Raw genomic sequence first — 144,179 nt, forward strand, 5'->3', positions numbered from 1 at the left:
CAAACAAACTTACATTCGAATTTATAATATTGGTCAGAAAAGACCAAAAAATAGCAGTTGCTGTAGCTTCGTCAGGTATTGCCGCGACGCTATTAAAGGGCGGTCGTACGGCACATTCCGTTTTAAAATTACCATTGAATTTGGCACAGGAAGATTCGCCCATCTGTAATTTTAGTAAAAATAGTTCACGAGGTAGGATGCTGCGAGAATGCAAGCTTTTAGTGTGGGATGAAAGTACAATGTCTCACAAGAAGGCTATATAAGCTTTAAACCGGACCCTCCAGGACTTGTGAGATAGTACAGATATAATGGGAGGCATGGTAGTTTTATTGGCCGGTGATTTCCGTCAAACCCTCCCAGTGATTCAAAGGGGGACACCAGCAGATGAAATTCAAGCGTGCATTAAATCATCAAGCTTATGGTCGACAGTTGAAAAACTCCGCCTAAAAACGAATATGAGAGTGCATCTTCATAATGACGTGAATTCAGGACTTTACGCAGAAATGTTGTTGAAAATTGGTGATGGTTGTTTAGACGTTGACGCTGAACTGTCAAGAGATTTTTGTAATTTAGTAGAAAGTGATGTGGAACTCATTGCTAATGTTTTTTCCGGAATTGCAACGAAATTTTTGTAGTGATCGGTGGTTGTGTGCAAGAGCAATATTAGCACCAAAAAATATATCATATCCTGTGGAGTTTTTAAATTCACTTGAACTATCTGGTGTACCGTCACATAAACTTCAATTGAAACTTAATGTACCAGTAATGCTTATGCGAAATCTAGATGCTCCACGGCTATGTAATGGAACAAAGCTTCGGATAACAAATTTGGGACAGAACATACTTGGTGCTACTATTTTAACAGGTGTCGGTAAGGGGAAATAGTGTTATAATACCTCGGATACCAATTATTCCCACTGACCTTCCATTCCAATTTAAAAGGGTTCAGTTTCCCGTCAAGCTTAGCTCTGCTGTTACTATGAACAAGGATCAAGGACAAACATTACAGGTAGCAGGAGTGCATTTAGAAAACCCATGCTTCTCTCATGGTCAACTTTATGTAGCCTGTTCACGTGTATCTAATGCCCGGAATTTACACACATTTTCACCCGACGGGAAAACTTATAACATTGTCTATAAAAATATCTTAAATTAATACTTTGTATTTTATTTTTTTAAATTGTTAGAATTCAGAATTATTTACTTTTGTTACGGTGAAATATATTTCAACATTTGTTGTTGCATTTCAATAAGCATATATTAAGGTGTTGAAACTTCATTGTCTGTAGTAATTTTTAAAAATTGTTCATCTCAGCCAAGCAATGAAATTTAGTTATTATATTGACTCATTTCTATTATTATACCCTTACCCTTTATCTCTCATACTTATTTTGTTTCTCCACTGCGGGCGAAGCCGCGGGTAAAAAGCTAGTATATAAATATTTTGATATTTTGCTGGTTATTGGAATATTACCAACCAACAGAAATCGAAAGCTCTACTTAACCCGAATAGACCCCTTTAAAATAGATGAGGACTATGAAAAGTTTGCCAATATCTGTGTGATTCCAAGCCTTAACAGCAATTTCTAAACTAAGAGCAAACAGAATAATTTCAAAGATTGCAAATATTTTGGCTAACGCATTTTATTTGTTCGCACTCTATAAGCTATTTTGTATAGGTTTAAGTAAATATACCTCAAACCTGTTTCTAACTAAACAGAGCTGCCAAATTCTATATGAATTACAGCTGTGTTTAACAAAAAATAAATAAATTAGGTGGCGCAACAGTCCATGAAGAACCAAGGCCTAGAGTAATGTTGTCAGAGATGGATGGGACCTACAGTTTATATGTCGAATCTCAACGGCGAATCTCAATTTGAGAAAGTACTTTTTCATGACAAGAATTACTCTTGGAGGATTTGCCAATTCCTCGTAAGAGGCAATACCCGTGAAAATCGTTTGGTGGCACAGGCAGGGATTGAACCCAAGACCCCTTGCATGACAGTCCAACGCACTAACCATCACGCTACGGGTACTTCTGTGCCTAGCATAGATGTTAAATTTAGACTTTAGTTCAAATAGAATCCTTTTTGCATCTTTCTGCTTTATTATTTGTACAACACAAATTATTTCAACTAATATCTCTACCAGTTCTTGAGATATGGACGATGAAAAAAGCCTCCCGGTATAATAACTTCCAATAGGAAGTTAATAATGTCCGCCATTTTTTTAAGGATGCCAATGAAAAGTCATCAGTTTCGGTTACATCCCAGCCTCTTTTTTTAGCATTTGAACTATCGCTTAGTTGTTAAACTGTTGTAAATTAGAATTACTTTGTGCATATGTTTATTTAAACGAAAGTAAATCCTTAAATAAAATGTACTCTTTCCGATTAATGTCTTTAAGGAAACACAATTAATTGGGAAGACATTTAGCCAAAAAAATATTCTCTCAATAAAACCTCAACTACTAAAATAACGTATCTGTTAAAATTCACGAAAATGAACACGTCTTTTTAAATCTAAACTCTTTCCAATAACTCACGCACATAAAATAAATTACGCACATCTTAAGAGAGAACAAATTAACAGCAACATGCGAAATTCATAACGAAGAGGAATCTGTTCTCTTTTTTTTCAGAGAAATGTGTAAAAATAACATAAATTTTGTTAGTTTGATTCTTAATCTAGTTGTTTTTTATTTTTATTTTTTAATGTTTTTTGTTGTTGTTACAAGATTCTTCATTGAGACTTTTGCTTAGCTATGCAATTCTTGTGAGACCATCCGTCAATTCAGTTATAATTTTGTGGGGACAGTGCTTGGATGCATCAAAAAATGAATCCACCACACACGGTAAAGAATTTAAATACAAATTTATAGTTTTTATTAGAAAACTATAGAAAACTACGGGTTCATTGTGTGATTATCATTCAGCAGCGAGGATAAAATTAAATTAAATTACAAAAGCATGTGATGATTTCATTATCAGTCGTTAAAAAAAGATTTTTGGGAAACTAAAAAAGAAAACCTATCAATAGTTTTAAAAAAAAAGGAAAAACCATGTTACACAATTCACATTTATGTAATTTCAAGATAAAACTAAAGTTAATGTGTAAATCCCAAATGAAGTGATCCTAATAAGTTTCTTATAAGACTCAAGATATGAGCGACGATGACTTTAAGTGCATCATTCCTACTTAAAAACGTGTGTAATAATTCTGAATTGGCGTACCCTTCATTTAATCAATCTACCTATTGTTCTGAGGATTATTGGGGACCTTGCTTTATTTGAGAGATAACGTAACTTCGATTGCCAAGCCAAGCAAAGCGTAAAAGATAGATAGTACATGATTCATTTTAATCAACAAAGTCTTTTGTTTTTTAATTCAATTTGCAATGTCTTTGATCTTTATAAACAAACTCACAGAGTGCTTATGTACCTGCTACACTATATATTTACTTGCCGGCAACAAATTCATCAACTGCATAGTTGTTGTTGTTTTTTCAATTTGTTGTTTTTTTTATATCAGTATTTTTTTGTTTAATTATGTTGCCAAACAATGTTAATGAACCTGATTAAGTGATGCACTGACTGATATAAGATCGAATTAGGACCTAGATTAAGTCTTTATGAGATAATGATCTTTTGGCGTGTAAAAATATGTGACATTTTTTTGTATCTGTAAATTGATTTTAATTGTTCTAATTAAGATAAAATAATACTACGCAAGTTCATTTATTGTTAATGACAAGTGAATGAGTTCCTCTGTTTCCAAATATATATCTATAACATCAAGGTGTCATAAAAAACATTTCAAACGTATTTCAACTGTGTACACAAAGAGAGGTTCCAAATTTTCGTTGTGTCTCTAAATGTGTGTCTAAATATTTGGTATTTTTACAAAAAAATATCATAAACGATATAATAGACAAATAATGTAGACAAATAGTGTTATGACAAAAAATGTTTTCTCAAAATTAAATAATTTAAAACAATAAAATAAAATGCACGACTGGGCCGCACGAACTTGCTCATGTCTCCAAAGAGTCTGTTTAAAAAGATGTCTGAAAAAAGTTTGTTTTGAAAAATTTCAACGCCATTCGGTTTCTCAAAAAATCCTTGGTCTTTAAAATTTTTTGTTTGAAAATATGTACGAGCGGTGTTTTTATAAATTAATGCCTTACAAACAAAATTTTTCAATTTTAAATTTTTATTGGTATGCAGTTATTTAGACCTTATTAAAAAACTTTTCACATTTCAATTTCATACAAAAATAATGACCTATTTTCAAGATATCGAATTTCAAAGAATTAGTTTTGTTTATATTTTTATAAAAATAAAAAAAAAGACTTTTAATAAAATGGAAAAAAACGACTAACGCGAATCGGCTTAAAACCTTAGTTCCCAAATTTGAAGTCAATCGACCCAATGCTTTGGGCTTGGGACAGATGGACGTAATCGGGAGGCTCACTTTTTTTCGACTTTTCGACTATCGTAATATCTTGTTTGATTAATATTTCTAGTTCGATTTTTCGATTGTTTTTACGAATGCAAAACATAGCATGTACGTAGTTCCCATATGTCGCAAGTATAAATAAGGAGACATAAAAATTCAATTTCTCAAACACTAAAATAAAAAAATATTTTTATCGGAAGAGATTAGCGATACTTTCTATCGCTCTTCAAAATTTCATATAAGGGCTACACAACAATATTTGGCTAAGCGTTAAGTTGATTTTAGTCACGTTGTTAGATAAGATTTTAGTACAAAATTGACAGTAAATCCAGTAACATAAATAAATTCTAACTGTGATGGTTGGCGGTGTTAGCGACTGCCTTTGAAGATAAATTTCAATTCGAATTTAATGTTTATACTTTTAATGATTTTAAATAATTTTAATTCTTTATCAATACTCTTAGTTGATTGTTTAAATACTGTCTAGATAAAAAGTAGTTTTCTGATGATTTTTATTTAGTGTTTCTATATACAAAATCTTTAGACATATAGAACTGATAAAGGTAATTAAAAATTGTGTTTTTCTGATATACTTATGTATATGTATCAAAAAATCAAATGGGGTGGCGCAACAGTCCGTTGTGAACCAGGGCCTAGTGACTTACAACTCTCAACCATTTCTGTGTGCGAGTACTGTTGTCAGGAATGGAAGGGACCTACAATTTTGGGCCGAATCCGAACGGCTAGTTTGAGAAAGCACTTTTTCATGACAAGAATTACTCTTGAAGGATTTGTCAATTCCTCGCAAGAGGCAGTACCCGCGAAAATTATTTTTTTAAATTAAGGTGGCACAGGCAGGGATTGAACCCAAGACCCCTTGCATGACAGTCCATGTCATGTATATGTATATGTATAGTATTTTTAATTTAAAGTTTACTTAAAAAGTTATTACAGAAACATTAGATCATTCTTATCAAATTAAAGTAAAAGGTTTATTTATTTATGTCCATGAAAGAAGAAAAATAAATTTAGCCATTTAAGCCTACTAAATATGGAAACAAAGGAACTTTACAGTGCTACAGGGATATAAGGAAGGCTTAAAATCCAAGAAATTCCAGAACCGATGTTTTCTCTGATAAAATCTTTGGAACTTTATTGAAAAGTGACAGTGTTTGTGATTGTGTTCCTTATGACTTTGTTTTTTTTTTTAATGAGTGTTTCTTATGTTGGTAAAATATTAAATCTGAAATGTATATATGCTTATGCAGTTAAACTAGTAACTACTGGTATCTCCCATTTTTGTTATACCGCTTTGTCGAATTAAGACTTCTAAAATTTCTCTAGCGACCATACGTCTTGAAATTTTTCTCCATTCTTAGAGATAGCTGTGTGTATGTGGGTTGGATATGTTCATTCATTTTCGATGCCTTTTATTAGTCTTTCATATCTCAAGAATCAGCAGAGATATATTTCCAAAGATAACAGAAGTCAACGAACAAATTTTCAAAAAAATGTGTCTAAGTTTATTTAATGATTTTTTTATTCGTTTTATTTTAAAATAATAGAAATATGTCAAAGACCTTTAATCAAGCATTTGTTGTTGATTTTAGCAGTAGTACCGTTTCCATAGCTTCCATAGAAAAAATTTATTATTTTGTACCTAACAAACGCTGAAAACATTTAAATGTAAAAAGCAAAATTTACAATTTTTGTTACAGCATTTTTCGAATTTGTTCGACAGAAAAAAGTTACATCTCTTTTTAAACAAAATGTTCTGTAACTTTTAAAGAATACTATTGAGTCTAAGAGTTAGTAGGTTTGATATTACTTACAATTATTCCTTCCTTATTCCTTCAAATTTGTCGCATTTTTTTAAAAAACTAATATTGAAAATCGTCCAAATCGTTTGAGAAAATATTGAGTTTTGACGGAATTAAAGCAGGATTACTGATTTCTTTAGAAATGGAATTTATTACATATTTCTTCCTGGCTACAAGAGGCTACTTTTCTACAAAAAAATTCCCTAAGTGAGTATTAATAAACCTATAAAAATTGCATACTTATGTACATATCAGAGCTGGTTTGCAATTCTCCTGAAATCAGAAGAAAATTGCACTTTGCTGTCAAGGAGTGTGTTAAAAAATATTTTCATACAAATTCTAAAAACCTGATCTGAAGGCTACAAGCAAAAAATCTTCCGAATAGGAGAATACTCCAATTCAAACAGAAGCCTCTCTAGGAAAAAACAAATCAAACTGTGAAGAATCGACTTTCAAAAATATTGAAAATAAGTATAGAGTTTTCTTTTTTAAATAATAGCTTATTTAGTTAAAAGTGAACATTGTAGTTGGTTTTTAATATCCTGCGAAAGAATATTGCTTTATCTAGAATATTTTGTATTCTTTAAATAAGTTTTGAAAAATTTAATTGACAACTGGTTTTACACAAACCCGTAAAGTTTAATACAATTAATTTTCAGCTCATAATTTTTGAAAGTAATTTTTGATAACATTTTTATAAAAATTACTTTAATTCGTACATATTTTGAGAGTAGGTATTCAAATATTTTTACTTTAAAAATAATTTATTTTTATAAAAACTATGAAAATCCAATTGACATTTTTTTTGTTGCAAAAATACAATTCTTGACAGAAAACAAAGTTGATTTTTTTTTAAATCAAAATTTGACTAAAATGATAATGATCTTTTGGCGTGTAAAACTATGTGACACTTGTTCGTATCTATAAATTGATTTTAATTGTTCTAATTAAGATAAAATAATACTACGCAAGTACATTTATTGTTAATGATAAATGAATGAGTTCCTCTGTTTCCAAATACATCTTTAACATCAAGGTGTAATAAAAAAACGTCTCAAAAGTAATTCAACTGTGTACACAAAGAGAGTTTCCAAATTTTCGTTGTGTATCTAAATGTGTGTCTAAATATTTGGTATTTTTTCCAAAAATATCATAAACGATAATATATAGACAAATAGTTTGGTGACAAAAAATTTATTTTCATAACGAAATAATTTAAAACAATACAAGTATAAAAAAAGAGTACAAATTCTCGAAAACTTAAGTAACAAATTATTTTTATCGGAAGAGATTAGAGAAAGTATCGCTCCTCAAAAATATTTGGCTTAACGTTAAGTTGATTTTAGTCAGGTTGATAGATAAGATTTTAGTACAAAATTGACAGTAAATCAAGTAACATTAATAAAGTCTATGAAAATTTGACTAAAATATCGCGCTCAAGTTCTTTAGGATTGAAAGGGTGTAGGTCAGTGTAGTCGAATCTTAAACTGTTAATTTGTATTTTAATTGGATTTTTAGGTTTAAGGCAATGCAGTACCTTTAATACGATACCTAAGCACTTTCATGTTTAAAATTAAGGATAGACATACAAATATGAGTTTTTAAGGATTTTTTTTATGTACGCCCGCCAGTTAACGCGTTGTTGATTTTATTCAGTTTAGATTTCAGTACACAATCAAAAATTAAATCAATTATAATCTTCGATTTTCAAGTATAACTAAACTTACAACGTGCGGTGGAATTATATCCTATCTATTTATACTTTAAAAACAATCGGTCTTAATTATGAAAACGTACTCGTAGATAGTGATTTGTAATTTGTCTTAATCTTAAAATCTTTATGCTTCACGATCTGATAATGTTTATTGAAGACTTGGGTGTTTTTATTAAATCTTCTGACATGGCCTAGATTCAAAACTTAATATCGCATGGGACTTCCCAAATAAATTGTTTACACTTTTAAATTTCACTCATCACACAAAGTACTTCTAGACGACAAGTGGAACAAAATTGTCGGTATCGTCATTTAATTCTTTTTGAAATTTTGTATTTTGCATCAGGAACGAATTTTTAGGTCTATTCTAGAAGTATTCGAATTCATCAACCTAAACAATAAAATAACAAAGTTAATCTTTTGATCTTCATCACTTAACAACTTAATATTAATTTCTCTTTTCAGATAATGAAGCTCCTAATACTATTTTTCACACTTTGCCTAAGCAACATCAATGCCTACAACATACTGGGCTTGTTTCCACACCCAGGTGTTAGCCATTTCCACTTCTTCCATCCTATTATGCGGGCATTGGCTGAAGCTGGCCACGATGTCACAGTGATCAGTCATTTTCCTGATAAAAGTCCACCGGCTCACTATAAAGATTTGGTACTAACCGGTGTGGAGACTCTATCGAACTCTATTAACTTGCAGGCAAGTACCTAGTTAAAGATGTTTCTGCAACAAGTTTTCAATGAGGTTCATTAAACCTTATTTTCCAGACAGGTTATTATATTTTATTTTCACAATTTAAATGAAGGTAACTGCTGTGGTAAGGCGTAACTTGAGAATTCTTCTTTTCTGTGTTGTGTGGCAAAACAGAATAAAGAGAAGCCGAATGAACAAGTTATAAAGGGTGGAAGAACTGAATGTTTTGACATTAACCTACTCGTTGAGATCATATTCTTTCGAGTATCTTATTCTCACCAACTTCAATAATATAAATATAAGTCGATTTAAACCAAGAGAATTTTTTCTCTCGAAGCTTGAGATGCAAGACTTTTAATAAAAAAATAAAAACTTTTTTTTAAAGTCGATTTTTGTTACATTTCACAGTTGTTTGAGAATCGACCGATCTACAGTCATTTTCTTGAATTCTTTTTACTTCACGAATGGGGAAAAGAAGCCTGCAATCATACGATCAAGTCTCCGGCGTTAGCTCAAGTTCTTAAACATAAAAATCGCTATGACGTTATCATCATGGAGCAATTTAATACAGATTGTCTAATGGGCGTGGCACACGTCCTCAAGGCACCTGTTATAGCACTAAGCAGTTGTGCTCTTATGCCATGGCATTACGAGCGATTCGGGAATCCAATTATTCCCTCATATATTCCTGCTTTATTTATGGGTCAAGCTGAGAAAATGGACTTTTTAAGTCGTGTTGGTAACTGGATTTCTTTTCATGGACTTAACTTCCTTTATAAGTAAGGATTCTCAAATGGACTCTAATAAGACTTTAATGAGTGATGTTTTTTTTCGTTCTAGCCACTATTCGCACAAAACCGCTACAGAGTTGATTCGTAGAAAATTTGGACACGATATGCCATCAACTGAGGAACTAGTCAAAGAAACTAGCTTAGTTTTTGTGAATCAACATTATGCCTTAAGTGGTTCCAAACCTCTGTCACCATCAGTCATCGAACTCGGAGGAGTTCACATTCAAAAGGCCAGACCATTGGATGCTGTAAGATCTCAGGATATCATATACAAATTCACAGATTGAAAACAAATTTCTTTGCAGGATGTCCAACGCTATCTAGATAATGCCACTGATGGAGTTGTTCTGATAAGCTGGGGTTCAATGATTAAGGCAGATACTTTGCCAGCAGCTAAACGTGATGGAATTGTTAAGGCCTTGAAGCGATTGAAACAAAAGGTCGTTTGGAAATGGGAGAACGATACACTAGCCCAACAACCACCGAATGTCCTTGTTATGAAATGGTTGCCTCAAAGAGAGATATTGTGTCATCCAAATGTTAAGGTCTTCATGACTCATGCTGGCCTGATGGGTAGTACCGAAGCGGCTTATTGTGGAGTGCCTGTGGTGGCAACACCAATGTATGGTGATCAGTTTCTTAACGCTGCTGCCTTGGCCCATCGAGGAATGGGTACAATTTTAAAGTATGAAGATATTACGGAAGCCACCGTGGTGAAAGCAATTCGTTTGGTCCTTGAAAAGCCGTAAGTTTAGTGCACATAAATTTAAAAGTATCATAATTGTATCAGGAAAATTCTTACAGATTCCTGGATAATGCAAAGAAGGTGTCCTATGCATTTAGGAACCGTCCCAGAACTGCAAAGGAAACAGCTGTTTGGTGGGTGGAACACGTTATCAAAACACGCGGTGCCCCTCTGACGAAATCGGTGTCAAGACATATGTCCCGATTTGTATATTATTCCCTGGACGTTTACACTTTATTTGCATCCGTGATCTTAATTTCACTCTTAACATGGATTTGGCTTATGGTCAAAATATGCTCCTTGAAGAAACAACAAGAGAAAATCAAATCAAGTTAATAAACAATGTTTGATTTTAAACTTGATAGAAAATTCAAACTACTTTATTTTTTTATTTATCAACCAAAAACAAAAAACATAAGGCTGATATTCTTTTCTATTATAAACCTTTTAAGGCTATGAAATAAGAACAGTTACATTGTTATGTTTATAATCAATTTAGTATAACATACTGTCATATATGAAATTTTGTTAAATAAGACAATATTTATTCTAGCTCTAGTTTTTATTAACGAACCAATAAACGCCTTTGACGCAGAAGTTAAGTTTACTTTTTATTTTTATCAAGTCTAGTGTCAAGTGTCAACTATCAATTGGTAGTTGATAAGTATTGAAATAAGGTTTTTTAAAAACATCGTTTAAGTGGATTTTAGAGATAATTAAACGTTTCTAAAGATGTGAGATATTATTAATTATCAGAACTCTTGTCAATTGGTTAGTTAAATATTAAACTTTGACATTTGTGTAGAATCAAAGAATTTAATTTTACTAATTGTTTTTTTTTACTGTGTATAAAGTACATAAATAAATGTTAATGACCTTAAAACGTTTCCGAAATAGCATTGGATACAAAAATTGCTCAAGGCGGAACATGAAGTTCTTAGCGGCATCCTCACTCATTTTGCCAAAAAACAAAGTATTTATTTAAAAACTTGTGTTTTGAAGAATCAGTTATTCGAATAAGAGAAATGCGTAGAGGCGTGTTTCGAAAAAAATATATATATTAATATTATCGTAATAATTTCTAACTTCCAAATTAGTTGAATACAAAAATAGTGCTAAGCGGCGCGGGCGTTTTGAAATAAGTTATCCACAGTAAGTAATGTATTTTTGAGTACACCTAAAAGATGACACACTATGTTAAATTTAACACTTCTTCACATTTTTAAAACATATTAAAATAAACTTAGTTACGTTAAACGACAACGCTCCTAACCTGATGACTAATTTTAAATTCCTGTGCGTCCTCTTGTAATTGAAGATTTGTTTTCATTTATTTTGTTAAACATTTGAATGTCATTCAAGAATTTTGGGAACGTTGCCATGAACTTCAAACTTTTACCAAGAGTCAAAGAACAACGAAGACAAAATAAATTCTTTTCCTTTAATCCAATTCGATAAATTAATTCAATGACAATATTCTTGAACAATCAATGTTAGAATGACGATTTGTTAACATTTGTTTATGTACTACAAACATAAAATGTGTGTAAATTAGCAATGATAAGAAAATTATTGTTGATATAGTTCGTGTCATGCTATAATCTTCAAATTTGGACGTCTTTTGATTCTACCAAATTTTTATTGAAATTATTTCACAACTTTAAATACAAATTAGCTCATTTTTATTTTCAAGGGGTCAAGGAGATTGTTTTCACTATGAACAAAGCCGTTCTTAGGATTTCAATTAGGGAGGGGAAATGGCATTGGTTTAAATGAGAAGCCCCATTTTTTCCAAAATTTCGAAAATACTAAAAGGATCAATCTGGTTAAGGTTTAGGAAATTATGAGATTTTTAAAAGGAAGACCTTGACTCGTATTACTCTGAGTTTTGAGTATTAAAATAGAAGGGGCAGAAACTGGCATTTTACAGTCTTGATGTGCGGTTGACAAGGAAATGTTTGAGTATTAAATACAAGGAGCAGTAAAAGTCAATCTACATTCGTGATGTGTGGCTAAAAAGGAAATCTTTATAGCTTAAATGAATGGCAGTTCTTGAAATTACAACAACGAACAATAATCAACTTCGATTGCCTTTATAATTGCTTATAAAAATATCGTCAAAAAAACTAAAGACATAAAACAGCGTCGCGATATTAAAAATTGCGGTTATAGTTCTATTGTCTTTTCTTAATTCTGTTCAAATGTCTTAAGTTCTTATAAGTCTACCTGGCCAAATATGTTGTGCTCAAGTTTTTTTTACATTATAGCCCGGTCAGAAGAATTGAAAACATTCTCTCAAAAAGGAATAAATATAACAAAACCAATAAAATAGTGTACATTTTAATATAATTCTAAGACATTTTTGAAACATTGTGTTTCAATTCAATTCTCTTTTTTAGAAATTTAAAATGATTTTTCCGCACTATTAAAATCCGAGTCAATCAATCCTTGTTAAGATATTTTAGTGAGTTTTGATATTTTAAAAACCCCAAATCATCTGCTGGTAAGATTCTGATAGGAGCCTGCTTTTTTTACAGAGTTTGAAGGAGGCGTATCTGTTTTTGATAATTCAATTTTTTGTGTGTTTTGGTCTTAAGAAATAACTTTGTTTTAAATATTTCTGATGAGATAAAATTAAACAAATATGTTTACGACGTTTCGTACAAACGTAATCTTATTTTTGGAATTCTTAATGATCTTGATTGGTTCCATCTACTAGATATGCTTCATTTTAACATAAAAGTGCATATGAACTTTTTATAAGTTCAAAATTATTAAAATTAGGAAAAACATCTGAAACAATAAATAGATACGCAGTGCATAATCGTTTTCTAGTTAAATCCTTAAAGGCTCTATTCAATGTTGCTATAATTAATATTTAAAAAACTAAGCATGCCCTAAACACTTTTTATAGAATATCTCTTTTCAACGCAACCTTTATATATTACTTTTTGGTGTCAATTAAAGCAAATTTTATTTTCAGGAAAGCGTTAGTTGTTTAAACCAAATAATCTAGAAAACAAAGTATTTTAAGCCAATCCAAGATATACTTACTTACTTACTTAAGGTGGCGCTACAGTCCGGGGCGGACCTGGGCCTCAACCAACAAGCGTCTCCAGCCAGCTCGGTCCCTAGCTAGCTGTCTCCAGTTTCGCACGCCAAGTTGGTTGAGGTCCTCTCCCACCTGGGTGCGCCACCTGAGTCGCGGTCTTCCTCTACTGCGCCGTCCCTCGGGATTGGATTCGAAGACCTTCCGGGCTGGAGCGTTGATGTCCATCCGCTCTACATGACCTAGCCATCTAAGCCGTTGGACTTTGATTCTGCTAACTAGGTCAGTGTCGCTGTACAGCCCGTACAGCTCGTCGTTATATCTTCTCCTCCATTCTCCATCTATGCGTACGGGACCAAAAATCGCCCGAAGAATTTTTCTCTCGAAGCATCCTAAGACGCTCTCATCTTTCTTTGACAGGGTCCAGGCCTCAGCGCCATAAATGAGAACCGGGATGATGAGTGTCTTATAGATGGTGATTTTACATGCTCGAGAGAGGACTTTACTTCTCAATTGCCTTCTAAGTCCAAAGAAGCAGCGATTTGCAAGAGTTATTCTTCGTTTGATTTCAGCGCTGGTGTCGTTGTCTGCATTAATAGCGGTGCCTAGGTAGACAAAGTCCTTAACTACCTCAAAGTTATAGCTGTCCATGGTGACGTTTTGTCCAAGACGTCGTCGTTCAGTGTCCTTTTTTGATGACAGCATATACTTGGTCTTGCCCTCATTGACCACTAAACCCATCTTCTTCGCTTCCGTCGCAATGCTCAAAAACGCTCCACTGACATCACGCTTTGATCTTCCAATTATGTCAATATCATCTGCGTATCCGAGTAATTGGATGGATCTTTGGAAGATTGTGCCTCTAGTGTTGACGGTTGAGTTTTGCACAATTCTTTCCAGAACGATGTTGAAGAAGTCGCATGACAGTGCATCGCCTTGTCTAAAACCTTTTTTGACATCAAATGCATCGGTAAGATCTTTTCCGACCTTGATAGAGCAGCGTGCATTCTCCATCGTCATTCTGCACAAACGGATAAGTTTGACAGGGATGCCAAAACTAGACATTGCTCGGTAGAGCTCTTCCCTATAGATGCTGTCATACGCGGCTTTAAAATCGATAAAGAGATGGTGGGTATCGATTTGAAGCTCCTGGGTTTTTTCCAAGATCTGCCGTAGTGTGAATATTTGGTCGATAGTGGACTTTCCTGGTCTGAAGCCACACTGATAAGGACCAATCAGGTTGTTGACGAATGGCTTCAGACGTTCACATAATACGGCAGAGAGGATCTTATACGCAATGTTAAGAAGACTGATGCCTCTGTAGTTGGCGCAGTTTAGAGGGTCTCCTTTCTTATGTATCGGGCACACTATGCTGAGTTTCCACTCATCGGGCATGCTTTCTTCCGACCAAATTTTGCAGATGAGTTGGTGCATGCTCCCTACCAAGTCATCGCCTGCTGCTTTGAATAGTTCGGCAGCGATGCCGTCAGCTCCAGCAGCTTTGTTTGACTTAAGTTTAGATATAGCTATCTTCACTTCGTCAAGGTCGGGTAGGCGGAATTGTTGATCTGCGTCGCCGAGGTTGAGTGGTTCTATCTCCCTTACAGCGGAATTCGGTTCGTCATCGCCGTTATATAATTTGGAGAAGTGATCTTTCCATATTCTCAGCATCGACTGTGGTTCTACTACGATGTTCCCTTGATCGTCTTTACAGGCTTCGGTTCGTGGCTGGTACCCTTGGGAGGTTTTTTTTACCTTTTGGTAAAATTTACGAACCTCATTCCTGTTGTGACATCCCTCTATCTCCTCGATCGCGCGCTTCTCATGCTCCCTTTTTTTCCGTCTAAGAAGCCGGTGTTCCTCTCTCCTCTTCTGCTCGTAGAGCTCGCGAGCAGCTCTCGTCCTTTTGTGCAGCGCCGTTTTGTATGCCTCTTGTTTCGCTGCGTGAGCTTGCTGGCATTCGTCGTCAAACCAGGGGTTTCGCTGTGGTGGCCGTGTGAAACCTAGCACTTCAGAGGCGGCATCTCTGATGGCTGCAAGGCAATGTTGCCACTGGTTTTCAATGCTTAATGCAGGAAGCATAGGACTCCTTAGGAGGTTATTAGAGACTCGATCGGAAAAGGACATGGCAGTCTCTTGCGATTGTAGCCGTCTAACGTCGAATCTTCTCACAGTACTTCCTTGTTTTGGCTTGGATCGTGATATCCGTAGTCGTACCTTGGCTACAACGAGGTAGTGGTCCGAGTCAATGTTGGCCTCTCGGAATGTTCGGATATCCTGGATACTGGAGAAGTGTCGTGCGTCGATCGCAATGTGGTCAATCTGGTTGACGGTTGATTGATCAGGAGATTTCCATGTCCCCTTGTGGATATTAAGATGCGTGAACTGCGTACTAGCTACCAGAACGTCTCGCCCCGCAGCGAAATCGACCAGCCTGAATCCGTTGTCGGAGGTAGTGTCGTGCAGGCTGTATCTCCCGATTATGCCACCAAAGATGTCTTCTCTTCCTAGCTTGGCATTAAAATCTCCTAAGACAATTTTAATGTCATAGCCAGGGCACTGCTCATATGTCTTGTCCAAGAGCTCGAAGAACATATCTTTGGTGTCTTCATCTTTCTCCTCTGTTGGGGCATGCGCGCATATTAGGCTTATGTTGGCGAATTTAGCCTTGATGCGGATTGTCGTGATGCGCTCGCTCACACTGTTGAAACTCAAGACTTTTTGCCTGAGCCTAGTTCCAACAACAAATCCACACCCAAATAGACGCTGTCTTTGTTCTCGGTAGCAGTCGCCGTAGTAGATATCGCAGTCTTTTAGTTTGCGTTTACCCGGTCCATCCCATCGCACTTCTTGGATGGCTGTAATATCTGCCTTGCAGCAGTTTAGGGCTTCCGCTAATTGTTCGGCTGCACGTGGTCTGTTAAGGGACCTAACATTCCACGTACATATCCGAAGATCGTTGTCCTTATTTCGTTTGCGTGGGTTGTCAACAGTGAATCCGTCCGTATCCGAGGCTTGTTGTTGCTTCGAGACTATGATGTTTTTACGTGGCCAGGAAGTCACCCCGACGGCACAACCCCCAACCTGGAGGGCCAGATCCTTAGTATAACTCCAAGGAAGGGGAGCCGGATGAACCGCTCCTTATAGGCCTGGGCTCCGAATATGTCGAAGAAGCCCTATAAGGTGTTCACTAAGTAGTTCGACCTTACTGGAACTGTAGACGCCACCGTTGATTCTATCTCGAGAATTCGTCCGCTGCCGCCTGGATAAGGAGAGGTGCCTTAGTGGAAACACCTCTCCCCCCCTCTCTCGTTTGCTGCCCCCAACAACTTTCCACTGGGGTTGGAACCCAATCTCCAGTTGAGGTACTAGGCACCCGATGTTCACCGCGGGGAGGTGAGAGTAGGAGTTGATAGACAGAGGTGGGTTTTAAGAAAAACCTGTGGACGCTTGTGTCCTCTTGAATGCACATGTCTACCATTTGAACAATCCAAGATATAGGAATGTGAAATTTAAAATTGATGATCACTTTTTTTATGTTTATGATCGAATTTTTAAAACTATAAATTTGTACTTTGATCCCATACCTACGTACTTATGAAGATAATTATAATCTTGAAATTTGTCTAAGTGTATATGATCAATCCCTCCACCAAAAATCTGATGAAAATTTTAGATATTAAATTGTTATTGTATCATGTCTTAAACGTGCTTAAACTTAAGACTTCTTTATCTGTTAAAAGAAAATATCAACATTGTATACAAATCATAATCAAATCATTAATTCCTTACCTACTCCAATAATACTCGTACAATTTGTTCCAGAACAATTAAAATCCGCTATAAGCCATTAATCACAAGTCTTATCTCATCCAGTTTCACATAATGTTCTCAATCAAAACAGAAAACAAAATTTGCTATTGCTTATAATTTATCAAAAATATTGTTATCAAATTATACACATTTTAACATTGTTGTACCAAATCTAGAAAAAGAATATCGTCAACATCGCACAACTCTCTGAGGCGGTTCTTTAATTTACCATCTATCGGTTGGTTGGTCGTCGATGTTGGTCGCGTCTTCTCTTGTACCCATCATCTTCATCATTATGAAAAGCCGATGGTACAAATCAGTTATTCTAAGGAAGGAAAAGTGTTAAGACGTGCGTTTAAAGGACTGTAGACGTGGAGTGGTTGCTTCACAGCAAAAATATTTTTCTTAAAATTGTGCTTTAAGAATAAAAGTGTTAAAGGGCTCCTCATAATATAAAAGTAAGAGTCTGAGTAAAATTTATTTATTAAATATTGGTTTCTAAGACTAAGATTCTTTTCCGGGTCCTTAAAGAAGTGTGAAAGTGTCAAAATGGTATAGAACCGAAAACATTGTTTTTTTTTTGGTTTGTTTTTAGTTGTGCAATTTTAATATAATCTCTTGAAATTTAAAACGCATGTTTATTTATTTGTTTTTATATTATCTTTGGATCTTTTATGGACTATGGCACTAAGTTCCAAAAGTTTGTCAAAAATAAAAAAAAACACACGCGATAAATGTAAATAATAAAAATAAGTTTTGTGTTTCACAAAATTGTGAAATATTTTAATAAAAAACGTGTGTACGTTTTGATATGTGTTGAAAATCTGCAAACTTGATTCAAAACCATCACAAAAATTTGCGTTATTCAAGATTTGATTATCTCGTTTGAATCGAATTTGTTTGGAATAATTTTTTAAATTGCGTAAAAATTTTACGAACACGTTCTATAGGAATCCGTTTAAGACAAAAAGCTTTCAAAAGCTCTTTTTTAGGAAAGTGTCATAAATTTATGTAAAAAAATAACTATGTAAATAAATAAACAATAAATTAACTTACAAATTCAAATTTATAACAAAGATCTGTCAAACTCAGCTATCAAATTAGAATAATGTTTTAAGTGCTTTTATAAATTTAAATGAATTTAAATAAATTAAGAATCTTAAAAACTTTGACATCGAATTAGATTTCTAATAGTTATTAGTCAGTTTGTCCTTGTTTCTAAAATGCAGTGTTACATTGAGTAATAATTGAAAGTTTTTCGTGATCTTACATGAGGTTAGCTTCCCTTTTAAACAATTTGGTTTTGCCTTTAAGTGGAATATTGAAATGATATTATCAATTGATTTACTTAGCATACAAAATGTAGCGAAACACTGAAGAAGTTATAACTTTTAGAAAAACAAAAACTTACTTTTTTTGTTTTTTTTTTCAAATTTTAAGAACTCTGAAAAATGTTCTTAGAGACGTTTTGACAGTATTGTATATAATAGTTTTAAACAAAACTATGCATTTTTTATGTCTCAAAGTTAAACAATTTATTTGTCAGTTTTAGTTCTTTAAGAGAAAATAAACAGACTTATGAAGTTCTTAAAAAAAAGTATGTTATGATTTTAAAATGATATTTTTGGTAACTCACTAAAGTTTTCTTTTGAAAAACCTTAAAAATGGCTTATGAAAAACCTTAAAAATGGCTTTTTAACAAAATCAGTCTTTTTTTCTGTTTCAAAGTTTAACAATTCATTTGTCAGTTTTAGTTTTTTAAGAGAAAATAAACAGACTTATGAAGTTCTTAAAAAAAAGTATGTTATGATTTTGAAATGATATTTTTCGTAACTCACTAAAGTATTCTTTTGAAAAACCTTAAAAATTGCTTATGAAAAACCTTAAAAATGGCTTATAAATATTTCATACAAAACTAATTACTTGAAACATTGTGAATTTATGGAAAAGATGTAAAATGTTCGGTTATATTTCTATCGTCTTTTTTAGATTTTGTCCAAATTACTTAAGTTTGTTATAAGTCCACCAGCTTATTTTTGGTGCTAATTTCGAAACTAAAGTTCGATTTCAGTTATCGACTCAATTTTATTACAATACCTGTTTTTCACAATATTTCTTAAATTTTTTCAATATTATTTCATTTAGTCGTTATTAAAACAAAAAAATGATTCTGAGAATTTTTTTATTGTTAAAACCATTTTAGCATTAAAAACATATGAATTCCATTTTCTAAATCGTATTTTAGTATACATATCTACATATTTAAGGTTTCCTAGCTAGATTTTAAGAAAAGAAGCTTCAAAGATTTTGAACAATTAAAAATTGAAAAAAAATGCTAAATTTATAAAATATTCAAAAGTGTAGTTGTCCTGAACACGGGAGCTAAATAAACTGAACACATTTATAAATAAGACCCATAATCTTATAAGTTTCATGAGCAAGTTCTTATGACTCTATTGTGCATATTAGAATAATAAACAAATTGTGATTAGTCACTGTAAACAACTTTCAATCATAATCGTAATCGTATCGTAATTGCGAATACATAATTACCCTGTATACAGTCAATGACACGACGCGTCTTTTTGTTGAATGTTTTCTTATCACTCTTATCGCAAAAATACACACGTTACAATGTTTTACGCTACGAAATCAAGGCCAACATATATGTTCATATATATTATGGAATCGAATTGATTAAATGTTAATCTAATCTGATTAATTATGCGCACGACTAGATTGTGCTCATCTGCTGCTTCGAAAAAAATGTCAAATTATAAACAAAATTTAATCAACTAAAACCATACAAACAATTTGTTCGATTCACTGTACTTTCTGGACCCCAGTTGAACGATATTTTAGATTTTAATTTGAGAAACTGTTTTCCCAGTTTTTGAATGGAATTTTCTTATGTCGCATTAGCAGCATATTAAACAATTGCGTCCGACTCTAATGTGTCCTATCTGAATCTTTTGAATGCACCATGATCTTTTTCCAGCTAGAAGGATGTCATAAATTGTGTTTCTTTATTACGTTTTTACCTTTTTCTATAGTAAAATAAGATAACTCTGAATTAAGAGGGTTTTCGTGTTTAAGTTTCTACCTGAAATAGGTTAGAATGTGAGATTGAGAATAAAAATGAACAATATTTGAAAAAAAGAATTAACTAATAAGAAATCAATACAGGTATAGCTAAGGAATATTAAATTTTGTTTTTTATAACGAACCTTTAAATTTTAAAATAGACACTAGACAGGTTATGCTTAATTTACAAGAATTACAATACGTGATTTTTATAAAAACGATAAGATTGGTAGGAGAATTTTTCTTATAAATATAATGTATTTTGTTCTTTCACTGCTAAAACATTCTTAATTAAAGAATTGAAAATAACCCACAAAAATAGGATTTTTGTTTAAAAGAAATATTATTGTTTTATTTAATTGTATGATAAATTTAACGGTTTTTAAATTAGCTATTTTAAGGTGAATAATTTTGACGTTTTACTCACCTAAAAAACTGGCTTCCTAAATTTCATATCTCTGTCAAGGAAGACGAGGTACAATGGTGAGACCTCAAAATGAGTCACCTAAAAAGAATATAATGGGGACACCATTTTGAAGCTTTAAGTTTGAATGTCATAATGAGATCAATTTAATTCCACCTAACTGCCAAAACCTTGCGGAATTTTCTTAGACCTGTCAGTTGTCTGACAACAGATAGCAATTTTGAAGACATTACAGAAGCAACTGTCTTCAATACTTTAACTACAGTTCTTGAAAAAAAGTAAGTTTTTACAAACTTCTGTGAGATCAATTTATTTGCACCTAACTGCCAAAAGCTTGAGGAATATTCTCATATCTGTCAGTTGTCTGACAACAGATACCAATGGGAAAACCAAATTATAGAGTAATGGGTAAAATAAATCAATTTATTTTTGATCTTAATCTGACGTAAGACAAAATAAATTGATTTATTTTTGATTTCAGATCAAATCTGATGATCCAAATTTTTGCACCAATACTTATACAATTTAGCTGGAAATTTGACAACTCTCCCGCATTCGTTAACGCCTTCACAAAGTTGCGCAAATACATTGACGTTTATGATTGTCACAAAAATTCTTATACTGTCAGATCTGACAACCCTCTATACTTAGCTTAACTCGCAAGTCCATGCAGAATTTGCTTCATTGCAGCTAAAACGAAAAATGCAATGCCAGCCAATAATCAAGTTTAAGACTATTCATGAATTAAACAAAAAAAAATATACTTGGGTTCTTATCAATATGAACAGAAATCAGGGCTATTCATGAGTTATTAGATCAAGTTTAATTACAATTTATTTTAATTGAACAAAAAAACATAATACAATGCAATTACTTGATTTCTCAACCGATCAACTGTAGATTTTAATTTTTAAATATAATTTGTAGAGTAAACATTAAATATTTCATATCTGCAAAACTATGATTGCAGTTGCTTGATTAACATTTGAAAACATAGAACAAAATATAAATTTATTAAATCTGATTTTATTTTACAGATGAATTGGTTAATTTTATCAATCACATTTTGTGCTCTAACATCTTTTGTTGGAAGCTACAATATACTCGGTTTGTTTCCTCATCCTGGAATCAGTCATTTTAACTTCTTCCATCCGATAATGAGAGGTTTGGCGGAAGCCGGTCATAATGTGACGGTTATCAGTCATTTTCCGGATAGGAAACCCGTAGAAAACTACACGGATTTAGTGCTGCCACCTGTTGATTTATTTATAAACACTGTTGATTTAAAGGTTATTCCAAAGGACATCTTTAATCTTGCAGTATTAATGTTTAAAATTTAAATCCTAGGCTCTAACAAAACGCCGGTTTTACACTCCTTTGAAAATATTTTTCTCACTACACGAATGGGGCGAGGAAGCTTGTAGGAATACGTTTGAATCAGAGGCATTGGAAAAGGTTCTAAGCGGGGATATTCAATTCGATGCCATCATCATGGAACAATTCAACACAGACTGTCTAATGGCAGTTGCGCATATTTTAAAAGTTCCTGTCGTGGCACTTAGCAGCTGTCCCCTGATGCCATGGCATTACGAGCGAATGGGAAACCCAATAATTCCCTCATACATTCCTGCCTTGTTTCTAGACCAATCGGAGAACATAGACTTTCTTAGTCGTGTTGGAAATTGGTTCATCTATCATGGATATAATTTTCTATACAAGTATGAAAATGACTCTATTAATTTCCAATTCATTTAATCGAACTCTAATTTTCTTCTTAGTCAATATAACCACAAGCTCGCAACGGAATTAGTTCGTCAAAGATTTGGACAACACATGCCGGATACAAGAGAGCTAAGCATGGAAACGTCTGTCTTCTTCGTGAATCAGCACTATTCCTTGACAGGTGCTAAGCCATTGTCACCAGCTGTCATTGAACTCGGTGGAATTCACATTCAAGGTCAAACTGAACCGTTAAACGAGGTAAGTTAATACAACCAAAAGACATTTTATTCATTTTGTTAATATGTCAAAAAAATTTATTTTAAGGACATTCAAAGTTTCCTCGATAGTGCTGAACACGGAGTTATTGTCTTCAGTTGGGGATCCATGGTTCGAACAGAAACTCTTGCCCCAGAAAAACTTGAAGCCATCCTAAAAGCTTTTAAACGATTGAAACAAAAAGTCATTTGGAAATGGGAAAATAATACTTTGCCACATCAGCCAAAGAATGTCTTCATTAGCAAATGGTTGCCCCAGAAGGATATTCTCAGTCATCCAAATGTCAAAGCCTTCATGACACACGGAGGGTTATTGGGTAGCATAGAAGCTGCCTACTTCGGTATTCCAGTTGTCATTACTCCAATGTTTGCAGATCAATATCATAACGCTGCAACATTAGTTGACCGAGGCATGGGAACAATATTACATTTTGAAGACATTACAGAAGCAACTGTCTTCAATGCTTTAACTACAGTTCTTGATAAAAAGTGAGATTTTAAAAACTTCTGTCAAAATGTTTAATTGATTGAATTTTCTTATAGATTCATGGACAATGCTAAAAATATTGCACATTCATTTAAGAAACGTCCCAAAACTGCAATGGAAACTGCTATTTGGTGGGTCGAGCATGTTATCGAAACTAAAGGGGCTCCATTAACTAAGTCCATATCCAGTCGGATGTCTCGTTTCGCCTATTATTCTCTGGATGTCTACACATTTTTAGCTGTTGTAATATTTTTGACAGTTTCAGCTTGTCAATTTTTGATAAATAATGTAGGCAGAATATGGAGGAAGCCTTTAGAAGATAAAGTAAAAATAATGTAGTTAATAAGTTAGTATTTATTTTTGTATTCGTCTCTCATAAGATTAAGTAGCAAATAATGTATGCATAAATTAATAATAATTGTAATTTAGATTTTTATCCGTGTAAATAAATATTATATATGTTTTGTATCGCTAAAATAATTTGTGTTGTTTTTGGATTGAGGGTTTACAAAATGATCAAAACAAAGGAACCTACGTTATGGCTGAACTATGTTTCAATAGCTCAAAACATAACTTCCGTTTTCATTTGTTCGTTCTGCACAACTATCGAAGTTAAAAAAGAGGTGAGGATGCATCCCACAAAGATAACTTTTTATTCGTGTCCGTCTGTCGATATTTCTAAAAGTTTTTCAAAATATTGAAAACAATGTTTGGTGTAAGAGTTTGAAAGTCTTTACTTCTTATAAATAGAAAACAACAATTAGAATATTTTGAACAGAAATGAAATAATTTTAAAGTCCATACTATTATCTGTTCTCAAGATAATCGCTTCGAAAATCAGTTTCACTTTTGTGTACGTGCTCAAGCACACGCGTGAGATAGATCAAATCTTCGAGATTTAAAGAAGATTAGTAAATAATCAGTCGAGATTAAGTGAGAAATTAAAACATAATGCTAGGACCCAGGTAAAGCGATAATTGAAAATTTGTACCACTGAACAAAACAAAAATTGGAATAGCTAAATATTGAACATAAATCAGCAGCCATAACTGTAGTGCGTAAGAACACCTTTAAGTTATAGCTATAATTGATTTTCTTCGCCAGGACCCATGTTCTGTAAAGGCCCAACTATAATAGGCATAAGCTAGCATATGCGCGCATAAGTAAACGTGCGAATACAAACAATCTCAATACGAGTGAACATAATGGAGTCTAGCTCCGTTTCGTTCAATTTTTCTCAGTTTCGTTAACTTAAGCACACTTAAGCAAGAGCGATCCCAGTCGCTCGCCGCATAAGTAAAATCTGACATTTAGATACGTGAGCAAAATTGCATTATGGCTATGCAGTAATTTCGCAAACTTAAGTGAATTATCGTTGGGTTTTTGACATAAGCTTATGTTTGCTTATGCCTATTATAGTTGGGCCTTAACTCTGACGATAACTTTTCGCATCGTTAAATAATTAAACGATTCGTTCCCCACTTATCACCACTGGAAAAAATTGTGTGTCTATAACTGAACGCGATAACTTTAGTTTTGGGTTTTTTTTACTGGAATTTCCATTGGAAGGCGATAATTCAATCTGTCATTTTTTGATTTTCAAAACAAAAATCTAAAATTGAAATCTTTTAAAGTGTCCGTTTCTGCTTTTTAAAAAATATTAATAATAATACTACAAAATGTTTAGTGCGCGAATCCACCTAGAGCATGCGAGAGAACGCCGAAATCAAATGCGGATACAAAGGAGAAATTTGCGCGATTCAACGAGTCCCTTTGAAAGGCCGGAAGAGCGCTTTCGTGAATTATTTAGATTCACGAGAGAAATTGCAATTATTCTTTTGGAGGAACTACTACCCCATATGACCCAGGGACAACGAATAACTTAACTTTTTTGTCGAGATCGAGAGAGGTCGAGATCTGTCATTGGAATTGTGTGAAATTGGAACACAAATCAGTGGAGCGATTGGTTTCACTTTTGAATATGAAATCATCAGCTGTTCAATAAAATAAAAGTCTGTCCAAAAAATAGAAAAAAAGCTGTCAGATGTAAAATTTGAGGAGGAATCTATACTATATATATAAGCTATAAGCGGCCCTTACAGAAAAATAAATGCGGAATTTCACTTTTTTCCTCAAAAAATTCTTTGTGTGATTTCCGATCGATAAGTATATAGTTTTTATTTATAATCAAAAAGAAACACCGTAAAATATCGATCCAATTTTTGTTTCCGAATATATATAACTTCCCATGCACTTCACGTGCACGAATGTCGATATTTTTAAAATTTGTACAAAATATTAATAAAAACGCTTTACGTAAGAATAAAAAAAGTTTAAAGACAAAAAAAATTACTTAAAGTCAACAACAAGTTTGATTTCAATATCTTCTCTTGTCCCCAGGATTATTAGTCGAGAACTTCTTTTTACCAATTTTAGTAGCACTTTTTCAAAGTTTTTATTTCTCATCAAGAAAATATAGATTGCATTTTTCTAAGGAATTTACGACGAAAATACGAACGAAATACTTTTGAAGGAATTCAGGTTTTTATAAATTTAAATTTTTTCTTTTTTTGTAAAAAACTGACAAATGGCTTTTTCTAAAAAAATACCAAATGATATAATCATTTTTATAAGACAAAATTAATGTTAAGACTTTAATTCGAGTCAAAAATTAAGCAATTTTAGAGAAAATACTAAATGGAATTGCAAAGAACATAAAAAAATTACAAGTAATAAAGTTCGGCTTTCAGTTAAACGATAAAACATAATCAGCTGTCATTTTGACATAAGTTTACGTGATTTCAAAGTTAGGGAGATTTTTCATGACTAACTTTGAAGTCAACTTTCTAATAAGTATGCCTTAATTGAAAGAAAATTTTTTGACAGATGGCCAATCAGATACTAGAAACTTGCCTTCACTTCAAGTCTCTTGTGTCGCCTGAAAGTGTCCATTATTTTGGAGTTTTAACTCATATTCTCTTCTCAAAATAGTCGATGTAACAAATATTTGTTTCCATTTTTGTATAAAAAACCGTTAGTTGAACTTATGTAATGTCACATTCGAGAGATATTCGAGGTCGATCAAATTGTTAATTTTTTTTAAATTTCTGTAGTATAAAAATAACCCAAAAGTACTTTTGAATGCCCTTTCTGCATTTTTCAATGTTATTATTTCTAAAACAAAATGTATTTGAAGTCGATATCTGTTCTGGTTTTTGAGGTATGTACACACGCTCAAGCAGTTACATATATGTATATCTAAAAACCTTAAATTCTTACGTGTCTTGTAAGATGTAAAAAGTTTGCTTTTTTGCTACTCCTATTACAAGCTCAACGTCACCTATCATATGAGATTAATTTTGTCCGTATAAACTCTTGGCCAGAAATGAGAAATAAGCAATAATGAAATAATTTTAAAGTTTCTTTTTAATTTTTACTCATTAAAAATCAAAATTAAATAATGTTTCAACTCAAATCTTCACAAAATATAAAATGACCTCCTTAACGTCTTTCTCTTAAAATTCCCAAAAATAAATGGCCAATTTCAACTCACAAGTATTTTGACATGGTTGCCTTTCCGATATCAGCTTGAATGCAATCGAAATGCGTCGTCTATCGAAATAAAAACCCCAAATGCACATCTCTAGCAAAACTGACATCTGACATTGACAAACAAAATCTACGTCACCCTCTGTTTTTCTTTTTTGTCATACCAATTGTCAGCAGTGTTCCCATAACGGCATTATTAATGCTAGATCTAGCATTATAGAGAAGAGAAAAGCATTATGAAATTTTAAAATAATGCTAAATGCTTTTCTGGCATTATTGTTTTTAAGTTTTGCATTCTTGAATGCCAAAATTGATTTTAAAAGACTGATTTGATTATATCATATTTGAACAAAATAAAAATCATCATCTTTTTTTTTATTACAAACATTCTGATTTAACCTTAATAACGTCAAATCACGAAGATTCACACATACGCTCAAAAAACACATGAATTTTTCTAAGTACAAGTTGGAGCCTAAGCAAAGAATGAAAAACCTAAGGGCGAAGAGGACTATTTATATGAAGAACTTTGGGATAACTCGTTATTTATCGAAAATTATAAAATGGATAAGAAATTTATTTTTAAAAACTATAAATAAGAATCTGATAAGTCTGAATTATTTAAAATTAAATAATTAATTATGAAACATGTTCCTATACTTAAAAACATTGTGCTGTTAATACCTATTTACATTTAAGTTTAGTTATTTTTTAATTAATTTTGTTTTATTTTTGTTTTTTTTTTCTTGTTATATAATATTATTTTGCATTTTTTAAGATGTTTGGTTTTTAATCATCGATATGGACGTTTTATATGGATTTTAAAATCTAGCATTTTGTTTTTTGAGCTCCCATACGATCTAGCATTTAAAAATTTGAAATCTAGCATTATGAAATTTGAAATTATGGCAACACTGATTGTCAGTCAATCAGCAGACAGCAATTGCCTTTGGTTTTTGTTGGAAGTTGGATCTTGGTTGTTCTGTGCTTCGAGAAGTTGTTTTTGAATTTCACTGCAAGTAGAGGAGTTTCTATTTCTTGTTTTTGTTTAAAGAAAATTATCTACAATTACTAAGCACTCGTTTTTAATCACTTTCTACAAAATGGCCAAGACAAGGGTTTACGTTATTGGAGTTGGAATGACCAAGGTAATTTTTCGCTTATGTTTTGTTAAAGGTATTTAATAAAATTCACTTTAAACATTATAATTATAAATAATAAATATAGTATGTATTGTTCTGGAAGGGGTCTGTCATTGGTCAATTATTTTGAAGAAAAATGATTAAAAAATTAGCCTCTATTGGTTTAAAGATAAGAATTTATTTTATAAATTTAATCCATTACAAAGTTCATCCGCTTCTGTTTTTACTTTAAACAAAGCAACTTCGTGGTTGGTAAGTGGGGTATGATAACAATCAAAAAATGAAGATTACCTACCTACCTACGTACCTATACCTAGTTAACAAAAAACAGTTAAAAAGATAATACAGGTTCTAATAAAAAAAAGAAGCTAAAATTAATGTTTAATAGGCCGGGATACGTACGTTAGGTACAAAGTCCAGTGATTTAGTTCAACTAAATGAAGAAAATCCGAAAGTAAATAAGAATAAAGTAGTAAAATAGTCTATAATGATGTTCAGTATTTGAACTATGGTCTGCAGCACGAATTAATTTAATGCAATTTATTTGTGAGTTAAGTATGTTTATGCATTTTATATTTATATTTTGATTGGAACTTTAAGAAATTTACTGCATTACTGAAAAACCAATAGAAAATACATATCATAATATTTATTTATTTACGTACTTAGTATTTTAACGTACTTAACGTACCTAGCCTGAGATCCAATTAGCTCTGTAGTGCGCCGTTTTGGTACCAAAAACTCGTTTGACCTTTGATTGAAAGGGATAGATTTATAGAAGCTTCATAGCGATTATGTTAGAGCCATTTTGTTGCATTGAGAAAAAAGATTAGGTCTCTAATCTTTGTCTCAGATAGCTCATCGAGTTCGTGAAAGAATGCTTTTCCAAAGTATTTCATTCTAGTGTTTGCCAAAGCAGGACATTTGCAGAGGAAATGGATTATGGTTTCACTTTCAATCGGATATAGAAAATGTAAATTTTTGCAAAATGCAAAATGATCAGAAATGCTACAAGTTGTTGTGGCTGCGAAAAATAAAATGTAAAATAAAAATCGTTAGAGAAATCTATTATTATATTTATGCATCCCATATTCCTCTACCCTTTGTTTCTTTGTAAAGTTTGTTGTCCTATTATTGGTTCCATTCATACCCTTTAAAGGTCCTCACTTGAAAATAAAGCAAAGAAATGAAAAGTGAGGCGAATAAAAACAGAATGCAAGTTGACTTTGTTGCCATATGATTCCAACCACTTCCTGGTGATTTCCTGATTGGAGTTTTGGGCGGGCTTTTTTTGTTATGAATAATTTTAGGTTCTTGTAATTCTTTTTTTATCGGTAACGATTCGAAATCTGATTCTCTTTGGGAGCGAAGGTTCGCATCGTACCGGCTGCGCCATGTTTAGAGTTATGTAATGAAGTAAAGACACTTCTTCATTTGTCGGAGTTTCACTTACAACTGACTTAATACTTACTTACTCACTAGAATATATGTCAAAGCACACACCACAACATTTATATTTAATGTGCCCGATAACTCGTGGGAGCCACTGTATAAAAAGATTTTTCGTCGAATTGAAAAAGGATTGATATTATTTCATTACCATAAAAAATAATGGATTTGTAGCTTCTGTAGGGAGTTTTTTCTCTTCGGAAAACTGAAGGTAAAGGTTGTGAAGTAAAATTTCAAACTTGAGATTATTGACACCTGAAAACCGAACTAGTTGCCTTGGTGTTCACAGAATATAATTCACTGTAGATGAAGTTCCTTGTGTTGTCTTAACCCGTCCAATATTATAAATTAGCAAATTTAAAATGTAGATTTAAAGGCAATTGAACAATTGTCTCATAATACATGAGCTATTGTGAAAAATGGCTGCCTCGACCCCTTCAAAAAGATAATAAGTGTAAGATGTTAATTGTTTTTGTTTTTAATATTAATTTGTGCGGTTTAATGACCTGAAATTTAATTAAAGTATATTTAAAGTATAATGTAATGTGTTTTAAATAATGGTTATACAATTTTACACTCTCCTTTATTTATTTGTGAAAATTGCATTGCGAAAAATTATATTGGATGTGCCCGATGTGTAATCGTGGAAGCCACTGTTTTGTGCTATTTCTGTGTACACACCATAACAGCAAAACATTTTGTTTAATGAATTTAATTGAAATAAAATATTTTCTATGTAATAAATAATACATTCTTAGAAGATAGTTAATGTCCTAAAATAGTTTTGATGAAGGTATATAAGTTCACAAATGAAAAATAAGTTTAATTTGTATAAGGATAAGTGTGCTGTTTCTTTGTCCATAGCTGTATTACGATTCTATTTTAAAATACCACTACGTTATTCATAGGTTTTTAATTTGTTCAAAATATGACTTAACAAAGTTTAGGTGGTCAAATTAATGAAGCCAATTTAATTATATTTTGTTTAAAATAGTTTGAGAAGCCAGGCAAACGAGCTGATGTTTGCTATCCAGACATGGCCAAAGAGGCCGTCACCAAGGCTCTAAAAGATGCCAAAATAACCTTCAACGAAGTGCAGCAAGCTTGTGTCGGTTATGTTTATGGGGACTCAACCTCAGGACAGCGAGCTGTTTATGAAGTCGGTATGACTGGCATCCCTGTTTATAATGTCAACAACAATTGCTCCACTGGATCGAGTGCACTGTTCTTGGCAAAGCAGATTGTAGAAACTGGCAATGTTGATTGTGTTTTGGCGCTGGGTTTCGAGAAAATGGAAAAGGGATCACTTTCATCAAAGGTTTGAAACTTCTTATTGAAAGTCTGAAAAAACGTTCATTCACACTTGATTATAGTTTTTCGATCGTGCAAATCCAATGGAAAAGCATGTTGAGTTAATGAGTGAACTGTGTGATATTGAGGCTTCACCAATGGCAGCCCAAATCTTTGGAAACGCCGGCTTGGAACACATGAAGTTATACGGAACCAAACCTGAACATTTTGCAAAGATCGCCTGGAAGAACCACAAACATTCGGTTAACAATCCGTAAGTATAATTTTTGTCTTCATAAAAATAAGTCCATCTAAAGAAAATAAGAATTTTGATAGCTACTCCCAATTTCGTGATGAATACACTTTGGAGCAGATTAAGAACTCCCCAAAGATCCATGGAGTTTTAACTAAGCTTCAGTGCTGTCCAACCAGCGATGGATCTGCAGCTGCAATTATCGCATCAGAAGCCTTTGTTCGGCGTCATGGTCTTGAGAAACAAGCTGTTGAAATTGTTGGCATGGAAATGGCCACAGATCCTGAGTCTAGCTTCGCCGATAAAAGTCTCATGAAGATAGCTGGTTACGATATGACGCGTCTAGCTGCTGAACGTCTATTCGCTAAGTCTCCATACAAACCACAGGACGTGGACGTTGTTGAGTTGCATGATTGTTTCTCGGCAAATGAGTTGATAACCTACGAAGCACTTGGTTTGTGTGCCCCAGGGAAAGCCGGTGAAATGATCGATAATGGCGACAATACATATGGTGGGAAATATGTCATCAATCCCAGCGGTGGACTCATCTCAAAGGGCCATCCATTGGGTGCCACTGGTTTGGCTCAGTGTTCAGAGATCGTTTGGCAGCTGAGAGGTGAAGCAGAGAAGAGGCAAGTACCGAACGCCAGACTTGGTCTACAACACAATCTGGGACTAGGAGGTGCTGTTGTGTTGGGTCTATACCGCTTGGGATTCCCAAATGCATCGAAAAAAGTCTCACAAAATCTAACCGGCGCTGGTGAAATAGCAGACTCTCCTGAAGGATTCAAAGTTGCTCCCCTCTTAAAGATTCTCGAACAAGCCATGATGGAAGACACAGACAATCTTATTGAAAAAGTTCGTGCCATATACGGTTTTAAGGTGACAAATGGACCCAACGGAAAAATTGGTTACTGGGTTATAAATGCAAAGGAGGGCAAAGGCAAAATAACCTACAATGGAAAAGGTTAGGCATCGAACTTATTTGTATTTTAAAGAACTCGTTTTAGTAATGTTTGTTTTTTTATTTTTCTTAAGAAAAACCCAATATTACTTTTATTGTGGCGGATGAGGACGTGACTGATTTGATATCTGGAAAATTACCTCCCCAAAAAGCATTCTTCCAGGGCAAAGTCAAAATCCAAGGAAACATGGGCTTGGCCATGAAACTAATGGATCTTCAACGCAACGCTCAAAGCCGCATTGACGTTTTACGATCGAAGTTGTAGATTTTCGTTTCTTCTTTTTATTGTGTTGGCTTCTCTTTACATTTCCAAAAATGAAAAAATCCTATCGGCGACCTGGTTTTTTATTATTTTGTATTCTCTTATAGCTTTAAAGTAAGTCGGTGAAAAACGATTCGCAGTCTGTCTAACAGATATTTTTGTACTGTTAATGTAATGTATATTTTTAAAATTAATAAAGAAAAGTAATGGTTATTTGTTAAAATTTCTTGCGTTTTGTTATTTTATATTATATTTTATTTTATTTATCACAACGAAGAGAAAGAGTTAACATCTTATTTCTTGATCCAATGATTTAAGTTAAATTTCAACTTTTTTAAGGTGTTTTTTTCAATCTTTTGGTTAAAATTTGACGCCTCTTACAATCCTGGATTACGAAAAACGAATTGGATTCAAAAATGTCCATACACTCCAAGTGTCGTACTTTTAGATTTTTGACTAGATTAATTTTCATCGTTGAATTTTCTTCTCCACATTCTTCCGTTAAACTCAGGACCAAAGACACCCCAGAATATCATTCAGAGCCAATGCTTAACCCAATTCGGAAGAATGGGTGCATTTTTCACATTTTATTAAACTTAACTAAGAATGCAAAAATGGTCAGAGATTTGAACTGAACATACATTTTTTACTAAATTTGGGTGCGTTATGTGATAGAAAAAAACTTACGTTGGCGCATTTTTCTTTCTGAGGCATAAAGTTCGAAAACTCAAAGAATTTCAGGGCTTTTAATACCACAAGAAAAAATATCATGTATAAACCGCAAGCACGGAATCAAGACCAATGTAAGCACATCTTTTCAATTCCATCTTGATTTTTTAACAAAGAATCCAGTAAAAGCCTAAAGAAATGTTTCGATTAGAATTATACCTACTGTAGAAGTCGATGGACTCCAAACAATAGAACAATTTTTCAAAAAACCGACGGACTAAGAATGTACAAATCGATTTCAAGGCATAAAGATTAATCAAATCATTGCAGATTGTTTTGAGGAAACCAAGCATGAAGTTTGATTTACCAATAATTAAATCCACATGCGATAAAAATGTCAATTAAGGAACAAGATGACTCCCACATTACAGAGCCATCTTCCATGTTTAAAACTTCTGAATAGGAAAGAGAGGCGTCTGCATCTGTAGCCTGATTTCGTGTTGATGTATGTCCGGATGCAGTCGTCAAAGTATTTGGAAGTAAATTGGGCTGGGATACACCAATTGGATTTCCGTTTGGGTTTAACTACTGTTTGTTATAAGGCAAATTTACTACAGCATCTTCCAGCGGAGATAAAATTTGCAATTGGTTTGGACCTCCTCTAGTTGCTTTTATTTCTTTTGAATTGTTTATTATCCGCTTTGAACTTAAAGTCGGCCCAAACCTGATAAATCAAACATTAAAATATTTTTTAGATTAATGAAATAAGCGATTCAAACTTTTTGCCAAATATCTCCATCTCTTGCTGTTCAGCTGCTCAGTTATGGAATTCAAGTCCCTTTTTATGTCAGTTGTGTTGATTCTCTTCAAAAATCCCCTAGCTAACTGCTCGTTGCTCTCCATCAGCAGCTCTACAAAGGCCTGAAACTGATTCCGATTTGTTAATTTCAACTGCAAATGTGAACAAATATTTTGTTTTTATTTGTCGCAAATAAAGTATTAATAAATACCATAAAATAAATTATTTAACAAGGAAACTTACAGTTTTGCGAACTACCATTTCTTCGTCGTGAGCAAATTTTCAACCGAGAGATACCGTCAAAAACACTCTATATAAAGATATAAATCCCCGGTAGACATCTTGGTTTGCCTACAAGCTAAACCGGAAATTAGCCTCATAAACTTTTTCATAGTGTGCGTGTAATTTCTCCTCCAATTTATTAAATTTCCCCAAAAAAACTCAGTAAGTGTGTCTATGTATGCGTGAAAACACGTCAATTTTTTCTCGTTGAATTCGTTCACATTACAAATACAACAATGTAAACAAATGGGTTTTGGAGGGTGATACGTAGGAAGGATTTATATCTTTACTAGAGTGTTTTTGGATACCGTTGTTTTCATTGTCGTCGTTTCCTTTCATCTTACAGAATGCCGAATGAAAGCGTTCAACACACTTGACGTTTACACACGACAACAAAACGAGTGACGAAAGTTGAAAACGACTTATGGAATGAGATTGTGACGTGTAGTATGTTGTCGTCATCGGTAATAGGGGTGATTATAATTTCGAACAGAAATTAACAACTTATCTATCATTAAAAGTGAAGACGCGACAGAGTTTTTGCTAAGAAATAGAACAATTAAACACATTTACGATTTTTTAGTGAAAGTTAATTTTGAAAGGTTAAGAAAGCCTATTTTTCTTACACTGAAATGTAAAACTATCAATATCAGCCTGTAAAAGAATACAATCATTTTTGGAATTTACTATTTCCCTTGAATCTTCCAGTCATATGCAAAAAATAGAATCTGACTTGAGCGCAAACATAACGTTACATTGTTAAAAAACAGGATGAACAGTAAAGGCCGAAAATGGCTTCCCTGAGGAACACCAAATTAAGCAATAAATTGAAAGACGAGTTATAAGTTATCAAGGTAAAATATGATCGAAGCTAAGAAAAAGGATAGAAAACCAAGGGCTTTTTATTTGAATAATAGTTTCGTGGCTAAGTTGGTCAAAAGCTTTAGAAAATCCAGTGTATACATGGTCTGCTTTATAACCTTGTTCTAAAGTGTTTGAACATTTGTTTGAGAATGTGAGAAGATTTGTAGCGGTTGATATTTTTCTCACGAATCCGTGTTGCTGTTTGCAAATGAGGTAATTAATTAAAAAAGGCTGCACTCTCACAATCAACTTGTTCAAAAAGATTGGGAATGTAAGAGGCCTGTGGTTTGTTATATCCGCCTTGGCAGTTGAATATTGATGTAACAAAACGACTTTTTCCATATGCCGGAAAATTTTGATATTTTTAGGGAAAATTTGAATATGAAAGAAAGTTGTTCAACTATAGCACACGAATATGACTACAGATGGTTTGTAAAAAGAAGTCTAAATTACGAAAACATACTTCATCAACAATTAGCAAATTACTGTCTGAAATTGGTCACGAAAGCTTTTAGTAATTTGTTTATGTTGGCAGTTTCAATATTCCAATAAATCCCTGAAGAATGCAAACATCAAGTGTCTTTTAAAAGTCGTTAGCATTAATTTGGAACGGAGGAGGTAATAAAAACAAGGACAACTTATTTAAACACTTCATACGCATTGTGGACGAATAAGTTTTGTTTTTCTTTATTTTTCTCTTTATAATATTTTTTTTTCGCTTAACAATATTAAGTAGCTACATATAAATATATATATGTGTGTTTATGTGTTTATTTGTAACTTTTATTTACACGTTTTTCTTTTTGTTTTAATTAATATTTAATAACTTATGATTTTGATTAATTGATAGTGATTTTTTCTCGATAGGTGCCACACGACTGTACACATGGCTAAGTTTTTTTTTATTATTTTGTTTTTCTAGAGGGGAAGGGGATCTGGGAGGGTTATAACAGGAGGAAATAGGTGAAGAAATAAATTAAAATAATTATGCATATATTTCCAATATGGGAGGGGGGGACGGGAATCGTTGTTCGGGTGTTGGAGTTTGAAACGAAACTAGAAGGATGACGATGATGTGATGTTATTTCGCGCACTCGTCGTTGTACTGTCCATACTTGCCATGATCGAGCTTAAAAGGTCTGGCTGCTTCGCCGATGCTCCACTGCTACTGCCACTCCCACTGCCACTGTTACTGGTCTTACTAATTGACACATTTGCCGCTGCCGAGGACAATAAGTGCGACTTGGTTCGGTTTGAGGAGATTTTGGTTGTCCGATTATCTGCTGCTGGGGTGGCAGAGGAACTATTTGCTGGCATCGAAGGTAGAGGGGGTGGAGGAGGAGGTGCGAGTGGTGGGGCAAGTGCAGGAGGCAGAGGAGGTGGCGACGCCTTGGGTGGTGGTGGAAGTGGAGGCAAAGGTGGATGAGCTATTGTATCGATGATCACCTCCTCTGAGACGACCACTTCTTCCTCATGGCTGACAATAAGTGGAGGTTCGATGCCGACACATAAATTACTCAAATTGACATCGCCACTGGTTACTTGCATCAAATCACGTGTGTTTTTGGTGCATTCATTGCTGCCCACGCCTACGATACTACTGCTATTCACCACCGCTGCCGCCGGGACTGTTGGTGGATGGATCTTTTCATCGGAAATTATTTGTACTTGGATTTTAATTTCGGGCTGTTTTTGATTTAAGCTATTGAGGTAGGCATCCTTATCCGCAAATGCCGACGGTGTGGGAAGTGGTGGCGGTTCTGGAATCTTCGGAGGAGTCCGCTTCGTATCGACGTTGACGGTTTTGACATGGAAATTGGGGGCTATTGTCGCTGAGGGTTTCTTAATACCGACGCTATGCTGCTGAGGTTTTTCCGCCGGCGTCGGCACTTTTGCAACAATTGTCACCGCAGCCGCCGAGGCTGAATCTTTTCGATCGCGATCTCGATCACGGTCACGATCACGATCGCGGTCACTATCTCGCCTGTGGTGTATACTACTACTTCTACTGCTGCTGCTCTTAGAACTTCCTGACCCCGATGAGGATTTGCTGCCTTTGCTCTTGCTGCTGTTGGTCCTGACACTATTCTTGTTATCACTACTAACAGGATTACTGCTGCTGCTACTTGATTTCTTAGGTCGCTGCTGCTCTGTGGGCGGCACTGGAGGCGGCGGTAGTGCCACTGACACTGATCCTGAAGAACTGGCAGTAGATGATGATGCCGCTATCGCTGTCGCTGCTGCTGGCCCTTGAACTGGAACTGAACTCTTGTGTTGTTTAACTGGAGAGTTGGCATTGCTGGTAGATGATTTAGAATTTTTGTGGACTTTATGCGGATCGAGGACGAGTTTTCTCATATCAATCTTAGCCTCTTCTTTGGAAATCTTTTTCTTTGCCGCCGAACTGCCTCCCGGGGACTCACTTCCAGCACCACTGCATTCTTTTGTGATGCTCTCTTCGGCTCCACTCTCGCTGGACCGTCTCTTATCAATGTCCGTGAGCTTTTTGTCCGACTTTTTCACCTTTCCGTCGTGAGTTCGCTTGCATGGCGTCGACTTTTTCTCTTCTAACAACGAAATCGGATGCGGGAGTATTGTTTGTTTTTCTTTATAGTGAGGCGGTTCAGCTAGAATGGGGTTGTTCTTCTCGTTGATTACCTCTTGACCTGGGTAATATTGTCTCAATCGAAGATGCCAAGCTGGAATTTGATAAAAATGAGAGAATTCAATGAATTTCTTCTAAGAAATGGAATGTTTAAAATTATGGACTTACCTATACTGGTTACTGCGGTCACGGTACGGAATTGATGGATTATATTCCGGGGTAGAAAATAAATATCGTTATCACAAAGCTGTATTCGGGAATAGCGAATGCCCTCCCTTCGTAGTTGATTGAGTTTTGCGTCCTCAATCCACTGCACACACTGGGATATGGGTGGTTCGTGCAGATCCAATTGTAACATCTCAACTAAGTAATTGAAGTCTTGAGCAGCGAAGGCGACAACATCCTTGGTTACACGATTTTGTGTATACGGTTGACCACAATGAACTGCTTTTAAAATACCTTTAAAAAAAAAGAAAACATAAAACCATTAGATAAGATTCTGTGTTGGAATACTTTTGAAAAAGAAAACTTACCAACTGCGGCAGTGGTTATTCGTTCATGACCATGGCCAACATGATCAGCGTGAGCCTTAGTTCGGTCCTCTATCATTGTTTCTCTTGCTTCAGATAGTCTGGGCAAGTATTGGAGGTTTCTCAACTCGTTTATTCGTGTTCTACAAAAAATAAACAAAAGATATGCAGTACATTGAATAGAGAACTTAAAATCATTACCCTCTGACTTTTAAAGGTTTTGTATTGATCAGTCCAAAAGGGAGACAAATTTAATAGATATATTTTTCTTGATTCCAGATTTAATTTCTTCTTTCTTGAAGCTTTTTTCACATTTTGAAAATTTCTATTCAGAAAAGACTGCACAAGTTTTACTTGATGCAGAGAGGTTTAGGTCACGAAGTTCAACCACAACTTTAATAACGAAAATACTTAATTTTAGATTTTTCTTAACAGAAAAAAGATGCCTAAGGAACATGTTTTAAAAAAAAAACGACATTTCAATGCTATTTCGGAAGAAAAGCAACAAAACCTAAATTTAATTGGAGTGAGACATGGCAGAGAAGGCTTAGATTAAAACAGTTGATTGCAAGTTGTGCTCCCGAAGAATGACACTAGATCATGACAATTGTCGGTTAAAGAAGAAGAACCTGGATTTTCAATTGTTAAATGCATCTAATTTGTTTTTCTTGCCAAGATGTGCCTTATCAAATTAAGCTTTTTATATTTGCAGCCATTGTGAAATTTATTAGTTTTTTAGGAACGTTTTGATATGACACTGAAAAGTGTCGTTTTTAAGATTTACTATCCTCTGATTTTTTAAATACGATTTGGATTAATTTTTTTTAGTATTCTCAACTAAACATTTTCAACTTCTAATTTTCTTAACTTTCGAGAAATGATAAAGATTACTAACTTCAGATCTTGCGTTAGCATTCAATGGAATACTAAACTTTGTCCACTTTGGGAATTTTCCATTGTCACTAATAAATGAACATGAAAATCATAAAGGATTGAACGAAGGCAGTACAAAATGTTTCTCGGGACGACCGGTCCTCATCTAATTTAAGGGTTTTTGACTTGCGATGAAAAACATGTGTTAGCTAGTCGCAAGTTAGATTGCAAACGACGTTTCAGTCAAAATTTTGCGTTACACCTTTCTTTACTGAAATTTAAGATGTGGATTTAGAAGACCTTTGTTTGAGACAAAGTGGCGCGCTTGATGCCATAGAGCTAGTGGCTAGTGATTTTTTGCGCACTAAAATACGAAACCGTGTTATCAGCCTTCTTGTGGTGTTATTATCCGTCTCAGAGATTCTTTCAGAGAATAACTCCTCAGCTAAAAGCTACGCAGATGAAGAAAAACAATCCTAAATTTGACTTTCAACTTTTAGTTTGATGTAAACTCTAGAGTTGGTCAACGGAGTGGCTTGAGACAAGTTGAAAAACACCTCTAGATTTTCTTACAGCAACATGAAAATTCAATGTTCAAATGGTAGACATGTGCATTCAAGAGGACACAAGCGTCCACAGGTTTTTCTCAAACCACACCTCTGTCTATCAACTCCTACTCTCACCTCCCCGCGGTGAACATCGGGTGCCTAGTACCTCAACTGGAGATTGGGTTCCAACCCCAGTGGAAAGTTGTTGGGGGCAGCAAACGAGAGAGGGGGGGAGAGGTGTTTCCACTAAGGCACCTCTCCTTATCCAGGCGGCAGCGGACGAATTCTCGAGATAGAATCAACGGTGGCGTCTACAGTTCCAGTAAGGTCGAACTACTTAGTGAACACCTTATAGGGCTTCTTCGACATATTCGGAGCCCAGGCCTATAAGGAGCGGTTCATCCGGCTCCTCTTCCTTGGAGTTATACTAAGGATCTGGCCCTCCAGGTTGGGGGTTGTGCCGTCGGGGTGACTTCCTGGCCACGTAAAAACATCATAGTTTCGAAGCAACAACAAGCCTCGGATACGGACGGATTCACTGTTGACAACCCACGCAAACGAAATAAGGACAACGAACTTCGGATATGTACGTGGAATGTTAGGTCCCTTAACAGACCACGTGCAGCCGAACAATTAGCGGAAGCCCTAAACTGCTGCAAGGCAGATATTACAGCCATCCAAGAAGTGCGATGGGATGGACCGGGTAAACGCAAACTAAAAGACTGCGATATCTACTACGGCGACTGCTACCGAGAACAAAGACAGCGTCTATTTGGGTGTGGATTTGTTGTTGGAACTAGGCTCAGGCAAAAAGTCTTGAGTTTCAACAGTGTGAGCGAGCGCATCACGACAATCCGCATCAAGGCTAAATTCGCCAACATAAGCCTAATATGCGCGCATGCCCCAACAGAGGAGAAAGATGAAGACACCAAAGATATGTTCTTCGAGCTCTTGGACAAGACATATGAGCAGTGCCCTGGCTATGACATTAAAATTGTCTTAGGAGATTTTAATGCCAAGCTAGGAAGAGAAGACATCTTTGGTGGCATAATCGGGAGATACAGCCTGCACGACACCACCTCCGACAACGGATTCAGGCTGGTCGATTTCGCTGCGGGGCGAGACGTTCTGGTAGCTAGTACGCAGTTCACGCATCTTAATATCCACAAGGGGACATGGAAATCTCCTGATCAATCAACCGTCAACCAGATTGACCACATTGCGATCGACGCACGACACTTCTCCAGTATCCAGGATATCCGAACATTCCGAGAGGCCAACATTGACTCGGACCACTACCTCGTTGTAGCCAAGGTACGGCTACGGATATCCCGATCCAAGCCAAAACAAGGAGGTACTGTGAGAAGATTCGACGTTAGACGGCTACAATCGCAAGAGACTGCCATGTCCTTTTCCGATCGAGTCTCTAGTAACCTCCTAAGGAGTCCTATGCTTCCTGCATTAAGCATTGAAAACCAGTGGCAACATTGCCTTGCAGCCATCAGAGATGCCGCCTCTGAAGTGCTAGGTTTCACACGGCCACCACAGCGAAACCCCTGGTTTGACGACGAATGCCTGCAAGCGCACGCAGCGAAACAAGAGGCATACAAAACGGCGCTGCACAAAAGGACTAGAGCTGCTCGCGAGCTCTACGAGCAGAAGAGGAGAGAGGAACACCGGCTTCTTAGACGGAAAAAAAGAGAGCATGAGAAGCGCGCGATCGAGGAGATAGAGGGATGTCACAACAGGAATGAGGTTCGTAAATTTTACCAAAAGGTACAAAAAATCTCCCAAGGGTACCAGCCACGAACTGTAAAGACGAAGCCTGTAAAGACGATCAAGGGAACATCGTAGTAGAACCACAGTCGATGCTGAGAATATGGAAAGATCACTTCTCCAAATTATATAACGGCGATGACGAACCGAACTCCGCTGTAAGGGAGATAGAACCACTCAACCTCGGCGACGCAGATCAACAATTCCGCCTACCCGACCTTGACGAAGTGAAGATAGCTATATCTAAACTTAAGTCAAACAAAGCTGCTGGAGCTGACGGCATCACCGCCGAACTATTCAAAGCAGCAGGCGATGACTTGGTAGGGAGCATGCACCAACTCATCTGCAAAATTTGGTCGGAAGAAAGCATGCCCGATGAGTGGAATCTCAGCATAGTGTGCCCGATACATAAGAAAGGAGACCCTCTAAACTGCGCCAACTACAGAGGTATCAGTCTCCTTAACATTGCGTATAAGATCCTCTCTGCCGTATTATGTGAACGTCTGGAGCCATTCGTCAACAACCTGATTGGTCCTTATCAGTGTGGCTTCAGACCAGGAAAGTCCACTATCGACCAAATATTCACACTACGGCAGATCTTGGAAAAAACCCAGGAGCTTCAAATCGATACCCACCATCTCTTTATCGATTTTAAAGCCGCGTATGACAGCATCTGTAGGGAAGAGCTCTACCGAGCAATGTCTAGTTTTGGCATCCCTGTCAAACTTATCCGTTTGTGCAGAATGACGATGGAGAATGCACGCTGCTCTATCAAGGTCGGAAAAGATTTTACCGATGCATTTGATGTCAAAAAAGGTTTTAGACAAGGCGATGCACTGTCATGCGACTTCTTCAACATCGTTCTGGAAAGAATTGTGCAAAACTCAACCGTAAACACTAGAGGCACAATCTTCCAAAGATCCATCCAATTACTCGGATACGCAGATGATATTGACATAATTGTAAGATCAAAGCGTGATGTCAGTGGAGCGTTTTTGAGCATTGCGACGGAAGCGAAGAAGATGGGTTTAATGGTCAATGAGGGCAAGACCAAGTATATGCTGTCATCAAAAAAGGACACTGAACGACGACGTCTTGGACAAAACGTCACCATGGACAGCTATAACTTTGAGGTAGTTAAGGACTTTGTCTACCTAGGCACCGCTATTAATGCAGACAACGACACCAGCGCTGAAATCAAACGAAGAATAACTCTTGCAAATCGCTGCTTCTTTGGACTTAGAAGGCAATTGAGAAGTAAAGTCCTCTCTCGAGCATGTAAAATCACCATCTATAAGACACTCATCATCCCGGTTCTCATTTATGGCGCTGAGGCCTGGACCCTGTCAAAGAAAGATGAGAGCGTCTTAGGATGCTTCGAGAGAAAAATTCTTCGGGCGATTTTTGGTCCCGTACGCATAGATGGAGAATGGAGGAGAAGATATAACGACGAGCTGTACGGGCTGTACAGCGACACTGACCTAGTTAGCAGAATCAAAGTCCAACGGCTTAGATGGCTAGGTCATGTAGAGCGGATGGACATCAACGCTCCAGCCCGGAAGGTCTTCGAATCCAATCCCGAGGGACGGCGCAGTAGAGGAAGACCGCGACTCAGGTGGCGCACCCAGGTGGGAGAGGACCTCAACCAACTTGGCGTGCGAAACTGGAGACAGCTAGCTAGGGACCGAGCTGGCTGGAGACGCTTGTTGGTTGAGGCCCAGGTCCGCCCCGGACTGTAGCGCCACCTTAAGTAAGTAAGTAACATGAAAATTCAAATCCGTTAAGATAAGCACTTTTCATGACAAGAATTACTCTTGAAGAATTTGTCAATTTCTCTTAAGAGGCAGTACTCGTGAAAAAACTTTAGATAGCACAGGCAGGTACATAACTCTAAGACCTCTGGTATGACAGTTTAAAGCACGGCTACTACTTAAATTGTATACCACATTTAAATTCAGTCAAAAACACCTATGGCTCAGCGAAAAAGTTCGTAAGGGTTATTTTTTGTGTTCGAAAAAATGGATCATCATGTAACATACCAAAAAGTGGACGTGAAAAACGTTTGTTCACTTTGGATCCCACATATGACATAGTCCTTCAATCGCTTTAAAAGAAGATTCGTTTCGAATTATGTAAGAAAATGCTCTGGAAATTTAACAGAAGTGTCTGAAAATCTCCGAACAACAACGTCACAAATAATGAGTCTGAAACTGAATAACTGAATATGGGTATGAGGGTCTTAACAGTCCTGATTTTGAACCCAACAACTTTTTATCGGTCTCAAACATCAATAACATTGAATTACTTGAACAACGCTTTTCCTTGTGAGAAAAACCTCTTAATGCCTTAAGATTTATGGACAAATTTGTATCAGAACTGGGGGAAATATTTATTTTTGCCTTAGAGAATATTTTTAAAAACAATAAAACCATTTAAATGACTTTTTAATGCATTATTATGTTTGGGCAATAAATATACGGAGCAATCCTCAAGTCGTAAAAATCTGCACTTTTCATTCTTTGCTGAAGTCAAAACTGAGGAAGCAAACTGGGGGAACAAGATTTGAATTATTTTGTCCAAACATTGCAGATTTTTGGATGTATTCTGGGGTCACATACACTTACCGCTCATCTGAATAGGTTTACAAATATTTTCACCGCACTGATGGCCTCCCTTCATATGTATTGCAATGACACATCTTTTTTATATATGTAGCGAAAGAGCATCATAATGTGTTTCTTTTGGGAGAAAAAAATTTGTATTGAAGCGAAATTTCTGACCAGGCTTTTTTAATGGCTGCGATTAATGACTTTTTGTCTTCGAATGGCCTCCCTGACTCGCATACTTTACGAGAGAGAAGTCCCCACACATTCTCTATTATGTTAATGTCAAAGGAGTGTGGGGGCCACACCAGCATCTCTACATTTTTACTCTCAATAAACTGCCTTACTGACCTTGCTGTATTGATAGGGTCATTTTTAAGTTGGAATGTCCAAGATATTGGTCCTGTAGGAAGTTCTTTTCTAGCACACCTTTACAAGAATTTGCATTCATGTAACAAATTGGAGCTCCAAGGCTCCGTAGAAGGAAATAGCGCTCCCACACCATAACACTGCCTTCACAGCTATGCAGCCGACTTAAATAATGCTCCCCTTTTCGAAGGTCGTGAAAGTAATAATTATAGCCGTCAGGGCCGTCTAAATTCTTCCACGACATATGTAGATATATTTCTTACAGAATTGGAGACGAATTTCTTTCCTAAGTTCGTTAAGTGTTTTTTTTCTTTTCAAATGAGAAGCTCTTTAATCACGCGTTTTACCGTAGCCAAACAGCAATTGACACCGGTATTTATTTTTATTTTTGACGCGGAATCATGAGAATTAGAAGCTACCCTGATGAAGGTCAAAATTTGTTTTGTATTGTGTTGGTATGCATGTCCCTAAAGTATTATGGTAGTTGCTAAAGTCGACCTGTTTTTATGAGCTCGGCGATTTTTGCTTTTTTAAACAATGTTAAACGAAGATCCAAGTTTGTAAGGGTCATAACTGGTGATGAAACATGGGTGTACGGTTATAATATCGAAACCAAAGCACAATCGTCCACCTGAAAGCATCCAACGTCACCAACGAAAAAAGCACGTCAAGTTCGATCAAATGTGAAGGCTTTGCTTACTGTTTTCTTCGATTATAATGCAATAGTCCATCAAGAGATCTAAGTACTACGGTTAATAAGGAGTATTACCCTTAAGTAATGCTACGTTTGCGTGAAGCAATCCGAAAAAAACGCTTAGATTTATGGAAAAACAATTCATGGCTTTTGCCCCAAGGTAAGGCACCTGCTCACTTGTCGTTGGTTGTTCGTAATTTGTTGGTCAAAAACAATACTGTAGTCATGCCCCAACCACCATATTCACTAGATATGGCTCTGTGTGACTTTTTCCTGTTTCCAAAGTTGAAGAGACCCATGAAATGATGGCGTTTTTCCTCGATCGAAGAAATAAAGGCCGAACCGCTTAGAATGCTCAAGGACATATCAAAAAGTGAATATCAAGAGCGCTTCGAAGATTGGAAAAAACTCTGACATAAGTGTATTATATCGTTTCTTGAAAAAAACGAAAATTTCGTGTACTTTTTGAACACACCTCGTATTCTAAATTTGTTAGAAAACTAACCTCCTGATTTGACGTTGGATTTTTGTCTGTTTGGCTGTGTTAGCGCGAATTTTCCACTAACTCATCAGTGCCTGAAATGTGCAAACTAGTTTTTCTTCTTCACTTCTTTCCGAAGCGGCCAATTGAATAATAATTCTTCTCAGTGACAAAATCCAAACTTTATAATGAAATGTTGATTAAAAATTTATCATTTTTGTAAGCTTTAATTTCCAAATCATAAATGAATGACCCTTTATAAAGCAATTGACCACAACAACCAACAGCAAATGCATACAAACCATGTCATTTAGACCACTGATAAATCAGCGACGTCACAGTACCCGCAAATTTCAATTGTTAAGATGGTTGCTATAAATCGTCAGTACAGTACAGACAAAATCCGTCCCGTCCAATTTGTGGGATTCAGTGTCTTCTATTAGTTCAAAGAATCTAAGTTTATTTTCTTACAAAAAAGATGTCTGAAACAGGTCTAAGAGTGCTCTGTTTACGAATACAGAGGCCTTATACTTTTTTATGTTTCAGTTAGAAAATCCAACAATATTTAACAAAATTCAAGGCACGAGGAGTGAAAAAGAAAAAGGCATTGAAGTTTATCTTTGCTATGTTTTTGAGACCTCTCAAATCTCAAAAAATTAAACAGATGAAAGATACTCTACACCTGTGAAAATAAGAATCCTGGCAGCAGTAAATTTAATTCATGAAACGTGAATTGTAAATACATTCGTTGTACATGAACAAAATAACAAAAACGAAAAAGAGAAATAAGTTTTACGATCATACCTCTGTCTCTTCAACGGCGTCTTGCTACTAAGTTCAGCTGTCGGAACCAATTGTTCTCCTGCACGAATCCACAAAATAGGTCCGTCATTTGATAATCTCGGATCGGACTGTAAAATTGAGTTTGCACCCCAAGGCATTGTCTACAAAACAAAAATGGATTTTATTAGAAAATTACACTCCAAACTAAAGCTTAAGCGATCAAACCTTTTTTAAAAATGGATTCTCTTCAATTCGTCCAAGAAGATCGGGGAAATATCCGCCCACCTCTTCGTGAACTTTTCCAACTAAACTTATCTGATGCAATGGACCATAACGAAATGTTCCCTGGGAATAATTCTTCGTGACCTAAAAACAACAATCAAAGGTCAATTAAAAATCCATAATCCATTAAGTTGGAGTTAATTAAATTTACCTGTTCATTATACTGACTCATGGTACACGTTTCAATGTCCGAATTCCGACCCAGAACCCCGGCTTTAACCGTCAGAGTTGAGTAATTATCAGCCATATGCTCGAGCAAGTCTGGCAAGTAGGCCGCCGAGTCGTGAACTATACCCATCACATGATGAGCATAGCCATCGTCGTCCTCCGCAAAACAAACCCTGAAAAACTCTTCCACCAACTCGTCCGTCTCCTCTGGTGTCAGCGAATCGATATCACTCTGGTACATATGCACAACTGAAGCCCCTCCGTTAGGGTGCAGCTCAATGCGGAAGAATCGACCATACTTCAGGTCTTCCAATCCCTTTCGAGTACAATTTACGTCGCTATAATTAAACGGAATTCGGCCCAAATTCGTGGCCAATGGGGCACTCTGCATGCACTGAGTTCCCACACTCGTTCGTCGGATCTTGGAGCGTTTATAGCACTTGGAGCACTCTCTGCTGCTGCTCGTCGACGACGACGAATGCTTCCCTGACTTATAATGACTACTGCCGCTGCTGCTATTGCTGGCGGCACTATTCTTGCGAGAATACGAATTGCTGCCCTGCGAAGAGCTTGATAAGGAATGATTTGTTTTCGATTCGTGGTTAACCTTTGGCGTATCGGTTTCAGAAAGGGCTGATGCACTTGCACCTGCACCTGCGTGGTGCGGAGCTTTACCTGGCTGCTGCTGGTTGTGATGATGGTGCTGCTGCTGCTGAAGAGGCTTAGTTGTCTCAGGCATTTTCATCATGTGATTGTTGTTGTGATTGACAGGCACTGGAACCGGCTGGAGGACAGCCTTCGTGGTAACTATAGGTTGTTTCTTGGAATTACAACTGACGGATTGTGGGCTCGGGAGTGTGCCAAGCTCGGCTTTCAGAGGAGTCTTATTGCCGCAGTTAATTACGTTGGCAACATTGAAGTTCAGCACCCGCGTCACTTCGGTGAGTGTTTTTTCAGGTTTCTTGGACTTGGGTGTTGTTGCTTCTGCTGCTGAAATTGGCGTCGTCACTGGTTTCAAGTGCACCGAGGAAGGCGTTTCCGGTTTGTTTTGTTTGTTGTTCTCCGTCGTCAAAGTTAACTTAACTTCAGAAGCCACTATCGCCACTGGTTGGATGCTTCCTCCTAAGTCAGGAGTTCGTTTTGCTTCTGCTCTTTTTTCTGAAGAAGGCGAAAATGTTGCATTTTCATTATTTTCAATCACAGATAAGGAAGTTGTTTTTGGAATTAGAGAGTCTTCTTCATCAACGGTCTTAGACAGTAGCTTCGTGGTCGGTGTTTTGGGTATAATTACAAGATCGTATTGTGTGGGGGGTTTGTCAATTTCTGGCATTGGTCCCGATATTGGCGAATTAAGTGCCATATCTTCCAACAACACTCGAACTCGCGGCGTTGCAGGTTTGGCTATGGATTCTTCTTTAATTGATAAACTTAAGGAATTGCTGTCTGCTAAAGACGAAGTTACTACACTATCAAATGAGATCTTGTCTTTTGTTTCAATAGGCGAAGGAGTGTGCGGAGTGAGAGGTTCTTCTTCTTTGTCAATGTTTGTTTTTAAGGGAACTATTTCTATCTTTAGCTCTGGCTCCATTTTAACTGCATTTAGATCCAACTTTATGTCAGGTTCGTGTTTAATTGGAATTGATTCTACTTTCTCGTCAACTTCCATTGGCTCTGGCTTATCTTCGCAACTTGGTTTAAGTTGACTTTCTGGGGTTTCTGTTTCCTGTTTTATCTCAACGCCAATGATGGGTATGATGGGTGCTGCTACTGCTGCTACTGGTCGAGAGGGCAAATCATCAATTTTGGAAGTTTTTACGTCTTCAATTTTGATAGATTGCGTTGGTTCTTGTTTAATTAGTGCTACTGTTGTAGCTGCTACTACAACTGCTGCTGAAGAACCAGTGTCCAATGGTTTTAACGCAATAGTATTGGGCTGGACTACTAACGAAGAAGACGAGATGGTCTTGATTTGAAGAGATTTTTCTATAGGTTTTGAACATTCAACAATGTTCGTTGGGGGTTTGATCGAAATTTCTGATTTATCCAAAATCTGAGAGAGCTGAATTGAGCTGCGACGTCTCTCGGGGGTTTTGGGTATCTTATTTGAAACTGAGCTTGAAGACTTGGAAGAATGATTGCTTCGACTGCTCTCGGAACTTCGTCTTCTTTCCTGATTGATTTAAAAAAAAAATTGTTAATGAATAATGTTACAAAAATGTAGTTTAATCCAAACTGAAGATTTCAATAAAAAAAAATAGATGTTGATGAAGAGGTAATCCCGCATATTCTTTGACTTGGTAAAGAATAAAATAAAACGTATCATCCTCATCAATAGTTGCTCGTTTAACACTGGTCTAAATAGACATAATTCTTTAAGTCAAAAACTTGGGTTTGGCATTGTTTTTTCTCTTTCGTTTAATACTTAAAACTTGAGTCTAGAACAACTGCTAAATATCGTATTAATTTAATCTTAAGACAATTAGACAGACAAAATTATATTTAGTTTAATACTAACGTCTAAGTTGGTTGAGCTTGTCATTTGACTTAAGTCCATATTGCCTAGAGTCAAAGAATTGGTCTTATCAGTTCCTGACAGACAAGATTCCTAACAAAAATATTAGTTAGACAATTTGGGGTTAATCAAGGTAGTGTCTCAAATTTGCTGGCAATATTAAAGTTTTGCAACATATATTTTGGAACTTGGACTTCTTCAGATCAATCTACCGTCAACTAGATTGACCATATTTTGATCAAGGCCAGACACGCTTCCTGCATCATGGATGTACGAACTTTCCGAGGAGCTAACATCGTGTCGGACCACTACCTCGTTGTAGCCAGGGTAGCACTTCGGGTTTCCAGACCCAAGGCAAAACAGGGAGGTCTTGGGAGAAGGTACAACGTCGAACGGCTAGAGTCGCCAGATATAACCACATCCTTTTCCGACCGAGTTAAAAGTAACTTCTCTCGAAGTTCTCTGCTGCCAACACAATGTATCGAAAACCAGTGGCAATCAGAGAAGCCGCCTTTTATGTGCTGGGTTTCAAGAAGCCACCGACAAGGAACCCCTGGTTTGATGAGGAATGTCGGCAGGCAAATGCAGCCAAATAAGAGGCATGCTAAGCGGCGCTGCATAAAAGGATGAGAGCTGCTCATGAGCGAGAGGAACAATTCCGACTTAAACGAAGTAAAGATTGCCATATCTATCGGCTTGAATGCCGAGCTCTTTAAAGCAACTGGAGATAAGTTGGTTAGGAGCATGCACCAACTTTTTTGTAAGATATGGTCGGAAGAAAGCATGCCCGATGAATGGAACCTCAGTATTGTTTGCCCGATCCTGAAAAAAAGTACACCCTCTAAACTTCACCAACTATAGACGAATCAGTCTACTTAACATCGCCTTTAAAAACTTCTCCGGCATAATATGTGGACGTCTAAAGCCCATCGTCAACAACTTGATAGGTCCTTATTAGTGTGGTTTTAGACCAGGAAAGTCCACAGTTGATCAAATATTCGTATTACGGCAGATCCTGGAAAAAACCCAACAACACCAAATCGACACCCACCATCTTTTCATCAATTTCAAGGCCGCATATTACAGCATCTACAGGGACGAGCTGTAAAGAGCCATGTCTAGTTTTGGCATCCCTGCGAAACTCGTCCGTGTGAGCAGGATGACCATGGAGATTTCAAGCTGCTCCACAAAGGTTGGAAACAACTTAACAGAAACTTTCGATGTCAAAAAAGGTTTTAGACAAGGTGATGCGCTGTCATGCGATTTTTTTAACATCGTGCTTGAAAGAATAGTGCAGAGCTCACACGTCAACACTAGAGGCACTATCTTTCAAAAGTCTGTCCAATTACTAGCATATGCTGATGACATTGACATAATCAGAAGAACTCAGCGTGATGTCAATGGGGCTTTTGTGAGTATTGAGGCAGATGAGATAAAAATGGGTTTACTATTAATGAGGGGAAAAACAAAGTACATGCTGTCGCAAGAAAGGATCTACAACACCGACGTCTTGGTTAAAACGACACCATCGACAGATGTAACTTTGAGGTAGTCAAGGACTTCGTCTACCTTGGCTATTCCACAGTAAACGCAGAAAACAACACCAGCGTTGAGATTAAACGAAGAATAACTTTTGATAACCGCTGTTTCTTTGGGCTAAGAAAGCAAAAAGATGGAACGACGAGCTGTACGGGCTGTATAGCGACGTAGACTTAGCCAAAATGGTAAAAGTCTAACGACTAAGATGGCTGGGTCACGTATAGCACATGGAAATCAATACCCCGGTCCGTAAAGTTTTTGAATCCACACCCACTGGACAGAGCAGTAGAGGAAGTGGAAAGTGACCTCACTCAACTTGGAGCGCGTAACTGGAGACATCTAGCAAGGGACCGAGCTAGATGGAGAAGTTTGTTGGTTGAGGCTCTAGTTCACACAGGACTGTAGCGCCACCGTAAATAAGTAAGTAAAAATAAATCAGTTCATTGAGCTTATTTCAGGTTAGTAAAAGAAACTGAAGACATGGAGCGAAGACATCCTCAAGCCATTAAAAAATTACCATAACATCCATTATAGTGTTTGGTTTGAGAAGTGAATGCTCAAACTAGCGGTGCCTTTTTTCCAAAAATAAATAAACTTGGTTCCAACAAGATGTCGCAGCTTAAGCCGAATTTATCCTGTTAACTGGTCGTGTGATTTAACGCCTCTTGGAATCTTTTTCAGGAGCTATGTTGAGTCATTGGTTTTAACGCTAACCCAGTAACTCTTAAGGAATTTTAAGTCAATGTCGAAGCCACCATTGACGCCAAATTTATTGGAAAAAGTTGTAAAATATTGGCCTGTGGACATGTGTCGCAAATCCTATTACAAAAATTAAAGCCATGGAATTATTTTAAAAAATGTATTCCAACAACAGTTCTGTCTTGTGTTGTTACCTATTTAAAGTTATCAAGCTTTAAAAAAACATCCATTACTATATTTGTTAATATAAATATCGCTTCAAAAATGTTGTAAACAAAGAACCAATTTAATTTTATTTATAACAAAAAATAAAGTTCCACAAAGATTGCTGCAAAATTGGTTTATTCGTCTCAAACTTTATCTCGATTAAAAACAGCTTAATATATTTTTTGTTTATATTGTGCGCGCACTCAAGGGGATATGAATACCCTTATAATGATTATACACAGTGCGAGCAATCAGGAGGAGAGGATATGATTGGAAAGGAGAGACAGATGCACATTTGTTTTGAATGTCTGTACATCGTAATGAGTGGGAAATATTGAGTCTGGTAAAGCATTCAACATTCGTGTAGAGCCACTAAAGACAGAATCTCTGTACAATAAAATACATCTCAAATCGGGCTCAAGGGCAAACTGATGAGAATTCCTAGAAGAACGGGTATTACGGTTGAATTCTTTGAGGGGAGGAATACAAGAGACTCAAGTGAGTAATAAAAGCACCTGCCCAGATATGGGAATTGTATTCGAATTTCGGACGAATATAGGCTTTATAGATAATAGCTAGATCAGAAGGGGTAAAAAACTTCTTGCATCTTCGGAGAAAACCTAAACACTTAGCAGTATTTTTGGCGATGTCAAATATGTTCAGTCTCCTCGATGCAAGTACAACTCATGGATAATGGCATTGGGGGAGGGTACGCTTTTGTGACAGTTGACAACATTGAGTTTTCGAAACATTAAATTCTACACGGTTTTTAATTCCCCATTGTACAATGCTGTCAAGATCAGAATTTAATGAACTAATCATACGCTGTCGTTGGTAGTCAACAACCGAAGAACAAGGATGAGAATCTAAAATCGAATATAAAAAGCAGAGGGTACTGTCATCTCAGACAAAAGATCATTTATGAATATATGGAAGAGAGTTGAAAACAAAACGGACCCCGGGGGCACACCAGCGTTTATATTGGGATATAAGATTTGAACCCGTCCAGTACTACTTGAATTGAACGTTCCGAAAGGTAATTTCTAACCCAACAAAGAAGAGATTCATCAATTTCGATAAGAGAGCTTGGTGCCAAACTCTATCAAATGCCTTTGAAATATCAAGTGCAATAATCTTACTTTCTCCAAAACGATTTAAAGATTTGTTCCATTGTTCGGTGAGATAAACCATGAGATCACCAGTGGATCTATTGCAACGAAAGCCATACTGCCGGTCATCAAAAAGCGTCCGTTCTTCAAGATATTTCTTAAATTGAAAATTGATCAGCGTTTATATGACCTTGGAAAGAAGGGACGTAAGTGCAATTGGACAATAGTTAGAGGGATAGGCTGGCCAAATGCTGTTTTCCATCCACTCTGAAAGAGACTAGTAGAATAGGACGGATGGAAAAGCTTATGCAGTGGTTTTGCCAGCGTTGAAGAACACCTCTTCAGAATAATAGCAAGGAACCTATCCGGGCCAGCGAATTTGTGAATGTCAAGATCTTTTAGTACTCTAGCAACTGTACGAGTGCGAAAGAAGATTCGTCCCATGGAATAGTTAGGAGGAGTCATATTAACAGCAAACTTTGCTGCAAGCAAATTGGCTTTATCAACCGAGCTTACATAGGGAGTGTCATTGTGGACGAGCGTTGGAACCGATGACGTGGTGTTTCGTACGTTTTTTACAAGTGACCAGACATTTTTACTACCTTTGGGACATTGTAGTATTTTTTGCCTTAATTTCTGATCATGCAAAAATTTGGTTCGTCGAATATGATCATTACAGGTCTTTCTAGCTTATTTGAAATTATTCCGGTTTTCCTCAGTCGGAATGGCTTTTACAACAACGGAAACTTACATCTCTGAACCTAATAACCTGTTTACAGCTCGAATCAAAAAATGAGTTCTGTTTGAGTTTGATAATTTGTAGCCAATTCGGGATAAATTTCTCATTCCTAAAAGAATGAAGTTTGTAACCATATCTGCGCTGGAATCCACGTCACTATCGAGGAGGCATAGTGACCAATAAAAGTTCTTGAAGAACTCGTTGAGATTGTTCCAGTTGGCTTTCTCATATTGCCATACCGGTTCTCGTAGGGTTTTTCTCTTGACCTGGGGTTTTTTGGCATGAGAAATTAGAACAATGGCCTGAGTTGCCTAGAGGTGATAATACACTAACCGCATATTTATTAGGATCAGAGGTAAAAAACAAGTCTAGAGTGTTGGCGGACTGACCTGCAATGTCAGGAATCCGAGTCGGCTCGTCAACTAACTGGGTCAGGTGGTTTAACTCAGAAAAAATCTCGACATACCTTCCTTCGGATGTTGTCTGAAGCATTGTGTACATTGAAATCACCAGTAACGACGATCCCACTGTGCGGAGAATATGATACAATTATCTGGATAGAGTCGGACAGCGCATCAAATTCGTTAGAAGTCTAATTGTTTGCTTGCAGACTTGGGCTACGATAAATAAAACACGTATGAATGATGCGCCTTTGGAGGGTGAATTTAAACAACATACATGTCACCGACCATATTGTGGTAGAAGCTGATAGACAACATCATTCCAAACATATACGGCTAGAGGTGAGAAAAGAATAAAGGCACTAAGCTATAACCGTAAAGGTTAAACTCCGAGTGGTCAGTGGTTTCACCAACCTGAGTTTCGCTGAGTGCCAAAACGGATGACCTTTTCAAAACAGTATGAACGCATTCAGCATTGAACTTTTTCCTAGCCCCACGAATGTTGCTTTACTGAACATACAACTTACCAGCCATCACAATACACCAAAACACAATAGTAGCAAATTTAATTTGGGCATTCTTGACAAGTTACTAAGATATTCCGCCTTTGGTATTTGAGATCATAACATTTTTCAAATTGTAGACAAGTGTTTGAACAGCCGAAAATGTTTAGGTTCTTATTTACTATACATTGGTTAGCAAATGGACTTGTTACTGGTCTTAGGTTTTTCCTACTTAGACTCATGCAGTTCTGAAATGTTTAAAATTATAATTTCCAAGTAATATTTTTTCCTGTCTCATTTTAGAGAGTTTTTAATCGCATTAACTGTTTTCCATTTCAAAGTAGGATTCGGAAGCTCTAAATAGATATATTTCTTTTACTTAGTGAATCCGTATTCTTGTTGGAGCTATCAAACATGAATTTCTTTTGTTATTGGTTGTTCATCTTGTTTTAAAGCAAAACTAGTTAAAAAAGGTTTTTGAATTTCTATCAAATTTGATTTAGATGCCAACAAAATTTATATTCCAAAGATCTCATAGATTCTCACTTTTGATGTAAAAATCTGAGAACAGAATTTTTATGATTGAATTTCTCAAGAATTATTTATCGCACATTTCGAGAAGAAATCTCATAAATATTGATAGCTTCTCTACAATTCTACCAAGATTAAAACCCGTGAAAACTTTGACTAAAAGTATGATTACATTATATGACTCTGATTAGATGAAAAACTTGACTTCCAAGATGGAAATTATAAAGGAATAATATGAGAACATTTTATTAACAGTATCTAAATAAATAAAAAGGTTCGCGCCAATCAGTAGAACCTGAATAAAACTTTAAACAACAAGAATACCCAGTTATTTGAATTCTTCTCATAAAGTAAGTTAGCTTAACTTGAAACCCTTGTAGATTGCTTCATACAAATAGGAAAAACATCAAAACAATTAAATTTCCAATTGGAAAAAACCCCAACCAACTGTTTAATAATGTACCTTTTCCTTCTCTTGGTCCTTTGAGGCAGATTTATGCTTAGTACTGCTACTGCGATCGTCATGTCGGCCCTTGCTCTTGTCACGGGAGGACTTCTTGTCCTCGTGATGTTTGCGACTTTTTGTCCTATCCTTGCTGCTGCTGTGGCTAGTGTCACTCTTGTTCTTGCTGGAGATGCGATCCTTATCGCCACCGTCTCTGTGACGTTCTCGATCGCTATCCTTCTCCCTGGTTCGGTCTCGATCACGATACCGATCTTTTTCCTTCTTCTTTTTCTTATGACTCCTTAATTGGTCATCTACTAAAATGAAAGAATTGATTCCTTTGCCCAAATGCCAACCATTTAAGCCAAAAAGTAAAACTTACCTTTAGAACTAATTCCATTGTCAGCTTGCACCTTGGGCGGCTGCTGCTGCTGCAGTGGCAAGGACGTAACTGCGCATTTATCTAACTCACTTGAATACTTTTTGGCCTTAGCGGGCGCTGGGAAGAGCTCAGCTCTCTCCTGGCGTGCACCCACAACAACCACCTCGCGCTCTCCTTCGACGACCTTCCTTCTGATTTCTTGTTCTTTTTCGCGGTTCACGTCGTCGTTGGGGTCGGCCGCGCGCTCCTTTGACAGTTTTTCTCTGCCACCTACGTGATTCACCTCAGCAGCCATTTTGGCTCCAGAAATGTTTGTTGGTTTTCCTTCCTCAGCACCTCCTCCGACGACGATTGCGGTCGTCGGAGCCGTTGCCATTACCGCCGCTGGACAAACGTTTGAGGTTGAGGTTGACGCTGATTCTGAGGGCTCGACGGTAGCGTTCCCGATACCGCCTCCGATTCCGTTTATTTTTATTGCAACTACTTTGCTAACGTTTTGCACTTCTACTGCGGGAGATTCTTTCATTTTCACTTCCAATTTTAATTGCGAATTATTCACATTTAATTCTAAACCACTTTTTTCGGATGTTGCAATTTGTTCTTGTTGTTTTGGTGGCGATGGCGATGTCGATGTCGTTGGCGAAGACGATGAAAACGGAGACGCCATTGTTGTAATGCAAATTCAACTCTACCCGTACCCGTACCCAATCCGAATCTCAACTCGAAAGCACCGGAGTGACTACATATAGTTTGGCCAACAAAATATAAATAAATTAAAACGACACTTTTCACACGAATTTCATCATTTTTTCACTAAAATTTCAACAATATACAATCGGGGATGGTTTTGCTTAACAATTGCGCTTTAAAATAACATTTTTTATATCAAATTTAATTATTTAAAAATTAATTGCACGCTCGCGAGCAACACCATTTTACGATTTTAAGCGAGAAAAAAAATTCTTCACTTCGTTCACTTTGGTTTGGTTCGGAAGTACAATCGGGTCACGTCGTCGTACTTGTGGTGAATTTGAGTTTGTGCAGTTCATTTTGGGTTTTGTGCGGGTTCATTCGATGACAGTGTGTAAGCTGAATGCAGTCATTGGTTTGGGTATTTGGTAAATGTCAAATGAAAGGAGTGCTTACATGCGGAATGCTATTCGGAATTTCTTAATGGCAGGATGACATGTATCTTAAAATTGTGTTAAACGAATTTTTAATAATAATACAATAATTTAAAACTGAATGTTCTTTTTGAACTGATACTGACTGGAAGGCCTACATTTTGGTCTATATCTTTTATACAAAAAGATAAACCGATAGTTAATGGGTTTTTTTGCCATAATTAATATTGCACCGATGAAATAGTCAATATACGTAAAAATAGAATGACATAATATTTTCTTCACTTTGTGGGAATTGATAAAATGTTGGCTTAACTTTAGACACTAAATAAAATGGGCTAAGATGCAGCCAACCATGGGGCAGATAGTTGTTATGATGAACACAATCCTCTTAAATGTTATTACTTTTAAATGTAAGCGAGATATTCAAAGATTTAACTCTTGCTAAGTATTACCAAGCAAGTCCAGAGTTTAGGCTATTTTTAAATAAATTTAAACCTAATTTTAGGGCTAAACCTGTGGTTTAACTATAAACAAACAAATGTATGATTTTTGTTTGTGAATTGAAAAAGTTAATCATATCAAATACATTTTACGTTAACTTGCTGTCCAGAAAAATTTCGAATGATACCGTAATTGAAGAAGTTTGAAATATTTGGTGATCAACAAAATATGCCACATAGAAAAAGAAAAATATACAAGATACTGTTCAATCTATTTGAACTAAGCGACAAGGATTGCCATTCAAAATACTGTTTAAATAAAGAAACAGTCACATTTTTTACATTTCCGCAATAAATAAAAGAGGATTACCCGCTTTTGACAGGGTTCAGGTATTTTATAAAATAGTTTTGTTTTACGTACTCGAATTGAATTTGAAAAATATCCAACATTTTTGTTTTTAAATAAAAACTTAATTTAAAAAATTAAAAAAAAAAAACAAAATTTAACATAAGCAATAATTTGTGAAAGTATTGTGTGTCAAAAATTGATTAAAAATTCAATTATTAAAACTTACTTTTATTTTGAAAGAAAAGTGAAATGCATGACAGACTTACAACACTTTTCCAAGAAACTTCAAGTTCTTAACACTAATATTCCTCAAAAACAGGTAAATTTTGCATCCATTTTGCCACACAAGTGCAAAATTTAGCTATGGTGAACATTATTTTTTTTGTCCTTCGAGCCTAATTACTAGTTAGCGATTGAACCAACAAGAAAAAATTGTTTGTATTTTCAATTACCAATAAGGTAAAGAAATTCAAACTAAAACAAAAAGCCTTAAAAACTTAGCAGGGTTGGTAAATTGAGGTCAGACAACATAAAAAAATAAGCCCTAGAAAATACTAAGCAATACAAAATGATTTTCGATTGTTCTTAAGTTTTTCGCCAGTGGTAAGAGACTAAGAAACAAAATAATCATAGATTAAACCAATGCTGTCATAACTAAATACTGACAAGTGTAAACGTGGCTAAACACAGTTTGTGAAAAAAACGATGTTTTGTGAATGTAATTAAAATTAATTCAGTGATATCCAAAAAAGTGCCGCTGCAAGATTGAAAATAACTTACGTTGATCACAGCTAGGTGACCCTTTCGACCAAAACAAAAATACCTCCAACAAAAATCTTTAAAAGTTTGGATTAAATCAGCAAATCAACATGGGTTCAGAAAAGATTCCCGCAGCAACTCGGGACCTTGAGATAAACCGATTTAAAATGATAATAAATATCCTTAAAAGAAAAATCGGCGACTTTCGAGTACTAGAAGAAGTTGGTACGCACAAAATAAGGTAAATATAACAGTATAGAAGTGAGAGATTTATACTACGTAATGATAGAAGAGTATTTCGAAGAGCTTCCGGAAGTTTAATATGGTTTGAAGAGTGAAGAGTTAAAAATTGCGAACAGTCCAAGTGAATCAAACATAGATGGTCTCAAATTTAATGCGCAAACTATAGAGAAGCCTAACAATGTTCAAAGTACGGACAAGGTTACCCTTGATCCCCAGTACCAGAACACGAACGTAGTAAATAATAGAAAGTTGGTATTCCAATTGGTATCAGAGTCTAAATTTAATGTATCCATCAATTGTGAAGAAAACGAAGAAGTAATTTTTCTCCAATTAACTAGATTGCAGACTGATACATTGTTTAAAGCAATTACACAATAATGTATTGCTAACGCCAAATACAATGACTTCAGCGAATATCAAATTGGAAATGGAAGAGATACGCACCGAAGAAAAAACGGTTGACGAAAATGGTGTGTTCTATTAAAGTGCAAGTAATTGAAAATCTGGACAAGGCGGATTTGTTTCCCTTTAAAGAAGTTGAAGAACTAGTTGGTTTACGAAAAAAAGTATCTTCTAGTTCGATTTCAATGCAGACAAATTTGAATTATAATGAGAGTCAGCACTCAGATCACATAAATATCAATCTTGAAGACACAAACAAAAGAACAGGTACCTTATGTTAAAAGCATAATTTTCTTCACCTACAGTTATACGGAAACAAAGTCCCATTCCAAATCTCGTGTAATTTCCGAAGCTTCAGCTAATTTAAAAATTGACACAATTTCCAATAGATTGAACCAAATAGAACTAAGTTACAACGGGATATATCTGCCATAATTTTTAAATGGAGGTATTTTTCTCTCAACGTAGACTGTACAGCTAGGAACGAAGGCATATCAGGATACCAGCATTTCAAATCAGAGGTTTAAACTAGCGAAGAGAGCGATTCTATTATTACACAAATTCACGACATTCCAGATGACAAAATATCGCCCTTACAAATAAGAAAAATTTACAACGACAAATAGATAGAAGCACTTCAATTGCAAATCTTAAATATATCTAAAGACGATTTACAGCTGAAAGGCATTGAACTATACAAACACAGTGGTCACTCATCCTTAATTTTAGTACTTTGTTAAATTATGTGCATAGTGATTGTTTTAATTCGTAAGAAATGTCAGTCCAAAAATTAAGTAAAAAAACCTTTCTGGCCGCCCGCAGGATGTTCATGAATGAACATGATCCGAATATGTAGGTATAAATAGTTGTCAGTAGGTTAAGAACAATTGAGTCGAAATAAACATTCACAAGAATTGAGACATGTCTTTTATTTCTCTCCATAATTATTTTCAAGAACCGTTAAAGAGAAGCGTTTTTAAAACACATTATATCTAGTTATTAACAAAGATTTATTTGATAATTTGACGAAATACAAATTTTTGTGTTCTAGATACAGTTTAAATCACTTTACTCGTACTTTCATGATTTTGAAAAGTAAGCTTAAGAATTAATTTTAACTAAAAGTTATGAATCCTAACTCCGATTTAAGCTTTATATTGAAATTAAAAAAGAAACGTTTTCAAGATATTTTGTTTTTATTTTTTAAAAACTTTTTTTAGGTGATAACCTTTGTTAAGAGGACGAGTTCGTTCAAAAAACAAAAAATCATTTTTATGCTGTTTTTTTTTTTAAACCTTGAGGGCTGAAACACATACAAGCTTCATCTTCGGCTGCCTTACACTGGGCCTGCTTCGAGGTTAATTTGAATGACACTTTTAATTTGACATTTTCTAAAATGGCACTTCTGTCATAAGCAGCTGTTATTTTTTCGCAAAACAAAATAAATGAGTTTTGAAATCGAAAAAAATGTAATTTATAGTGGAAGTACATAGCTTACACAGACTATAATAACCCATGGGAATCAATCCAAAGGCAAATGTATTTTGTTTGTTGACTTTTTACAGCTGTCAGACAAATCAAATTGTCAACAAATTTTAACGAAAGCTCCGTTGGGAGTCACATTACGTAACATTACGTTCTTTTCCTTACAATTGTCAAATGAAACGTGAGGTCGAAGCTTTATTGTGATATAGCATGCATTGTGTTTCAGCCATTATGGTTTTTGTTTGACAGGTGAACACTAAAAATAAGATACTTCAAGACTATCAATGTAGTACCCTACCTGCGGCGTGATGGACTATGATGATAAAGACCTTGGGTTCAATCTCTGCTTATGCTACATAAAGCTTTATTTCCCGGATACTGGCTGTGTCGAGGGATTGACAAATACTTCAAGAGTAATTCTTGTCATGCAAAGTGCTTTCTTAATTTTGTTTTCAGGATTCGGCATAAAAACTGTAGGTCCACTTCATCCCTAAAACGACTCACACAGGAATGTTTGAGAGCTGTAAGTTATTAGGCCCTCCACCTCCACCTCTCCACCTCCACCTCTCCACCTCCACCTTTTTTATTCATTTCTAAATATCCATAGCATCAAAAAAAAAAACCTTAAATATATGCTTATTTCGAATTACCAAAGGTTATTTCTCAAAAATGTGACTTGATAAAGGGTGATTTTTTAAAAGCTATAGAAAAGTTTAAAAGACACATAAAATTTAAAAAAAATTATGAAATTTGAATCGATAGTACGGTGCATATAAATTAATGTTTGATGGTCGATCCGCCTAGTCCAATTTTGGCATACTCTTTTCAATATTTCGTCCGGTATCTCACAAATAAATGCTTCAATGTTATTTTCCAATGTGTCAATTATAGCTGGCTTGTCTGTATAGATATAAGCTTTAAAATAGCCCCACAAAAAAATAATCTAAAGGCGTTAAATCGCGAACGTGAAATAAAATGTTCACCAAACTCGCCTCTCAATAAGTCAATTTTTACGCGTGCTGTGTAGCATATGGCTCCATCTTGTTGAAACCACATGTCATGCAAGTCAAGCTCTTACATTTTGGGCAAACAAAAGGTGGATATCATCTCACGGTAGCGCTCACCATTCACAGTTACGTTACGATTCGCATCATCTTTGAAGAAGCACTTTCCAATGATGCCACCACCGCACCAAACTGTGACTTTTTCTGGATGCATTGGTAGCTCTTGCAATGCTTCTGGCTGATCTTCACTCCAAAATCGACAAATCTGCTTATTTACGTACCCATTGAGCTAAAAATGTGCTTCGTCGCTCGCTGGAAGAAGCGTGCGATGAACTTTCTTAGCAGAACACGCATTTTGATAATAAAATTCAATAATTTGCAAGCGTTTTTTGTTTGTAAAACGATTCATGGTTAAATTATATATTAAACTGAAGATGTTTGACGGTGAAACAAAACACGAAACGTGCGTCAGCTGTTTAAACCAGTGTTGCCAAAAAGATAATAGCTTAAAAATCACAATTTATTATAATGATTATTATTATTATTATTATTATTATTATTATTATTATTATTATTATTATTATTATTATTATTATTATTATTATTATTATTATTATTATTATTATTATTATTATTATTATTATTATTATTATTATTATTATTATTATTATTATTATTATTATTATTATTATTATTATTATTATTATTATTAATATTATTATTATTATTATTTTTTTTATTATTATTATTATTATTATTATTATTATTATTATTATTATTATTATTATTATTATTATTATTATTATTATTATTATTATTATTATTATTATTATTATTATTATTATTATTATTATTATTATTATTATTATTATTATTATTATTATTATTATTATTATTATTATTATTATTATTATTATTACTATTATTATTATTATTATCTTTATTTTTTCTTCACAAAAAAAATACAGGCTCACTTACATTTTAAAGATTTACAAGCATGGCTATTAAGCCGTCTGCCGGTTGTATCTACATTTTAAACATTGAGAGAGAAGTTATTTTTTAGCTGTTATATAATAAAAATTAACAATTTACAAAATAATTTAAGATTAAGATACTGATTATGATTAAGTATGCCAGATTGAACGATTTTTTTGATTTGAAAATAACAAATGTTACAGGCTTTCAGTTTAACAAAAACAAAAACTACTAACATATATCTTGAAATAAATATTAGTTTGGTATAGTTGAGCTTATTGGTAATTTTTAGGTTTAATTATTGATATTTAGATACATAAAAAATACATAAGAAAAAAATGGAAGAGCAGTAAAAGACTTTCAATATCAACATTGAAACGGGCTTTAAGCTTAGCTAAAACAAAATTATATTAGAATGAACATTACATTAGAGGTCCACGAATTTCTCCATGAATTTCTATACGCAACAGCTTCAGAGAAAAAACGGATAAGAAGTTTCCAACCACCCTCACCATTCAAAACTCCAAGACAGTCCTCAAACGAAAGGAAGCTCTTATTGAAGTAGAAACACCGGATCTCTTGTAAGATCGGACATAACGCTAGGAAGTGGAAAACATTTTCAATTTGATTGAGGTTACATAATGTACAGTTAGGATTTATATCATTTCTGTGAGGTCTATAGTGTTAAGCTCAAGCATCTCCCTGCGAACCTGAAATATCAGACTTATCTCAACAAAAGTGAACTTGGTTCAAAAATAATTTGCTTCCCCCAAAGAGAAATTTGGTTTACTGTATAATGATCTAGATTCGGACTCCCTTGCCCGATTGAGAAATGTCTGAAAAATGTTGTCATCTATAACAGAAATACAATCGTAAAGTTCATTCCTCCATGAATCTAGATTATCCAAACAAAACGTCAAAGGAAAGTTATGTTCTGAGGCCAAATAACTCCAATCTTTAAAAGGTGTGTACCTGTAGCGTAACGCTGTTAGCAGAATCCTTTTCTGCAAATTGTTGTTAGATCTTTGCATGACTTTGATTATATAGTCTGCATTCGCTTTTAGATTCTTTAAAAAAATTGGTGGTAGTCCCGACTCAACGTGTATGGCATATAATTGGGGGTATTAGATGGGAGTCTTAAGTTTCGCTTGAAGAAATATCTTTGGATAGTTTCTATTTCATCTAATTGCATGTAGCCATAAACTTCATTTCCATAGCAAAGGCAGCTTTTATTTACAATCACAATTTATTAGCATTTAGAAGTTGAAGGTACCCAAACTAATTCTTACAAAAAACATAAGAAAAAGTACAACTTGTTGTCCGGTTACTAGACTCTATTGGCCAGTATTACTTACCCTGCATTCACCTTGTTTTTAAAGATCAACCATCTACATTTTGGAACTTATTTTTAAGAGCATATTTTCAAGTCACGCGAAATACATTAAAATGCATACAATATTCGTACATGCGAACAAAATACTATTCAAAATATAAGAATATCCATAGTTAACTCTAAGTCTGTGAATAAACCATTCTACAGAGGTCTTGTACTTATAAAATTTTAACGAACTTCTTCTATAATTTCAAAACATTCTATGCTAACTTGCTGGGTTTAATGTACCTACGAGTGCCTTATTGTACTATGTTTACTTATCCCATAAAACACTCATTTATAGCGTGTAAGAGGTAATTCAATGTTTAAAACACCCGCCTTTAAAAAAAAGAACAATTAATGAGACATAACGTCCCCTAAAAAATAATAACAAAAATAACAACAATACAAAAGCATAAAAGATCAAATTACAATAACAAAACACAGAACAACAAATAAAACGAGTTCTTTAATCACTTTAATAGTTTTTTTTATTTTATTTACGTTCAAAACACAGCTGATAAAAGTGTTCTCTTAATCAATCACACTTCATATCAAATTCATGTCGATGTTATTTCTCTCTTAGAACAGCTCTTTTTTTCCAAGATATTAATATAATCATAGTTTAAATCTACGACTTCAATCGAAAATAAAATATTAAATCTATTTGTAGTACTGCGGCGGTCTTTAAGCACGTCTCACAAGTCTCACGTCTCGCACTTTAGCAGTTGTAGACACTTTAATGGCTGCCATTCGATTAACCACCACCTTTTATTTCTATGAAAAATTCATTCGATTTAGTCACCAGGTTTTATTTAAGGTTTCCGGTTGTCGGTCGTTTGTAAATTATCGTTCATCATTTATTGTTTAACGGTGAAGACGAATTATCGCTTGATTTGTGAGATATCTATTAATAGATTAACTAAATAATAATTCAATTTTTGTTGTTGTTGTTTTTTGTAATTTTCTGGTCTAAACCGCTTTTTCGCAAAAAAGTTGACTACAAAGTTCAAAGAGAAAGATAAGTATTGAGTGGGTCTAGGGCAGCAGCTACCTCAAAACCTATCTATACATAAGTTACTTTGTGAGAATAACAAAAACAATGAAGTCGAAGTGTTTATCATTTGTATTCATTTATGTGCTAAGTCTTTGTTTGGGTTTTGCAGAGCAAAGTAATATTCTCGGGTTGTTTCCACACTTCGGCTATAGTCATTTCAAGGTGTACTCCCCCATTCTCAGGGAGCTTGCCAAAAGGGGGCATAATGTGACGGCAGTGACGTATATAAAAACTCCAGAGCCCCATCCAAACTATCACGAACTTCTGCTCGAAGGCAAGAGTGGGGTTGATGTGTTGAGCTTGGAAGATCACGTGCCGAGCAGATCACTGTGGACCATGTTTATGGAATTTTATCTCCTTCATGCTGAAGGTCAAAATGCCTGTGAAGCGTTCTATAGCTCGCCGCATATTGAAGATATCATCAGACGTCACAATGAGAAGCCATACGATATGGTTATATTGGAGATATTCAATACCGACTGCTATTTGGGCTTATCTTATCTTCTTCAAGTACCTGTGGTGGGCTTGAGTAGCTGTGCTCTAATGCCATGGCATTACAGCAGAATCGCATTGCCTGACAACCCGTCGTACATTCAGTCGGAGTTCATAGGTTTTTCTGAGGAACTCAACTGGCAAGAGCGTTTGATTAATTTCATTCAAAGCAATGGGAATAAACTTCTCTATCGGTATAGGAATATGCGAAGATTGTATGTTTTGAAAGTACTAAGCTTGTTTGTTTAAAGGCTTACCGAGTGGAATGACAATGCTGTGATAAGGAAATACCTTAACGTTAATGTTGATGTGCGTGAGATTGCCAAGACGACAACAAGTCTTGTGCTTGTGAATCAGCATTACTCACTGTCGGGGAATCGGCCTCTTTCGGCACAGGTTAAAGAGATCGGTGGAGTTCATATTCCTGCAGGAGAAAAACTTCCAACTTTACCTAAAGTGAGTATTTGTTTTAAATAAATACGATTTTTATTAAATAAATACATTTTCAGAACATAGAAGACTTTTTGAACGCATCGAATGAAACAGTTTTGTTTATTAGTTTTGGTTCGATGGTTAGAAGTTCAACATTGCCAAAGGAAAAGTTTGATGGTATAGTTGCAGCCATTAATAAACTCAATCTTAGGGTTATATGGAGATGGGACAGTGGGAAAGCGCCTTTTGATTCTAATAGGTTTATGTTTTCCAAATGGACTCCACAATTGAGTCTTTTGTGTAAGTTTCTTATTCTTTGAAAATACATTTTATAGAATGTTCTTATATTTTTAAGGCGATCCAAGAGTTAAAATATTTTGGGGACATGGAGGAATGTTAGGGACAACAGAAGCAGTTTACTGCGGGAAACCTATCATAGTAACTCCATTCTATGGAGATCAGTTTTTGAATGGCAAAGCTGCTGAGAATAGAAAAATTGGGACTGTACTCAATTATGACCAAATATCAGAGCAACATGTTTTGGAATCTCTTCGAGAAATTATGAGACCGAGGTGAGTTAAAAATATCTGAAATAACAAATATTTTTACAATTAAAAAAAAGTTTAAATATTAGGAGACTGCATTGTTAAAAAAAAGTTACTGTATTAAAAAATGAGGAAAAGTTAAAAGTGGATAAAAGTATGTGTACATTTATGGAAATAAATATAAAAAAATTGATGTTTAAATGATAGTTACATTTTCTACCACGATAAATATTTGACGTTTGGTTCTAGGTGGGATTAAATTTAAACTTTCGTTTTGCGAATTGAGTTAAAATTAAGATTTTTTTAACACTTTTTTCACTAAAATTCACACAAAGTGGAAGAAATTTCCTTCTAAAACAAATCTTCGATCTTACATCGTTCATTTTATGTTTTAAAACAAAACCCTTTGCAAAGCAATTCTCTTTTTGGGTTGTTTGTTTGTTCTGTATATGAGCCCGAGATATAAAAAAATTCAATGCAAAATAGTTGACATTAAATATTTTTTTTATTAGAATACAATATAAGCAAAAGAACAATAATTTCGATCTCCACAATATCTTGGGAATCTTTACGTTTAAACCACTTTTAGACTACTTCACAAAAGTTTCAATCTGAACCCTTTTTATTGACCACACTGAATAAATCATGGTGGAAAATTTAACCAACATTTTGGAGCAATTTAGACACGAAGTAATGACAATACGATTTAAAGCATAGTACATCAGGTGTATGAAATGTATGAATGGTTTTTGAGAATATTTGAAAAAGGTTAAAATTCTTTTAGATGGCACCTAAGTTCAAAGATCGAATAAATCGATTCTGAAAGAGTTGTAGGTACCTATATAAAAATTAATACTTAAATAAAATAAATTGTCGACCTTTTATTGCAAAACTAATTTTCCCTATTTTTTTTTTAAACAGGTACAAAGAAAATGCCGCCGGTCTTTCAAAAATATTCCGAAATCGTGAAACAACCCCACTGTCAACAGCAATTTGGTGGATTGAGCATGTACTAAGGGAAAAACTTGCACATGACATCTTGCGGACAAAAGCAGTAAACATGAATTGGTTCATCTACTACTCACTAGATTCGATAGCTTTATTGATTTTTTCAACAGTCCTTCCGATTGCTATTGTTTATATAGCAAAAATACGTTATTTTTAATGTTTTGTACAACAAATAAAACTTTTTTTAATGTGGTATAAAATATGTCTAAATATATTATGAGATTTTTTTTATTAATGATTTATTAAGATTTTGATCATTTGTTTAATTACTATTAAATAATTAATACTTTCCAAAGGAGACAAAAAAAAACTAATTCCATTCAGTTGTATTAAAATGTGGTTAAATCATGATTAAAGTTTGACATTAGCGTGGTGAATAAAAAATTACTGGGTAACTTTTTTCATGGGTAAATTCAGATCCTAATCAAAAATGTATTTATTTTTGTTGTGACGCATGGAACAGGACTGAAATTATTTTGTTTATTTATCATCGTTCTACTGTAGCTTTTTTAACGTGTTAACGAGTGAGGTATAGCTGTCAAATTTCAATCTTAACATTTTGAACTTCCCATGGGAAGTTATTGTAATGGATGCGGTTTGTCAAATTGAAAATTTTGACATTTATCGACGTTTCAAGGTCCCTAGACTCGGGACGTTTATTTTCGTCGTTTTTGTTTTACAGATAATAAGGCAGAGAGATGAAGAAAGGGCTGTCAAGAAAATTGCGTGGGTGATTTTTTCACCATAGCAGTTTGAAAAAAAGGTAAACATTTTGGTTAACCCTCAATATCTTATGAACCAAAAGCGCTAGAGACTTGAATTAAATTTTATACAATATATTGTAACGTGATATCGAAGAAATATATTTTCCATTTAAGGTTTTTTTTATAAATCAAAAAAACTGAGAAAAAAAAATTGTCACCTCCAGAATTTTACGACTAAAATATGATTTCATCTCCAAAACATTTTGTGTAACGAAGAATAATGTTTTTGACATCTGATAAAATTTTGAGAAAAATCGAATTGACAGTTTTTTTTTTATAAAAAATAAGAAACTAAACAAACATAACTCAAAGTTGGTAAAAATCAACATTCGATACAATTTTGAAGAAAATCTAATTGACATTTTTTTTACAAAAAATAATACTCTAAATAAAAAAAAATACTAAAACTTGGTAAAAATTTTCTTTCGACTCAAATAGCTTTTCAAAAATTAAAAATATTGGCTTCAAACTTATTTTATTTCACAGAAAATATTGTTTTCAATATTCAGTAATTAGTTTTTTCCTAAAAAATAAAATCTACAAAAAATAATACGCAAATTTTGTAAAAATTGATACGAGTACATATAGACAAACTTTTAAGGAAGACAAATCGACAAATGGGATGGGAAGTTATCAGTGTGGGTCGCATCCCAGCCTCTTTTCTTATAATTGAATTAGTATTAATGCAAAGAGGGGTATTTGGCGACAAATCCAGATCTGCATAATTGAATTGATATTAAATCCAAAATAAATCAATTTATTTTGCTCTATGGAATGGAAAAACAGTGAAAATTTTGTGTTTTGACAGATCTAGATTAAGAATAAATTGATTTATTTTACAAATGGAAAATCCCATAAGATAAAAGGTTGTGGACAGTTTGTGTTGATATTCAAAAAAGAGAACATGAAGGGATTGTTTTCCTCTGCTTTGATAGCTGTCAAAATCGAAATGTTTATTGACTGTTTATAATTATTAGGTTGCTTGAATAATGATACACTATGTGTTCATTGACATTTTGTAATCTTGATTAAATTTAAGTCAAAGTTGTGCTTTAAAACTCGCTTCCAAGCTAATTGACATCAAAATCTTATCTCTAAGCAAACTGCAAGAGCTAATCGTTGATGAAAATGTATCCAAAGGAGGGTTCTCTCAAATATGTCTGACAAATTTTGTTTCATTGATTCAAATTTGAAAGTGCGTACAATCCAACGAATTGTCAAACCTGAAGCAAATTTAATTTTAAATGAAGACTTCAAGCGATATTTTAAGAAATAAATTTAATTTTCTATAGACTCGAAAAAATAAAAAACAAAGGAAATTTGTAAGCATGTTTGATGTACACGTGTGAACGCTAATGTTTTCAATCCGTCAAAAATTTCTCTAACCTTATGTGTCAAAAAATTTGATAGTTTGACTCCCCCTAATTAAAATGCAGCCTTAATAATTATTGAACAACTGGAGAATCCTAGGAGTTTCGAACTAAAAAAAATAGATTTAGGTTCCTAAGCGATTCTTGGTATAATAGAATGGTTACATAGTTATTTTTATTTAAAAAAGCTGAAAACAGAATAAAAAAGGTCATGTTACATCATTTAACTATTTCCCATGATATTCAATAACAGAACAGGAACACTATTAAAAAATGTAACAAGTTAAGCTCATAAAAATTTATATACATATATTTTTTCAATTAAAATTGCATAGCGTTAATTTTGTAACATTTTATGTGCGGTGCAGCATGCATCATAAAGTCTATCTCTATCTACATAACGGTACATGTTTTCCAAATAGGTAATTCTTTTTGGTGATAATTGCGCTTGGCAAAAGGATTTTAATTAAATTCCATTTCACTGCTGATGAAGTTGCTTTTGGCAAATCCCATTTTTTGCATCATTAAAAAAACAACCAAAAATAAACATAAAAAATACTATAGTCGCTATTTTATAGTTCTGCATGTTTCTTAAATTAAATATAAATTGTTTTTTGAAAATATAGGGATAAGCTATGTGCAAAGGTACACCCATATGAAAATTCTCACCTGCAGCGCTCTGGCGGCATTTAAGGGTATAACAATTTTATTAAAACTTGAAAGGAGCTTCAAAAACATATGAAGAAACCAAATACCAAAGGTTATTTAAGATTTAATTATAATTTTGGAAACCACAAGATAGTTCTTGAACTTAAAGAAAGTCTTCTTCTTGTTCTTCTTTACCTTACTTTAACGTATAAGCTATGGAAGAAGGCGCCACGACTTATTGGTGCTGAATATAGGAGGCAGGTTTGCATATTAACAAAACAATTTCAATATTGTTCCTTCTTCGAAAACTTGGAGAGCTTCTCATCAAGATTTAATTAAAGCCAGATTCCATTAGAATTAAGATATTAAAATGCTGTGCACAATATTCACATGAGCGTATGAAGGCTTCTTTATGTATAGTTCCTATAGCACTATAAAACTTTAAAGGTAGATAATCGAATAAAGTTAGCATTTTTGATTGTAAAATGTTTTGAGCTTTAAAACTTTTTTGTGGTGTGGTTACAAGAACTTCTAAAAGGTAATGTTATTTTTTTAAATTGAAAATGTAGGATAGACGAAATTCCTATATATTTTGATTACATTCCAAAACTTTATAATAAAGATTTGTTTTGTCATTTCTGTTAAATAATACAGAAAATAAATAAAATGTTGTATTCAAAAACATTGATTAGTAAAAAAAATGCATTCTTAGCTGTATGAAAAGTTTCATTAGTTGTTGTCTATGTTTTGACAGTTGAGAATGGGCAGGTTCAGACATCATAAGAGTCTTCATTTGCAGTCAACTGCATTTTTTGAACGTTAATTTTAAGTTTCATAAACTTCAAACTCTTACTTCACTAACCTTAACATGTACCTTCAGATAATTGTGCAAAAACTACCAAAAAGATAATTGTCTACAAAATACTCTTCAGTCAAGCTACAAGTCCATCTCGACTTGTGTTTTTTATGTTAAATAAATATTACTTATCCATTTACCAATTTGACAAGAAACCCTTTTACATAAAACATCAAATAGAATAGCAAAAAATAAATAAATCAAAGAGTAATAAAGTTCAGCTTTTAGTTCAATGAAAAATTATGATTAGTTGTCATTTTGACGCTTGCGTCAAAATGGACATGATAGTTAGGGATAGTTCTTGACTAACTTTCTAGTCAACTTTAAAATAAGGTTTTTTTGTTGGCAGGTGGCAAATGAAATATTAGGAACTTGCCTTACTTTCAAGTCCCTTATAGGCTTTTCACACTAAGTCCAAAACCCGGTTTTCTCCGAAAACCTATGTATGTACATCGAAAACTCAAGTTTTGTCATACCACAAGTTCTCGTAAGCCACAAGTTTTATATAAAATCTCTCGAAAACTAGTAGCAATTCAAAGTTGAACTAAACAAACAAACCTTTCGAAACATTCAGCGCTCAAATTAATGTAAACAATGAATGAAGCTCCATGGCAACAAAAAAACGTCCAGAATAAAAGCATGGTGACAATTTGTGGCACTGTCTTTTATGATCCTCCAGAGTTTCAAACGCTCTTTGTTAAGCGAGAAACCGGAATTCACTATGGCTACTTGCGTTACGACCCTAAGGAAGAGGAAGACTTGCTCATAGTTCTTAATAACGTTTCCAAGGGATGCGTCTTCAAACTCGTCACCTCAAATATGTTCTATGCTTTCGCTTACTACCTGGAGAAAGACTTTCCGGTTACTTCGTTCAATTACAAGAGTTTGGGAGATATGAAAAGGTGATAAGTTAATTTGTGGAGGAGAATAAGTATGAAAGAAAATCTCCTGTCGAGGCTACATACGTCGCAGCGGGCTTGGAAAATTTGCGCCAAAACATTTGGGAATCGTTGTTCCAGTAAATAAAACCACAAAAGTGGGCTATCGGCCCTTGATGGACAGCGATGGTAACATCAAGAAGATCCTCAGTTCTTTGGACAAGCCAGGATCTTCCTCAAAGGAAGAAATCAAAGAGATAGTCATGGAGAAATTGCAGCCCATCATAATATTCATGTTTTTTGTTAATATTTAAAATTATTAAGCTCTAACAAACACCCGATATGGCGATATGTATTTAGTGTTTCTCCAAAACGGTCAAGGGAAAGTACCTACTAAAATTTCACCATAACAACAAAATTAAAAAGATATGCTTTGGAAATAAAATCTTTGAAATAAAATCTTTGCTAACCCTCAACTGTTTCAGAGGGGTATAAAGGTGCAATACAGCTCAGTAAAGACCCAACTATAATAGGCTTAACCGATCTTAAGGAAACCAGCTTAAGGGAACGAACCAATACGCAGCCTTATATATGTCACTAACCATAATAAGTCTTTTAAATAAAATCAGTAGTGAAAAAATTAAAGTTAGTTAAAAAGTTAGCATTCTTTATTTTTAGTTAATTTCACTTTTTGTTAAGTTTGAATAGGCCCTTAAAAGCTGTGTTTTATTTTCAGCGTGATCAAGATCAGAAGTTCTATTTATTTACCAAGCAAAATACTGCTTTATACTTGGATCTATTTATGTGAATCAACAATTAGTTTTTCAATTTCACACCAGGTGTGTTTTAAAGTTTGGTATCACGTCCAGTGTTTCCACATTGCAAAACAACACATACTTTCGCAAAAAATAAAATGATAAGTGCAAACAAATTTAGTACCCGTGGTACTGCCATTTGCGGGGAATTAACAAATCCTCCAAGAGTAATTCTTATCATGAAGTGTTTTCAAAAATAAGCCGTTTCAAATCGACTTAAAACTGTAGGTCCCCTCCATCCCTGACAACATAACTGGCATATAGGAATGGTTGAGAGTTGTTAGTCACTAGGCCCTTCTCAAAAGTTAAAAAAAGAAAAATCATCGTTGAACGAAAGGCCTAATGTTATAATAACTATTACTTTTAATCGATAAATTCGATTACTTGTTTTACTTAATTCCATGTTTGCTCATCTCTAACAACCAATTCAATATCCAGTTGAAGTTCATACATGTTTTGCTTGTGTTGTTCCGGCAGTGGTTAAATTTTTGTTTTATCATTAAAACATCCAAACAAATTCGATAAAAGTGTAAAATTTGTGTAAAATAACAATACGAAAGTTTTAGTGATCTAAAAATGTGCGAGTCTTTCAATATTATTTGTGTTAAATTATTATTTCAATCAAAACCGTTTAGAAAACGGAATCTAACGGATTCATTGACGGTGATTTGTGGATACATCAGTACGGTATGTGAATGCTTCATTTCGTACCCGGTACCTACCACTTAAGGTTGCCTTAATCGTCGTCGTCGGTTTTTAGAAATATTTAAGTGTTTTTAATATTATGCAATAATTTCGGTAATTTTAGGATTTAGTGTGCTTTCGGATGTTTTTTCTATTGATAGATATAATTTTCCGGGAGTGATACATTAAATCTTTCAAGTTTCTTTTGATCCCGAGTTATGTGCTATTTTTGTTCTACACTTATTACACTAAACTTTCTGTTTTCAAAGTGCAAGGTGAAAATCTAAAATGCAAATGGAATTATATTGTCCATGATCATAAGCATTTAATGGTAAGTTTTTTTTATTTTCAATAAATTCCCTTGTCGTAAATAAGCGAATACCATGTTTGGTAAAGGTCTTCACCCACATGCGAGCACCATATGTATCGCGGTCTTCCTCTAAGACTCACCTTTCTTTAAAAGGGTCCAGTTATCAGCGCCATAAACGAGAACCTGGATGATGAGTGTTTTATAGATGGTGATTTCAGATGCTCGAGAGAGGTTTTTATTGCTCAACTGCCTTCTGAGTTCAATGAAGAAGCGATTTGCAAGAGTTAGGCTCGTTTCACACTATACGGTTTTTGATACGGTGAAGAAGAGCATTTACGCTTTTTATACGGTCATGGCAAAATGCCGGCGCGCCGCGCCGCCGTGAAGCAGCCTTCTACTACCACAACAGTAAACGGCAGCCGGACGGCCTGAGCGATAAGCATGGTGTACATGACAAAATGCATGTTTTCACATCATCCGATTTTATTCGTGCGGCAGAGCTCGAACTTTACCTGTGAAAAAGCACAGTAACCCTGCATATATCGTGTTTTACTACAGGCCTAAAACCGTATAATGTGTAATAAGCAATTGATCCGGTTTATGTCGTCCGGTTTTTTGCCGTACGGTCAAAACTGTGTAGTGTAAAACGAGCCTTCTTCGTTTGATTTCAGCGCTGGTGTCGTTGTCTGAGTTTATAGCAATGCCTGGGTATACAAAGTACTTAACTACATTAAAGTTATAGCTGTCCATGGTGACGTTTTGTCCAAGATGTGGTCGTTCAATGTGCTTTTTTAATGACAGCATATACTTGGTTTTGCGTTAATTGACCACTAAGCCTATCTTCTCCGCTTCCGTCGCAATGCTCAAAAACGCTTCTTTTATATTACGCTTTGATCTTCTTCTTCTTGATCTTCTTGAATGGATATTTAGAAGATTGTGCCTTTTGTGTTGACGGTTGAAGTTTTCACAATTCTTTCCATAACGATGTTGAAGAAGTCGCATGACAGAATATCGCCTTATCTTAAACCCTTTTTGTCATCAACGGCATCGGTGAGACCTTAATAGAGCTGCGTGCATACTCGGATACCAAAACTAGAGGATGAAAAACTGCGATATTTACTATGGTGACTGCTATCACGAAAACCAACAGCCCTTATTTGGATGCGGCTTCGTCATTGGAGCCAGACTTAGACAAGAAGTCTTGAGCTATAGGTGCATCAATGAGCATCTCATGACGACACGCATCAAGGCTAAATTCGGAAACATGAGCCTGATATGCGGACACGCCCCAACTGAAGAGAAAGACGACAACACCAAAGATATGTTCTTCAAGCTCCTAGACAAAACATATTAGCAGTGTCCTAGCTACGATATTAAAATAGTCCTGGGCAATTTTAATGCCAAACTAGGTAGGGAATACATCTTTGGTGGAATAATCGGGAAGAACAGCTTGCACGACAACACTTCCGACAACGGATTCAGGCTCATAGATTTCGCTGCGAGGCGAAACGTCATGGTAGCCAGAACGCGTTTTCCACACCTCAACATCCACAAAGGAACTTGGACTTCTCCAGATCAATCTACCGTCAACCAGATTGACCATATTGCAATGGACGCCAAAGACGCTTCCAGCATCATGGATGTACGAACTTTCCGAGCAGCTAACATCGACTCGGACCACTACCCCATTGTAGCCAAGGCAGCACTTCGAGTTTCCAGAGCCAAGGCAAAATAGGAAGGTGCTGGGAGAAGGTACAACGTAGAACGGCTACAACCGCCAGAGATCGCCAAATCCTTTTCAGACCGAGTTACAAGTAACCTTTCTCGAAGTTCTCTGCCGCCAACAGAATGTATCGAAAACCAGTGGCAACATTGCCAAGATGCAATCAGAGAAGCCGCCTCTGATGTGCTGGGTTTCAAACAGCCACCAACAGGGAACCCCTAGTTTGATGAGGAATGTCGGCTGGCAAATGCAGCCAAACAACAGGCACGCAAAGCGGCGCTGCATAAGAGGACGAGAGCTGCTCATGAGCTCTATGAGCAGAAGAGGCGAGAGGAACCGCCGACTTCTCAGAAGGAAAAAGAGAGGGCAGAGAAGCGTGCGGTCGAAGATGTTGAGAGGTTTAAAAGCAGGAATGAAGTTTATAAGTTTTATGAACAGGTGAAATGAAATTCACAGGTACATAAACCTAGAACCGAAAGCTGCAAAGACGAAAGCGGAAACATCATAGTGGAACCGTCAATGCAGAGGATATGGAAGAACCACTTCTGCAGACTGTATAACGGCGACGACGAACCGAATTCCTCTGTCAGGCAGGATGATGATCTATTTAACATAGACGTCGAAAGCCAACAATCCCGTCCTACCGACTTAGACGAAGTAAGGATTGCCATATCTAAGCTGAAGTCTAATAAAGCCGCTGGAGCGGATGGCTTGAATGCCGAGATCTTAAAAGCAGCTGGAGATAAGTTGGTTAGGAGTTCCATCCCGATGGATGGAACCTCAGTATTGTTTGCCCGATCCTGAAAAAGGAGACCCTCTAAACTGCACCAACTATAGCGGAATCAGTCTACTTAACATGGCCTATAAAATCTTCTCTGCCGTAATATGTGAACGTCTAAAGCCCATCGTCAACAACCTGATAGTTCCTTATCAGTGTGGTTTTAGACCAGGAAAGTCCACAGTTGATCAAATATTCACATTACGGCAGATCCTGGAAAAACTCAAGAACACCAAATCGACACCCACCATCTTTTCATCGATTTCAAGGCCGCATATGACAGCATCTACAGGGACGAGTTGTATAGACCCATGTCTAGTTTTGGCATCCCTGCCAAACTCGTCCGTTTGTGCAGGATGACCACGAAGAATTCACGCTGCTTCATAAAGGTTGTAAACCACGTGCTGTGAACGCAGAAAACAACATCAGCGCTGAGATCAAAGGCAGAATAACTCTTGCTGCTGTTTCTTTGGGCTAAGAAAGCAATTGAGTGGTAAAGTCCTCTATCGAGCGACGAAAGTGTTGCTGTATAAGACCCTTATCATCATATGGTGGCTGGCTCACGTAGAGCGCAAGGAAACCAATGCTCCCGGAAAGTCTTCGAACACAGGACAGCGCAGTAGAGGAAGACCGCGGATCAGGTGGCGCGCACAAGTGGAAGGTGACCTCACCCAACTAGATGGAGAAGTTTGTTGGTTGAAGCCTTAGTTCACACAGGACTGTAGCGCCACCTTAAGTAAGTAAGTACCCAAACTAGACGTTGCTCTGTAGAGCTCTTCCATATAGATGCTTTCTTAAGCGGCTTTAAAATCGATAAAGAGGTGGTGGGTATCGATTTGAAGTACCCGTGAATATTTGGTCAATGGTGGACTTTTCTGGTCTGAAGCCACACTGATAATAATCTACCAGGTTTTTGACGAACGGCTTCTTTAGGATAAGGTATCGCATTGCAGACAAGATATTTTATGAGACTTTTTAAACGATACCACCAAAAGGAAACCATAAATAATTTCCAGCTTTTCTAAGGTTGTCTCCTTTTTTCAACTTAGTTTTCTGGACTGAAAACGCGTTGTTTCCAAAACGAAACAGTTCTTCCCTTAACTCAATACTATTATAATCGGCTCCCTGAAATTACGCCATAGGAAATTACGCCAAAAACTGTTTTGGAAAAAAAACCCAAACAATTTTGGTGTAAAAAAATATGAAAAAGCGCCCAAAAACAAAAAGGAAAATACGCCAAAAAGTGTGGAAATTACGCCAAACTTTTGGAAAAAGAGCCAAAATACTAAAATATAAAAAACGCCAAAAAAATACGAACTTTTTGGTGTAATTTCCAAATTAGTATTGAAAATTTAGTCTAAAGAATGAACAGAGCTTTTTCTGGCTTAATTTCCAAAATTAATTTGGAATTAAAGCCCAAAAAGTCTATAAAAGAATCTGAACGTACGAACGTAACATGGAGCGGCGCGGTACGCGCTGCCTCACCCGCCGTTGATTATATCATAGGTACTTGTGCATTTGTTTTGTAGAACACATTTTCTTATAACTTTGTTTATTTCAATTGTCAATTTTTTTATAGGTATTAAATGTAAACCTGAAGGACATCTGCCACATTTTCCCGACAACACGGACATTGGGCAACGAAGTTCTTTGATTTTCCACACAATCCATCACTTTTTACTTTCATTTTAGCACCATTGTTAATTGTTTCGTACAAAAGTTTTCTATTTTTTTGTTTACCACTTATAATTTCATAATCAAAACTTTCCATTTTGTCCATCGCTTTATTAAAATGCTCTTTTACTAACGGTAGAGAAACAACAAACTATCAATCACTACTGATCGCTTTAAAAAATTTAACAAAATATGCTCTTCAAAATTCGTGAAAAACATGTAAAATACTGTTATTTGCCGTTATATAATTTTACGAATACGAATACATTCGACAAACATGTACTTTTTTGTTTTTGATTTGGAAGAACGATCGGTTAATTTTCTGGCTTTTTTTCATTATTCGATTAGGAAAAAAAGCCAACAAGTTTGTTTTGTGGCGTTTTTTGCTTTAAGATTTGGAAAAAAACTAAAAAGTTTATTTTTGGGCGTTTTTTCTTTTTTGTTTGAAAAAAAGCCCAAAAGCAAATTTTTGGCGTTTTTTCTATACAAAAATTGTTTGGCTTTTTTTTATTATTCTAAAAGGAAAAAACGCCAAGAAATTTTCGGAAAAAATAGCCAAAAAATCCGGAATTAACACCAAACTCTTTAGGTTCTTTTTCCATTTTAATTTTTTGGCGTGATTTCCTATGGCGTAATTTCAGGGAGCCTTATAATCACCAGGCCTTTTTGAAAAAACAACATTTGTGGGTTTTGATAACGTGGCTATTTTCACATGAATAAAAGTACATATTACAAATTAAGGATGGATTTTCGCATGAGAAATTATTGGCGTGAATAAACATCGCATATTAATGTATGCATAGAGTAATTAAATACAAATTAAAATTGTTTTATATTTCCACATGCAAGACTTCCGTTTAAATAGCGATTTATTGCGGTTCCACCACACATAACATCATTATCATCACTTTTATCTCTGCTATACACAAAAGAGATCTACATCAGTTTAAATAATAAATTATTGTAAAATTGAGCTGGAGGATTTTACAACAATACCTCCAGCAATAAACTTTATGTTAAAAGGACTTAAAACAATAATGTAAACGTTTATATGGCGGTTTGTTTAAGGGACGATTAAAAATAAACAAATAAAAAAGGAAATTGTACCAACATTGTTTGGACAAATTAATTTTACATTTGGGTGACGCCCTAAATTTAAGCCAAGTGAAAAAGGCACAAAAAAATGCAACTCTAATAATTCTGCATTATCTTTAGAAAGAACAATAATCTTGAAAAGAAACAGCTACATTTTGGGCGTTCTTTTGAATACAGAGATTCTTTTTTTTTGCTGCACTCCACGAATGTGGATGTTTACCAGGGTCAGTAAGTGCAGGTATTCAAAAGCAATGGGCTGTGTATCATTATTTTATTTCTAGCCGTATCCTTCCCAAATAGCTCGCTAGTTGAAATGAGCTAGTTTTTTACAAACTCTAAATCTTTTGTTACAGTTCTTCCTTTTTGTGTTACTTTGAAACAAATAATAAATAAAATTCCGATAAAAGTAGGTATTAAATTATATTTAGAATTCAAGCGATATAAAACTTGCCAACACAATATTTCACAAAAGGATTCTCATTACGCCAAGAATCAGATTGAAACGACACAGGACTACAGGAGTTTCTTATTCCCCAAAGGGAAAACATAAAAGAAATGATGCGGATGTATAAACTCTTTTGTGTGCTGCGAATATCACAGGAGCCAAATGAGCACTTAGATATGAAAGTAATATTTTTGCAGTGTTTTGAAACAAAGCCTTGTTGCATTTAAAATAGAACGATACGATACGATACGAAAATACAATTGAGGAAGGTACATAGGTATACAGAGCTCTTATTTCATAGCTGCTTTTGCTCTGGTTCTGTGCGACAATACAGTATAATATTGTGTGTTCACAGCGAGACAGGAGTTAAGGCCAGTAAAACAAAACCATCTACCATCCTCCCTCTGAGTTTGTGGCAAATGGCAATATTTATCCAACAAGTGCTCTCTGCGGTCCTCATGGTGCTTCCACTGCAACTGCAACTGCAAGTTTATTGTTTGATTTTGTATTTTAAACATTTTGCTGCTTGCTCCGAACTAGAGTGTTCTTAAGCATTGTTGCCACATGAAAATAAATTTGTCTGTTCAAAAGTTAAAATAGGTTTTCACTTTTTGAAATTTGAAAAAAAAAAACTGGTTTAAAGGCTCTTTGAGAATATCTTAATCAATGAGGAAGGTTTTTTTCTCAATACAGCGTTTATGGAGGTTTTCCAAATTTATAATCTTTATCTTCAATACCCAGTAGGGTGGTCCATTTTTTTTTTGTTTTCTTTGTTACACGTGTTTTTAATTACAACAAAGTATAGGGTTAACTTGTTCTTATAGGTCAGTTTGGTGTGCTTAACAAATAAGATCGTTATTAAAATAAACTATAAGGAAGTTATAATAAATATTTGGTTTTATAAATTATCTAACCAATAGACGCGGAGTGAATAAGTGTTGCAAAATGTATTTATCTTCTCGGAAAAAAACGAAATTTTTTTACTTGGGTGCCCAGATATTGAACCGTTGATAAGGCTTAACGTGAAATATTCGGCTAATGTACTTGTGCAAGAACTTTTAGAATGATGGGCCAAATCCGATTTTCTAACAAGCAACAAAATCACTGCATTGAAAAGTTGATGAAATTGCATAAAAGGTGTCTTCTTTTGAAGAAAAATAAAGAAAGAAATTCTGAAGCACAAAAAAAAAGAACAATTATTTACAGAAGAATTAGACAAACTCTTTGAGATTGCTCATTCAAGAGCCATGAATTTGATGAAAATTGTGGAAGAGAAATCATTTCTCATTGATCAAAGAGGAGAACGTAAGATGATAATGACATCAATTGACAAGAAGGTAGAAAGGGTCAAAGCACGTTCTATAAAACGAAAACAGAAAGCTCAAGAACTCCGAGAAATTGCTTCTAAAAATAACGGTTCATCTTCCATGATGTCAAGTCAAAAACTAGAACTTCACCAGTACTTCTAGTGCAAGCACATTAAAGAGTTTAAAGTGGTTTTACCAAAACAGACCAGTTGAGCTACTAGTTCTATTGATGCTGTGCCTTCTACTAGCGGTATATTTACTTAACACGTTACCAGTGCTCTTGATCGTAATAAAATCACCGATCGAGAAGCAATGCGACTGATTATTCTATTGTCTGCTGCCTCGGTTACAATCCTGCTTCACTTCTAATTTATCGCAGCACAATTCGACGCGCAAGGAAAAAAGCCAGAACCGAATACAACTATAATAAAAATAATATTTTTGACATCGATTTACCGTTTGTAATACATTGGGATGGTTAACTTATGCCAGATATAACTGGCAGTAAGAAAGTAGAACGTCTTCCAGTTTTTGTCTTGGGTTATGGTTGTGAAAAACTACTAGGCGTACCAAAAACTTACCTCAGGAACAGGGAAACAAATATCGGATGCAGTTTTTGACATTATACAACAGTGTGATATCACAAATAGAAACCGCGCTATGAGCTTTGACACTATTGCTTCAAATACCGGTGCCCAAAAAGGAGCTTGCACTCTCTTAGAGGAAAAATGGGACATAATCTTTTGGGGCTTGCATATGTATATTTGAAATAATTCTTTCTAAAGTATTTACTTTGTGCTTTGGAGCATCAAACTCTAATCAAATATCTCTGTTCAAAAGATTCAGTGATGTTTGGTAAATTTTACCAAAAGAACATTTCGATTGTCTTGACCTCGAAGCGAAGGCGAAGGAACAATTAGCGGAAAATACTCTCAAGAGTTTAACTACTTTATTTGAAAAGAATCAAGTACGTGATGATTACAAGGAGTTAATAGAACTTACGATGATTGTTTTGAATAAACCTCCGTCGAAGATTCACTGGCGTCCTTCAGGTCCGATTCGTCATGCTCGTTGGATGGCTAAGTTACTAAATGCTTTGAAGATTTTTCTTTTTAGAAATAATTTACAAGAATTTAAGCTAACCAAGAGAGAAGAAAAACAAATTGTTCGATTTGTTAATTTTGGTACAATCATCTACACCAAAATTTGGATGGAAGCACCATTGGCAGCAAGTGCACCAGTTAATGACTTACTTCTTGGGAGAAAGTTAAAATTCTACGAAATAAGTGTTGTAGTTAGGGGTGTCTTAGAGCGTCACTTATGGTATTTGTCTGACGAATTTGTCGCCTTAGCTCTATTTTTTCACAAGCTCACAAATAGTGAGAAAACGGCCATAGTAAAAAAAATAAATGTTGATAGTGGTAAGCGTTTTATAAGGAGGTGATTCCACTAAACTTACTTTGGAGGCTACATTGGAAGCTTTTGTATCACAAAGAACGCTTAAAACACTTTCAGTTCTAGATATCAAGGGCTCTTTCTTGCAATTACCTCCTGAGATTTGGAATGACAATTCCGATTACCTTCACGGAAAAAACTGCGTGGAAAATTTGCGTGTTGTTAATGATACAGCGGAGAGAGGTGTAACATTATTTGAAGACTATAATACGATACTCACTAAGAACGAAGAAGAAAAACAATTTTTACTTCATGTCGTAACACAAAACCGGAAAAGCATTTCAACTAAAATTTCTAAAAAGGAGCTGTCAGTCACATTTTTAAGAAAATGAAAAAGCAAAAAAAAGTTGGTAAAAATAAAAAAAAAACTAACAAAAGTAAAAAAAAATAAAAGTGAAAAAAATAAAAATCAATCAAAAAAATGATATAAACTTTAAATGCGTTGAGCACTCTTTTATATATAAGTGAAAGGACTGAAATCTTGCACACATAATTTTCACAGTATGTGTAACAAATTAAGAGGGTGGCGTTTAGTGTATTAAAAAAAAATTCTCATACAGTTGTGGACCACACTAATAAAATTTTCGAAAAATCTTCATAAGTTTTTGTATTTCACATTAATTACATAAATCTTAAAAAAACGCTAACCGATTTATGCTTAAGCGCTTTTCATCAGAAAAAGTCAAAAAGGTTTGAAAGCAACTTTTGTTTTTGTTACGAATCCGCCGTTCTAACTAAACTATCGCATAAAGCGTTTGAAACAAATATTTTGAAACAAAAAAATACTAAAATAATTTTGAAAACGGGTATTTTTGAAATTTGAGTTAAAAATAAACACTTAGAATTAACTCTAAAGCGTATTTTTCAAAATCATGGAAGCATTAAATTCAAGCTTTCACAAAACTTCATATGGAGTCAAATGAAGACTCAAAGCATAACTCATAAGAATTTCCGGAAACAAAGTTAGGTTGTAATGATTTAAACTGTGTCTTTGTATTTTGAAAATCAGTGTTCAATTTATTGTTAAGACCTATGTTGTGTTTAACCTTAGCCTTAAAATCAAAGTCGTGGCTCTTTTTAACTTTTTTAAAGAAGAATATTTTAAAAACTTGATGTGATAGAAAAATATTCGAATTCAGGGCCAATTTTGTCATGGCCAATGACCAAAGTGGCAATCATATCGTATAGCATAGTTAAGGTTTATATATCCTTTTGCAATGTAGAGCTCTGCTGTTGTCATTGTCTGCAGGATAAATGAAACGATTTTCATTGTTTCTATTGTTTTGACATTTTATTATGTTTTCGTGGGTGGTATTGAAAAATAACAAGTTTGCAGCGATTTCGTTTGGGAATGTTGAATGTGTGGTTTTAAGGATCTGTAGCTGATGTTTACACAAATATACAGATTTATATATATATATATGTATATTTTCAAACAATAAAAGGATTTAAATTTGAAAATATACTCGTATTTACGTGGGAGCTATGTATATGAAAACAGTATTGTCCTTTGAAGTTTTCAAAATGACGAAAGAAAAAAAACTTCAACTAGTTTAAAATTGAACTAAACTAAAAATATATTTATTTATTTGTATTTTACTTCCTTGCCATTCTAACATCAAAGACAGGCCTGTCAGGGTCTATTATTTGATATGACAACTTCGAGAGGATGTCATTGGACCTCTTTAAAATTCTCAATTTATCAATGGAGGAAGAAACATCAAACAAAATTCCATTGTTTTTGTATTCGGCTTGGAGAATCGTCGTGCTGAGATCGAAGAGCTTAAGTTTCTCAACTATAAGATGTCGAACATCTTCAACGGGATTCGTCCGAGAGGGTAGATTTCCGGTAAGCAGGAGTCTTGTGCCAATGTCCATGTTCTTTATCAGTTCCACTACCGTTTCCGTGAGACTGTTTAGTTTCTCTTCCAAGGGAGTGATGATGTCCTCCAGGGCGCGCATTTTAGCCACTGTGGCGTTCATCTTGGTCCACACATCCTTGAGGGCTTCTTCGTTGCACTCGCATTGCTTATCTGATGCAATCGTTGGAGCAGGAATATCAGCATAATTTGAGACAATTGGACGAGCATGAATAATTGGTAGGACTGTAGTTGTTCGACTTTGGAATGCACTAACGATTGGAGCGCGTGTAGTCTGCCATTGACTGAAGCTGCTTCCTCCTGAATACGACGACGAGTGTTGGGTGGAAGTATTGGAAACAAGTTCTGCAAAAAAAAAGAGAAATACAAAATTAAATAGGGATAATATATCGGTTTTTTTATAAATTGATTTCTTAACATGTGCTTAAATTTTTGAAAACATCTATCTTTCGATATTATTTTAAACTTACTCCACTATTGTTTGTTTCTATAACTATCAAAGTATAATTTGCCTGAAGTCAATTCAATTGTTCGTTACTAAAATATTCCTTTCAAACACACAAAAAATTTAAAATTTTGTAGAATTTTCTTAAAGTCCATTTTTGTATTGAATGTTTCTCTAGAACCTTAAAAGGATGGCCTTAAAGAAATTTAATATTAAACATATTTTAAAATAAGTCGTGAATTTCTACTACTCAAATTTTTAAACGTGTTTACCTTAATACTGAATTTTCTTAGTTTGCTACACTCAGAAAATTCCATTCCACAATTATCCGACAATTTTAGGCTTGGTTTTTGTTTCACTCTAGAAGTGTACCAGTGTGCCAGTTGGCCAAAAACAAATACACAAATACTTCTATAAAGAAAACTCATGGGCTCATCGAAAGGCACTGCACAGTCATCGATTTTAGATAAATCACTTCGAACAATAATTGTTATCAGCCACTGATACGTATGTTTAATAAAACCCCACTTTTCTAATCTCGACTTATATTGTTGTATTTCTGAAAAAAAAAATCCCCAAAATGTAGGACTTTTTTTTGTAAAAAAATTTAAATTGTAGTTTTTTTTATATTTAAATATACATTAAATATTTTACTTAATACTAACTACAATTTGGTTAATTGAATAAATTATGCAAAAAGGCATTATTTTAGTTTTTTTAAAAGCAATTTTTTACCAGTGTTTGACTTCCTACAGGAATTTATTGGAATCGGTCCAATCTGTCAAACTGACTATTTTGCCATTTCTTGAAGTCTCTAGATCGCTAGAGTCTGTACGATTGGGATGCCTTTTTTTCACTTGCCATATTTCAAGAATTGGTGGCGATATCGGCTGTTTAATTTTTTGATTTCGTGCAGAACTTGTAACCAGCATATCTTCCAATAAAGAGTAAAAAGACTTTGTGAGGAATAGAGTAACGCACCTTCTACAGAAGGTGAGTGGTCTCGAAACCGCTTTGTTTGCAACATTTTGGAAAGATATCTTGGAGCGATTCAACGCTACAAACAAGATGTAGCAAGACCTGAAAACAATTCTTGAATCGGCAATCCGTGCACTAGAACCATTGAAATCATTCGTGGAATCCAAACAAAATGATTTTTATAAATACGAGGAAGCAGCCAAAAAATATCCCGTACTGATGAATATGTACAATAACGCACACGCACCAGAGCTAGAAATATGAGGTTGAATCCGCTCGATTACGGGAAAGCACAAGACGCAAATTTTTCCACCAAGGAAAAATACAAAGTATCCGCCTTCATCTCTGTGATTAAACACCTATCCGTTTCTCTTACTGAAAGATTGCATGCCTATGAAGCTGTACGTTAGAGATTTGGATTCCAGAATCACATGGAGAAGATGGATGCTGAAAACTTGAACGCTGCATTGGTGAAAGTGTACCCGGATGATTTAGAGCTCTTGGTGATGAGTTGGTTCAATTTGTGACTTTGATTTACTCATATAAAAAGGAAAAGGACTATGGAATAGATCAGTCGACGGAACTATTTTACTACCAAATTCGCGAAAATAAACATTTCAGAGCTACATTCCCAAACCTCGAAATTGCATTGAGAACGTATTTGGTTTTGATGGTAACAAACTGCACTGGAGAACGCTCATTTTCAAAAATGAAAATTATAAAAAATATACTTTTAAAGCGATTTACTTCGAGAACTGGATTTTAACGAAATCGTCAACGATTTTCGGTGAAAAAAAGCCCGAAAGGCTCTGTTCGTTAGCCCTAAAATTTAATTTCAGATAATCCTTTTTTCCATATTATATTTATTCATATGTGTTTGTTCAATACTAAAGGAATCTACTTGGTTTCACAATAAATTATTTGTTGAAAAATTCGAGTTAAAAAAAAATGTTTTACTTTATTTTGAAAATAATTTGGAGCGAGAGGGCCACTTCTCCTTTATTGTCCCGAGGCCTATGGAGCTCTAAATCCTGCCCTGCGTATTTACGTACAAATTTATATAATTTTGTACATATTCATTTTTTAAATTTATTTGCAAAATATTCTTAGAGCTTTAAATTTGATTTTCGTAAAAAATGGTGACCCATTTTAGACGGACAAAAGCTATCGGGGGACCTACTATTTTCCACTTCTTTACCATAGTTATGTTATGTTTAATTAAAATCTCAATACTTGTCATATAGTTCCTATACTATGTCACTTGTAATACTTTTACTTTAACTACAGTGGCCGACAAAAGTCCACGTACGACCACTTTTCTTTTTGCCATTATATAAAAACAAAAGCTTTAAATATAAAAATAATGATACAGTTTGTTTTTAAATCTATTTTTATTATACCTACACAAAAAAAAACTTGGATTTTGTTCTTTAAAATATTTTAACTAAAAACAATTAAAAAACACTGACAAAAATTTACATACGACCGAGAGCACTGTTTTTGTTGTTGACTACTAAACGATAAGTACCGTTATTTATTTATTTTTTTGGTTTCTTATATTACCAAAGCATTGTACAAAGTAGTATACAGTCGAAGTTTAAACAGTTTCAACAAATTTTTAATTTCAATAATGGCTTCTCGCAAAGAAATTTCAATCAACGTCCGAAATTTGGTTATAAAACATAGAAACGAAGGAAAATCTTTTGGTGATGAACAAAAGCTATCAAATGTAAGTAAGTCTACAGTTCGAACCCTATTAAGTAACTTTAATAATACTGGCACAGTTGTAAACAAGACGCGTAGTGGACGCCCTATTCACGCACTATTCAAAGAACAAAGAATAAAAACGGTTCCCACAGCAGAACTCCTAGGAAAAAACCCTTTATAAGCGTTAAAAATCGAAAACTTCGTTTGGAATTCGCCCAAAAGCATATTGAAAAAGACATTTACTTCTGATGGAAAAGAAAAAGCAAACAAAACACAGCCATGGATCCGAAGAACTTAGTCTCTACTGTTAAGCATGGTGGAGGCAACGTCATAGTTTGGGGTGCTGTCGCTGCGTCTGGAGTAGGAAAATTAGTGTTTATTGAGGGTAACATGGATCGCTTTCAGTACAAATCCATTTTAAAACTAAATTTGAAACCATCAGTTGATGCTTTAAGTCTTGGGCACAGTTGCATCATTCAACAAGATAACGATCCTAAGCACACGGCTCAGATTGTGAAAGATTGACTATGCTCCTCGACAACTTTACACACCGCATCAAAGCCCGGACTTGAATGTTATTGAGCACGTGTGGGAGATTCTACAGCTAAATGGAAGAATGGCAAACTATTACATTTACTGAGCTCAAAAATTTAGTTTCTTCGATGCCCAGACGACTACTGGCAGTTATAGATGCCCGTGGTGGCCCAACAAAATATTGATTTTCTTAAAAATTTAAGACTTAAATACCATTTTTGTCGGAAGAAAGCATGCCCGATGAATGGAACCTCAGAATTGTTTGCCTGACCCTGAAAAAAGGAGACCCTCTAAACTGCACCAACTAAAGAGGAATCAGTCTACTTAAAATCGCCTATAAAATCTTCTCTGCCGTAATAATATGTGAACGTCTAAAGCCCATCGTCAACAACTTGATAGGTCCTTATCTTATCAGTGTGGTTTTAGACCAGGAAAGTCCACAGTTGATCAAATATTCACATTACGGCAGATCCTGGAAAAAACCCAAGAACATCAAATCGACACCCACCATCTTTTCATCTATTTCAAAGCCGCATTTGACAGGATCTACAGGGACGAGCTGTATAGAGCCATGTCTAGTTTTGGCATCCCTGCCAAACTCGTCCGTTTGTGCAGGATGACCATGGAGAATTCACGCTGCTCCATAAAGGTTGGAAACAACTTAACAGAGCCTTTCGATGTCAAAAAAGGTTTTAGACAAGGTGATGCTCTGTCATGTGATTTTTTTAACATCGTGCTTGAAGGAATAGTGCAGAGCTCACACGTCAACACTAGAGGCACTATCTTTCAAAAGTCTATCCAATTACTGGCATATGCTGATGACATTGACATAATCGAAAGAACTCAGCGTGATGTCAATGGGGCTTATGTGAGTATTGAGGCAGAGGCGGCAAAAATGGGTTTAACGGTTAATGAGGGCAAAACAAAGTACATGCTGTTGTCTAGAAAAGACATACAACACCGACGTCTTGGTCAAAACGTCACAATCGACAGACGTAACTTTGAGGTAGTCAAGGACTTCGTCTACATAGGCTCCACTGTAAACGCAGAAAACAACACCAGCGCTGAGATCAAACGCAGAATAACTCTTGCTAACCGCTACCGCAACGACTTAGATAGCTGGGTTACGTAGAGCGCATGGAAACCAATGCTCCAGCCCGGAAAGTCTTCGAATCCACACCCACAGGACAGCGCAGTAGAGGAAGACCGCGGATCAGGTGGCGCGAACAAGTGGAAGGTGACCTCAACCAACTTGGAGCGCGAAACTGGAGACATCTAGCTAGGGACCGAGCTAGATGGAGAAGTTTGTTGGGTGAGGCCCTAGTTCACACAGAACTGTAGCGCCGCCTTAAGTAAGTAAGTAAGTATATCATTTTTGTGTTGGTTTACATATCGTACATAGACGTTTGTTGATCATTTTTTGTATTTTTTGTAAATAAAATTTGAAGTTTATAATGAATTCACTTGTTTTTTGTGTAATGTTATTAAAAAAAAAACGTTTTACACAAAACTTTATCGTTTCATTTGCTTACATTGGTTTCCAACTTCCCATGATGGGGAATATATTTAGTTTAATAAAAATAATGAGCATCTACATATACAAATGTACATATATATGAATAAATCTTCAAAAAAGTAAAATTCTTTCATTAATTTAAAATTTAAATCAGTACTTGATTTAATCATGATTGAAGCTTCAAAATTTCACTCATCAAATTTGTAAGTGGCTTCGCTTTAGTCACGAAAAATAATAATAATCAATAATTTATTGAAATTAATTAGATTTAAATTCAGTGTACCTATATTTTTCTTTTTTAAAAAAAAATAAATTTTAAACCAGATAAAAACGTGTTTCTGCAATGGAATCTTTATTTTAAATTCCATAAAAAAAAGAAGTCAGTATACCATGTGTTGTTTATTTTAGTACACTTAACTAATTCGACAATATAATAACACCATTAACTTCTACTTTTGCATAATTATGGTGCCAAATATTGAAGGTTTCCTTAAATGCGCACTATTTTAACTCATACGTTAATAAAAACTCTGAAAATGTTTCATTCATTAAAATAACATACTCGTACAGCTTATCAATCAAAAAATGAAAACACTTAAAGCCATTTTAAATATCAATAACCATTACTACATTATATTTGCGAACAAATATCTGAAACTAGAAATTCTTCTCTTGACGTGAAACGACCTAAACACGATTTCTTTTTTTTTTTTAAACAAAATTTATAATTAAAAGTATTATCTACGAGTAAGACTAAGACTTTTGTAAAACTAAAACAACAACATAATTAATCACTTCTTCGATTACGTGGTTGTAAATTTTAATGTAAACATAATTATGCTTATTTTTGTTTACACTTACTTTTCACGGTATAAGTCAAGTCATTAAATCGCTGCCCAGCGCCTTTGTACTGAAGAAAAACCCAATAGTTCAGAGAATCGCCGATCTTCAGCTCAATATCTTTGTTTTCATAGACCCAAAGACCATTAACACTACCGGTAACGTCATGGGCAAACTTTAAACCATCTCGATCTTCCCTCAAATCACTGAATTGATGCACAACACTACCGTGAAAGGAAAACATTTCCAAGCCATCCTTATGAGGAATTGAAACTCTTAATCCTCTGGGATTCAACACTTCTATGTTAAGTTGGAAATTAACATTTGTATTTCCATAACGAAATCTTAAACGATTTTGGTTTTTGGCAGACGACGTAAGTGAGAACAAAAATGTCACTACGAGAATTACTAGAATTAATTTCATATTTAGAATAATTGTGAGTATTTTGATTAAACGAAAAATTTGCGAGGTAATAATTTATAGATATTTTTTAGACCACCATTGGCTGTGTTTACAACGAGACTAAAAATACAAAAATTTCCGATCGGTCGTTAATAGAAAATTTAAAAGGCCTCGGCATGGAATCCTAAACTTGATTTTATTAAAATGAACTTAAGAGAATCCCCGGGTAGCATTGCCAGATTAGTTTTCAAAAAATCACCCAAAAAAATTGTTTTCTATTTAAATACAAAAATTCATGTGAATCAAAATAATTTTAAATATTTTGAACTTGAAGTTATGGAACACGATACGTGTCAAGTATTAAGTAAGTTAAGTTGGGAAAAAAATGTTTATTAACCTCCCATAGGAAGATATTGCAATGGGTCCGATTTGTCAAATCAAAAATTTAGACATTTATCGACGTTTCAAGGTCCCTAAAAACGAAATAAAAGATTTTTAGAAAGACGTCTATGCGTACGCGACGTTTTTTCTACGTTTATAGCTCAAGAACCAGTAGAGATAAATTTTGTTATACAGATAATAATGGAGAAAGATGCAAATAGAGCTACCAAGAAAATAGCTTGGGTGTTTTCTTACCATAGCAGTTTATAAAAAAGGTGCACATTTTGGTTAACTCTAAATATCTCACGAACCAATAACGTTGGAGACTTGAATTAAATTTTATATTATAAATTGTAATGTGATACCAAACCAGTATATTTTTTGAAAAAATCTAAAAAAAAATTTATAAAAAACGTTTTTTTTTATAAATCAAAAAAAAATTTTGAAAAAAAAAGGAATTGACAGTTTTTCTTTTTATAAAAAATGAAAACCTAAAAAACAATTACTCAAAGTTGGCAAAAATTGAATTTCGACTCAAATATCTTTTCAAAAATTTGAGATTGTGGCTTTCAACTTATTTAATCTTATACAAAATATTGTTCTTAACATTAGGTAAAATTTTGAGAAAAATCGAATTGACAGTTTTTTTTACGAAAAACAATACTAAAACTTGCTAAAAATGTACTTTCGACTCAAATAGCTTCTCAAAAGTTAAAAATATTGGTTTCAAACTTATTTTATCTCATATAAAATATTGTTTTCGACATTCAGTCAACTTTTAAGAAAAGCTAACAAAAAGGGAACTATTTCATAATGTGCAAAATATTGTTATTAATTGACAACTTTCTTAACAAAACCTACAAACCTTTTAAGCAAGACAAATCGACAGACAGTATGGGAAGTTATCAGTGTCATCAAATCTTCTTTTTGTTTTAGTAATCAAGTTACGTACTAAGATCGGTTAAAAGTAAATGTTGACTCTATCAATCACGACAAACTGTCGATCGTGTTTTTGACCAATCCATCGAAATTTGTCAGGTGAAATAATTCTTATTTGAACATTGTTATTATTAAGTGGAGACTTTCGTATGCCTGAGCTTAGAATGCGTAGTACTAAACAATGTTGTATCAGAAGAAAATCTTTGAAGTAATAGATTTGAATGAGGCTTTAAAAGATCTTTCGACATTTTGAAATTTCCGACCTGACAACACTGTCTCAAACTACTCTTAAGTCTAGAGGCAGACCGCAGCAAATGCCTGGCGCTTATAATTTACTGTTATCTCAAAAAAACAAAAACTCAGGTCAACCATTCATAGTCTAGTCATGAGCAGCTAAACGTGTCCGAGAGAAATACTGAGAATGAACACCGTCCTATAAGTAAACAAATCAGTCGATTTTCGCCTGAGGGTATTTTTTATTGCATGAATAATAAACCAGATAGAGGCTTAAATATTATCATTTGCCTTAAGCCATGTTCTCATTATCTCTCTTTATGCAGGATTGAGGGTTTTGAGATCTCTTAGTTTTTAAAGTGGCTTGTTTTTGTTTCATATGAAGACAAGATTAAAGATTTAAAGTGTTGATTAATTGAATTAAGAGAAATCATATTTGGAACCAACTACAAAAATAAAAAAAAAAGAAAACGTAGTTTAGGTATTTCCTCTGATGGATTCACAAAAATGTAATCTACACAAAAATGTAAAACAAAACAAAAACTGGTAATTCCTTTGTAAGTAATGCATTTTTTTTGTTGATAAATCTTATCAAAAATATGTTACTCTGTGAATTTTGATTGATTTAATACGTAAACTTTATACCTTCCTATGTATGATTAGAGCTATAAACTATTAGATCTCTCCCGGAAATATAATATAATTAATACTGAATTAATTTTTCTGTAAATGAAGACAATCCTTTTCCAGTATGATATTATTAACGATTTGAAAAAGTCAAATTTTAGATAGAAAGTAAAATTGTTTATGGTTTAAAACAAAATTTCCTCAAAACTTTAATTCTATTGTTTAAATTATCAGAATTGTCAAATTTCCAAATTTGTAACTCTTTTGATTTGTTTATTTTAAATTATTATAATTTCTTTAGAAAAATTCATCTGAATCAACTCAATTGAAATCGATTATTGTCAAAACATTTTTATTTCAAGTATAACTTAAAAAGTTTCAAAAACTTTAAAGAATCATTAGGGTACAATTAAAAAAAAACTATCAAACGTTACAGAACTTAAGTCACAATTAAGAAGAATATTACACAAGCTAAACTTCAAACATATGCACAAGTTATTCTTATGCTTTTGTTCATTTGTTAATGAAAGATTACAACCTCAGGGCTTGACGAAATTAATTGATTATTATTAGGTACTTAAGTATCTATGAAAATTTTAATGAATCTAGAAAATAAGAAATCAATTTGAAAGTTTACATAATTCATGTAAATGTATAAATTAAATGCTGAAAAGAAATATCGTAATCATTATTAGGTAAACTGCTACGTCTCTAAACTTATAACGACTTAGCAAACAATTCATTAAAGAAAAATTTATTGTCAGCAATTCTACTGTACTCCGCTTATTCACACTAAGTAGTTCCATGTTTATATACTAATTTACTTTAAACACTTATGAACTAATGATGAATAAGATAAACTTAGGTTTTCATATGTTTTCAGTAAACATTTCAACACAGCAAATATTGGAAATTTAAGAAATTTTATATTGGTAAGGACTTAATGGAAGAATTTCTGGAAATTTCTTAAAAATTTAAGTTTCAACCCAATAAACAGAATTTAGAAAGCCAGACAGAATTTCAAAATTTAAAGTCTAAAAACCCAAACCTCGTAAATTTAGAATTCCGAAAATACGTTATTTTCAAAACTCAAGATCTCTAAAGACCAGAAACCCAAAAATGCAAAATCCATCAAACCGAAAATTCAAAATTTCGAATAAAAATTCAGAATGGTCTAAATTCAATTTGTGCGGGATTAAGATCTCAATGCTAAAATGTAGACATGGGAAAATTAAACTGAGTTAATCACTTAGAACTTTTTTGTGTTGAAGTTAATATTTATAAAAATAAATAAGTACTTAAGATCAGAATTTTATAAGATTAAAAATATTAATTGTTCACTGATTTTCTGCGGTGTGTATTTTAGACAACTTCAAGACAACGGAGGTATTAAAATACCTAAACAATGGAATTATGTTTTTTAAGTTAACCAAACTTTGATTTTTTCTGCCAAATTAATCTTTTCTTGAGCTTTAAACATTTTAAAATGTTGATATCAATATTCAAGCTAATAACAAAAATTTAACTGATTTTTAATTTATGAATATTTTGCAGAATTAGCTAAAAATAAACTGTAGTAAGTTAGTTTGACATTTATTTAAATAAATATCCCGTTTGGGTTAGTTAATTAACAACACCAATAAAACTCACCTTTAATAATATGAGAAAAACTTTCTGACTGCAACGATACTCCATTCGATTGTATTCTTATCCAAAAATTGATGATATCTCCAATAAGTAATTGTTCATTGGGAAATTCTTTCACTAAATTATCTTCCAATGGATTTATTACTTCCCAAACAAGAGTTCCATCTTCTCTCTTGAAAATGGGCAAATTTATTTTCGCTTGAAATGAAAAAAGATCTATTCCTTGAATTGATGGAACTATCACTCTAAGTCCACGAGGTGTAAAGGCTTCGAAAGTTATATTTAATTTTTTTAGTTGATTTCTGTTGTGAAATTCGACAATTGTTGTTTTATTCGAAGTTAAATCACTTTCAGCCGTTGCAAGGCTTAAAAGAAATGCAAAAACACTAACAACTAAACTAAAATTCATTCTCAAGACCGACCGAGACGACGCGAAGCGGTGTGAATGTTCTTTGCAAAGTTCGCGGATTAAACTACAAATTAAAACCACACGCTGTGGCATAAAAATCACAATATCTCAGATACTACAGAACTGATGATCGACAACATATTGATCTCTTTGATGAGAGTCTTCTAAGAAAAATTGACAAACTCGTTCTTAAATTATCATTAATCGGGATTTTAAAGAGCAATTTAAGAGAATATAAGTTTAAGAGATTGTGACATACGAAGAAATTTGTTCAGATTCAGGTAGAATGATATTTTGTATATTAGCAGGTTAAGCTATATAAACCCAAACGTCAGAGAAGCTACGTCAATTTGTGTCCCAAGAGTATGAATAATTTTCATTAGGAATCTAAATGACAATAATTATTATTTTCTGATTAAATATTAAGAAATTTTAAGAATTTCTGAATTAATTATGATTTTTAGTAAATTTATAATTTCAAAGTCAAGTAATCTTTGCTCATTCAGGAGGTATTTAAGAAAATCTATTTTTGGAAGAAAATATAGTTCGCAATGAGAAGAATTCGTGACAAAAATGTAAGCTGACAGTTGGTATTTCCATAATTTTGAGGTAATAAAGTTAAATCGTGGTTAAACATAAAAGGTATTAACTTATATTGATTTCAAAGGAATCAATTTGAAGGTGTACGCTGAGCCGTGGCTGCAGGCACGTTTTTAACGTTGTTCTTGTAAAGTACTGTTTTCAATGAAACTATAAGAATAATATCAGTGATTAGATTACACTTCCTAGAAAATTACTTTTGGGGAAATTTGGTTAATCATCTTGTAAAGCACTTAATCTTAATAATTTTAAAGTAAAATACAAAATAACGCTTTTGTAAAAAACAGGCGAAATAATTAAAATTTGTTTATTAGCTTCGGAGAAAATTTGACATTATAATACAGTACACGGTTCAGAGCTAGGGCCTAGTGAATTACAAATCTCAAATATTCCTGTGTGCGAGTGCTGTTGTCAGGGATGGAGGGGACCCATATTTTTAAAGCCGAATCCAAAGAGCTTATTTGAGAAAGCACTTTTAATGACAAGAATTGCTCTGGGAGAATTTGTCAATTCTTCGCAAAAGGCAAAAGGTACCCGTGAAAAGATTTTTATATTGCACAGGCAGGGATCAAACCCAATACCTTTGGCACGAAAGTCCAACGAACTAACCACCATGCCTACGGTACTCAAGATTTAGTGAATTAATAAAAACCAAATCAAGTTCATTTAATCAGTTCAAAGTTTTTAATTTCATCTGCCGTTATTTTCTTAAATTCACTTCAATTCATACATATACAAAAATATCTATAATTAAAGCTATTTTTTCACTCAAAGTTGTGAAACCATTTTTTAACAATTTTAGTAGCGTTTTGTTGAAAATGTGTGTTCCTTATATAAAGAAATACAGATTTGATTTTTTAAGTTAATTTTTCAAAGAATGAAACCATTTTGAAGTCATTCATTCATTTATTGGAGACATTCTACCAATTTGTTTTCTGTTTTTATGTTTTTTTGTTGAAAAAATCTGTATGTTGGATTTTTATAAAAAAATAATTGAATGGTGGAAAAAATAATTTTTCAACAATGAAATTAGTTAAAAGCCAATTTCGTACATTTTTAAAAAGATATTAAAGATGTAACCAAGCAATTTTAAAATGTTTATTTAATAATTACATTTCTTAAAATTATACTTCAGTTTATAATATGTATGTACTCCTAAAATAATACCTAGTTTTCTACTTAAAGCTTAGCCCCTTAAAATATACCTTGTTTCATAGTAAACTACTGAAGTTTTACATTATATTATTTTAAATTTGATTTAATGAAAAGCTTTTGTATCATTTTTATAGAATTCACACTCAGTTTCTGTAAGAAACTTTACTAATAGAAGGACTGATGTAATGTATGTACAAATTGGATAATACTAAATAAATACATCCCAAGATCTATTTCAGCAAATTACTTCTTCTTTTACTTCATTTATAAGAAGATTCTTTCTCGATATTGATAAGTTGAGATTTGAGAATCCCTCTCGGCTATCAATCCATTTCCTTTCCCGTTCAAGAATTTTTGTTTTAAGAGCAGGCGGAAAGAAGAATATTTATATTAGTCGGGTGTTCCTCTTGGCGCTACAGATATTTACCCCCCTCTTACAAAGACAAATATCAATTTTTATTTAGTTTTAGTAATGTGTTTCTAGGTTTTTATTTTTGTAAAAAATCTGTCTTTTCGATTTTTCTCAAAATTTTACCAAATGTCAAAACGTTATTCTTCATTGCATACAATTATTTTGGAGATAGAATCATTTTTCGTTCGTAAAATATTTATGGTGACAATTACTTTTTTCCAATATTTTTGGTTTATAAAAAACAGTGCATTGTTTTTTTTTCAAAAATATATTTGATTGGTATCACGTCCCAATCTACACTAATATTAAAAAGAGGAAAGATTTGTTTTTTGTATGTAACGAATAAACTCAAAAAGTACTGAACCGATTTTAATAATGCTTTTTTTTGTTAGAAAGCTACATTATCACTTAGTAACAAAGGCTTTATTTAGTACTAGAATACTATGGAAATCTTTAAAAAATTCCTATTAAAACCAATCGAAGATGTAAAAAACTTAGTCATAAAAAATCTTTCATCGCATACGCTGCGAAGAGTATTAATGATAGGAAAAAAATTGTTCGACAATATTATAGAATATAAGGCTATTGATCAAAGAATTAAGAGATAATGTCTGTATAAACTATCATTACGGGTCCTGCGGCCGGTCAGCTCGCACATGTTCCGCGGATGCCGATGATACCAACTGATTTGCCCATATCTTTTAAAAGGTTAGGCTTTTCAATGTATGCGTGCGGAATTATTGTTTACCAAATGCAAGAATTTTGCTTGTTTACGTACCCGCCAAGATCAAAATGAGCCTCATTGGTGAAATCGGCATCTTCTCTAATCGTTGTTTCCAGCGTTTTTCAAGCATTTACACAACCATATTCGTTCAGCGGAAGGATATAACAATTATCTGTCAAATCAGACAATAGCTAAGTGTTACCATTCACGAAATAAGCACTAGTTAAAAAAACGTTTGATGGAGGAACTATACAAAATAATTCAAGTCGCTAGCGTTATTGGTTCTTTCTATAATGTTAGCTGTATAACAAAATTTACTTAAAGTCGATATCTTTAATGGTTCTTGAGATATGGACGACGAAAGAAGCTTCCCTAAGGACGTTCGAGGCCGGAACCACGTTACTCTAAAAATTTTAAGGTCCATTTTTGTTAAAATTGAAGATACGGATTTAGATGTCTTCTAGTTCATTCAATATAGTGCCATAGTATACATAATGGTCATCATATGATGTCAAAGCCACTTTGGGGCTGTTCTTCGACTTTTTATTATAGAGAATCCTGAAGGACCGATGTTATGTTTGGAGAATTCAAACACTTAAAGTCTGTGTAATCGAAGCAATTTGTGGATTACAGCCTAAAACCAACAACAAGATCTTGAAAACAACTTTCCATAAAAAATGGACATGTTTGCTCTTACTAACAAACCGATGCATGTCTCAAAAGAAGCTTTTTTTTTTATTTCAACCAAGCTAAAACAGTAAGTCTCAAAAAACAATAAATTTTTAAGGGATACAATAAGAACTTGATACAGATCATCTAAAAAGATCCAAGTCATAAATTTTAAACAAACTCTAAGTTGGTCAACTGAGGAGTTTTTGAAAGCTGTGAAAGAGTTAAGCAAATGACTCTTAAAGTAGTTTGAAGACATTTTGTTCCGTCTAATGAAATTTAATATTTCGAGCATCTACTGTATTAATGGGATTCATACAAAATGTTGTCAAAATTATTCTTATTTTTATTTCCTTTAATTCAAGAAAAATATGATTATTAATAACAGTTGTTAATATTTTTGTATTACGTATACGCCACAGTGACCTACACTATAAATTAAAATAAATGTTACTAGTAACTTCACAATTTATAAGCTATATATTTCATGTTAACTTTGAACATAAGAACAATTAGAAACTCACGTTTTAAGGAAAATATTTAAACATATTTGAGTCATAAACTAAAGACCACATATTTTAGCCATAAATACATCGATTTAAGAAACATAATGTTCTAAATTATATTTTTGTTTGTCTATAAGGGAACAGTATGTTCCTTAAAAGTCATAAACATAAAAGTTTTAATAACGCCTACAACAACGATATTGTTATCGAATATTTTACTTCATGAACACAAAAAAAATTTACTAAATACATTTTCATATTACTTTTTGTTCATAGAAAGTTAAACCCGCTTTTATTAAGCTTTTATAACTGAGAAAAAGTTTTTCAATAAGGATTATGAAGTGTTAGGGGTACAACATTATTTAACATGGCTATTTTGTTGTTGTTGTTATTTAAAGAAAATATAAGATCAACATGGTTGGTTACGAATAAGAAAAAGTTTGCTTTTTGCGTTTCCTCAATTTTCCACTAATTTGAAATTATTTTTGTTGAATTTTCTTAAACAATTTTCGTCTCTCTAAATTTTGAAAAACTGCTTCAATTTATTCTTAAAGTATTTTATTTTATTTATTTTAAGGATTTAGTGAAAGTCAAATATGAGAATTTTTAGTTATTTTTGATAAAAATGTTACGATTTTCTAAGATGGTTTTCGAAATAATTTCAGTTTAAGAAGAATATGGCCATAAACTGGGTTCATATTGTTTTTTAAATCTAAAATCCTGTCCGAAAAAAAACAACTTTAACTAAAGGTAAATGAAGGTACACATACATTGAACTATGTACCTTTATTCAAACAGTCATAGTCATAGAATACTTAACTTTTCTAGCGCCCATATTTTTTTCCTACAAACCCTTGTCCCATGAGCCACGACTGAAAATAAGTGCATCAAAATTGTTTAAAAAAAGTTTAAAATGTTTGTGTTTTTGTTTGCAATATGAATTGTGGTGCATTTTGCACGCCACAAAAATATGCCACTAAAAAAGAAACATACATAAAATTGTTCTGTGACGACCACCGACCTGATAAATTTACATATCGTTGAGCAGCGAGATTCCAAAGCCGACATATAGACACCGACAACGTTTTAGACGTGTTTTCTCTTTTTTGGCAAATTTTTGTTAGTGATGTCTATTCAAATGTATCCATTTTGTTCCTGGTCCCTTCCGTCGTTATCATCACGACACGCGGACGCTAGAATTAAAGGTTTAACTTGTTTTGGCTACCGAAAAAAGGGGATTGACTGCTGGTCACCATTCAAATTGAAGCTTTTTCGGTTTTTTTTTGGAAGGAAACAGAAAAAAATATCCTTGCTGCGTGAATATTCACTTGGTTGGAATCAAAATTTACTGAACACCATCAATTTCTGGCGTAAAAAAGGTATAAAGGGTGATAAATTTGATGAAGCAACATATAGAGGGTTTTTGGTGGAATTCACTCATAGATAAATAGAATACATTGTATTAGATGGGGTCTATTATTATAAACGTCTAACATAAATAAAATAATCAGAAGAATATTTTACTTACTGTAACTTGAAAAATTACTTTGATTTTTGAATGGACTGTGTTTTCGTTTAGGTGTAAAATTAATGTTTTTTTAAGTCATGCACAAACTATTTATGTCTGACTTAATTTCAAGAGGCGTCGATACCCATATGTCTTGAAAATGAGCACGAATATGTCCCAAACATAACACTGTTATCATTAAATATTTTTGACACGAATTGGCTTACAGTTATCAGTAACTGTCTTCTATACTAAATCAAATCAAGAACACAGTTTATTAAATTAATTAGGGTATCGAAAATTTAAAAGTTGACACGTTCGCAGCAATGACTCTCAAAATTTTGAAGACATCCTTTTCCACTGAATTATTCAAACAGAAATTTTTAAGGAATCCTGGCTTATTTATGTGACTTTCAGCGGGAGCATCAAGTTATATTGTTTATTTATATGAGTGACACAAGGATACCTTTTTGAGTACAGAAACATTAAATTCTTTTGCTGATGATAGTATTCTCAGCTTTTCATATTCGTTAGTAGGTTCTCATCCTTTTTCTTTGAATGTGGAGTACCAACGACATCATATGGAAATCTCATTTAATTCTAATCTTGCGAGCATTCTATGTCCAAAGAACAAAACAAATTGTACTGCTTCAAAAACTCAATGTCTATTGTCGCAAATGCGTAATCCATCCCCAATGCTACTATCCATGGGTGGTACTTGCATCGATGATACTGATCAGTTTTCAGTTCTAGGTATTTGCATCACAAATCACTTATTGTGAAGTGATCACATAATTGACATCACCAAAAATGCTGCTAAATGTTTGGGTTTTCTTAGACGATGCAAGAAGTCTTTTAATCCTTCTGATATGGCTATAATCTACAAAGCTTTTATTAGTCCATAACTCAAGCATAATTATAGAATTGAAAAAAGAGCTTTAAAATAATAGGGGACATTTGCTTCTTTTGAACACCGCCTCAAGCACTCATGCCCATCATAGTATCATTGTTCTATCGTTATTTTTATAAAGAATGCTCTGTTAAAATAGCTAGTTGTATTCCTCCTCTTAAACAATTCAACCGTAATACCCGAACAGCTAGGAATTTCGGACGTACTGTTAAGTACAGGGATTTTTTCTTTAGCCGCACTACACGAATGCTTTATCAGGCTCAATATTTCTCACTCATTACAATGTGCAAATATTCAAAACCAATGGGTATCAGTATTTCCTTTCTAATCCCTTTTCAAATTTTTAGCACTTTGAGCACTTCATTCAGATTTTTTGATTGAAATCAAAAAAAAATATTGAGTCTTTTTAGATGTAAATTATTGGAATATTTAAGTTTTTGAGATAAATTTTTATATTTTAGAGTATTGGGTGTTTTTTAATAGCTTGACGACTTTAATTAATAATGCAAGAAAGAATTATTGTTCTAAAATTAATTGTTTGATATTAATTTAAATTATTTTTGTTCATATTTTCGATGCGGCTTTGAGTTTTATAACCATTTTGACCATTCAATTTTTTTGCCACTTTTTAAAAAACTATAACAATTACTCGAGATTTATTTTTTCAAAGAAAATTTTCACAGTTTGGAAGAGTAAGATTTCCAAACTTCAGTGAGCAACTTTGAAGGCGTAGATAACAACGATATCATTCAGCTAAAAAATAACACTGTTACGTATGGCAACACTGGCCATACGTGTAGTTCTTTTTAACTAACATATTCGTATTGTACACGTAGAATAAGTCAGTCACTCTTGACCATTAGGGAAGAGAGGTTTGTTCACACCAGATTCAGGAGAATAAAAGTGGTTTTATTTCAATACTTTTTCCCACAGAAAAAGTTACCGTTTTTTATTTCGATCGGACTTTATAATGGTGCGGAACACACCCCATACTAATATTTGCTGCATTATTTAAAAATCAAAGTTATTTTAGTTCCCCTCTTAAGACAATTACAGAATGGAATATGAACGGTTCAGAATAAAATCCAGAAGTCAGCAACTGTCTTTAGTTTGAGCCTAGAAAATCTGAGTTAACGGTGCTGTTATCCTGAAAACGGAATTTCTTTATATAAATTACGCTGTTGTAGTTTGAACAAAAACTATTTCTCATAACGTCAGTCGTTTCAAAAACATAACATTTCAAACGTCTTCAAATCTTCTTATCGGAAAGGATATTATAGAAAACCCCACTTAAAAAACACAAATGCTTATTTGAAACACTTCTGTAAAAACCAAAATAAAAAAACATATTTTCTGTTCAAATTTACATTAAAATAAAAGTCGCCTAAGTGACACGAAATTTGAAAAATCGAAACGCTTTCCTTTTTTCTTTAGTTGTCACCTTCACAACATTTTGGTAATAAAAATTAAATTTAAATTTGTATTTAAATTTTGTTAATCATTTTTTAGCTTTACTGGAGTTTTAACGCTGGAAAAACCACTGCGTAAGCTTTTCCATCTTTCTTACTCTACAGGTCTCTTTCTGAGAGGATGGAAAACAGAATTTGTATAGCCTGTCCCTAAAAATGGCGAATCATCCCCCCCGTCTAACTATCGTCCAATAGCACTCACTCTCCTTCTTTCCAAGGTCATGGAAATGCTGATTAATATCAGCTTAAGAAGTATCTTGAAGAACGGATGCTTCTTAATGACTTGATATCAAAAAAAGCGTGCTTTTGGTATTGATGAATCCCTTCTTCGTAGGGTTAGAAATTACCTTTCGGACCGTTCAATTTAAGTAGTATTGGACCGGGTCAATTCTGATATTCACAAAATAAATGCTGGTGTCCCCCAGGGCTCCGTTTTGTCCCCGACTTTCTTCCTTATATTCAAAAACGATCTTTTGTCTGTCACTTCTAATCCATCAAACTGTTTCGCGGATGACAGTACCCTCAGCTTTTCATATTCTTTTGTAGATTCACATCCTTGTCCTTCGGATGTGGAACTTCAACGGCAGCTCATTCTGATCTTGACAGCATTGTACAATGGCGAATCAAAAACCATGTAGAATTTAATGCTTCGAAAACTCAATGCTGTCTCCTGTCGTTAAAGCGTTACCAAAACTAAAGTAATCAACTGTCAGTACTCGATATGTATATCACAGATCACCTCTTATGGAATGTTCACATATTCGATATTGCGGAAAATGCTGCTAGGTGCCTAGGATTTCCCCGACGGTGCAAGAAATTTATCACCCCGTCCGATCTGGCTCTAATTTACAAAGCCTTCATTCGTCCAAAACTTGAATACAACTCGCATATTTGGGCAGGTGCCCCCAAAACAAAATTAAGTATTTTGGACAGGAGAGAGAACTATTACCAAAACAATTACGTCACTTAAACACCGTCGCTTTTTTTTTATAAACAGTGTTCTGTCGAATTAGGCAGTTGCATTCCAACCCTCAAACAATTCAGCCGTAAAACTCGTACTTCTAGGAATGCACATCAGTTTAACCTTGAGCTCAATTTCGCAGGTACTGTCAAGTGTAGAGATTCTTTTTTTAACCGCACATCGAGAATGTGGAATGCTTTGCCCAGCTCTGTTTTTCCCTATCATTTTAATATTCAAAACTTTAAGACTAATGTGCATCGTTATCTCCTCTTTTATCTTTCCCTATTTTCCTAAAGCTCGCACTGTGTTTAAACTTTAAACATGTTCAGGGTATTAATAACCCCTTGAGTGCCCGTTTATTATTAAAAAAAATTAGTTAAAGAAAGAGTAAAAGTGTCCTGTTTTTCTTAAGCGGGTTTAACTGTTTTAAGTATTGTCTGATAAAAAAATTAACAATCATATAAATAGGATTTCATATAAAGCCACCAAATCAAATATTTGAAGCTTAGAAGATTTAAAAAAAAAAAGAATATTTCCGCCTTTTCTAAATTCAATTTGGTAATGAAAATGTGTTACAATTTATACAAAGTTGAGCCATTTGGTTAGTGTGAAATAATTTGGTTGGATTTTCTATTAATTTTCTTGCTGTGTCTCATTAATTTATATGACAGTACCTTCTATATATGTATAAACCCAAAGCCTAATTATATTAAGAACATGCTCCGTTAAGCTTTTACCAATAATAAAATAGATCCGTAGATGATAAGCAATATTATAGGATATCCAATTTCTAAGGACTTGCCTTTGGTCAGCTTTTGTATTTTTAATTGAATTGTAATGTTTTCGCCTTATGTTTAGCTTTGGATGTAAACCGCAGTCAAACAGTTTGGGGGCAAATTTCTTGGAAGAGAAATCCAATTTGCTAATTGCTGTGCGATTGTATAATATGATAATAAGTGTTTTACATAGGAATTATTAAAACACTTGTAGCCATATCGAAGGATACCATTTATTGACAGACATAATTAGGATTTTATAAGGACTTGTTGGGTTTTTTGAATAAAATTTCTAGACGTACAATATTTAAGTGTGAAGTAAGAGATTAGCAATGAGCACTTTGTGGTATTAATTTGACAAACTGCATCAAAAGAAATTGTAATCATAGTCACTTGAAGGTTTTTCCCAGATGGGGGAAAAACTAATTTCTAAATTGATGATAAAATATTTCTTGAAGAGAGAATTTGTGGAAATTATATAAACCGCAGTTCTGAGACTTCTTCGAAACTTGTTTGACTGTTGGACTTATATTTAGCTATTTTTCAATAAATGTTGTTAAGAACTTAAATTCAAACTAAAAACTATTTCATATCCACAAAAAGCTTAGGTCACATAACCAAACAAGCTGAGAAACAAATTCAAAATTCAAAACTTAAATATCCTTTTTTGAAATTTTTCTTATTTAGGATCCTTTAACATTCAAACTGAATTTAATTAGAAGCTCCTTTTGAGACCTTGGTTCTATTCTATTTAGATTTTAGTGACCGTACAAAAGTTAATTAAGAAAAACTAAGTCCTTTTAGCTCACGACACGACGACGATGTTGCGGGAAAAAAGCAAATTTCACAAATCTTATCTTCAAGTTTATCCTTGTACATACCTCACATTGTGTATAGTTCTAGGAACATAGCTTTTGGATGTTCTTTTCCGGTAAAGCCGCCGCACCGCCTTGCTATTTGACGACATCAACTATGAAAATAAGTTCTGGAGAAAGCGGAAGTGAAAATGCATTTTAATAAGAAAGATGCTTATAATAGAACATACCATTGAGATAATTTATTCTAAGTTCTTTTTGTTTTTCTGTGTGTCTGTTTGTTTTTGTTGTTGTCAACTTCTATTTGTCAACAAAAATTCCTTAGGGACAAATTTTCATTTCTCTTTGTCTCCTTCGTTTTAAGAGTGCCTTTTTAATTATCCTGGACTCGTTTGTTATCATCAGTATCACCATCATCGTGATGTCCACCAATAAATGGGGCTTTGCATGCAAAAGTCGCGCTCTCCCATTCCAAATCCCCAGCAACTTCTATAATAAAAGGGAATTTTTTAATTAAATTAAATTTCCGCTTGGAAAAATATTATGAACCTCATCGTTTTCATTTGCGCTATCATTTCTTTTTCTTCTTAGAATTGTTTTTGTTTTGTCACTTATTTCTGACGTTTTCAATTAATACGCAGTTGAATTAATCTTTTCAGCTGCGAAATTCATTCATTTTTATATCATTTGATTACAAAAATGGACTTTTGTGATTAAATATCTATATAATGTATATTTGAGTGTACCTATAGTTGAGAATGATATTTTAGAAGAAATCACATTTTCAGCTATGTCGAAAGAAATCATAATCCCATAATTGGAATGCATAATTCTTTGGACGGTAAATGACTTCTTCACGTTAAATTCATATTCGATGTTAACTTTTTGTATTTAATAAAATAAGTTAAAAGGAAGTTAGCTAAAAGCTAAACTTTAATTTTTCTTGGAAGAGAGCAAACCTGTAAAGTTTTATAGCTTTGAAGGTAATTATGTTATGAGAAACTAAAAACTTACTATAATCTCAGTACTTTCGACCGAAATTATAGCGAAGAAGATAAAAAGTTAAAACATAAAATCTGCAGCAACTAAATACAAATATACCCTGAATTTAAATTCAAAATAAAAACAAAATATATTGGTCTTCCTCCAAAAGATAGACGGAGGTGATAAAGGCGGAGACTGTTTTTCTATATTTGAGAACATCATTAAGGCTTCTAAGATAAAAAAAACTATCTATGAAGTGTTGAGGCCAGATTATACGGATTACAGTATTAAGTCCGTCCAATTATTGTGGAATCTAATCTAGGATGTTGGATATTCAACAAGCCATATCCTTAAGGATTTAGATAAGAGGTCATTCTTTTTATCTGACTTCAATGATTCTCAGGGTCAGCGTTCCTATTATCTATTTCTTTAGTATTTTTCTTGCATCAGAAGAAAAATAATTCTAGTTTTATATTGTTTCCATTTGATTTGATGGTATAATAAGACCGATTGGAAATGCTTCAAAGCGTGATTTGATTTTTTATTATATTGTCTATAGTTGATCCTTCAATTATATTTCTGCAATATATCGATTGATTATATGGTACTTTTGATTTTGTTTGCATTATCTTTTTTATTTATTTTATAGTCGTCAGTTCGAAATAAGATTAAATTTACTTGCAACGTCAAAACATAAAAAGAATCTTCAATCTGCTTGGTAAGCCTCATGAATAAAATTCGTTTATCTTGTGTTATTTTCATGATGATGCGTCTGCATTTATAGTAAAAATGTAAGGGGGAAAGAAGAATTGGGATTACGTTTCGCATATTTTACTTTATCAAAAAAAAAATATAAAATATAATAATACACATTTTCTACCTATTGATAGTTTATTATTCCAAGATTGTAACCTTATGCATTACTAGTAAAGTTCTGATCCAATTTTAAATCTTTGCAACCGATGAATTGAATTTGTTAGTTTGTGATTTTAATTTAAGAAGGAATTAAGATATGCTTAATTCATTAGTTTAAAACTGCAAATGTTATCTTTTTAATTTTGAAACTAATTAAAAGTGATTTAAAATGTGGTTGGTGTCAAAATACTGTATTTCAAAATACTGTGTGTACAAAATATTTGTTGACCAAAATACTGTATTTCAATTTGTGATTGGGGGTTATTTATTTCTCTAGAAGACGTGCCACAAAATCACCTGGGAATCTCCTGATGTTCGAACGAAAAATTAAATCGATAACTTGATTATACAGCAGAAATGGAGGAAGTCACTGTGCGATGTTCGTAACGAAAGAAAGGCTGATGCACGTAGTGACCATCACATGCTACTGGGTTTGCTTCGCTTACGAACACCTGCTGTACAGCGTTGGTCAGAGGGTATAGCAAGGAGACCAAGATTCAACACAAGTGTTCTAATTGACCCTAATGTGCGTCGTAAGAGTTAGAAATTCCTGGATAACCCAAGACACCTGGGACAAAATCACATATCGAAGAACACCTAAAATTTTAATCAATTCAGAAAGTGATGCTTAGCGGAAATTGATTCTACGGTACGAGCATAGAGTATCTCATAAGACAGTGCAGCGGTGTGTGAGACGTGACAAAGGGGCAAGGTTGGACAAACTTGCGGAATATGCTGCAGGAAGAGGAGACGCAAGGGAGCTGTATAAAATCACTAAGGACATTGGCCGCACAGCGTAGTAGCATTAACACTAACCACCCCGTGTTAGATTTGAACGGCAACCTTTAAGTGATGATAGAAGATCAGCTACAAAGATGGAAGGAGCACTTTTGTGCGCTGCTAAATGATGACCACAACGCAGAATTGAATACACAATTGAACAACATGCGCAGATCTTCTAGGGGTATTGAACCCAGTCCCCCAACAAGTGCAGATATAAGTAATGCGATACATCTTCTAAAGAAAAACAAAGCAGCTGGATTTGATGGTATTATTGCAGAATTCCTAAATTCCCGTATTTTGCTTAAACTCGTGCAGGCTGTATAGGAGAGTGAAACTTACCCAAGGGACTAGAAGGATGGAGTTATTGTAAAGTTACCAAAAAAAGGAATCCTCAAAAAATGTAATAACTGGCGTTAGATCACAGTTCTGTCCGTTTTTCCGAAGTTAATGGCAACTAATATTCTTAAGAGGATTAAGTCTTGGATCGAGTCAACCCTCAATAGACAACAAGCGGAGTGTCGCAGTGGCCGATCGTGCGTCGACCACATCAACACCTTGCGAATCATCCTCAACAATCATCTGAGTACCAATCACCGCTGTACCTAATGTTTGTAGATTTTGAGAAGGCGTTTGATCGGGTCAATCTTGAATGCATTTGGAGATCGCTTATTGCACAAGGAATCCCTTAAAAAATTGTCGATGTTATTAAAAAATCATACAACGACACAAGGTGTTTTGTGTTGCACAATGGACAGCTTTCCGACTCCTTCGATGTGCGTCAAGGAGTGAGACAAGGAGATCGCTTGTCACCAATTCGGTTTTTGCTGACGATATATGTCTCATGGCAAACAACACGACAGGCTTAAATCAGATGTGTCATTCGCTGCAATTGAATGGAGAGGTTGCTGGCTTAAGGATTAACACAAATAAGACCAAAGTAATGACTACGGGCCAAAGCACACAAGTTATTCTAAGGCAGGGGACCATAGAAGAGATCGAGCAGTGTGATTATCGGGAAGTTTTATAGCTCTTGATGGCGGAACGGACCTGGATGGTAACAGTAGAATAAACAAAGCCAGTAGTGGATTTGGAATCCTTTCTCCTGTGTGGAACTGTAGCAAATATCGCTACGTACCAAGTCGAAACTCTTCGAATCCAACGTCAAATCAGTGCTGTTATATGCTTCTGAAACATGGAAATGCTCTGCCAACATCCCGAGCAGACTACAAGCTTTCGTTAACCGTTGTCTGCTCTCTATTCTGAACACCCGATGGCCGCAAACCATATCTACAAACTAGCTTAATATTGAAAGTAAAGATATTCAAAACAACATCTTCGCACTGTGGTTCAAAAGATGGAAACATAGCGATTTTTAAGGAAACTGACATACAGGATGTTTCTAAATCCCGATTTTTTTTATGAAAAGGAATTAACAGACAAAGAAATAATTGCAAACATTTTTTTAAAATGTTAAAAGTCTGTGGCTAGTTAATTGTACACAAGTTCTAACAAAAAAATAATTGTTCATAAAAGTGGGTAAAAAAAAGTTTTTTTCATATTTAGCAACTTTATGTGAAACAGTGTAGAAAAAATCTTAGCAAACAACATTTTTTTCTTTAATGTTCTTTTAAAATGTTCTCGTTTTAGCATTATGGCCAACTCTGTTTAAAACAGTTCATACATTAAAACGCTATCTTTAATTTTAAAAGCTTTAAACAACTGAATAACCTGTTTAACAAAAAGACTGCAAACTTTGCTCGAACACGCATAATTTTGACTGCTAATTAAACCACACAGAACGAATAAGTAATTTGCAAATGGGTGCAATCAATTGCTCCAATATCCTTAGAAAATCTGGCTGTCTTGTTAAAATCATTTATGCTTTATTCAGCACTGTAGATGTAGATGGGGACTTAATGAAATTAAGCAAAAGACTAGCGATGCATTAAGGGGTAATTTTAATAAGCTTTCCTATTGCTGATTCCACCATTTCATGCATTTCCCAAAAAATACTTAAAAAAGTAGGTTTGGTTCTTTTATATCTGAAATATGTTTCCCAACATCTACAAGGTTGGACATTTCTTCCGAAAAAATGTAAAGTCACCAAGACTTGCAATTCTGGTGTCATGAGAAGACCGTGATTTGTTATTGGCTTCCTAATAATAAGATTTTTAGTTTAAAATCGAACTGTGGTCTTATCAAAACGGTAACTTAATAAAAATCAAGATCTTCAAGTTCTTCGAATCGACAATCTCGAGGTTTAAATAGTTGAAAATCCTCGAAACTATCAACTTTTTGATCCTCAGGAAATATTAATTTATTTTTAAAAAGACAATCTCCACTAGATAAATTATACTTTAAAAAGATAAAGAAGCATTTTGCTGCTTTTTAAGGTAGATGAGTGCTTTAGCGTTAAAGCATACTTTTTACCGTTTAAAATTATCAAAGAGTCAACTCATTCTTAAACTCATTTTTAGAGCCGACTTTGAATTTAAAAGTGGTTTAGAATAGGTTTTGAATGTTTAAAAATTTGCGGTTTCCATTAGTTTTCTCTTCTTAACATATTCTGACTTCAAAAGTCTCCCTCTTAATGTACTTGGCATGTCTTCAATTTTATCATCTGGTATACTTAATGTTCTGTTGAAAAATTATTATTTTTTTCAAAAACATTCTTAACTTTGTTTAAAATATTTATTTTGAAGTTTAAAGTTGCATTCTTTAAAAACTAATTCACTGTTCAACTTCAATAGTTTGTATATTGGAAGTATAATTTTACCTGCCACCTAAAATATTAAGGGATAACGATAAGAACTCTGTTTTATTTGAGCATCAAATAATAATCCAAAGTTAAATATTGTCTTTGAACTTTTGTACTTACTTTTACCAACAATAAGCTAATAAAAATATTAATGTCTTACTTGTGGTGGCTTGCGTGGGAACCACAGGGGCCATGCGGACTTGCCCAACAAATGCCTTAAACGTTATTTTGGATCTTCTACCAATCGACCTTTTTATTAAATACATAGTTTCCTGCAGCGCTATTAAGCTGAATGTATCAAACAGCTGGTTGTCAAAACCTTATAGTCACAGCAACACAACGAAATTGATTCCCTCAGATATTATCTCTGTAGACACTGACTACTGCACTCCTTAGTAAGGGTTTCGCATCCAGAGAAGATTGAGAGGATGGCATCGTGTCGATAGGTTTCGACACAATCATCTTTACTGACGGCTCAAAGATGGAGTGCGTTGTTGGTTCTGGGGTTTTTTCTGAGTCCCTAAATGTAGCTAAATCCCTTAGGCTTCCTGACTTTGCTAGCGTTTTTCAGGCTGAACTGCTGGCAATAAGGGAGGTATGTAAGGTACTTAAACAAAGCCCAAACCAAAACCGAAATGCAGCTATCTTTACAGACAGTCAGGCAGCTGTCAAAGCCATTAACTCGGCCACATCCTCATCTAAATTGGTTCAACAATGTCATAGCAAGGATTGTTGCGGTTTTTACCGGACATTGGCCTATAGGAGTTCATGCAAAGAAGTTGGGTATCTCTTACAACACCTGTTGTAGTGACCAAAGAGAAAGTAAAACGATAATCCATTTCCTCTGCAAATGTCTTGCTTTGGCAAACACTAGAATGAAATACTTTGGAAAAGCATTCTTTCACGATCTTGATGAGGTATCTGAGACAAAGATTATAGACCTAATCTTTTTTTTCAATGCGACAAAATGGCTCTAACATAATCGCTATGAAGCTTCTCTACAAATCTTTTCCTTTCTATCACAGGTCAAACGAGTTTTTGGTATTAACACAGCGCACTACAGTGCTAATTGGATCTCAGGCTAGGTTGCCTTGAGATCGCCATTTCTACCTACCTACCTTGTGGCGACCTTTATATTTTACAAGTTATTTTTTAAAAAGGGAGCTAGAAGTAAGTGGATTTAAAGTTTTCGGTTAGTATACAAATTTGTAGTGTTTAGAAGATTTTTAGTAATTTTTTGTTGAAGTTGACATTTAATAAAAAAAAAAATGGGCGTGGAAGAGGATGCATTTTTTGTACGATAAAGATAAAAAAGAAGATTTTAAATTCCCAGATCTTTTCCAAAGGTAAATTTGCTTTTAAGACCGGCTTTTGGAGTTGTAATACTCCACAACCAACGTAAAAACAGTTTATTTACCAAAAATACATTTTTTGAAAATGTAGACTTTTAATACAAGTTGTATGAATTAATATATTCAAATATTTTTAAAACAATCAAATTTTTACCTATTTTAAAGTTTGGCTATTTTTGCTGAGTAATACATTTTGTTTATTCTTATCCTGAGCGCCATTACCCCTTAAACTTACAACTTAATAGCTTATGCCTACTTCTTTCATAATATGTATACTCACATAATCGCATTATTTATATTCTCTACTTTCAATAAATAATACTTTAATTAATTTTTTTAAACTCAAAATATTTTGGATTTTCCAACATACCAGGTTAGCAATATAGTGTTTCTCTTGTGATGGGTAGGGCTGGATGTTAATTTTGAAATTTTTGGAAAGCTTAACTGGTACGAAATAACTCAATTACAAATTCAGTGAACTAAGTATTGGCCCCGTCAGTAAAGATTTTGTTGACAGAAAAGGAACATAAGAGACTAGCAGTATTTTTACCGGAAGTAGAAATTCTTCTTGACGTCTTGTGTTTTGAAAATATAAAACATAAATAAAATAAAAAGTCCTTCAAAGCACACGTAAGGCGTTCAAAAGGAGTACGAAATTGAATAGAAATCCTTACCGGATCCGGAAGATGCTTACCATTTTGTTTAAATATTTGTCTCTTTTATTTTGAATGGAAATTAACTCTTTTTGAATTATCATTATTTTCCTCAAAATATTCAAAGTCAAAGAAGGCTAAGAGGCCAGTAATTTATATTGTTCAATACCTTGTAAGAGCCTTTACTTTTATTTGTGCAATAATATGATGAAAAATTGTAGGCTTCTGAACGCTTCCTATTCAATAACTCAATTTTATGAAGCCACAATTTTCAAAAAAAGATGGAAAAACATTTTCATATTTCTTTTTCAAAATCTTTCGATATCTACCAAATCTGTGTCTGCAATAAAAATCAATTTCGAGTCCTTTCCTATTTTTCCAAATTTATATTATATTTAGATTTTGTTCGAAAAATCATTATTTATTTATCAAATGGGAATAGACTTGTTCATAAAAAAATATTATCTTGTTTCCAATATACAACTTATCTAAACGACAATATTGTGAGTCTCTTTTGTATCATTCTATATAGCTTGGTTAAAAAATATCAAATAACTTTAACACTGGATGAACTCTAGGGAAGCTCATAATACCCAAGAAAGTACACCTCAGAGCCTATAAATTTCGAGTTTTTATGAAAATCTACACCAATATCGAGCGATTCTATTAGAATTTTGAAATTTGTCGGGAGAACCATCACCAGTGGGGGCATATGGTGGGAAAACAATTTCCCTCCTTTCCTTAACGTATACAGATACGTGTATAGGAACGAGAATATATGCAAACGGGAAGGTTGTTGTATTGAAATTTATTTACCTTCGGAAACTCGACACACCCTGCTATAGAACTACTGATTTATGGTCCCGACGGATGGGAAGGACTTCGAGTATATTCTTTCGCTGTAATTTTCAACAAACCATTGCACGAATTTCAATTAAGATTAACTTCACACATCGGGCGTGTGGCTCTAGATACCTTCCTATATACCTACTGCTACCAAATGTGTAATTCACAGTGTTTTGTGAGCTTTAGAGAGTTGGAGAATGGAACGATTGCAACACTGTTTTGCAATGCAAACTTTTAGATTGAATTAACTCACCATAGGATGTACCTATAGCTTAGAAGTCGAGGCGGATATATATGCGATATTGGCCGTTTCCTCTGCAGATGTATATAATTTCAGCAGACTTTAAATCAGGGTAAGCTCATCTAAATGCAATTGTGTTGCTTTGAACACACAATAACCCCCTGAAACTGGGGCTAAGATAATAATCGTAACAATTGTTACGACTACTGTCGTGGGTACAGAGACTAATAGAGAAGGGAATATAGTCCTTCCCAAGGGCTATTGCAATTTTGTAAGCAATACTAACTTGGCTATAAAACATTTACAGTATGTTCAAGTGATAAAGGTGTCTGGAGCTGTGGAAACAATAAACTAGTAATTGCAGAAAATTGAACCCCTGAAATAGAAACCAAAAAAAAAAAACGATTGGTCAAGAAAAAGAACCACTTGCTGAATGGAAATATTTCTTATAAAAATAAGGATGAAATAAATCACAATTAAGAACTGTGACAGATTGATACGATTTTTATCTGTCACAAAAAGGCTGAAATGTGTCTAATATATTTCCATCAACATAAAAGTCCCGCCAATACTTTCAAAAAAGAGACAGTTTCGGCACGCAAAATTTGATTTTGTTACAGCTTCTGGTTGATTTGCTTACTTCTTTGGCTACGACCACGTAATTCAACAGGCAAATGAGAAAAAGAGTCCGACGAATCACACCAGACGAATCCAAAAATTAGGGACGAAACCGGCAAATTACGGAATAAACAATCGGGTTATGTTATTTTACTGTCAATTTTTTTAAGGTTACTCTCAACTTTTCAGAAAACCCCCTTAAAAGATCCAGTAGTAAATTCTCAATTTTATAGACTACTTTCATTTGTAAGAAACTCAAAAACTCGATTCAAATTTGGCAAACTTTTATTTCACTATTAAATTTTGAAGGTTAATTTCGGGAAAGATTATTTCAGGGACCCTTTTATTTATATGTCACTAAATTCGAGGTTCAGTTAGGATTTAAAACTACAAATTAGTAGAAAAACAGTTAAATGAAACTACTTTCAAGCTCGCCCAATATTTGTTTCCATTACTTCTGTGGTAGAAATGGTTTCTGTGGTTTGAATCCTTTTATTCTGTTTAAGAAACACAAACTAATTATTTTCTTATCATCAACTCTATTTAGTTTCTTTGAAATTTAACCCTTATTTTATTACTCTAAGGAAGTCAACAACTTATTACTCGTCACCGCCGCTGTTCTTAAAAATAAATTTTTCAATCTAATTTTAAGAGCTATCCTTCCTTTGAGAATCACCAAGAACAAGCTTTCTTGTGGTGGAAAACTGACATTTATGTTTGTTCAAGTTCAATAAATGTAATGTTGTATATAGTATGTAGGTACCGTTTACCTTCTTTTATTTTGATATCTTCATATCCTTCGCCTTCGGTATTCTATCAACTTTCCTTTCTTATTGCAACAAAATAGAAGAAGAAGAATTAGTACTTCAGGATATTGCAACACACGAGATACGAAATACGATGGGAAAAAACCACAAAAATTGCGAACGGAAATTCTTCAGGCAATTTGGCATCGATCCAAATCTACCAAATACCCCTCTCGTCCACAAATTCCTTAAACAAAAGCATCACGAAGAGGGACGCCTCTTTCATCAAACTCAAACCCAAACCACAAAACAATGTTATCTCTCTTCGACAATGAAGTTGCCTCGGTAAATGAAATGGAAAATTTTATCGAAACTTCTGGGGTAAAGGGTATCTTCCTCTGATGGGAAAATTTCAAACGGTCCCAAAACTCACCGGAAAACGAATGACTCATATCCTTTTTGTCATTCGGCGTGCGAGTAAAACTTCCCAACCGGAACTCATATAAACGAAAACGAACACGAAAAAAGGTAAACAACAAGATAGAGTTAAGCTCTCTAGAAATGAACGTAATTAAACACACATTATATAGGGCTAGAAATTAATTATAAAGTTAAATTAAACCGCACTGCAACAATACCATTGCAAAATGGGACGTTTTAACATCGCACCACTGGATATACACATCAGGATATAGGATATCCCTTTTTCCGCCATTACCATTAAGTTGGAAAAAGTCCCATGTTGACCTCAATCAAAAGTTAACTCCATATACGAGTTTTCGTAGAAGCGCGTGTGGGAGACCGCTTTGTTTTCTCTGATGCTTCATGTATGGTTCGCAATCTTATAGCTATTCCATGGTTAGGATAGGCGAAAAGCAGATGTGTTCACAGGATGTCAACTACTGACGACAAGAGAAAAGTGTGTTGTTCTAGAGAATGTCCAATTTGCAGGTAGTTTGCTTTCGCAGGAAACCCATTATCATAAAGCCCGAAAAAGTTTCCCTTCTGCTTGTGTCGTTTATGTAGTGTGCGAGTTCGAGGTCGAGTGCGAGTGCGAGTATGTTATGTAGGAGCCTAGGAACTACGAGTAACAGTTGAGACTCTTCTATTTGCGGTTATCTGAAATTGGGAACTTTGGATATACGAAAAACCACAATTCTCAATATCCTGAAACACCTGAATTTAACAACTGGAAAGGTGTTTTTTGGGTAAGTTAAGTGAATTGGAGGTAGAAGATTAAGTAAATATACATATGTACACACGATAATTAAGATATTCCACGTGAAAGTAGTATAAGTCCTGTGTTAAGCTTTTCTGTTAGGCAAAACTATAAGTCGCATGGACTTGATATTTTTTTAAACATTTGAACTTCGAAGTATAAACATCGTCAGGAACTATAAAATTGAAAACCGAATCAGAAACTGATTAAAAACGGCTAAACGGAAGTTGTTTCGAAAGGGTTTTTTTTAAAGGTCTAGAACTGTAAGACAAAATTCTTAAGAAACCGAATCATACAAATTTTGTTCTCACATTTCTGACAGCTAAATGGAGAAATTTGTTTAAGAAATTTTGTTTATATTTCTGAGGAATTTTAAATCTTTGAAACATATATTTTTAGTTTGATTTAGCATTTCAAGAATTGAAGCCACATGATCAGCTAGCAAGGCGTAATTTCGGTGAATGTACCCAAAACAAGATTTCTTTTGATTCCAATTTCTATAAGCGAATTTCGTTGAGCAATTTAGCTCACTTTTGGTCGGATGGATATACCAAAAAACAAGGGGAAGGGATGATATTCTTCAAGTGTAATGTTCGAGACACCGTTTCATCCACAAAAACTGAGTGTCTGGTGTGCTTTATAGGCTGGTGGAATAATTGGTTCGTTCTTCCTTAAAAATAATAATTGACAGGGCGTTACATTCAACGATGTTCGCTCAGTCATGATTTCTGACGTTTTCGTTCATCAATTCAACAATCTTGATACGCAAACGTTGTGGGTCTGACAAAACTGCGCAACATGTCACATAATTCGTGCTACAATTGATTTATTGGAAGAAATTTTTAATAAACGCATACTTTTTCGTTACGGGTCCTTCAATAGGCTTCTTACTTCTGAAACTTAACTCCGCTTGACGCTAAAAATATCCAAGTGCTCCGCTGAAATATTGAAAATATATCACAATTCTTTTGGGCTTCATCTTCTAATTTTAAAATATTAATATTAAGAATTTAACCGCACAAAATGATTTTAATGATTTTATAAGAGTTTCTTTAATGGTTTGAGTTTGATAGTTTGCTATTACTTGTTCCACGGTAATCAATGTTACAGAAATAAAATCAGTTAATAGGTAGTACGTGTCATGAATCATATTTGAGTTTTGTATTTGCTGAGACAAGTGACAACAAACCTCAATGTGTAATTTGCGGCAAAGTGATACCTAACATTACAATGTTTCCAGCAAAAATAAAACGTCACTTTGCAGGGATTCATCCAGATTGCAAAAGCAAACCGACTGATATCTTCAAAAGAAAGTATGCTGAACGTACTTAATCTCAAAACATTATTACTTATCACTCAAAGGCAGTGAACGAAAATCTGTTGATGGCGTCCTACTTGGTAAGTTTTCGAATAGCACAAATTGGTGAAGCTCATACCATTGCCAAAAACTTAAATAAAACCAAAACTTAAATAAGACATTGTTGAATTTTCGTTGGATGAAAAGGCCAAAAAATTAGTTGATAACGTTCCTTTGTCAAATAACACAATATCAATACGAATCGGAGACTAAGCGGAGAATCTGAAAGATACTTTAGTTTTACGAATAAAAGTCAGAAAATTTGCGCAGCAAATGATTGAATCAACGGATGTTTCAGGGTTGGCTAATTTAATAGTATTTGTGCGCTACCAATATCTACAGTCCTTTCAAGAAGATCTGCTCTATTGCAAGCCGTTGCCAACTACTACAAATGGTGCTGAAATTTTGAATTTGATTGACAAATTGTAAGTGACATACCATGGGTTAACTGCCTGGATGTATACACGGATGGTGCTAAGGTCATTACTGGAAAAACGTCCGGTGCCGTCGCAAGAATAAAGCAAATTGTTAAAGATCGCACCGGTAGCCATTGCGTTTTACACCGCCATGCCCTCGCAATGGAAAAAATTCTGGTATCCCTTAAAGAGGTGTTAAATAAAAGAGTGAAAAAATCACGGCCAAAGGATACAAGCCTTTTTAAAGTATTGTGTGATGACATGGTAGTCTATATAAGTCTTTACTTCTTCACCTGGAAGAAAGGTGGCTTTCTCGCAGAAAAACACTGACGCGGTTTTTCAAAATTAGTGCTGTGGTTAGAACCTTAATCATTGACGACAACTTTATTTTAGGGAAAATGTTCCGTAATGAGCGTTTATTTAAAAAAATAAACAATTTGAGTGTATTACTTCAGGGAAAGGCAATAACTGTTTTCGAAACCTAGACAGCTTCCCAATGCTCAAAGAATTTAAAGAAGAAATAGATTTGGATAATATTTTAAATTAGTTTTATATCCACCTAGTAGGTTTGCTGGATGGCTTCCTCAACTATTTTCCAGACGAATCCCACCTGAAAATGTATGGGTAATAAAACCGTACTCTGCCGCGTTGGAAAAACCACCTTCCCTTACATCGCTGCAGTTTGAGTGCTTGATTGACCTGACATCAGATTCTTCGATAAAAGAACTTTTTGCAACAAAGAAGTCTTTATCAGAATTCAGATGTATGTTGAAAGACGAGTTTAGTCTACTGTGAGAGAAAGCTAAAATAATTCTTCTGCCGTTTGCAACAACATACATGTGCGAATCAGGGTTTTTTTGCATATGTTGGAACCAAAACAAAATATAGATCCCGTCTCGATGCAAAGCCTGATATACCAGATTCAACCAGATTCTAATTTTTCTTTCTAAGCTACCAAGACTTAACAAACGCTGCCAATTTGTTAACCTTTGGTCCTGGTTTTGTCTACCTAAGTATTAACTTTCCTAGGGTAAACAATGAAAAACCAATACCCTATGCATATAGGATAAACCACAGCCACCACGATAACTTATCCCGTGGTACCATATCTTCAATGGTGTGTTAATTTATGTCTTTGATGTGGAGCCATCTAGGGAAGATAACCCTTGAAGTGGTCACCCGATTTCATGTGGGACTCAATCCACCAAGCTTTATCTACAATTACATCATTTTCTTATAAAATGGTTTTTACTTCCACTCCAGACTTTTTATCATATACGAATACCGACTTGATTGCCGATTTGTATATTTACTGATTTCTGTGGATATTTTTATAATATAAGAAGATAACTATTAGCTTCTTGCGTTCCCTAACAAGTTGAGAATTTCCTCAGTGCAGTTCTAACCTGTGCCTTTTTCAATAACTATGAATTGCAACAGTATCAATTATCAACGAGCTGCGCTGATCTCTCTAACTTGTTCCCAGGAGCCACCATGGAGAGGTGCAAGTAAGCGCTTCTTCCTTCCAGACTATAGACAAGCCTATAGCTTTTCCTATGTCTACATGGAAGTCAGTTTGGACCCCAAAAAAGCTAGTGCTACATTAGATTTTTGGAGGGATCTTTGGGTGACCGTATAGTTTCACGTTAGGGGTCCACCAATTGTCTTCCAAGATCATTCAATTTTACGCCGCTTGACTATTTTCAAAACGGCTGAATACTTGGAGGACAATGTTCGATGCTTTAGTGTCGATAGCTACAAATGTTGGAAATGTTGAAATTTTTCGAAAATTGGACCCCCAGATTAGACTACGTCGCGTCTAAGCCAATCATGGCAGTCATATAATGGGTGTCCCAAAATTAACGCAAGATTTGAGTTAAATAGAAAACGCCGTTTTTAGTCTTTTGATAGTTATATTTTTATTGACTCGTAAAGTACATAGGATGGGGTTATGTATGGAATAACACATCGGACAAATGGCCTCCACGGCTTTGAATGCACATGCGCACTCTTTTGTTGAAATTTTCCATGACCATTCTGCATAAATGTGGCTGAATTTCGTTGTTGCAGCGTTGAATCTCCTCCATTAATGCACGGGTGGTTGTGGGCTTGTTGACATAGACTTGTGATTTCAAATAACCCCATAAAAAGAAGTCTAATGGTGTTAAATCACAGATCTAGGAGGCTAATTTTGATCACCGAAACGAGAGAGTACACGACCTGGAAATGTCTCATGCAGTAATTGAATTGTTTCACGGGCTGTATGACATGTGGTACCGTCTTGTTGAAACCACATATTGGACACATCAATATCATCCAATTTTGGCAGAAAGAACTGTGTAATCATGTCGCGATATCTAGTACCAGTAACAGTCACTGCTTGACCAGCATAATTTTCAAAAAAATATGGCCCAATTATGCCTCCAGTCCAAAATCCACACCATACAGTCACGCGTTGTGGATGCATTTGTTTTTCGACAATCACAAACGCAGCAATTTTGGCGATTGACAAAGCCATCAAGATGAAAATGTGCTTCATCGCTTAGGATGATTTTGCTCGAAAAATCAGGGTCCATTTGTTGATGTTCAATCAACGAACTCTCTTCTCTGTCCATGGTCATTAGGCTTCAATTGTTGTGTTAATTGAATTTTGTAAGCATGAAGACACAGATCTTTGGTGAGTATACGCTGTAGAGAGGTTCTTGAAATTTGCAATTCTTGTCCACGACGTCGAATTGAGATTCCTGGATTGTCAGCAACACTCTCACGCACTGCTTCGACATTCGCATTTGAACGGCTTGTTTTTGGACTACCGGTGTTTTTGGCGTCTCCAACGAATCCAGTCTCCATGAATTTTTCAATTAATCTTTTCACAGTTGACGAAGTTAAAACACTATTCCGACCATATTTTGTATGAAATTTTCGAACTGCAGCCGCCAAGCTTTCACTATTTTTGAAATATTCTTTAATAATGAAGACACGTTGTTCTATCGTGTAACGCTCCATTTTTAATAACCTTATGCTGTTAGCTGTCAAATTGCTTTTTTTTCAGGGTTGCCAACACTTCACTGCACAAATGGTGGCAAATTCAAATATTGCGTTAATTTTGGGACACCCTTTATTAAAAAATCATATTTAAGATACATTGCCAGAAGTTTATGTTTCGCATGAAGTAAAGTTAATTACAAATTAAAAAATCATCTTCCTTTTATTAAATTTCAAAGTTCCATACCACTAAAAAAGCACCCTTTAAAAACCGAGGAAGATTTTAATACAATTAAACTAGCGCTATCTATTTTTAGACCAGGGATTCTGCAGCCCATAATAATTATTACGGTAGAAACCCTATGAATGAGTAGCAAAATAATAGAAAACAGATTTCAAGTTGTCAAAAACTGAAATTTCGCCTTCTTTAAAAGTGCAGCACGCAATTTCAAACGCTATTATCCTAAATTGACCTCAAACAATGGACTATTCAGCTCCAATTGTGATAAAGAAAAACAAATGCACAGACAAATTAATGAAAACCAATTACGATTCTACGAAATTATATAATATCCCAATATCCAGTCGCAGTTGCAGATTGAACCCACAGTCATAGTCACAGTGCCACAGCCACCGCCAGCGCAGCGCCGTCAGAGCCATTTTGTAATTGTAATTATGTTGGTCCTTTGAGCTGGTGAAAAAAGGGAAATCAGTGCGCGTTTATTCGCTCGTAGGATAATTGGAATGCAACTTTTAAAATTTGTCAAGCAACAGGAAATAATAGTTATCGACCTGGACTGCGGAATCGTCAGTCCATCCTTCCTCCATCACTGACAACGACAAGACCACCACAACATTTATTCATATTATACGCCAGATTGCTTTCCGGCCCAATGTCAACTTGTATACCTTTCTATATACCTGCTACGATACGAGTCCTGTTTTCCTACAGTACAAATCATTCAATTCAATTCATGCAACAAAGGTTGTTGTTGGGTTGGTAAATTTGTTAGCTCTTCCGTCAATGATCGAATTCAGTGTTGCCAATAAATTTTATATCAAATATTTAATCAATATCAACGAAAAAATGTTTTTCAATTATCAACACGGCTTTTTTTCCCACAGCACACATGGCACTTGTTAGCGTTTCGTTAAAGAGGAAGAGCAAAGAGTGAGGATGACATACAAAAATCCTTGCCAAGGACTATTGGGAACTTATCTGCCACTATACAAAACGAGGGTTTTATCATATTATTTTTTTCTGATGAAGGGGTTTGACATCACCGAATGGTGTTATATTTCTGTTGGTGTCACTTTTGTATACGAGCTCTTCATAAAACTTAATGAAATTCGTAAATTTTGTCTTGTTTGTTTTTTTTATTTTATTTTTTGAAGTGTTAAAAAGTCTTTTATAGGGTAAGTACGGTTTTTGACATTTTCATTAAAATTTTGTTAAAAATAAATTTGAACTAAAAATTAATTTTTATTTCCATAAGAACTTGAATCATAGTTTTTGATTTGAGCTTTTTGTTAAATTGATTGAAATATGGTTTTTGTGATACTTTTCTAAAAAGTTCCGACAATTATAAAGGCTTAACCACATTTGACATTTATGGCAGCATAAAAGTTTCTTTAGAAAGAATGTTTGATTGATCTTTTTTTCATCGCAAACGGTGTTGAAAAATATTTATTTACTGTGCATATTTTCCAATTAAATTGTAAATTTATGTTTTCTTGGTATTTAGGGTAAACGAGACTTATTCAAAACATTTTGAGTGTTTTCCTTTTATTTTATTTTTTTTAATATATATTTGATGTATGCTTTTGAAGGATGGACCAAAATTTATAGAATTTTCCAATTTATTATTATTTTAAATATTTTTCGACACTTCATGTTTTCGAGATTTAAAAAAAATGTATGAATTAAAAACATGAATGTCCTTAATCGTGAAAAACAAAGAGTCACATCAAAGTAAACGTAAACTACTACCTAACTTAATTTGATGTTGAATGTATTTTTAATTCATATTTTTCATTTTTGTTTTAATTGAAAAATGTATTTCTGTGAAGTGTTGAAAAAAGGCTTGCTGAAGGATCTATATATATATATATATATATATATATATATTATATATATATATATAAGTATATATACGAAGTATTAACAAGTAAAAATTAACAATTAATTTTAAATTGTAATAAAATAAAAAAGTTTGCTGGTTTTGAAGCATAATACAGTAAAACCCGCTTAAGAGATGCTGTGATTCACCACAATTTTTCTGTCACTTATGAGGATGTTCCACTTAAACGAACTCCAGATGACGATTAGGGAAAAACAGTTTGAACGAATCCAAAAATTAATTGTTACACAAAATATAAATAAATGAATAAATGTGACATAGTAACAAATTAAACCGTCATTTTCGTGGAGCAAAATCAGCAAATCTTTCACTCTGTTAGATTAATTTTTGTTTTGAAACAGGAAGTTTTTGTTTTAATTTGAAATATAAAGTTTAACTGAAAAAATGTCTCAGGTGTACGGAGTTTTCACTCGGTTGCAAACAGAACAGCGAGTTTTTCTCTACACCGGGTTTTATTGTAATGCAAGGAGGAAGTCTTAAGATCACTGTGTTCTTCACCAACAAATACATTTTCACGGAAACCCATGCATAAGTTTAAAAAAAAAGTATTTTTGCTATGATATTTTGTGGCAATTTAAACTTCAAGACCATCTTCACTGTTTTAAAGAATGAAAGTATTCGAATTGAATTCATAACAATAATTGAGCTTCTGAAAAGGACACATTTTTCGAGATAACTTTAAAATACTAAGCAAACTAAAATTTGTCTTTAAAAATATTTATTGAAATATTTTGCCAATTTTAATCAATTTAATGTGTAAATTCTTAACATTGCACACATATTGTTTTCAAAAACATTTTCAAAATACATAATACACGTTGGTTTTGACCTCATTCTTTGTCTATTTCAAGAAAATATAAAATTTTTGATTGAACAATTATTTCACCCGAAAACACCTTAACCTTAAAATGTTACCAGAGATGAGTATCATAACGATTATTGTTTTCTAGCAAGGAAACTTTTCTCTTGAAAAGACTAAAATAGAAGCACCCCCAAATGAGCTTAAGGTATAAAACAATAGGATATAGAAAATCTTGCATTCCCAAAACCTTAAAGTGATGTCTCCTTAAAATATTTATTTATTTATCGTAAAAACTTGTAAATTGTCTTCTTATTTATTTTTGTATTATTATTAATTTAAAATTTGTATATTTTTCAAATTATTCTACTGTCTTGAATTGAAATCTCACCTTATAATTTCAAGTTTTCGAAAAATGCTATAAAAAAACATGAAACTGTCTTTTCAAGGATAGGATTAAACACAGTAGTGCCCGTGGGATGGTGGTAAGTGCGTTGGACTGTCATGCCAAAGGTCTTGGGTTAAATTCTTGATTGTGCAATCTAAAGTTTTTTCACGGATACTATCTCTTTCGAGGGATTGACAAATCCTTGTAATGCAAAGTGCTTCTCAAATTAACCGTTCGGATTTGGCTTATAAGTGTAGGCCCCTTTTTTCATGAAAACATTACTAGCACACAGGAATGGTTGAGAGTTGTAAGTCACTAGGCTCTCGTTTCCAACGGACTGTTGCACCACTTTAATTATTTATTTTTATAAAACACACCAGAGTTTGTAACATGATGACAAAAAATATGACGATTAATAGTCAATTTCCGGTGCTTATTTCGAACTTTAATTTTATCTTTATGCTTTGATTTTGAAAAATTGCGTTAATACTATTTTATATTTTTTCAGTATATTTAAAAAACTGATGTTTAGACGACTTATTTAAAAAGCCTTATAGAAGGTTTTATTTCAAACTAGCTGACCCGGCAGACTTCGTACTGCCTCAATCGATAAATAAAAGACCTTAACTTTTGTATAAATTAATTTCAAAAATTACAAAACATATTGAATAAAATAGCATTTTTCAATGAAGCATGAAGTTTGATTACTATTTTCGACACATAATGTTGCTTACTTAAAAAACACAGTTTTCCTGAAATACTGGCTATTTATAAGGCTTAATTTTTTATTAACAGGCACACACTATTATGATACAGTTTGTTAATCAATTTAAAGCTTTCTCATAAACTTTATTTTTGTTTTGTTTTTTGGTGCTTAAATAAACAAAGAAGACGGTTTTCCGACCGCGCGAACACGTGACGTATAATTGTCCATGTGCGAATCAGGGAAACTCCAAGTTGATTCCGCAAACTTCTAAAGACTGTCCTTGCGATTTATTTACTGTCATCGCAAAGGCCAGACGTGCTGGAAATTGTAAGCGTTTAAAATCGAATGGTAAATCAGTTGGAATCAGCGGTATTCGAAGCATCAAGACATCCTCCCCTTTGTATTTTGATTTTATGATTGTTGCCTCAATGACGTTATTCAACTGCTTTTTCACAGCCAGTCTTGTTCTATTGCATAGTCGATGATTAATGTTACGCAGCGTGATGACAACTGATCCTACTTTTAACTGCAAATTGTGAGGTGGTAATCCAGGCAAAACCAGTAAATTTAAAAACTCTGTGAGATAGTTGACTACGTTATTCTGGTTCACTGATTTGAAAGAAACCAACCGACCTGGAAGAAAATTCTGAATGGGCGCATTGAGATCCTCGACATCTTCATTTTTCGCTGCCAATATTGCTCGTTCACCCAACCAATTATGGTAAATGCACTTTTGCGCTATATCTGGGCAAACATGCTGAATAAGCTCCTCTTTTGAATCTGTGATGTGACAGAAATCTGTGGGTAATGTGATGAATCCGGTCGAGGTGTCCATTGCAATTTTATTATTTCCAATATCTAACAACTGCTTCGCAAACACATTTGCAGTTTCATCATGTTGCAAAGATACTCGCATGTTAGTTGTTCATTGGAATGTCTTAACGTACTGCCACAAATTCGATGATTTTGTTGATCGGGGAATAACTGGAAAAGTAAGTTCTCGGGCAGCGGTAATCGTCATTCACAAAGAAAGGATTCGCTCATAGAATATCGTAACCATGATCGTAACACAATATCGTCAATCGTAATTCGTTTTTCTGTGTTCTGATTTTTGTATTTATTCTTCGGAGTATACCTCTAAGCCAAAAATCTCCGTGTTCTGAATTCCGACAGAATGTTTGACATATTAGTTGGTTGCCAAATCTTATGTCAAATATTATGGTTGTGTTCAGAAACTTAATTTGTGACAAAACTTAAGATTTATCAAACTTAAAAAAATAATCTAATACAGTTACAAATGAAGTTAGCTAAAATTAAGTTTCGCGAAGCCGACCAAATTAATTAGAAATCAGTACTCGTTTATTACATTTTTTGTCGTGTTAGCGATTCACTTTTATTTATTTTCAAAACGCGACATTAGATCTTCCAAAGCGCACGCGAAGACTATTTTTATAGATATGATTGAATTTGATTGTTTAGACAGCAGTGATTATAATTTAATATGAACTCTATGAAATAGCAATACAATAAATAAATTGACTCTAGAAAACGTTTGTATGGGAAATAGAAAAGGACTGATTTAGGGGATTCCCGGAAATTATTCGACTTTTTTCGCCTTTAAAAGCTTCCCTAGACCTCCACTAACATTTCAAGACTAAGATAAGATAAATCCGTTCAGCCGTTCTCGAGTTTTAATGAGACTACCAACAGAAATACATTTTTATGTGTAAAGATAGATTAAGATTTTAAAAGCTTATAAGTAATTAGTTTTTAGACTGTAATAAAGGTCATCAAAAATCCTAAGACATTTATAATTTCACTGCCCATTATAAAAAATGAATATCAATTTTGAGTGTTTTGAATTTTTGGTATGTAATGCAACTAGTTCTTATTTAAGAGTATAAAAAAGTGTTACTCAGTATTCAAAATGCTCACCAATTTTACTTACAAAAGAAAAAAAAAACATAGGATCTACCCTTGAATTTTATTGTAATTCAAATGTTATTTCTCATCCACTCGGGCTCCATCTTTTCGACCTTCCAGACCTAAAAAAAGAAGTCCTTAGTTGAAAATTCTATAGCAGTTCTATGATGCTCACTTACTGAAAGTTAAATGTGATAAGGAGTATGTATATCCTTATCATGTATTTTTTATTTGATTTGAATAGAATCGAATAAAAGGACGATGACGACGACGAGCGAGCGATGGGATAGAGATACGCACTTATTTGACAATCTATCATGTGATTAAAATAGATCAATACATTTTTATTGACGTTTAAAAAGAACAAAAATAGAGCTGATATCCTAGAAATTGAATGCACTTTAATATAACAATAGTCGGAGATTGATGTTTGATATCAACTTTTAGAGTTTTTTCAATTAAGTACATATTTATAAAGACGGTGTGTTTTTAAGTGTCAAAAGCTTAATTTGTTCAAAAAAGAATATGAGGTAAATTGTTGTTTATCTTAGGGCCAATTTCTTGACAAAATCTTCGGTTTGTTTTATTTCATCTCCGATTAATCGAGACCTGAAAATAACAATCTAAAATTATCTAAGAACTGTCTCAAGAATTCGGCTATTAATGATATACACAAATATACCAAACATCAAGAATGTATCATTATCCAACCTTTAAAAAAAAAAACAGTTTAATCGGTCCGGTTTGTCAAATTGAAAATTTTGAAGTACGTTCCAAAGTCCTAAGGGCCTATCTCAAACTTCACAAAGAAAACTTTTGTTAGACATATTACGACGTTATAAAAAATTGGCATGTATTTAAAAAAAATGGATGACATTGGTAAAAATTGATTTTTTGGTTAAAAAAGCTTTAGACAAATTGGAATTACCATTGTTATCCCGAGTCGAAAATGTTGGCCCTATTCTGATCCTTAAAAGGATTTTTCTCCTCATTTTCTCCTACATACATAAAATGAAATTCATATCATCCTTAACGATTTTTTATCGTCCTCATTTCATCCTACATGAATCTTTAGGATTATTTTTTTTCTACGCATATTTTGTGAACCTCAATTGTTCCAAAATAAAGGTTTATCAACATAGAAAATTGATATAGTCCTTTTTTCAAATAAAGCTTTGGCCAAGATGTAAGAGGTTCATTTAAGGCTTTTTGCTTTAGTTCTCATTTGGTTCTAAACATCGTATTTTGTCCAAAAACTGCCACTATAAGGTTTAAATGAGGAGCAACATTTTTACAGGAAGTGATCTCCTTTTCAATCTCTTTGACCTCAGAGAACTTGAATTTGGGAGTCGAAAATAGGGCCAAAATTTCGACTCAGGATCACTTTGTAAAATTTTAAGAACAATCCAATTTTATTTGTAAACAAAAATAATAAACTGTACAAAAACTCTAATTCGAATTTTTTAAACATTTATTTTCAATTTAAATATGTTGATGGCACATAAGAACATCGGCTTTAAATTTATTTCTGCTTATTAAATCGTCAACATTTGAGAAAAGTTGTAGAAAAATCCAATTGACCGAGGTTTAATGTAAATTCGTTTGACGTTTCAAATGTCTAGACGGACAACAAATTAAAATTAATATATTGATGATTGAATACTTTCGAAGTTTTTCAATGGGTTAGGCCACCCTAGAATTCTTGATTTATTTTAAATTTCCAATGCTCCTCTACTACCTGGAAAATATTGTCCCAGAAGAAACTTTGAATACTCTGTTTTTAAATTTATGTATTGACGTTTTTGCAATATTGCAAAATGATTTTCAACTACTTAAATCATCAAATGTGTTTATATAAAACTTTCTCTTGGATTTTTTTGTTGCAAAGTTTATTCCATGCATTTTTCACTTTTCACATAAGAAATTCGCCATTTCACCAAAAATTAATGTAAATCCTATGTTCTTCTCTTTCACTTATTACAGATTTCATATTTGAAAGAAAAAATCATTGGCGCATAATGAATACAAAATTACAGGAGCTTTGAGTCTGACCGTAAACCTTAAAAAAAGAAGACATTTTTAGAAAAGCACTGAAAAGCCAACATTTTTAAATAAATTGCTAAAAAAAAATGTGTGCAAGGAGCCACTTCTCACTAAAATGCATAATAAAATTCCGTTTCTGTAATCTTTGATTTATCTCTAAAAAATCTCCATTGAAATCTTAATTTGGATTCGATTTTTTGATCCACTCTTATAATCATGGTATTAGTTCACTGGTAGGCTTCCTGAACGCAACCATTATTTCAGTCAGCCCAGCAATTTCTTCTTCTTTATTTTTGATCTTTGTCAATCGGTTGTCTGGTTTCATTAATCCAGTCTCCACTTCTCCAATAGCAGAGCAGTTCGGTTTGTGAATTTCTTGTGCTCGACTCGTGATCGTCTCGAATTATAGAAAAACAATTATAATTTAAATGTTTACATTCAATGTGCGGTGAAAATAATTCAAGCAATGTGTTAAGTTAGTGATAAAGATAAAGTTAAAACAAATTTTAGTGAATTTCAGAGTAAAGAGTGTTTAATTTTGTAAACTAAAATTAGGATTTATTTTATCTGTTCTCGAATATCACGAAGTTCGGTCGGTTCATTGGTCGCGTCGCGTCGGGTCGTTTCGTTAGTATTGATTGACAATTGGTTGCATTCACAATAGTTAGAAAAACATTTGTTAAAATGCGTAAGTACATTTATTTGGTTTTTAAAACATTGTCAAAAATTTGTGAAAAAACTGAAACTAGCAGATCAAAAAATAATTAAAAAAGAGGCTGGGATGCGACCCACACTGATAACTTCCCCTCCCGTCTGTCGATATGTCTTGCTTGAAAATTTGTAGGTTTTCGTTGTTTTGTTAAAAAAGTTGTCAGTTTTTGAAGTAACCAACAATATTTTTCATAAAAAGAAAAGGAAATCTTTTTTTGTTAAATAGATTTTCAGCGAAAAACTAATTTTTACCAATATTAGTAGCATTCCTTAAATTTTTACAAATTGGAGGATTAAAATTAATTTGGGAGATATCAAGAACCGAACATCAATTTTTACCAAATTTGCGTAATATTTCTTGTAGATTTCATTTTTTTATGAAAAAACGGATTGTTGGATTTTTATAAAAAAAAACTATTGAATATCGAAAACAATATTTTCTGTGAAATTAAAAAAAAGTTTGAAGACAATATTTTTAATTTTTAAAAAGATGTTTGAGTTGAAAGTAAATTTTTACAACGTCTTATAATTGTTTTTTTTAGTACTTTATTTTTTGTAAATACACTGTCAATTAGATTTTTCTCAAAATGTTCCAATATTTCATATAAGTAAAATTAGCTAAAAGCCATAATCTCAAATTTTTGAAAAGATATTTGAGTCGAAAATCATTTTTTACCAACCTTTGTAAAATTTTGTTAGGTTTTTAGTTTTTTGTAAGAAAACTGTCCATTCGATTTTTCTCAAAATTTGTTTTTATTTTTTTATAAAAAACTGTCAGTTTGATTTTTCTCAAAATTTTAGCAGATGTTAAAACGATATTTATTCTTGCACAAAATTATTTTGGGTATTAGTAAAATTTTCGATGTGACAATTTTTTTTCATTGTTTTTGAATTATAAAAAAATACCGTTACTTGGATTTTTTCCAAAAATATATTGGATTGGTATCACGTTACGATATATTATATAAAATTTGATTCGAGTCTCCAGCATCATTGGTTCGTGAGATATTTAGGGTTTACACAAAATGTTCAACTTTTTTTTAAACTGCTATGGTAAAAAAACACACGCAATTTTCTTGAGAACTCTTTCTGGATCTTTCTGCATTATTATCTGTATAACAAAATTTATTTGAAGTCAAAATCTCTTCTGGTTCTCGATATATGAACGACAAAAAAACGTCGCGAATGTACGTACACACGCACGCACAGACATCTTTCTAAAAATCTTTTATTTGGACTCTAGGGACCTTGAAACGTCGAGAAATTTCATTATTTTAAATTTGACCAATCGAACCCATTACAATAACTTCCAATGGGAAGTTCAAAACAAAAGTTGCAATTTTTAATTTTGTGGTAAAAAAATCGTCGATACTATAATTTGAACCTAAAAGTTTCCTGGAAAAATATCTTACCTTTAATATCTGTAAGGCTTTTTGTGGTTCTCATGAGTGATCCAAAATTTAATTTACTTTTCTAAAACATACAATTTACGAGAGCTTTTTTTGTAGAATTTCGACAGTATTGAACCGAAGTATCAACTACAGAGATTTATTCTGCAGCCGTACTAAGCGAATGTGAGAAGCATTACTTAGCTTTGACGTTCACTATCATTTAAGTATTCAAGAAATTCCAAATTAATCTACACTGACATCTTCTTTCCAACCCATCTTAATTTTTCTAATGCTCATACAGTGCCTTTTACGTATTAAAACCCTTTAAATGTTGTCACTTGTAATACGAACAATTTATATTACGTATTTTCATTTGATCTTCGTTAAAAATTGATTACCCGTTTTCAAGATATCAAATTTTGCAAAAAAAAATTAAATATTTGTTTCAAAAATCAAACAAAATGACATTTAAAATAATAACCAAACATTATTAAGACCGTAAAAGATCTTAGTTCTTGAGAAAACTTACAAAAAAACGTTCCTATGGAAGGTACCCTTCTTTAGCAAAGCAATTCGAAAATATGTATATTTATATTGGAGACCCAAGTTCAAACAACAAATTAGAGAATAAATATATACAAAATTATCGGTTAGTTTTTGAGAAAAAACAAATTTTCAATTTTTGACCAATAAATTTGTATGAGGAATTAGGGACCCACTTTTTTCGAATTCTCTACCATTACGTGGTTCTAGCGGAAAAAGTGGATGAAAGTTCAGAGTTGATTAAAGCATTCAAAATTCTGGTTGTGCTGCTGAAAAAAGAATCTCTAAACTTCGCAGTAAGTCTATAATTGAACTCATAGTTAAACTTATATGGTTATTGCGGTAAAATTGTTTGAGTGGTTCCAAAATTTTGTCTTCAATCAAAAAAGTTTTTTTTTTAGCAAAACACTGCATTTACAAAGCATTTATTCAAAAATAGTAAATTTATCTTTTGTGTCCTTGAAATTATTTAGAACGACCAATGACATCCATTTTAGAATCCTCTTTGCGACAGCGAACCAAAAATTCAAAAATCTTTGTAAAGCAAAAACGCGTAATTTTAATGAAAAAACATCGTAATGGTAAACAACGCGAAAAACACAATGGAATTCTGGAAAGCAATTAGGCTTGTAAGTGAAAAAAAGATTCCAACGGCTACAGTACTGGAAATTGATCAACTGAAAATCCATTTTACAAGTTTGCTCAACACTTCATAATCCGGCTCGAAGGACCAAATGTAAATTCGACAATTCGTAAATTAAACTCCATACCACTGGTGTTTGTGGGTAGTGTCATCTTCGTTGGATTGTTTCTGTTGTTGTCACAACAAGCACCATCGTTTCAATATGCCCCACCTTTAATAATTGATGAGTTTCTGGATGCACCTATACCCCATAATGAGGTGAAAATAGTTATTGAAAAAGCAAAAAAAGATAAAGCACCAGTGGAAGACAGAATACCGTTTGAATATTTTAAACATTTTCACCAGATTTGTTACGGCTTTTAACTTTGAAGTACAACAGAATTTTCGACACCGCTGACCTCCCCGAGAGTTTTGGAAATGCAATGATTTTTTCGCTACATAAAAAAGGTAATTTTGAAGATCCATCAAATTATAGAGGCATCTCATTTTTAAATACAGCAGTAAAGATCCTTGGCTCGGTATCATATAATAGACTCAACGAGTGGCTTGAATCTGAGCAAATATCAAACCAATTCCAAGCTGTCTTTAGGATAAACTACTCGACAATTGACAACATTTGTTCCTTAATAAATATTGCTGATATTTATAAAAATAAAGGAAAAAATATTTACGGATTTTCGAGCAGCCTTCGATTCAATTCCCCGGGAAGCACTTTTTTACAAGCTTTATAAATATGGAATCTCAACTAAACTTATATCTGTCATTAGAGCCTTGTACGAAGAAAATGTCGCACGAGTTTGGGATGGAAAATCTTTTTCGGATGAGTTTGGTACGTCAATGGGCGTTAAGCAAGGATGTGTTTTAAGTACTCATCTCTTTATCTTATACATAAATGACAACTGATTCGGTGAAAGGTGGTATTGATATAAGAGGAAATAAAATTCCAGGACTGATGTTCACGGACGATATAGTTTTCCTATCTGAAACTATAAACGGGATGCAGCTAATGATAAATAGGCTTCAACTTTGTTGCAAAACATGGAATCTGGAAGTCAACCTTTCTAAATCAAAAAATTCTGAAGTTTGCGTGTAAAGGAGTGGAAGAAACTGACAATTGAATGATCAACTACTATTTCAATATCAGCAGACGACAGTATCGAGGTGCTTAAGTTGAATTTTGATGACTTGCTGAAAAAAGTGGGCAACATGATGTACGATAAGTGTATGAGTGAAGCAGAAGCATCTATTTACATATCTTACTACAGTAAAGTTAACCATTTCTTGAACCACAACACCTACTTCTTGGCCAAAAACAGTACACACAAAATTAGCTTGTTATTTAAAGTAAGAGGTGAACTCATCAATTTGAATTACATTAATCACCGCCCAGAACTGCCAATATTGTGCGATATATGCAATCACAAAGAACGCGAAGATGTATTTTATTTCCTGATAGTTTATCCAATACTCAAGGAGTTCCGAAAGCGCTATTTTGGGATAGATATACTCGGTTTAGACGAAAATATCAACATCTTGAATGGAGAACTAGGTTGGCACCTTCTGTAGGAATACTCATTGAATGACTTGAACACATTTTTAAGGTTTTAAAGTTTGAAAAATTAGCTTTTTTACGTATATATAAATAAAAAAAATCATAATGATGAAATTCAAAATTTGTATTAAGAAGAATTTTGTAGGACAGTATTTTGGCTTATTGCATTTTGAACATACGGAGTTTTCTGAATATCGAATATTGTGATACAATATTTAGAATACCATTTGTGTTACAATATCTTATTCAAAATAATATCTTGCGTTATTTTTTAATATTTCGATCTCAACTCAAAATGTTTTTAGCAAAGTTTAATTTCGCCATCAAACAATAAAGTTTTCTTAAAACCAGCAATGTGAACATTTTAAAATGTTGCTTTTGCTACACAAGTTAACAAAACGATAATATTCCAAAGCAAAAAACAAAAACCCGACTTGTTTCAGAATTCAAAATGATACTTTTAAGTACATAACTGATGATATACCACAACATCCAGCTTCTTGAAAAACATTTCCTTTACGTTTAGAGATAAATATTTTTAGCTGCCTTGGCTGTATTCATCCAGAATCTCATAAAGTTACAAATGAAATGAATTCTTCCGGCCATCACTCCAGTTTTCGTTCCATACATAGCCTTAGATGTCCTATCTCCGGCGATGCACTCCTCTCAGGACTATACTCTAGTCTGCATCCATAGAATAATAAATTGCACTCTGTGTGTTCACTTTACATGACATCAATGTAACATCCGATTCACATGGCACAATTCAAATGAAATAAAAGATTCCCTTGCTAAGCATTGTTGTATCAAGGATTCTAATCACTGGATGATAAAAGGATATACCATGGTGTACATGATGCTTTTTCAGTTCTGTGTAGGTCAGTCAAAAACGTTTCAAAACAACTGAATAATGTCCAGTTAGCTAACTGGGGAGGCTTCTTTCTGTTCGTTTGTTCATTTTCGTTTTGAACTTCGAGTGAAGTTTTCTTTTGTTTTTTGTTTTATTTTTCAATACTATTTTCTCCTATTTTCTCCCCAGAGTGTATTCAAGAAAATTGGCTTGGCTTGGATATGGTCAGGCCAAGGATCGGATACGGATACAAATGCGATTATTCTTCTATTTGTCCATTTTCGTTTATTTTTGGAGCTCTCAAACAGAACTTGAATTAAGTCATTCAAGTGTGGCTAACTCAATCATTCGAAGATAAAAGTTTGGTTTTTCAAAAACATATACAAGTAGAGAAATATAGTTTTTGGCTCGAGGGAAAAACATATTCTACGGGATTCTATAAATTGGAAAAAAGTGATGAATAAGGATACAAGTTTATTTTTCGTTTTTTTTTTTTATTTCCCGATGGAATTATCGGTCAAGTTAGTTTTTTTTAACATGAGTTTTTTAAGCAGCCTATAAATTATTTTAAAAAATAAAAAGGATGAAACAGAATGTTTTGATGCTGTCAGGTTTTTAAAACATGCCTCTTTTAAAAAACAGTGTTTTTTTGTAAATGTGTTAACGATTTTGAAAAGTACAAATATTATTCTTCTTAATACAATTTTGTATACTTATTTTTGCAAATTCTTATTAGTTATGACTTTATGAGTCTTAAGATGCTTGGTATAAAGTTTTAAGAAATCTTGAACTCAATGTTTTTTCATAGTTTTAAAAAATATGTTTTAGAGTTAATTTGTAGTCGTGTTCGAATTAAGATTTAAACTATTTGCTCACATTTTAAAAATACCCGTTTTTAACATTATTACTATATTTTTAGACTACAGTTTTTACAAAAACAAAACTCACTTTCAAAACGTTTTGCCCTTTTCTATTTCCTTTTATTATTTTTGTAAGGCAGCTGAAGTCTTAAGGCTTATAAAGATTTTTTGAAAATTGTATGAATATTGTAAATAAATAAATAAATAAATAAATATTGCTTATAGATTTGGAAAACCAACTCGAATTATGTAGAAAACTCCACTTCATGAATTTAGATACCTGAAACAGTCTTAATGCATAAATATGTCTGTTTTTTTTTTTTTAAATTACAAAAAGTAATTTTTTTGAAGTTATTTCTAAATTAAACCCACATTATAAAAGCACAATTTGATTACCAGGAATATTGTATTGTATTTTTCGCATGATTTCTGATTGATAATATTGAAAAAAGTACATTCTAAAAAATAGTTTCTTATTCTTATTCATTTTACAAAGTTTAAAATCATGGTGTTTTCCTTGTCTCTGTATTTGATGACAAGCTTTTTATTTTTCACAGATTGCTTGAAATTTTCAAAAAATTCGAAAGAGAGTTCCATGGCGTTTGTGTTAATGAATCTATGCGTTCGATGATTAGGGTTTTAAGTAAACAATACAATGGGCTACGGCTATGTCACATTAATGTTCAGAGTCTTTTGCCGAAAATCTATGAATTCCGTGACGTGTTTATAGACTCTGGAGTGGATGTCATTTGTGCTTCTGAAACGTGACTGGTTGATAGTCTAAATGATCAGATTTGTTCTTTGAGTGGGTTTCGTTGTTTTCGATCTGATAGGGTGTTGGGGTGGCAATGTATGTCAAGGAAACCATTAAATGTAAGTTAAGATGTTCTTCTGAGCGTAGTACAGGTATTCAGTATGTTTTCATTGATGTAATTGGGAACAATGATAAATTACTCATAGGTAAAATTTCAGACCTAATAGAAATATAGATCTATCGCCTCTATATGAACTATTAGAGGAAATTTCTTTGGATTGTCCCAACATTATTTTGTTTGGTGACTTTAATAGCAATTTGTTATGTGAAAATATTTTTTCTGAGCAGATGAGTAGACTTGATCATACATCAGTTAATACAAACACCCCCACGCACTATTTTATTTCTGGTGGATGATAAGAATAAAGTTTTGCTTTATGATCAGCTTTCTGCACCTGGTTTCTCCAAACATGATCTAATTTTTCTGACCTATAGTTTCATCTTCAACCCAGAAGCAATCACATACAAATATCGAGATTTCAAAAAAAAACTGATTACTCCCAACTCGAAGCAGATATCCGAAATATAGACTGGCACAATATTTTAAACTTGTCTTCGTCCACTGTGCAGGTGCAGTTTTTTAATAATAATGTTGCTCAACTTTTTAAAAGACACGTTGCCTTAAAAACTCAAAAGATCCTAACTGGTTCACCAATGAAATACGTATCTTAAGGCAGCAACGTGATCGAGCGTACAACTCGTGGAAAATGTATCGTTTACCTGAACTTAGACAAATATATCAGTCACTTCGCATTAGAGTTTTGATTGAAATTCGTTCAGCCAAGACTAGGATATATTCGGGTAAACTTAATACCGCCGCCTTTAATAACCGACAGTTGTGGAGTAATCTGCGTACCATTGGGCTTGGTAAATCAAAACATAGTCATATCGAGAATGTTGACGGTAACTTTTTCAATAGAAAATTCATCTGTACTCCTCTGCCGACTTCTCAATCTAACTCTGTGCTTCCAGTTCAAATTTTATCAGCGCAAAATACTTCCTCCAACTTTGGCTTCATAGGTGTTAGCAGTACTGAAGTTGTTGAAAGTCTACTTTCAGTAAAGTCAAATGCCGTAGGCCTCGTGTTGCCGTATATCACTCATATCTTCAATACTGTCTTTACTACTGGAGAGTTTCCTTCTGATTAGAAATTGGCAAAAGTTATACCTATACCTCAAAATTCTAAGTGTAGCGAATATAGGCCAATTTCCTTAAGGAGAACAATCTTTTAACTCCAAGACAAAGTGGCTTGCGAGAGAAACATAGCTGTGTTACGGCTCTGCTTGATGTCATACAGGACTTCTGTCAAGCATTGTATGGCGATAAAGTTAATTTTTTAGTCCTCCTTAATTTTTAAAAGGCATTTGATACTGTGGTTTACAGCAAACTCACAAATAAACTTCGCCAGCATTATAACTTCTCCTCAGATGCAGTAAAACTTTTTTTTTTCTTATTTATCTGCAAGAATGCAAGGAGTTGAAGTAGGTAACAGGTTGTCTGACTTTCTTCCAACCACTAGTGGAGTTCCACAGGGATCTATTCTGAGACCATTACTTTTTTCTTTATATGTAAACGACATTCCCTCCGTAATTCATAACTGCACACTATATATGTATGCTGACGATGTACAGATGTATCTCGGCTGCGATCTTGGTCTTATTGAAGATGGTGCTTACCGCTTAAATGTGGACCTTGAAAAACTATCAGGTTGGGCACAGTTTAATGGACTGACATTAAATCCATCTAAATATAAGTGTTTAGTTATATCTTAAAGAGTTCTGGATTTGTCATACTTCCCACAAATTATTTTAAACAATGCAACTATTGAATATGTGGACTCTGCTCGGAATCTTGGAGTCATTTTTACTCGTAATTTGACATGGGATACGCATATTAGCGCTATAATTGGAAAATCATACGCAGTATTACGCATGCTTGGAGTCTCCCAGGCTTATACACCTATGAAGACGCGTGCAATACTTGCAAAAAGTTTAATTCTTCCAATTTTGGCCTATGGCTGCGAAATTTTTTCGAGTTGTAACCTTGCATGCAAAAGTAAGCTTAACGTCATTTTCAACAGCATCATCAGATACATTTATGGGCTTCGTAGATACGACAGAGCTCATTTTGCAAATAGTTTACTTCACATGCCACTAGAGAACTATTTTCAGTCTCGTACCTTATCATTGTTTTCCGATGTCTTGCTTACACACCAACCACCCTACCTTTTTGAGAGAATAAGAAGGGCTTCTTCAGTTAGGTCTGACCAGTTGATTCAACCCTGATATGCCTCCCTAACATCTGAGAGCCAATTTTGTACCTTTTGTAATTTTCCACCTCTTCCTGCTTTCTCTCTATCTCTTCTTTCTCTCATTCTCTCCTTTAATTTCCAATCATTAAATTTTATTATAAATATTGTATAATTTTTGCCTACAACTTTATCTTTATTTTTTTTTATTTCATTGCTTTCATTGTTAAACTCAATAGGTTATCCACTAGTTTATAAGATATTATATCTTAATGTGTATAGCCATATCGAAATAAATACAAATAAATAAGAGTGTCTTTTCTATCTTCCTTCCACATCCAAATGCTTAAAAATTTAGAAAATGTAAAAAACAAAACTTTTAAAAATTTAAAGTCGGCGGCAAACTCTGGAAAATAGAATAAATTTTATATAGTAGGGAAGAAAATAGGATTTTTAAGAACATTTCCTAGTTCGGTGGAAGGAAATATTTAATGCAACTCATACACTTTTTGGGTTTTTGTAATTAAAAACGTCAAATCTTTATGGTTATTATTTTCATACAAATTAAAAATTATAGGCCAGTATCTAATATTTTAAAATATTTTGGAAGGTTTTAATTGAAAAAAATTGAGAAATTAAGTTTCAATATAAGTTTTCAAAAGCAGATTGTGAAAATTAGAAATGGTAAATTTGTTTGTGTAGCTGCATTATCAGGTCTACCACAAGGTTGCCATTTGGGGCCATCACTTTTATACCTTTTGGTTAATGACATTCCCAAACTCGTATGAAGTTCACAGTTTTTTAAAGTTTGCAGGCGATTTAAAAACACCATCAAATTTTCAACAAAAACAGCACATTTTTAAAGGTTTTTTGTAAAAGATGTTTCCATTGGAAAAATGAATTCACCGGACTTATTGAATCATTGGCCTTTTAATATTTCGGAGACAAATCTAAGGAACAGATAATTTGTCTTTTCCGTTTCTATAGTCGTTAATTTTAATGTTTTAAATTATTTTCATTTGGAAGTTGACCTCCAAATAAACAGAATAATTTCAACCAAAGTTTGTTTAGAGTTTTTATATCAATAATTTTAATTAAATAAAATATTGTTAAAAAAAACAGATAAATATCCATTGATGAATAAATAAATAAAACATAAATGTAGGCAGGAAAACATAAACTGTTTATTTCATAAGTAATTTGTGTTGTAAAATATGAGTGCTTCATTATTGATATCAAAGATTAAATATAATGTCAAGTAGTTTATTTTTCAGTTTATAAATTATTTTTTTATTTAAACCGAGTGAAAATCTATTTGATCTATTTAATCTTCTTAACCTCGGTAATCTTTTATTATAGCATTCGTAAATTCTTTACAGTTTCATTTTATATAGAAATACATAGCTTGGAATTTTCAATTTAAATAAATAAATAAAAAGGAAAACCCCTGGATAGTAGATTATCCCGGTATCTTCCAACAAACCCCCTCGCCCCTCAGGCTTGCCGCTGAGTAATTCAAGACTCTGTTCTTTTGGGTATATAATAAATCTGGTATTTGAATAACAATAAAGATTCGCGAATTGGGGATGAGTGGCAAGCTGATGGAAGAATTGTTTGTTATGCTACAGCTACAAATAATTCGGCTACAGACTAAACTCTCTCTCGTACTATAAAGAATAGACCCGTCGTCGTTGCGTCGTCATCCCTTGCGTTTGTCTTTTATTTTTATATCCGCTAGCTATAAGGATATATAATAAATAAAAGTAAGCATTTTTAGTCCTTATATAAATATAGATATACAGTGAGTGCGTAGAGAGTACATCTATATATCAAAAGCTGTTCATTTAAATGTGCGCTATGCAAATAAAAATTCCATGATTTTTTCTTCTGTCACGGGAAATTGTTAGTCATTTTTTATTTTGACGACATTTTGAAAAACTGACAATCTGGTTTTGTACACTTGGAAAAATGTTTTTTGCCAACATCTAACAATTCTTTAGAATAACATTTATTTTAAATATGAACACTTTTATAAATTTTTGAATGAAAATAAAAACATTTTCAATCTCTTTGTCGATTTAGTAAAATGTTAAAGCCAATTTAAAAAGTTACAAAGTTTAACATTTCTCTGAAGTTAAAATGACAAAATGACTACTTTAAAGGAGTTTTTGAAAATACCAGCTCACAGTTTTAAGGTTTGTTTGCTTTGATTTTGCCACGAACTGTCACTATTAAGATATGTTCTGATGTGTTTTTTTTTAGAGCTGGAAAACTTACAATAATAATTCAAGGCAAATTCAGAACCAACAGGCAGCCGTGAATCCAAATGCTCCTGCTTTCCAACCAACAAGTGAAAGTGTTCTGCAATACCCGACACAATTTGTATGCGTCTCAAGTCCACGGTTCTCAAATTTTATTAGGCACTGCGATCGTTAGAGTTAAATGTTAATATGGAAGATTTTCAGATCTCAGAGCATATATTGACCCAGGCTCAGATGCCACCTTTATCTCTGAGTCAGCAGCAAGGCTTTTAAATCTCACCCAACACCAAACAAACGTTAATGTATCAGGGCTAGGGAAGGTCAGCAGCGGCATCAGTCAAAGTTACGTTAACATAATGTTTAAATCTAAACATTCGACCAACCAAAGCGTACATTTTTAAATCGTTGACTGGCCTTCTTCCGACCCACAAAATGATACCAAACCAATTATGATCATTTGGCTAATTTGCAGTTAGCAGATCCTGAATTTTATGTTCCCGCTCCAATTGACATACTTTACCGGAAATTATTCGCGGCAAGCACGTGTCGCTCAAATTGCACAAAGCACCCTATTGGTGTGGATTATATTGGGTAAGAATCCTGAAATTATTCCAAAGTCGATCCGAAGTTTCTTCCAACACATTGATCTCGATTCACAAATCCGAAAATTTTGGGAGATTGAAGAAGTTCCTTTCGTGATTCCAGTTTCAGAAGAGGATATTGCCTGCGAAAACTATTTTACTAAAACAACCAAGCGATTATGTGCTGGACGGTACGAAGTGAATCTTCCATTTAAAGTAGGATTTCATCCTGAACTAGGATCCAGCAAAGAAATGGCAACTCGACGTTTTTTATCTTTGGAATGACGATTTGAAAGGGACCCAAAATCGCAAGAAGGTTACAGCCAATGTATCATGTAATACCTTAGTTTGAAACACATAGAAGAAGTAGACGTAAACGAGCCAATTTTGAAAACCCCTTTTCACTATTTTCTTCCTCATCATGCTGTATTAGAGAATCGAGCTCTACCACAAAATTAAGAGTCGTTTTTGACGCAGCTTCAAAAACCTATGATGGTACATCCTTAAATCAACACCTGATGACAGGTCCTAAACTTCAAAAGAACATTGTTGACATAATTTTAAAATGGCGAGCATTCAAATTTACAATAACAGCTGATATTGAGAAGATGTATCGCCAAATTTTTGTGCAACAACTGGATAGATACAACTCATTATTTGGCGTGAAAATCCAAGCAACCCATCAAAGTCTTTAAACTGAAGACGGACACTTTTGGCACGGCTTGTGCGCCTTACTTGGCCATTCGTGTTCTACACAAAGCCGCTTATGATGAGTCTGAAAGGTATACAAAGGGAGCTTTTGGCGTCTGCAGGTCTCAAACTTCGGAAGTGGTCGGATTGTGAGATAAGTTTTGAAGTGCCTTTTCAATCAAAAGATCATGTCAAAACATTAGGCATAGGATGGAATCCACAAGAAGACTCATTTTCGTTCAAAAACTTTCAACAGGAAACCGATGAAGTGACAAAAAGGACAATGCTATCAGCAATTGCAAAGCTTTTTGATCCGCTTGGCTGGATTGCGCCATGTGTGATCAAAGCCAAGATCATGATGCAAAAATTATGGTGCAGATAAACCGATTAGGATGAACCCATTTCATCAGATCTCAAAGAAGAATGGCAAGTTTTTTGCCTTTAATACAACACTTTAAAATCCCACGATAGATAAATACCGTAATACACAGAAATCGGTGGAACTTCACGGCTTTAGTGACGCACCGGAGAAGACTAAAGTTGGAGCAGTTGTTTTCCTACGTGTCCTTGATAATGCCGAGAATATGCATATACTAATATCAAAAACAAAGGTGGCTCCATTGAAAACAGTCAGTCTACAACGACTAGAACTTTGTGGAGCTGTACTCTTGGCATCACTATTAAATTACACAAACAAAGTTCTCGATGTCTCAAACGCAAAGGTATACTCATGGTCAGACTCAATGATTACGTTGGCTTGGATTAAAACAAAACCTTCCAAGTGGACAATGTTTGTCAGTTACAGGTTTGCTGATATCCAATGATTAACAAACTGCGATATTTGGAAAAACATTCTAACTGACCATTACTCAGCTGATTTAGCATCTAGGAGCGTTTCACCTTCAGCATTATGAACACAAGACATTTGGTGGATAGGGCCCTCATTTTTGTGAGGAAAGTAGCAATTTGAAATACCCGTACAACCATCTACTCTCGACACCGAAATTGAAGGTGTTCGCTACTATCAAAGATCATCAGAGCAATTGCATTCTGTTATCGCTTGAAATGGTATTTCAAAAAGACGAAAAACATTAAGGATTTGAAAAGAATTGAATCCAGACGAGCTACAAGTTGCAGCCATCTTAGTGCATAAAGCTGTACAAAGGCTCATGTTCACTGCAGAACTCAGTGAATTAGAGAATAAAAATACAATTCCCAAATCATTGTTATCACTCAATGCGTTCATCGATGGTAATGGGTCACTTCGTGCGGGTGGCCGACTCGAGAATTTGTTTGAGAATTAAAGTAATTATAGCGAATTATAAAAGAAATTGAGTTTTATTTTGTATCAATTGGAAATCTAAATAGAAATTTTAACTGGCGAGAAGAAACACAAACAAATCTTGAACATCTTTATATATCTGTCAAATTTAGCTTTCATCTGTCAAGAAAATTGATTTCTTCTGTTTAAACTTGGTATTTGTTTTTGACACTAATGTGAAAATGAGATAAGATCATAAAATTTCAAAATAAGTCCGCTCCATAGAGTCCAATATGAACAACAAACGTCAAAACTATAAAAGAATTAAGTGTTTTTCTCTGAGTGTACTATTAAAAATGTATGAGCTTGATGAATTTTGTATGAAAATAAAATTTAGTTGACAGAGGACATGTTAATTTTTTGTATTGCTTTCTTATTCCAGTTACAATTTAAAACTCGCATTTTTGATGTGTTGAAACATTACCTTGAAATGAAAGGTATATGAAAAAAAAATTAGTTGGAATTTTATTAAGAAAAATAAGAAAATATCTGAGATTTATTTTATATTCTTTTTGCTATTGCAATAAATGCTTGATTATATTTTATTTAATGTACATCTGAAAATTAGATGAGATTTGTTAAATGTCTTTTTTTTCTGAACCATCAGTTCAAATTAGAGAAAAATGCGTATACTATCAATGTTCCACTACGAAACTTTTTTCCTTCTGAAACCTTTTAACCTATTTTCAGTTTTAAAACATAAAAAAACCGAAAAATTGTTATTAAGTCTTCCAGAAGACGCAATGCTTTTTTCCAACTATCATATATCAACATATCTGATGAATCACAATCTCAAATAAGGTCACAAAATTCTCCAAATCCTTAGATCAATTAATTGTCTTATTATTCTACGATGGGTATGAAAGAAACTTAAAAGAATTTCAGCTGCAAAAAACTTTAAATGTCAACAGGAT

The 144,179-nt window shown here is 34.0% G+C and overlaps 7 protein-coding genes across 10 annotated transcripts; 4 read left to right on the forward strand and 3 right to left on the reverse strand.

Moving 5' to 3' along the window:
• Positions 1–2,713: 2,713 nt before the first annotated feature.
• On the forward strand, positions 2,714–10,837 carry LOC129952344 (UDP-glycosyltransferase UGT5-like). 2 transcript variants are annotated; one of them, XM_056064882.1, is made up of 6 exons: positions 2,714–2,853; positions 8,457–8,705; positions 9,108–9,478; positions 9,540–9,738; positions 9,796–10,235; positions 10,295–10,837. In XM_056064882.1, exons 1-6 carry the CDS (start codon positions 2,824–2,826, stop codon positions 10,569–10,571), a joined length of 1,566 nt encoding a protein of 521 aa, XP_055920857.1. In that variant the 5' UTR covers positions 2,714–2,823; the 3' UTR covers positions 10,572–10,837. The 2 variants fall into 2 exon arrangements, with proteins under 2 accessions (XP_055920857.1, XP_055920858.1); XM_056064883.1 differs by lacking the exon at positions 2,714–2,853 and adding an exon at positions 4,804–5,020.
• Positions 10,838–17,337: 6,500 nt separating this feature from the next.
• Positions 17,338–23,563, forward strand: LOC129950341 (UDP-glycosyltransferase UGT5-like). Its single transcript, XM_056062246.1, has 6 exons — positions 17,338–17,555; positions 21,643–21,894; positions 21,953–22,323; positions 22,384–22,585; positions 22,652–23,091; positions 23,146–23,563. Exons 2-6 carry the CDS (start codon positions 21,643–21,645, stop codon positions 23,426–23,428), a joined length of 1,548 nt encoding a protein of 515 aa, XP_055918221.1. The 5' UTR covers positions 17,338–17,555; the 3' UTR covers positions 23,429–23,563.
• A 4,011-nt stretch (positions 23,564–27,574) lies between these two features.
• Positions 27,575–32,221, forward strand: LOC129950262 (sterol carrier protein 2). Its single transcript, XM_056062139.1, has 5 exons — positions 27,575–27,786; positions 30,224–30,547; positions 30,603–30,793; positions 30,856–31,739; positions 31,811–32,221. The coding sequence occupies exons 1-5, from the start codon at positions 27,742–27,744 to the stop codon at positions 31,999–32,001; spliced, it is 1,635 nt and encodes a 544-aa protein (XP_055918114.1). The 5' UTR covers positions 27,575–27,741; the 3' UTR covers positions 32,002–32,221.
• Positions 32,222–35,283: 3,062 nt separating this feature from the next.
• On the reverse strand, positions 35,284–56,363 carry LOC129949007 (uncharacterized). 2 transcript variants are annotated; one of them, XM_056060191.1, is made up of 8 exons: positions 55,392–56,363; positions 55,028–55,323; positions 46,308–48,494; positions 46,100–46,240; positions 45,896–46,035; positions 37,751–37,890; positions 37,386–37,676; positions 35,284–37,311 (listed from the first exon to the last, which is right to left on the reverse strand). In XM_056060191.1, exons 1-8 carry the CDS (start codon positions 56,056–56,058, stop codon positions 35,669–35,671), a joined length of 5,505 nt encoding a protein of 1,834 aa, XP_055916166.1. In that variant the 5' UTR covers positions 56,059–56,363; the 3' UTR covers positions 35,284–35,668. The 2 variants fall into 2 exon arrangements, with proteins under 2 accessions (XP_055916166.1, XP_055916165.1); XM_056060190.1 differs by having other exon boundaries at positions 55,028–55,326.
• A 7,781-nt stretch (positions 56,364–64,144) lies between these two features.
• Positions 64,145–67,298, forward strand: LOC129951615 (UDP-glycosyltransferase UGT5). Its single transcript, XM_056063855.1, has 5 exons — positions 64,145–65,290; positions 65,348–65,552; positions 65,606–65,828; positions 65,884–66,100; positions 66,995–67,298. Exons 1-5 carry the CDS (start codon positions 64,650–64,652, stop codon positions 67,236–67,238), a joined length of 1,530 nt encoding a protein of 509 aa, XP_055919830.1. The 5' UTR covers positions 64,145–64,649; the 3' UTR covers positions 67,239–67,298.
• A 16,137-nt stretch (positions 67,299–83,435) lies between these two features.
• Positions 83,436–94,511, reverse strand: LOC129951804 (uncharacterized). 2 transcript variants are annotated; one of them, XM_056064124.1, is made up of 2 exons: positions 94,018–94,511; positions 83,436–84,108 (listed from the first exon to the last, which is right to left on the reverse strand). In XM_056064124.1, exons 1-2 carry the CDS (start codon positions 94,421–94,423, stop codon positions 83,480–83,482), a joined length of 1,035 nt encoding a protein of 344 aa, XP_055920099.1. In that variant the 5' UTR covers positions 94,424–94,511; the 3' UTR covers positions 83,436–83,479. The 2 variants fall into 2 exon arrangements, with proteins under 2 accessions (XP_055920099.1, XP_055920100.1); XM_056064125.1 differs by lacking the exon at positions 94,018–94,511 and adding an exon at positions 89,805–90,302.
• Positions 94,512–125,069: 30,558 nt separating this feature from the next.
• Positions 125,070–125,669, reverse strand: LOC129950842 (uncharacterized). Its single transcript, XM_056062761.1, has one exon. The coding sequence runs from the start codon at positions 125,667–125,669 to the stop codon at positions 125,070–125,072; it is 600 nt and encodes a 199-aa protein (XP_055918736.1).
• Between the last annotated feature and the right edge of the window lie 18,510 nt (positions 125,670–144,179).

The sequence above is a fragment of the Eupeodes corollae genome, chromosome 3, assembly GCF_945859685.1.
Source record: "Eupeodes corollae chromosome 3, idEupCoro1.1, whole genome shotgun sequence".
Classification (NCBI taxonomy): Eukaryota; Metazoa; Arthropoda; class Insecta; order Diptera; family Syrphidae; genus Eupeodes; species Eupeodes corollae.

Coding starts and splice junctions, on each gene's coding strand:
- LOC129952344 (XM_056064882.1), top strand. CDS start 2,824: ATGCATCAAAAAATGAATCCACCACACACG. Junction 8,706..9,107: donor CGAACTCTATTAACTTGCAG/GCAAGTACCTAG, acceptor TACATTTCACAG/TTGTTTGAGAATCGACCGAT. Junction 9,479..9,539: donor GGACTTAACTTCCTTTATAA/GTAAGGATTCTC, acceptor TTTTCGTTCTAG/CCACTATTCGCACAAAACCG.
- LOC129950341 (XM_056062246.1), top strand. CDS start 21,643: ATGAATTGGTTAATTTTATCAATCACATTTTGTGCTCTAACATCTTTT. Junction 22,586..22,651: donor AAACTGAACCGTTAAACGAG/GTAAGTTAATAC, acceptor ATTTATTTTAAG/GACATTCAAAGTTTCCTCGA. Junction 23,092..23,145: donor ACTACAGTTCTTGATAAAAA/GTGAGATTTTAA, acceptor ATTTTCTTATAG/ATTCATGGACAATGCTAAAA.
- LOC129950262 (XM_056062139.1), top strand. CDS start 27,742: ATGGCCAAGACAAGGGTTTACGTTATTGGAGTTGGAATGACCAAG. Junction 30,794..30,855: donor AAACATTCGGTTAACAATCC/GTAAGTATAATT, acceptor GAATTTTGATAG/CTACTCCCAATTTCGTGATG. Junction 31,740..31,810: donor AATAACCTACAATGGAAAAG/GTTAGGCATCGA, acceptor ATTTTTCTTAAG/AAAAACCCAATATTACTTTT.
- LOC129949007 (XM_056060190.1), bottom strand. CDS start 56,058: ATGGCGTCTCCGTTTTCATCGTCTTCGCCAACGACATCGACATCGCCA. Junction 55,327..55,391: donor CAATGGAATTAGTTCTAAAG/GTAAGTTTTACT, acceptor CTTTCATTTTAG/TAGATGACCAATTAAGGAGT. Junction 37,891..45,895: donor ACGCCGTTGAAGAGACAGAG/GTATGATCGTAA, acceptor TATTTTTTGTAG/AACACGAATAAACGAGTTGA.
- LOC129951615 (XM_056063855.1), top strand. CDS start 64,650: ATGAAGTCGAAGTGTTTATCATTTGTATTCATTTATGTGCTAAGTCTT. Junction 65,291..65,347: donor GGGAATAAACTTCTCTATCG/GTATAGGAATAT, acceptor GTTTGTTTAAAG/GCTTACCGAGTGGAATGACA. Junction 66,101..66,994: donor CGAGAAATTATGAGACCGAG/GTGAGTTAAAAA, acceptor TTTTTTAAACAG/GTACAAAGAAAATGCCGCCG.
- LOC129951804 (XM_056064124.1), bottom strand. CDS start 94,423: ATGAATTTTAGTTTAGTTGTTAGTGTTTTTGCATTTCTTTTAAGCCTT. Junction 84,109..94,017: donor TTTTTCTCATATTATTAAAG/GTGAGTTTTATT, acceptor TTTTTTTTGCAG/AACTTGTTTCCAATACTTCC.
- LOC129950842 (XM_056062761.1), bottom strand. CDS start 125,669: ATGGACACCTCGACCGGATTCATCACATTACCCACAGATTTCTGTCAC.